The sequence below is a fragment of the Erpetoichthys calabaricus genome, chromosome 8 (assembly GCF_900747795.2).
Source record: "Erpetoichthys calabaricus chromosome 8, fErpCal1.3, whole genome shotgun sequence".
NCBI classification, from domain to species: domain Eukaryota; kingdom Metazoa; phylum Chordata; class Cladistia; order Polypteriformes; family Polypteridae; genus Erpetoichthys; species Erpetoichthys calabaricus.
Window position 1 is genome coordinate 139,137,553 of NC_041401.2, and position 128,691 is coordinate 139,266,243.

The window sequence follows — 128,691 nt, forward strand, 5'->3', positions numbered from 1 at the left end:
TTACTGATGCTGTATTTTCAGAGATGCATACTGAATCTGATTGCCTGGAGTGTTAATAAGGCATTTTGTTGATCATAATGTATTACTATTTATCTTACTATGTATATGTATCATTTATACTGTAATCTTTGTATCAGTGTGGTCAGTCTTCTCTTGGAACTATGCATTCACAATGTAAATAAATATTAAATCATGAAAACTTTGCTTATTTAAAAACATGCAAAAAATTAAGTACAATCCAGGTGGAAAAATGATTGAAGAAACTTTTAATGAGCAGATCTGACAATCTTCGTTCATGCAGAAGTTAATATAGTTTAAGAGATTTGAACAATATACGTTTAAACCTACTGTATATCTGCATAAGAAACAATCATTACAAAATATATATGCAATATAACTAAATGTTATTCCCACATAGTGTAGTAAACATGATTGGATTTATTTACACCTAATCCAGAACATCTAGAAAAATAAGAAAAGCACAACCTAATACAAATGTAATCAATTTTGAATTACTGTAGAAATCACTGTAGAAATTGGGCAACATGCGAAATTACACTTTAAATATAAATATTATTAAATGGAAAGAATTTGGAAAATAAAAGTTAAGAGCTACATTATATTTTACTAAGTTGCATTTTAAATTCATTTAACTCTCCCCAAAGATTTAAGAAATAGTGGGAAGATGCATATAGATAGTTTATTGTTTACAAAACGAAATAATTTTTGTATCATTTTTTTAAAATATGGGTCCTAATGAGACAATATCTTGTGTCTTTTCACAATAGATTTTTATTAATGTGATGTTGTGAAATTTTATGAGCAGTTGATGTATATTTTTGTGCTGTAATAAAGAGGAAAATTAAACTAAAAAAAGTGTTACACTTGGCCTTATGCTATATAGTTTCTGCCTTGTACCTAATGCTTCCCGGATTACCGGATAAGTACCAGCTTACCATGATCCAAAACTGCATAAGAAGGTTGAAAAATGGATTGATGGGTGAGTAAATAAACTGCTGTAGGACAAAATGCCATTGGTCTCTTTTCATCGGCAACATACATCAGACTCCAGCTGCAGTTGCATGCCTGACCTTTAGCCCCACTATACTGACCTTAACAGTAAGCAGCCACATCAGCCAAAGTGTGAGTTTCTTTTAGAACGGCAACAGCAGCTTCGTTTTGTATGCAGAGTTTAGATGTCTAACTAATAAGAATGTATCAATCTTTGTTCATAGTTTCATAGATCAATATTGCTGCATGTACACAGTTCAATGAAATTCTTACTTGCTTGTGTTAATCAACATGCAAAATGGTAATCAGTGAGTATTACTTCCTTACCTTGAAACTTTTGTGTCCTTACCTCGAAATGTCTCTCTTCCTTACCTGAAAAAGTTCAGAACAATACAAAGATGGAATATTCAGTCTCAGTGATATCTTGAAATTGTACTGTTTATTGCCATGGTCAGTGACAGAAATGACCACGACAGCACCTTTTTCAACTTTGATGTATAAAACATTTTACTTATCAGTCAAAAGGTTGGACATCCGTGCACCCAAGAAATCAACAACAAAAAATTCTCTACTGTCTTTATAATCTAGTGTTGGCCCCCTCTCCCCTACCTCAGGGCAACAGTAAGGCCTTGAGTTTAACTTCTGCTCCATAGTAGAAATCCAGTTGATTAAGGTGTGGCTTGGGATAACAAATAATCCTTGTTCTTCAAAGGCAGTCTAGTGTCAGACCTTAGCAGTGCAAGAGAAACTATGTCAGAATTGGGCTTGGGTGCTGCATGCAGTTCAGCTTTGTTTCACCAATATGAATTATGCTACTGGTCAGCAACAATAGCATCACCAACAATGAAATGAAATGTTCAAAAAGATTATCATTCATGAGAGCTCTTACAATACAGCTTTGGGAGCCTACAAATACGTATACGTTCCAGACATTGTTATAATATGGCTGTATTGCTGAGGTACAGACTAACATGCTTGTTAGCATATATACAGCCTTGTTACTTTTATCTCTAATAGAATAATTTCTATTTGCTCAAATTTTTTAATTGTGGTTTTGAACACTAAGGAACTGCAATATTTACTTATTTCCTTTATTGATATTGATTTTTTTTATGTTTTGAATTTTTCTTTCATGCCATCTTGTTTTTTGATGAGGACCTTCATTTTGATTAACGTGTAAAAGAGAGCACGCATGGGCTGGCATCCAGCTGGGATTGGCCCCATTCACTTAACCAGCCAGGAGGCCAGTGTAATGGAGAGATCAGGGGAGGCTCCGTTTCAAAGCTGTATAGTCCCCCGACCCGATAGATGGCAACATCCCTGGGCTTTGGTACCCATTCTGATACCTACAGGGAATGGTGGGAACTGTAGTTTAGTGGGGCAGCCCTGCTGGGATCTGTGAGTTCTGCCAGAGGGTGCTGCAAGGAGTTATGCTGCCTATTTAATGGGACTTCTGATTGACCCAAAAGTGCTTTCATTGGGCTATGCCCTAGCCCTAAGAAAAAAGGAGCTGTTTGACCTTGTCCAGGTGAGTTGTAGTTTAGTTTGGAGGAGGGAAAAAGCTTACGTGGAAGGTGTGCAGGAGAAGAAAGAGAGAGAAGAATTGTGTTGTGTTGTGTTTATACCACTGTTTAAGCCTTTTCGCAAGGTATTTGTGAAAATAAACATTTTTATTATACCTAGACTTGTCTGTACAGTTGTGTCTGGGGAATGGGTTACTGCAATGCCACCTAGTGGTTACACGTGGCAACCCATTGGTAGGGGGCAATTCTATAAAGGTGGCCATCAATTTTACACTCCTAGACAAAGAATTTGGCAATCTCTTTTGAGCAGGATTTAGTATTACCAAATAAGATTTGGCATAAGAATCTTAGAGACTCTCAGCCACAAACTGACCTAGGCATTTTTTTATACCATGGTTGTGTTTGTTTATCTGCTAATCATTTTAAGAGAAAATGTAATTCTTTGCCATCCTTCCACTTTGGAATAACAATGCTGAAAGGCCTTGGTTTGCTGTCATTCTCAAAGCAACTAACAGTGTTCTCTCCTTCCATCCAGTCATCCTACCCCTCGTGGGCACCATCCAAATGCACATAGTTAGAGTCTGCACACCAACAAAATTGAGCAAAGTCTACTGGGGCAAAATGGTGGAAGAACTTGAGGTAACAGAACTATATCATGAATATCATAGTATGTATATCTGTCTCTGTCAGCTGAGTGGGATCCATGATGTCAATGAGCACATCCATATTTCAAATGGTACCATTAACAAAGAGCAATTAAACTGATAAAAAGAGTCTTTCAATTTCTCCTTGATCATGAAGGAGAGCTTGAAAATACTCTTTTTGGACCACCAGCTGAACCATCACATGTGGATACAATCTCACACACTGAACCTACCCTAAGGGAGATAAAAACAGCCATTAGTCAAGTAAAAGAGACAGGGTCAGAGAGAGTGATAAAACTACAGGGATTAATAAAGTATCTATCTATCTATCTATCTATCTAAAGCTATGAGCACTAAAGTGCAAAAGGCTGCAGGCAAGATTCTAGCCCAGCATCTGTATTCATTATTTCATGCTGAAACACGATTTAGTCTAAATGCATACCATAGGGTTGTAAGCAGGCAATAATAGCCCAAGTGTACAAGAAAGGCAATAACCATAAGTAAAAGAACTACTAAGGAATAAGCCTTTTGTCGCATATGGGTAAAGCTGGGCATACACTGTGCTATTTTGGCATGACTTTAAGCCCAAATTGTCAAGTGATTTTCCTGAGTTGACTCAAATTTCATATTTATTCACCATTGTTTCACATGCAGTATGAGAGGGGTTGCGATGCCAATTGCATCTTACAACTGTCATATGACAATTATTTCAACAGGTTGGCTAGTTGACATATTAAATTTGAGTGAGAGATGATACAGTGAGAAATAATTTGTATTGTATTTCAGTATGTTGTAGTGTAGAAGCTGGATATTGTAAATTGGGTATTGCTGTTGTCATACTTATTTTCACCTTTTTGATTCAAAAACGTTAACTGTCATACCAACAAACATAGAACGAAATGACCAATGACACAATTATCTAGGAAGAACTGAAATAAACACTCTAAAAAGTAAATAACATAGATTACATGCATCCAATTCTCTCTGCAAAATAAATTATGTTGTTTGTGTGTTTACAACAGTCCGCATGTCCAGTTACACCTTTTCATTTTCTTTGTAGTTTCAGAACACAATACATCAAGAGTCAGCAATGTACCTCAGGGCCGTCTTAACAGCATTATATGCCCCTAGGCAAAGCAGTGCACTGGGGCCCCTACCTACACAACCACTCAGTAAGTCACAACAAACACAGATTAGCATGGGGCCCCTATGTTCGCGGGGCTCCCGGGCAACTGCCCAGCATGCCCATGTGTTAAGATGGCCCTGATGTAGCTCATTTCTTTATTGACATATTGAGAAGCCTGTTTATTTGAATGGGTAAAGCTTTATTGCAAGATGTCAATAGGTTAAAGGGTCCATCAGGGGCTATATACATATATTGTTGGGGCATGTCAATCTGAGTTAACATGCTTGTAGAGCTTGAGCACATTTACAAGTGGCGACTCTATCATGCAGTGTGAGAAGTTGCCTGACTGCAATATCTAAAAATTGCACAGCATATGACTGGCCTAAAGCTGACACAATGCTACACTACATCTTTATAACCAAAATTTTAGTTTAAATATCCAATTTTTGGACTTGTGGGGTTTCTTTATTTTATCCTGGCTGTTAGATGTACATCCCACCAGTAAATGTACCCTATGCACACTGTGTAACGAATGAGTTTTTTGATGAGAGAGTTATATTTACTTCACCAGACAAAATTAAGTTAAGATGAATACATACAGCACATAGGACCCACTTACTCTGGCTCAAGATTGTGGAGGAACAATACCCTATCATAGCAGTATCCAGCATGAACAAGAACAAGCCATGGACAAGACACCAAACCATCACATGGTATGTGATTGCATACAATCATTACCTGACTTGCGTATTTTTAAGATATGTAAGAAAATTAGAACATAAAGAAAATAAGGGGAGAACATGCAGACTTCACATGTCAAGTGTGCGGGAAATTAGTTTGACCCATGCTTCTGCAACAGTTATACATATTCTCTCCGAAGCTCTTCAATAAATCAACATATTTACTTTTTACAGGGATGCATCTAACTGGAGCCTGTAATGACTAGAACAAGGCAGGACTCTTACTATAAACAAATCCACACTTACTGACAGCAGCACAGTTTAAAATCTCTAGTCAACCTGCAAGAATAAAGGAAACCCTCAATCCTCCTCAAAATATCAAGTAGAATTAAATGAAATCAGGAGTATTTTGTGAATGCCAAGTTTGTTTTTTTTTTACTTTTATATTGTTACTAGCCCACAACAATGTTTGCGTAATCCATAATTTACATATACAGATTTCTAGAAATATTTGCCACTAGTGTCTATGAAGACTGCATTTTCTCTTACTTGGTGTGGTGCCTTTTTGGAATTAACTGTATCCAAATAACTTAATTAAAAAGAAATCAGATTACCCATTTAAGTACATCACCAATCCACTAAGCTAATTATAACAAGACAAAGTGAAATGACCTTGCTGGATCAAAAAATTGGTAACAGTTCAGCCAAATGTAATATTTGATGCTTCATTACCCAGAATAATCAGCAACTGCTAGAAATCAAAAGACAATCTCAGTATAATCTGCAATGCAGAGTTTGTCAAGAAACTGCATATTAATGCTACAGTTTTAGTATAGGTAAAATGAAGCATTAGAAATTTAAAGTAAATCAAAAATATATGCAAAGCGGTAACCATGGTAAAACCATAAAGCCACCTTAGGTTAGACTTTTATGTTTGTAGAGAAATAAGGGTATTGTAATATTTCAGACCTGATTCTAAATGTATTGAACTCCATTTCCAGTCAATGACAACAATAAATAATGTTTAATATTTGCCTGCCTTCTGTAGTATATAAAGTAAAGACTCACTGATGCAAGAAAGCTCTCTGGCATTCTCTTTTCTGGTTTTAGGTTTTGTTCTTGACGTTTCTGCCTGTTAATGATCGTGAGATTTGCTCATCCCTTTTGTTTTAGTTGTAGCTATTTTACTGCCTTTCATGTACTGTATGAGCCCTGCCACATTTGACTTCTCCTTTTTTGCAATAAAAAATTGTCTTCACAACTCTTAAAAAACTTTTCACAATAAAATTTAACTAGTTGTTAGAAAGATCAACACAATATCTACACCCCCAACGAAACCAGAATAATACTGAGGAAATGGTGCCCATAGCGCCTCTATACGTTCCCTTCAGTAGTTAGGTCAATATTAAATTGTCAGTTGCTTGGAAGATGAATCAACTTTATAATCACGTTTTTCATGAATAAAGTCCTATCTAGATATTTTACATGTAAACACACTTTAAAGTGAAATGCATATGTGGAGCCCAGCAGGTTATGTGAATTACTCAGGACTTAACCAGGGCTCTATTCCTGGCTTTAGTTTATTTTTTTATTTTTATATGTTTATTTTGTTATTTTTATGCATTATTTTGCATTTGATGTTTTTGAAAATGTTTTTGTTTCATTTCTTTTTGTATTGCGAGCCTTTGGTAATGATTGAACTTTTATTTTGTTTTTTGGTTCCCATACAATCTTGTCAACTATTAGGTCATGCTGTTTGCCTTATAAGATTAACTAGAACATATTATATAAATAAAATGTATTATTATTATTATTATACAAATCATCTTCATATTTGATTTATCTTACAATTTGACTTACATCAATGCCCTTAAATATCTAATATCGATCTCGGATAAGCAGAAGAGGATGGATGGATGGATAAAGCTCAGTGAGCGTATGTTCTTTATGCAATACCACATCTTTGTCAGGCAGAGACAGTAGACTACTTTGGAACCCAAAATTATGACTCTGGGGTACCTTTGTTTTGTTTTTTTTTTTCCTTTTTACTACAGTAAGTTTTTAAGGACAGTGCCATCTGCTGGCTCTGAGAAAGTAAAACAACATAACAGGCAGACTAGCTAACTAAAGGACCAGAGCTTAAAATTATAATATTGGCAATGCGAGGTGTTGGTGCTAGTATAAAATAAAACAAGAAACTTTTACATGTTGGAACTCAAACAGACCACAGTGTTTTTGTTTGCTTAATAAATTAACAAAGTACTTTCCTTCCTGAAGGACATCCTGTCTACTTAATTGAAAAATGACTGCTTTGCTGCATGGCTTGGTTAGATATCTAATCTTTTTCCTGTAAAAGTAGATACATTTCTTTTTGGATTTTTTTCTTTAGTAATAATTGCATACTAGTGAATTGTCAATAGTTTATTTAATTAATAGTAGGCTCCAGGGGCCTCATGTATAAACGGTGCGTACGCACAGAAATGTTGCGTATGAACGTTTCCACGCTCAAATCGCGATGTATAAAACCTAAACTTGGCATAAAGCCACGCACATTTCCATGGTAACTCATACCTTGGCGTACGCAATTTCTCAGCTCGGTTTGCAGACTGGCGGCACCCAGCGTCAAAGCAGTGCTACTATTCCTGTGTGGTCACCCTTTCTTTCTTAGCTCCACATTCCTGACGCGGCTTTATAAATACACTGAAACTAACTGCATATTGTTTATTAGTGTAATGCATCTGATTGTGATTAACCTGCAGCAATATAATGGTCCAGGAAATAGCCATAGTATTCCAAATACCATAACTGCTTTAGCGTTGTAACTCTCACTGCATCTTCTTCTTCTTTCAGCTGCTCCCGTTAGGTGTTGCCACAGCAGATCATCTTTTTCCATATTACTCTCACTGCACCACTCGGAGTATTTATACTATCACTATATCTGAGTGGGGAATCACAGCAGCAGCTGATCGGAAAGAGAATTATCGGTTCACAGCATGAAACAGACGCTGCCTGAGCCAAGGCAAAACGCTTCAGAGACTTCCCTGTATGGACTTCGCGGTTTAGAAAAAGTTTCATCCCAAGAACTATAAACGCACTCAATCAGTCCATCAAGTGCTCCTTGTAGAACTGTTTGTACTTATAAGTACAATTACCTCACTGTAAACTTGAACTACAGTTATAATATTGCACAACCTGCGCCACTTTATGAAGTGCGTATTTACATATGATGACGATATCATTTTTAAGATGAAATGAAGCAAAATATGTTGATTATATTATACAGATAAAACTTTAACTTCATTTAAATAATCTTTATTGTTAATAATTAAACATGTGAAGACACGGTGCCGCAGCGCTAGCTAGTTCAGGGATTGTTCCTGCATTGCGTTGTATTCTTGCTGGTGCTGACGCGACACTGGAAGGATAGACGGATATAATAATTAAACATGTACTATGAAGATATTTCAATGTTCCTTAAAAGTTTTGAAGAATCGGCGTTTTAAGCTTACAGATGGCTTCACGTCTGTATAGCTGATTGTGTGGCGATTGGGTTTTTGGAGAAAGAAAAGTAAGGACAGGAATTGGAGGTTAGTACGTTTGAAAGAGACAGTACTTCTGTAATAAATTATTTCATCGAAGGTCGCGCATGGCGCCGCAAGCCTCTTGCGTGAGACATGAACAAGCACTGCGCCACCATGTACCCATGTTTAATAAATGCTTTCATTCCTATCATCATGAAAAAGATATCATGTATACATCTCAGTATTTTAATTATTCAGAGAGCTGTAATATCACGAATGTAATGGATTATGTGTCCTGTCGGAGAAAGAGAAAGCCCATTTAAGAAGCAGGTAGTGATTCACACATGTAGAGCACATAGCAGATCAAATACAGAACAAAGCATTTAATGTGCCACTTTATTTACAATGGGATTTGAGAAACTAGTAAATTAAACGATTTTAAGGTGAAGTTTATGATGTTCTACTTTAATGGCAAAATAAACTACGTGATTAAAGTGGAAATTTCGAGATTAAAGTTGACATTTCGTGCTTTTTTTCCCACTGTGTGCCTATTTTTTTTGTCTTTACCCTAATAAGCTTTCATATGACACTCAGACGGTGGGCTACGACTCGCCTTTTCACGGCGATATGTGATTTCTTTTTTATTTCGGGCACTGTGTGACTTTGTGAACTTGAGCCTTCGAGTTTCTCCAACACTCTGTCACTCGATAAACTTCCTTTTGTTGATTATACCACTGTTTAAACCAACAAATAGTACGTTTTTCCTTTGCCTCCACTTGGTATTCGCTGAAATTCTTATATTTCCCCCCGTGCTTTTCCCATTGTCTTTTCACAGAAGGCTATTTATATTGATTTGCATGTTCAAAGAGGCGTAATTCTGGGAGGATTTGGGGCGGGACAGAAGGTGTGTGCACGTACGTTACTTTTCACGCTGATCGGGATTTATGTAGTGGAAGAACGTGAAAGTTTGCGTACGTACAGATTCCTGCATCTGGATTTTTCTGTGCGTACGCACATTCCCGCTTTTGTGCTTACGCCATGTTATAGTGTGAGTTCTACGCACAGCGTTATACATGAGGTCCCAGGTCTCCACATCCTTGAATGGATTAAATGTATTTCAGAACAAATCACAGTACAGAAACTGCACTCGTTAAAGTAATAAATGACTTGCGGGTAAATGCAGACAGAAGCCGTTTATCTGTTCTCATCCTCTTAGATCTGAGTGCCGCATTTGCTACCATTGATCACAATATTCTTAGAAATCACCTTAGTCAGCGGGTGGGTCTGTCTGACATTATCTTAAATTGGTTTGAATCGTACCTGGCAGGTAGAAAATTCTTTGTTAGTTGTAGTAATTATACTTCAATGACACATGATATTCTATATGGTGTTCCTGACCCTGTAGTTAGGATATAGTGGATTGGATAATGGATGGATGGATGTTCCACAAGGCTCTATCCTGGGTCCACTGCTCTTTTCAATTTACATGCTTCCATTAGGTCAGATTATCTCGGGGCATAACATGAGCCACCACAGCTATGCCGATGACACGCAACTGTACTTATCAATAGCACCTGATGACCCCGACTCTCTTGATTCACTGACACAATGTCTTACTTGTGTTTCTGAATGGATGAGTAGTAATTTTCTCAAACTAAACAAAGAGAAAACTGAAATTTTAGTGATTGGCAATAATGGATATAATGAGGTTATCTTCTTATATAATATGCTACTGTGATTGTTCATTTGTCTGTCCAGGATTTTAAATCACCTGTAGCTCGCAAACCATTTGAAGTATAGACCTGAAATTTGGTACACATATACTACGTGATGTCTACTATCCACTTTCGGGGTGATGATTGACCTTCAAGGTTATTCCTGTTTTTATTTTTATTTTATTTTATTGTAGAATCAACTCAGCAGGGTGGCCGTGTGGCAAATGTGTACGGGCGCTGTTCTCATTACCTACCATCTTCGCCGTCACTTCCCCTACCTCTTCATATCTTAAATCATTCTTGAAGCAGATTGAAGACTTAGCTGTCAGCTTAAGTGAAAAATTAAGGAAAACGTACTAAGTAATTGCAACACAGACACTGCCTTAATCAGTTTTAATTAATGTGAAAAGATACCGACGAAAGAAGAGAAGAAGTGGGCCGCTAGTGTAGAGTAAAGAAGAGCAGCAAGCGCATCAACCTCTGAGCAAACAAATGCTAAACATACAGAGAAAGAGTATGAAAACTAGGAATGCTCAAGTCAAGTGTATTCACTGCACGTTATCGTGCAGTGTGCCTTTACTGGTTAGAAATAAACTTGATGCATTAGGATTAAAAGTCAAGACAGAGGTAAAGAATTTAGGGGTAGCTGTTGACTGTGACCTGAATTTTAAATCACATATCAATCAGATCACTAGTACAGCATTTTTTCACTTAAGAAATATAGCAAAAGTTAGACCTCTTATATCATTGAAAGATGCTGAGAAATTAGTTCACGCTTTTGTTTCCAGTCGATTAGATTACTGTAACGCACTTCTCTCAGGACTACCCAAAAAAGACATAAATCGATTGCAACTAGTGCAGAATGCAGCTGCTAGAATCTTAACTAGGAAAAGTAAATCCGAGCACATTTCTCCAGTTTTGATGTCACTACATTGGTTACCTGCGTCATTCAGAATTGACTTTAAAATACTGCTTATGGTTTATAAAGCCTTAAATAATCTCACTCCATTTTATATTTCGGAATGTCTGACACCTTACACTCCAAATTGTAACCTTAGCTCTTCAAATGAGTGTCTGCTTAGAATTCCAAGAGCTAATCTTAAAAGATGTGGTGAGGTGGCTTTCTGCTGTTATGCAACTAAAATCTGGAATACCTTGCCAATAGGAATTCACCAGACTAATACAGTGGAGCACTTTAAAACACTGCTGAAAACCCATTATTTTAACATGGCTTTCTCATAGCTTCATTTTAGTTTAATCCCAAAGCTCTGTATATTCATTTAATTATTATTATTATTCATGGTGGCTCCAAAATCTGTACTAACCCCTACTTTCTCTTCTGTTCTTTTTCCAGTTTTATGTGGTGGCGAACTGCGCCACCACCACCTAATCAAAGCACCGTGATGTCTCTACATTGATGGATTAAAGACCAGAAGTCCATGTGACCATCATCATCAAGTTCTTCCATGACAACCCTGAATACAATGAGGACTGATTGAGGTCATTTATGTTAGGTAGAATGCCTAGAGGGAGCTAGGAGGTCTCATGGCCTGGAACCCCTGCAGATTTAATTTTTTCTCCAGCCGTCTGGAGTTTTTTTGTTTTTTCTGTCCTCCATGGCCATCAGACCTTACTTTTATTCTATGGTTAATTAGTGTTCTCTTATTTTAATTCTTATTTTGTCTTTTTTCTCTTTCTTCATCATGTAAAGCACTTTGAGCTACATTATTTGTATGAAAATGTGCTATATAAACAAATGTTGCTGTTGTTGTTGTAATTGGAGGAGTCATCAATTAAAAGATCAAAAAACTCCAATAGAAAACTTTCCGCACACTGTAATACAAATAAAGTGCATTACGGTTATATTCAAGCAATTTTTTCCAATTAAACAGCAGACTCACAGTCTGACACTGAAATGTCTTCCAGATATCTGCTTGATTTATATTGAAAACTTGTTATTCTGCTTCTATTCATATCCACCTTAATAAAAGTGTGTGTATGTGTGTCTTCGTATTTGTGTTTCAGTCCAGTTGCTTTGTCACTGTTATATGTCATTTTGTTTGAGACTCATAAAAGCAGTGCTAATGTATGTGATGCACCATCTATTGGAATTTAAAAATGAAATGCATTTTATTACACATGCTTTACACAAACTTGGTATGGGGTTTGTAAAAGCAGATAGATAGATAGATAGATAGATAGATAGATAGATAGATAGATAGATAGATAGATAGATAGATAGATAGATAGATAGATAGATAGATAGATAGATAGATAGATAGATAGATAGATAGATAGATAGATAGATAGATAGATAGATAGATAGATAGATAGATAGCCCACTTGCTAACCTATGAAAACTCAATAGTCCTCCTTGTTTACCTCCACAAAACTGTTATGGAATAGTCTTTAAATTTTCCTTTGAAATTGCTCAAGGACACAACTACAAAACCTCACAGACACTAAACCGCTGTGCTTTCTTGTAATGCACTGCTCTACCATGTCACCAAATTCACTCCTTCATTAAAAACAAAATGGTGTGTTAAAGCAGTCTGGGCCGTGTTCCTTTTGTATGAACAGCTGTTTTCCATATACCATGCTGAACTCATCTGCTGCTACATGTTGCCCTGAATGAATCCAGCTAGCTTCTTGCCAGTACCTCCAAAATTTTGTATGAGCCTGGCACCTTAATAGAATTTCCTTTTAGAACATAACCAGTCACAGTACTTATAACCCCCACATCACCCATGCATGTAGGTTTTTGAAAGCTCTCCTGTCATCAAAGTATGTTTTTCCCTTATTAAATGTCTCCCGTTAAGCCTTTCCTGTGTTTTCCGCCACTTTAGTATCTCTTCTGCTGATGGAAATTCCTTGCCCAGAAAATAATTCCATCACCGGTATATATTATTTTAAAATTTTAGATGTTAATTATTATGAATATCAAGGTGAACAAGATTAAACATAGATAGATCTATAAAAAATTCAAATACTGCTGTTGACACTACTGAGGCCAGAGTGCCCATCCCTGCAGCACTGAGTGCAAATCAAAAATGTCAGAACCAGTAAGACTAATAGTTAAGCAAATAATGCTTTGGATGTATTTCAAGAATCGTAAATTGTCAAAAACCAGGGCAAGAATAGCCATAACCAGGAATTGAAAAACACAAAGAATAAACACAAATTGTTAACATACAGACCCTCAGATGTTTTCATGTTTTAGTTAGGCGCTGTTCCCTGGCTTGTTAATTTTTTTATTATCATTTCTGTTATTTTTGAAGTTTAATTTTAATGTGTTTTTTGTTTTTATGTATTTTTATTGTTTATTTATGATATACTATTTATTGCTATATCACTTGTGGTTAGTGGGCAGAATGCCAAGTGGTGGAGTCACTACAGGGGGACCGCCGTTAGCCTTTGTATTTGCGTTGTGGAGAAGAGTCCCTCAGAGCATCATTAAGACTTTCAGAGATAGTATCACCATTGTGAGTACTGTTTTGATTTTCATGTTATCTTGAACTCTGTTTCCTTGTTGGATTCTTTTGCTTTGCTTTTGGATTCAGATTCATAGGATTATCAATTAGTCTTGTTTCCCTTGGGTTGCATTTTCAGGAAAAATGAAAATATAAGAAACATTTTTTTGTTTTTGTTCTTTTAAGCCAGGGGGTTACAGTTATCTCTGGAAGGGTATTTGATGTATTTGGGACATTTAAAAAGTATTTTAAAACTTTTTTTAGCCTGAGTCCCATTTTGGGCCTGTGCAGGCCTTGAAGCTGACCTTTTGAGTTTGAGACTAGGCTGCACATGGCACAGACTGTGTCTAGGCAGACTAATGAGGTCTAATGAAAAGATAGTTTATTTCATCCTCTTCTTTTAAAATATATATGTGCTTATGTTCTTTTATCTTTCTTTACAGGTTTTTTATGCATACTATATTATGCCTTTCAGTTTAGGTATGACAATCAGATGTTTTCATCCTGGAAAGCAGATGTCCTGCACTGAAATCCAGTTACAAAATGTACAGGGTGAATCAAAATTATATTAACACTAATGGATTATTTTTATCTCGACCTCACCTTTCCAGGTTGATGGATAGGTCGTGATGGACCATTACCACGTCCTCCACACTTCCCTGATTTGACACCTTGTGATTTCTGTTTATGGGGTATGGTGAAAGAGCGTGTGCATAGCAGGAAAGTTCATGATATCAATGACCTGAAGGACAGAATACGGACTGTGGTATCATCTATTCTCAGCAAAATGTGTGTCCGGGCTTTAAATGGTACTGTTGCTCGTTGGTTGTGTGTTGAACACGATGGCGAACAGGTTGAGACATTACTGTAAATCATCTTGCACATATGAAGAATGTTTTGAGAATAAATTGTTTCTGCCATTCAAATGTTAACATAATTTTGACTCACCCTGTAATAAAACATTCATATCAAAGTTAGAAAGTAAAAGTGATAAATATATCTATAAATATTTTAATTAATTAATTATTTCTGTATGTTTATTTATGAAGACTTTAGAAAGAAATAACTTAATTAAATTTAAAACTGGATAAAAATTTAAAAATATATAAATTTAATTCAGGATTGCTTCCACATTTGAGCTGAGTGCTGTCAGCATATGTTATCATTTCTGTGGGACCTCATAATAAGAAATTAAGGTACTGAAAACAGATAAATTATGGTGAAGTTTTTAATGTTGTTTCAAAATCCAGACCTAGTTACATGTGCAAATTTATTTGTGATTTCTCCTCCAGATCCCAAAGTTTTGCATTTTGGCAGCCATGAGCTGAACTGAAGTTATTAAGTGGGGGTGAATTCAGCAGTGGCCTGGCCCTCCATTTAGGATTAGGTGCTTCTTTCTTGCCAGTGCTGCTGGGATGGGTTCCAACTCCATTACTCTGAGAAGGATTATGTGAGTTTAGAAGAAGGATCTTCCTTTGCCAAAAGTGGTATCCTAAAAGCTCACTACTGAAGACTCCATCTGATAATACAGAGACAGGAAAACATCTGCCTCTAAGTCCCTTATTCACCCACTCTCATCCCTAAAGTAACGTTATTATTAAGATGTCAGCATTTTTCAAAGCGCACGTCTTTCCTAATACAGTACTGCAATAAACATGTAGTTTCTTTTATTGAAGATTCTAGAATGTTGCAATTGTTTTAATATTACACATTATAAATATCACATTCCATTTATCTTCACATTAACTTTTCTTTAGTCTTTTGTATATATTTCATTCGATGTGCAGCACATGAACTATAATGACACTTTATAAATATAAATTTGTTAGTGCAGTACGCTGATCATTGCATCGGAACATTTGTACAGACTGAAACAGTTGCATTCCGGACTTCACAAAGAAGGGACAAGTACAATAATCATGGCGCGGGCTGGAAAGGTCTGTGATTTATCTTCATATTTTTCTGTTTTGAATAACCTGCGAGCTGTATCGGCATCCGAAACGGGAACAAAGATGCGCATCACGGACACGGTGTCATCTTTCTTCAAGTTTAAATTTGTAGCAAAGACGTTTAAGACCATTGTAACAAGTTTTTTAGAAGAAAAAGAGGATTTTCTCTTTTATCTACTAAACATTTACATTCTTTCAATCAGCACAGTTATTATTTTTTATTTGTATCTAAATCAACTTTACTACCTGCTATAATTGTTTTATTTTATTTTTAATGGTAGTCTGTAGAGAGCCAACATTTTAGAAAATTACAATTTTAATGTCCGAGAACAGTTGCACAAGCCCGGGTTTGTTTAACAACTAGTGATGGGCATTTCGATTCACGTTACTGGCCCGTTTAAGTCAATCGATTCGTTTGATTTATTCATAGAATTTAATTAGAGACTGGTGCATTCTAGAAGTTAGTGGGGTTATAAGGTGATTGCCCATGTTTGGGTCCCCTCTGATCACATCACGCATAAATCATAATTAGTAGATTATTTTGTCTATATAATATGTATAATATATATATGTATATTATAGTGAGATTTTTGAAACCCTCCCCAAGTGTGCTGTACGCCGAAACGCGGTTGAGACGTCAGTGGAGGGTTGCTTGTCTGTCGCCGAGGCAACTTCAAGTTCGCAGCCTCTCCGCGTAACACACATGTCTGCCGCCCGATGCTAGATGCGGGCAGCATTCTTAACCCGGCCACTGACCTGGCCCTGTCGTTGCTCGTCTGTGTATACTGAAATGGTCGCACCCGGCTGAATAAATAACATGACTGTTCCTGTTTTGATTGGAGTAAAGTTGGTTTTCTTGAAGCCTTTGGGCTCAGCGTCTTCTCTTGGGTGCAAGACAGTGACTGATGCCTCACAATATATAATACAATTATTTCTATATAACTAAAATAATTTGGTACATTACAGAATCACATAGGTGAAGAAGAATTGTGCACCAGATTGAAGGCTAATGAATCAATTCACAAATCAAATGAATGCGAATCATTTAACTCGTTCTTGGGTAAAGATTCGGGTAGAATTTGAAGGAATCAGTGAATGATATATGCCGGGTGCATTCAGTCATCAGTCAGTCATTATCCAACTCGCTATATCCTAACACAAGATCACGGGGGTCTGCTGGAGCCAATCCCAGCCAACACAGGGCGCAAGGCAGGAACAAATCCCCAGGCAGGGTGCCAGCCCACTGCAGGGCACACGCACACATACACTCACACACCAAGCACACACTAGGGACAATTTAGGATCACCAATGCTCCTAACTACATGTCTTTGGACTGTGGGAGGAAACCCACACAGACACGGGGAGAACATGCAAACTCCACGCAGAGAGTACCCGGGAAGTGAACCCAGGTCTCCTTACTGCGAGGTAGCAGCGCCACCACTCTGCCGCCCTGTGTGCATTCAATGAGCCGTAAAACGGGTAAGGTGAAGGACAGTTAAAGTCAATTAATTGTTAGAAATCAGAACAATATGTTTGTAAGGTTTAATACTCATGTTGAGTGCTGCTGAATTGATTCCCATAATTCACTGAGAAGAGTCATTCAGAAGGAACAAATTGTTCACACATTGCACATCACTGACTCATAAAGGGAGTGCAGAAATTGGCTTCCTGGCTGGCACAATTTTTTGTTTTGACATTATGTTTACTTTCCACCTTTGGATGGGGCGGATGTACATTACCAGTAACTAACGTCATACCTGGTCTTCTTTTAGTCTTAAATTTTCTTATTGATATGTATAAGATCACATTTAAAAGGGAAATATTTAACTATAAACATGTAAGATACATCCACTCATTTTCAATGCAACCCTTGGGAATTTGGAAGATATACCCATGATGGATATGTGCCCTGTCCTGGGTTCTACCACCCTTGATGCCTCAAGAACAAGCTTCTTCTCCCTGAAGCTTTAAGTTGCATTTATTTGCTGGTGCAGTAGTTTACACCATTGGCTTTCACCTCCAAGGAGTTGAATTCAATGTCAAGGCTTCTCTAAACATTCTGTAACCTTAATACATTCCAGTTTTTTGAGTATTTCCTCTACAACCCCAAATATATGCAATTTAGATTAATTGTTGACTCAGAATTGGACTGCTGTGAATGTGACATTATTTATTTGTATATCCAAATGTGCACTGCAGTAGAGTGGCATCCACTCCAGGGTTGGTTTTGTGAATACTGGTGGGATATTTTCTGGTTCTTAGTAGTCCTATAATAAATAAAGTAGCTCCAGAAAAGGAATGTATTGGTAGGCAAATCCTGCTGGTGATAGGCAGAAGAGAACACCCCCAATACCCCTCCTTCTTTAAGTAGCATGTTGTTCCATCTCCAGTTGTGCACAAACACAAACTGAACTGCAACCCAAACACTATGAATGAACTACTCAGTGCTAGACTTTGTAAAACATCTGTGCTCCCTTTTTCAGATCTTGAAATTTTTTATTTAATTGCCAGAAAATTGTCAGCGTTATACATTCGTTGAGACATAAGTATATTTCCAAATGAAAAACAAATGCAAAAAAAAACTTTATAAGACAGTTTGAGTTCCATATGACAATACTTGATGAAAACATTTTTTGCTTAATTTAAATTGTACATCTCTTTCTATAGATGGTCACCCACAAACACTGACATTTCGTTTACAAGTAACTTTTTTATTTTAGAGTTTATTCTCTTGGATACCTTTAAATAAAGGAAATTGTTGATATGAACACCTATTAGTTGTTGGGTCTAACTGAAGATGTCAATCTTGTTAACAATTTACATGACTGGAAATTGCTGGCAATGTCACATTTACTGACTGTGTGCCGAACGTCCAGTACTGTTGTGCTTTCCCCTTTTTGTGGCGACTAATAATGAGCTGCCTGATGGAGCCAGTGTAGTATGAAGGGTTAACAAATACTTAGAGTTCAATCTCTGCCCTTTTTCCACTGTGTTGTAGTGTATAAAACACAAGACATCAGACACACAAGCTACTCCTCTATTTTTGAGATCCAGAATTCCTGCGTTCCTTATTAGTCGTTGCTGTATTATATGCATTGTACTTCCAGATGAGCATTCATTGGTTGTAGCTTTCACGCACACAAAGCCTGCCCCTATGACTAAAGACAGAATCAAACATACATGATTTTATTGGTGCAAGTTGTGGACTAGTTGGACTGAGTTGCTGGGCATGTCAAATTACACAATGGACTTCACAGGACTGTGCTGCCGGCTATCCCCAATTCACCAACATTTTGTAAACAAAGGCTGTAACTAGTGCTGGGTGATAAAACAATTTAGATTTTTGATCAGAGAAAAAAACCTGATGATAACAATGATAAATGTAGGCTATAAAAATTAATAAAACATGTTTTTCCTGTATTAAGTTTTAAAAGACAATGCCTATGGCCTATCATGCAGCATATGTAGACATGGTGAAATGCCAGAACAATGGCGCCCATCCCCATGAAGAAGCTACGTTGTAAACATTAGCAATGTCATTGGGTGTTTGGGAAATACAGTATGTTATGCAACAAGGACATCTCCATTAAGTGGAGTTGAGGAGGAAAGACTATTAACTGCTCGGGATGAGATAATAACAAAGAAAGTGCACACATCATCAAAAGTTTGGAAGTGGTTCGGCTACCTCAAATCAGACCAGGCATAAATAAAGCCAGTATGCAAGACATGCCGCCGACGGGTCCCAACTGAGACTAATATAACAAACCTATTCCACCACCTTAAAAATACCATCCAGTCAAAAGTGCTGAATGTCAAAAAGAAACCTTGAGTGATGTGCCTAGCAAGCATTTGAGCAGCGGTGCTGTTTCTAAACAGCAGTTGATTGTGTCATCATTTGCTGCTATGACCCCATATAATAGAAAATCAAAAAGGCATCAACACATCACAAATGTTTTACTTACTTCATTGCGAAGGACATAATGCCAATGAGTGTTGTCGAAAAAGAAGGCTTCAGGAAACTTTTGAAAGTAATTAACCCGATTACAGAAAAAAATATCATGATATTTTTGTCCATATCGCCCAGCTCTAGCTGTGACTGACCTTAGGTTATAGAAAAAGACTCTGCCTTTTGCTGCTTGGTGATGCCTACAATTGGTTATTTGGCTTTTTTGATTTGTAGGGGTGTTTACTTAATCAAAATGATACAGGTTTATAGGGTTATTATTGTCACATTGTACAGAGGACTCCATATTCCACAAAACTAGTGTGATGTTCAGAATTTTTCTGAATTTGGGGAAAAAGAACAGATTATGTTGTTTGTGAATGCTTAATTTGTTTCAAGCCTAAATATTTAATGAAATATTTAAGTTTCACTTCCCCTATTTGTGTGTTATTAAACCTCTTTACTGTCTACTTGTATTTTGTTTTTGGAATGTTGCAGACTGTGTTCTGAAAATTCATTATACTGTACTACATTATTTTTCTTATTCTTGTATTATTTTTCCAGGCTGCTATGGTGCTATGCCTAGATGTTGGATTCACTATGAGTAACTCTCCACCAGGTGCTGAGCAGCAATTTGTGCAGGCCAAGAAGCTCATTGAAGTTTTTGTGCAAAGACAAGTATGATCTATAATGTTTTGCTCTATCAAAACAACAATAACTGTGTTTTTTTTTTAACATTTTCACTTTTGTTAGAAACACTATCACAAAACAATTGTGTAAATAACAATGCAGTTTTATGTAAGAATTCATATTCCTATGATTTGGGGCACACAGAGGTTAACACACTTACTCACAACTGTGCAGAAAGTGCACATACATACATACACATATGAATAACTTGTGTGAAACACTGAAATATTCTGGTTATTACTTTGTTCATATAAACATATTATTCCAAAAACATATTTTACCTAAGAACTTGTTAATATTACAAACAACTGGTTTAAGTTTGGTTGAATATGTTTCTTATAACCCAAAAATGAGAAATGTATAAATACCACCTTCTGGTAAATACATTTGAATTTCATCTGCCCAGGGACTGTTACATACCCGATTTCGGTCCTAGCAACACAAATGTCATCTGACCAGACTAACATGAATATTGCCTAAATATTTATAATGGTGAAGTGAACAAGTATAATTAGCTTTCCATCTTTTGGATACTCTGTCTTATTAAATCATAGAGTTTTGTATTTATCACAGTTAAAAGCAAGAGAAGGATACTCTTAAATTTTAAACCATTTGTTACAGTTCTAATTAACATGTTGATAATCTTGTTTAGACTTTGAGTATAATGAAATATTTTGGTTTTCAATTTTAAAATACTTACAGACATAGGCATGCCTGTGTGCAATCAGTTTGTGTAATTATGAACTTGTATAAAAAATCATAATCATAAAGTGTTTGTGGTTTACAGTGTTTGTCTTCTGCAGGTGTTTTCTGAAAGCAAAGATGAACTTGCTGTGGTGCTGTTTGGGTCTGATAGGACTAGGAATTCTTTGGCCACAGATGGTCAATATCAGAATATCTTTGTGATGAGAAATCTTATGCTACCAGACATTGAACTTTTAGAAGAAATTCAGAATTTGGTTCAGCCAGAATCCCAGCAAGCTGACAGTATCCTTTATTAATGGCTTCAATCTGTAAAGAGCTAAATTGTGAATGGTGAGACCATGCTGAAAAACTATAGGGAGTTTTATGCTGAAAATATGCAGTACTGTCTTGGTTTAATGTATTATATGGAATTCAAGGAAACCTGTGAATGCTGCAAAAGGCTGTAAATATTTTTGCATTTAAACACAATAATTTTAGTGATCATTTACAAATAGCACGATAACACTATAAATAGAGGCAGCATGGTGGTACAGTAGTGGGTACTGCTTGCCACCTCATTGTCGGCGTGGAATTTTTACACTCTCACTGTGTTTCTGGTTTTCCTTCCACATCCCCAAAGACATGTTTATGAAGTGAGTAGCCCTAAATTGGCTCCAGTGTGAGTTTGGATGTATGCATCAGGGTATTCTGATTTGGACTGGTTCCTACCTGGTGCTCAGTGTTGCCAGGGTATACTCTGTTCCCAACAATATTGCATTGGTTTAAGAATTTTATGTTAGTTTAAACTACTTTAAAGTCACACACTGCATAGCAACTGTTATCTTCCCAACTGAAGTGTAAACTAGGCAGTATGTTAATCATGTTATTACTGTACTATAGTAACATATATCAAAAATAAAAAAGAAAAGCAACATTTTTTTGAATGAAAAAACATATTTTTACTTTATGTACATTCACAAGAAATTGTCAATTTAATTTTAGAACCTCTGACCAGTAATACAATTTGTACAGTGAGGCACTGTAATTTGCTAAACATCTGAAAGCTTGTTAGGTGCACTTTTACCCAGCAAGGTCCAGATGGAACAATACCTAATCAAGTAACCATTAAGAATGCCTTAATTCAAAATGTAGGTCTCAACAAGAGAAAGACCACGCTAGTCAATTTTCTGTGCATTCCATAATGCCTTGAATGTCACTAGAACATGACAAAGGACCATTGACATTCTGTAGGCATACAGGTCATATACCAGAATTGTCAGATACCATGGATTCAACTGGTTCAACTTCACTTTGTCCTGACAATTGTCAGTAGGCCAGAAGGACATATAGTCTGGGATCTGGTTACACTGAAGTGATCATACCAGAAAAGGAGTAAAGCATCAGACTAGTCTGTCTGAGAGATGGCTTCAGATCTGCCACCTATACTAATGGCAGACACAATTCCTACACCAGTGACAGTACATTGAAAATCAGGGTCCAAACTAGTTGTCCTAGAGAAAGATAATATGTCATCAGTCCTGATGTTACAACTGGACAATGTTAGGCCATGTCCTGCTGCTGTGGTCATAGCTGTCCTCAATGATGCTGGTATACTTGTTTTGCCTGGGCCTGTCTTTTCTTCTGACCTTAACAACATGGAGTACTTTTGGGATGCTCTGGATCACGACATCCAGAGACAAAATGTTATGTCTGCCAGTTGCCAGCAGCTTATTCAGGCCCTTCTGTGGAAATTAGATGACATCTTACAACTACAGATTCAGAGGCTCTGAGTGGTAGAGGCATCAAGCATTGGCGAGTACAAGAGTTGTCACACAAAATGGCAGTTGTTAAAAACTACAGATGTTAATGTTTTCCTGTTTTTTTGTTTTTGTACTGTTTTGTTTTCCTATTATTTGTTTGTAGGAAAGTGAAGGTTGAAATTTAAGTTCAACAATGAGTACTGCATTTCCTTTTTACATCTCTATATTTTATTTCCTGTAATAAAAAATTGCACAAGCTAAAAATAATATAGTAGTTATTTTTTGATTGTAAGTTTTGAAGTCCTCCAGTACTATGAATGCATTTTCTGTTGGAATGTTTACATATTTATTAATGATGTAGTAAAGTTGCCTAAGAGTTGTGAAGACACGGCAAAAAAAATCACCTTGTATTTTTCACTTTCCAATTGATATTATGGTTTCTCTAACAGGTATGTCTCTGTGATTCTAGTATGTTACGGCAAAAAAAAAAAAAAACTGTCAGATAACCATTGTTTCTTGCCAACACGGCTGATTTTAGCCTTAAAGGGGAAAAATCTTGACTTTGATAATATCAACATTGGCAAAGCTGTATGTAAAGTGATGTCAAGATTGTAAAATGTTGTTAAAGTCAAGCGTTGTGTAGAGTTATCTCTGAGACCTCTAGGAGAGAGAGGGTGAGAGAGAGGCAGTGATAAACACACACTGACTGTAGGAAAGGCACTGCACATGGTAGTGTGAAAAGGCAGGAGCAAAAAGAAGGTAAACTCTGCATGTGTTCCGGGTGTCTTGGAAGAGCCTATTAGACAGGTGTACCATTGACAGAGAGACATGTACACACACACACACAGAGTTGTGACTTGGACAGAAATGTGTGCTTTTCCTCAAGGATGCTAGGAAACAAATGATCCAGTTGATGGTTTTTGCTTGGGTTTCATCCCTTTGTCAAAGAACATGCAGTGAAGTGACTGGTACTTTGTTGCATGTTCCAATTCTGATTCCTTTCAGGATAAGAAAATTTCAAATTTCACAGCACTATTTTTTATTTTTCAGCTTATGAGCTGTACCTAATTTTCTGCAGTTGCTTTACCCCCACTTTGATTTTTTTTTATCAATTATTTAGTATTGTAGTGGCTTTTTTAATTGATTAATTTTGTCTCTTGATACATTTAATATCCATATTTACATTTTGACCAGACATGATACTTATCTGATTGGAAACCTAATTTTTTGTAGCACAGATTCAAATAATTTACCAGGATATATAATTATATATATACTAGCCAACCTGCGGCGTAGCATGCGCTGCATAATTATGTATTGATGGGTGAACACTTCCTGAAAGACACAGTTGTCCAAATGGGGTTGGTTTTGAGGATATGACTGTAGGTGAATGAAAAGATGTAACTCTGGAGAGGGCAACATACAATACAGCGTTTTTCCATGCTGCATACAGTGATTCACATCGAAGTATAAACACTGCTAAGACCATGGAATACCCGTCGCAAACTGTTTAACACGCTGCATGCAGCGATTCACATCCGCGACAAACAAAATGTTTTACACGCTGCATACAGCGATTCACATCCGCGACAAATATGATTCTTCTTAGATGGTGCTGGCGCGTCCACCGTCGCTCTCGAAGCATACACACTGTCTGGTCATGTGCCTGCTCGCAAGAGCAACTAACAGAGACCCGCCCACCAACTCTAAGACCCTGGGATACCCCTCGCAAACTGTTCTACACGCCGCATACAGCAATTCACATCTGCGACAAACAAACTGTTTTACATGCCGCATACAGCGATTCACATCCGTGATAAACATGCCTCTTCTTAGATAGTCCTGCCGCGTCCACCCTCATTCTCGAAGCATACACACCGCCTGGTCATGTGCCCGCTCGCAAGAGAAACTCAAGGAGACCCGCCCACCAACTCTAAGACCATGGCGTGTAAAGCAGTTTGCAATGGTGGACGTGGTCGTGTGTCATAACCGAAAAGTATACAGTGGAACCTTGGTTCACGACCATAATTCGTTCCAAAACTCTGGTCGTAAACCGATTTGGTCGTGAACCGAAGCAATTTCTCCCATAGGATTGTATGTAAATACAATTAATCAGTTCCAGACTGTACGAATTGTATGTAAATATATATTTTAAGTTTTTAAGCACAAATATAGTTAATCAAACCATAGAATGCACAGCGTAATAGTAAACTAAATGTAAAAACATTGAATAACACTGAGAAAACCTTGAACAACAGAGAAAACTAACACTGCAATAGTTTGCGCTATAGCGCTACCAACCGCTGGCTAAAAACACTTTTTTTTTAACGAGTTTGAAGCACAGGGAAAAAAATGAACATTTGAAAAAATCTGTAATTTAATAAACCACCAAGGAAAGTAACATTGCAACAATGCACACTATGAACCGATCGCTGTAAACAGAAGTGAAAACAAAATCAAGCCCAGTGCATTCTTTAACTGCCTTCCTACCTTATGAGTCCAGCCCCCTCTCTCTCTCGCGCTGCCTGCGTGTGTGCGTCTGTCTCTCTCTTGCGCTGCCTGCGTGTGTGCATGTCTCTCTCTCGCGCTGCCTGTGTGTGTGCGGGTCTCTCTCTCGGGCTGCCTGTGTGTGTGCGCGTCTGTCTCTCTCTGGCACTGCCTATGTGTGTGCGCGTCTCTCTCTTGTACTGCCTGTGTGTGTGCGCGTCTCTCTCTGGTGCTGCCTGTGTGTGTGCCTCTGTCTCTCTGGCGCTGCCTGTGTGTGTGCGCGCGCGGCTCTCTCTCTCGCGCTGCCTGTGTGTGTGCCTCTGTCTCTCTCTGGCGCTGCCTGTGTGTGTGCGCGGCTCTCTCTCTCGGGCTGCCTGTGTATGTGCGTCTGTCTCTCTCTGGCGCTGCCTGTGTGTGTGCGCAGCTCTCTCTCTGGCGCTGCCTGTGTGTGTGCCTCTGTCTCTCTCTGGCGCTGCCTGTGTGTGTGCGCGGCTCTCTCTCTCGGGCTGCCTGTGTATGTGCGTCTGTCTCTCTCTGGCGCTGCCTGTGTGTGTGTGCAGCTCTCTCTCTGGCGCTGCCTGTGTGTGTGCCTCTGTCTCTCTCTGGCACTGCCTGTGTGTGTGCGTGGCTCTCTCTCGTGCTGCCTGTGTGTGTGCCTCTGTTTGTCTCTGGCACTGCCTGTGTGTGTGCGCGGCTCTCTCTCTCGCGCTGCATGTGTGTGTGCGTCTGTCTCTCTCTGGCGCTGCCTGTGTGTGCGCGGCTCTCTCTCGGGCTGCCTGTGTGCCTCTGTCTTTCTCTGGCGATGCCTGTGTGTGTGCGCGGCTCTCTATCTCGGGCTGCCTGTGTGCCTCTGTCTCTCTCTGGTGCTGCCTGTGTGTGTGAGCGGCTTTCTCTCTCGCGCTGCCTGTGTGTGTGTGCCTCTGTCTCTCTCAGGTGCTGCCTGTGTGTGTGCGGGCTCTCTCTCGCGGTGCCTCTGTGTGAACCGAGGTTCCACTGAGGTTGACTAATGAAAAGTCAACGTGGCTCAGAGGTGCATGTGGAGTCTAGCAGAGACGAACGTGAATGACGCCCGGTGTTGTGAGTTGCTGCGTCTGAGTTGGTGAGCATGGCTCTGCGAGTTGTCGTCATATCCAATGGTCTTAGAGTTGGTGGGCGTGGCTGTCTTGCGTGCTTTCCATTGGTGGCTACTTGTCGGCGGCTTAGTGAATTATATATGGTGGGCGTGGCTGTCTTGCGTGCTTTCCATGGGTGGCTACTTGTCGGCGGCTTAGTGAATTATATATATATACATATATATATAGATAGTTATAGATACTCTTTCCAAACTTGAATCCTTAATAGTTTTGCTCAGTTCTTGATGCATTGGTTGTTTGTATGGATCTATTGCAAAATGAGATATGGTAAGTTTTTTTTTTTTCTTAAACAATTCTGGTAAACGAATGCCTAAGGTTTATTAAGCAAGCCATTATCATCTTACAAGTACTGTTTCTGTCTATTGTTAAACTATAAGCCTGAGAGTATGTTTCTTTTCTGCATTCTGTTAGTTTATCATAACAAAGCCAATGATACAGCTTAATATTTTTTCCATTGGTTAAAAAGGATGTTGTATTTGGAGTATGGAATGAATTTGAAAAATGTAAAACAACAAATTATTGAAAACTCAAACAAGAGAATTTTAGTCTGAAATTAATTCTTAGAAAGATAAATCTTACTCTTTTATTAGTGAGAATAATTCATGAATATTACCTTACTAATATTATTCAGTGCTTTAAACAGGTTTATCTTTTTAGACTAATTCTGTGTAGATGCTTTAATTAATGCTATACAAACTCGAATGCAGTTTGATAACATCTGTATTTGAAAAAGTTAGATTAGAGTGCTTTTTTTAATCTGTAAATATTTAAAAATGTGCTGTGTGCTAGTGCATCCGGAAAGTATTCACAGCGCATCACTTTTTCCACAATTTGTTATGTTACAGCCTTATTCCAAAATGGATTAAATTCATTTTTTTCCTCAGAATTCTACACACAACACCCCATAATGACAACGTGAAAAAAGTTTACTTGAGGTTTTTGCAAATTTATTAAAAATAAAAAAACTGAGAAATCCCATGTACATAAGTATTAACAGCCTTTGCTCAATACTTTGTCAATGCACCTTTGGCAGCAATTACAGCCTCAAGTCTTTTTGAATATGATGCCACAAGCTTGGCACATGTATCCTTGGCCAGTTTCGCCCATTCCTCTTTGCAGCACCTCTCAAGCTCTATCAGGTTGGATGGGAAGTGTCGGTGCACAGCCATTTTAAGATCTCTCCAGAGATGTTCAATTGGATTCAAGTCTGGGCTCTGGCAGGGCCACTCAAGGACATTCACAGAGTTGTCCTGAAGCCACTTCTTTGATATCTTGGCTGTGTGCTTAGGGTTGTTGTCCTGCTGAAAGATGAACCGTCGTCCCAGTCTGAGGTCAAGAGTGCTCTGGAGCAGGTTTTCATCTAGGATGTCTCTGTACATTGCTGCAGTCATCTTTCTCTTTATCCTGACTAGTCTCCCAGTCCCTGCCGCAGAAAAACATCCCCACAGCATGATGCTGCCACCACCATGCTTCACTGTAGGGATGGTATTGGCCTGGTAATGAGCGGTGTCTGGTTTCCTCCAAATGTGACGCCTGGCATTCACACCAAAGAGTTCAATCTTTGCCTCATCAGACCAGAGAATTTTCTTTCTCATGGTCTGAGAGTCCTTCAGGTGCCTTTTGGCAAACTCCAAGCGGGCTGCCATGTGCCTTTTACTAAGGAGTGGCTTCTGTCTGGCCACTCTGCCATACAGGCCTGATTGGTAGATTGCTGCAGAGATGGTTGTCCTTCTGGAAAGTTCTCTTCTCTCCACAGAGGACCTCTGGAGCTCTGACAGAGTTTCCATCGGGTTCTTGGTCACCTCCCTGACTAAGGCCCTTCTCCCCAGATCGCTCAGTTTAGATGGCTGGCCAACTCTAGGAAGAGTCCTGGTTGTTTCGAACTTCTTCCACTTACAGATGATGGAGGCCACTGTACTCATTGGGACCTTCAAAGCAGCAGAAATTTTTCTGTAACCTTCCCCAGATTTGTGCCTCGAGACAATCCTGTCTCGGAGGTCTACAGACAATTCCTTTGAATTCATGCTTGGTTTGTGCTCTGACATGAACGGTCAACTGTGGGACCTTCTATAGTCAGGTGTGTGCCTTTCTAAATCATGTCCAATCAACTGAATTTACCACAGGTGGACTCCAATTAAGCTGCAGAAACATCTCAAGGATGATCAGGGGAAACAGGATGCACCTGAGCTCAATTTTGAGCTTCATGGTAAAGGCTGTGAATACTTATGTACATGTGCTTTCTCAATTTTTTTATTTTTAATAAATTTGCAAAAATCTCAAGTAAACTTTTTTCACGTCATTATGTGGTGTTGTGTGTAGAATTCTGAGGAAAAAAATTAATCCATTTTGGAATAAGGCTGTAACATAACAAAATGTGGAAAAAGTGATGCGCTGTGAATACTTTCCGGATGCACTGTAAGTAAGCGTTATTGAACTTTCCTTATTACCAGGAGTAAATTGTTAGTAAATTTATTGACAAATATTGCCTTATGTTGTTCATTTCAGCGGAAAAAAGTATCAAAAGCTGCAAATAGCAATGTTTACTGACCTCTGCAGTTCATTTAATTCAGACCAGCTTGACGTCATTATAGCCAATTTGAAGAAGGGGGGCATTTCTCTGCAAATATTGTAAGTAACTGATAATATTTTGATTTTTTTTGTTCATTCATTCCTTCATTCTCCACCGCTTATCCTAAGCCAGGTCATGGGGGCAACAGTCTTAGCAGTGAGGCCCATACTTCCCTTTCCTCAGCCACACTTGCCAACTCATACTGTGGGATCCCTAGGTGGTCCCAGACCATCTAGCTGATATAATCCTCCCTGTGAGCCCTGAGTCTTCCCCAGGGTCTCCTAACAGCTAGTCGTGTAGGTGAAACCTCCAAAGTGAGGCGTCCAGGAGGCATCTGTAATAGATGCCCGGACCACCTCAGTTCACTTCTCTAGATGCAGAGGGTCTGTGCATCTATGTATGGACAATTATAATATTTCTAAAATATTTTAGTGACAGTTTTATGTGTTGTACATTTGATCTCCTGAGCATTTTAGTCTCTGTTATTCTGTTTTGCACTTCTTTTTTTGATATATTTGTTGAATTAAAATCTTATTAGCTTTTTGTCCGTGCTCATAAGAGTGTTGTGACATTAAGATTAATTTCTCCCTTTTTCCTGGAGTTAGTTCTCTAGTTTTGCTTTTTGCTTGTCACTACTGGTAGCATAAGGCAGTACCTGCAGCTAATTCAGTTTGCACAGGGAGTCCAGCTCATCCTGAATGGCACATCTGTTCATTTACTAACCTATAACTTATCTAAAAGACTTTTCAAATGCTTAAACATTTAACATATGATTCAGAATATTATGTTAACAGTACTGAGATGGCATTGCAGCAACTGAAAAAATGTATCCATCACTGAGGATGAGATCATGGTCTCGTTTGATAGTGCATTGCTGTACACAATTCCAATTCATCTGTACTCAGAAATTCTTCAAACAAACCTAAATAATGACCCCACCATAAGGACACGAACTAAGCTGGCCATGAACGATATAATGCAGCTAGTTTCACTTTTTCCAGAAAACGTGCTTTCATTTTAATGAGAAATACTACAGACAAAAAGAAGGCATGCAAATGGGATCTCCATTATCAGGACTCTTAGCGGAACTGGTAATGCAGTGATTTAAAAGCCACACCGAAACTTTGCGTATGCTACGTTGACAACACATTCGTTATATTAAAAAGTGACCAGCTGAATGATTTCTGTAACCATATCAACACAATATTCCCTGCGATCATTTACTATGGAAAAAGAAATAAACCGACGCATCTATTTCCTGGACATATCTATTGAAAGAGGTTATGACGCCACCCTGATTACAGATGTTTATCATAAGGAATGTTATGCAGGCAAAATATTACACTTGGCTAGCAATCACCTGTCATCGCAGCTGTTTTAAAACTCTGTTTAGAAGAGTTCACACCCATTGCAATACCATGGAGACTAAAAAAATAAAAGGCACTATCTTTTCCAACTGTTCACATCAAACAACTACCCAAAGACATTCATTAGACGATGCTTTCATAGGAGATGCCAGAGACCCCAGCAAACATTCGACTCCAACCTGACCCACCACCCCCCAAACCTGGCACACACTTCCTTATCATCACGGTCTATCAGAAGGCACAGCACGTATCCTGTCCAGAGCAGACATCAAAGTAGCACACAAGGATACAAACACTCTGCGCACAGTCCTTTTTAATGCTGACAGCAGGAAATTGGCAGCAGAGACATAGAATGTGGTATACAGCATAGCATGCAATTAATGTCTAGCTGTATACATGTGACAAACATCAAAAACACTTGCCAAACGTATACAGGAATATTACAACGCAGTCAGTAGAAAGGACCCATGGTCTCTGATTTACACGCATACAAGTTCTAGCTATCAAATGAAAACACCATTAATAGACAATTGGACAATGACAGGGCATATGCAGGCTTGAAAAGAAGAACATACAAATAATAAGACTTTTATGACCAACACCCTCTGAACCCCACCTCATCAATTCCACCCCTCCCCTCCTTAGTTGATATATATTGCCTTGGGTTCCTGTAAGCCTAATCATGTTCCTCTGATGATGAATCGAAAGCTTAAGAATAATAAACTGTTTTAAGATGTTATTCATTTTCTCCCTTTGTGGACTTCCAGCTACTACTATATACAATATATATAGAATGGAAACTTCTAGAGAGCACTTAAATGATTAGATCCATGTTATATTTTAAAATGAAATGTTTCCATATGACATACTTTTAATCTTGTATTAAAATGCTAATTTTAATTTAAATAACAGTTTCAGAGAGTTAATTTTAGTTATCCAACCATTCATCCATTATAAAACCTTCTTAACCAAGTCAGAATTGCAAAGGATAGAATCAGTCCCCCAGCATTATTGGGTGCAAGGCAGACACCCAACCTGGACGAGTCACATCCTTATTGAAACTGGGAAAATTTGCAGCTACTATATTAACCAAACACAAACACTTTTTTTTAAAAATAATTTTATTGAAATCACATAACATCCCATACAAATAGATCAATTTTTACAAAAATAGGATGAAAGCAAATCAACCCCCACCCCTGAGAAAGAGATCATGGCCGGCAGAGTAAAACTTAAAGGTAGTAAAAATAAGTAGATAGATGAATTAATAAATGAATAAAGATAAATGGAGAAGAAAAAGAAAAGGGGAGAGAATCTGCTTCCTCGTTGCTTTAAAAGCTTATTCTAAAATGTTATTGATTAGATCCTGCCAGGTTTTGAAAAAGTCCTGCACAAATCCTCTAAGTGAGAATTAGATTTTTTCCAATTTAATTTCAAATAGTATATAACATCAGCTACCCGCTTCAAACACATTTTTTGACATAGAAGAAAAAACTGGAGCACCCTGAGAAAAAGACGCAGACACAGGCAGAATGTGTAAACTCCATAGACACAGTGCCTCAGTTGAGATTTGAACCCAGAGGAGTTTCCACATTTTATTATGTTGCAAACACAAATTCAAATGAACCCTAAAGGATTGTTATGGGAGGACCTATATTGAAGTTGCATTTTACTACACATCTCTCACTTGAATTTTGAAAAAATTTCCTGAGCTATACCAGTAAAACTGTATTTTGCCATTTAAATGCTTACATTAGAACATTATAATAGTTTTGACAAGAACAGGCTGTTCAGCCTAACAAATGTACCAATCCTAGTCACGTAATTTCTCCACAATAGTGTGGTCTCTCTACATATGTTGTATAGGTGGTGTGTCTGTTGGTCATTAAGCAAAATTAGAATTTACTTTTCATATAACTGAAAAATGTTCTAGCCACCTACCTACAAAAAATGAAAACTTTTCTGCAATGATGAAAGCAGTTTTCATTCCTTTAAGGACCCCGGGCCTGTATACCTGTGGCTGTCAAGTGTGAATACTGTTGACCTTTGTAATTACCAGGTCATCCTGACGTTTATCAATAAGCTCCATGCAATTTGTGTGAAAAGTTCTTAGGCCTACATTTTTATCAATACGTGGACCAGAGCCAAAAAATATTAGTCACTAATCAATGATGTCCTGTTTATTTCTATTCCAGTTTGCCTTTTGCTTTGGATGCAGAAGATCATGCAGGCCACCGAGGTGATGCTGCTGAATCAAGAGGACCTCAACATTCATGGAAAGGATTAACACAGCAACAAAAGGATGGTCTTGCTTTGGTTAAGAAAATGATGACTTCTCTTGACGAAGATGGCTTAGATGAGATCTATACATTCAGGTAAGGAAACTGGGTTTAAAAAAATAATTTTAGGTACATGCTAAGGTTTATACTGTGTGGAAAATAGTCTTTTAAAATCTTCTGATGCTAAAGAATTGAAGCAGTAGGTAAGAGTAGAAAACATTTGAGGTAAAAAATAGTGATTTTTTTTTAGTACTGTGCATTTTGACAAGAATTTTCTGTCTACATTAGCCCAAAGCATGAAAAAATATTTGATTCTTTTCATTAGAGCTTTTTTGAGCACAACATTACAAAACTTGAGAGAAAAATTAATTGCATGAGGTTGAAAATGTTTTTGGATTTCATCTATTAAGAGTAACATCAGTTACAAGTTTCTTCCCCCAACATAACACTAATAGACATGTTATAATCTTCACAAACCTTGAAGTAGTCGCATTGGGCCAGATCTGGTGAATAGGATGGGCATGGCAGGTTTTACAGAGCATTATTTTTTGATACTTATGAATGCCAATAATAGAGGGATAGGTAGGTAGGTAGGTAGATTGATTGATAGAACTTTATTTGTCCCCACAGGGAAATGTGGCTTTTTACCGAAGCTCTTTAAATAAATACATACTTAAATAGATAGATAAATAAATATATACAGTATATATACACACACACTACAATGACTAAAAAGAAAGAAAACATCTGACTTTGCAGTCACAGTGAGGCATTATGTAGGTGTATTGCTGTCAGTATAAAGGATTCCCAGTACTGTTTCCTCACGCACATTTACTGAATAATTCATTGGCTGATAGTCCTCAGTGTTAGTGTGTCAGAGAGGGGATGTGCAGCTTTGTTTATAATGGCACTCAGCTTAGCTTTAATTCTATCCTTTGCTACTACCACCAGGGCATCCAGAATATGTCCTATAACTGAGTCTGCCTTGTAATTAGCTTGTTGATTTGCTGGGCCTCTCTTGAAATAATGTTACCAGCCCATCACATCACAGCGTAGAAAATTGCACTGGTCTCTACAGAGTTGTAGAAGATGTGAAGAATGTCGCTACTCACATTAAAGGAATTAGTTCTGCTATGAAAGACTATACGCCTATACTCTGTCTCATTCCCCTTATTGATACACCCCATAAGTGCAGAATTATCAGAAAATTTCTGCAAGTGACATGACCTTGTGTTATATTTATAGTCTGATGTGTACAGAATGAAGAGAAAAGGAGACATGGCTATTCCTTGTGGTGCTAGTTTAGTTAAGTGATAGTTGGTAACTTCTCTTGATGGATATACTAGTATTTTAAAACTGATTTTACTCTTAGTATTTATATATCGTTTAGTCTTGGTAGAGTCCTGTGTGACTGTACTTTCCCCTTTTGTACTCTTTGTACTTTTATTAGAATGCCTCAAATCTCATAGACTTACAACTGCTTATAAAATATTGTATTTTAGCACTTCTCCCCACCTTCCTTCTACATCTATGATCTCAGGCAATTACATAGAGTAAAAGGACAAGCAGGAGTTAAGTTACACATGTTAATAATATTCATAAAATAATAATGAAGCAAAGTACATCTGAATATTGGCAACTATATAATCTGATAAATGATAGATGTGTAGTTTCAGGTGGGACACAGACTTGTAGCTGCTCAGATGTCTTTGGTCAAGTTATCAGTCCTAGTAGTTTCTTTAGGACAGGCCTCATGTCTGTCTCAACATGGGTGCTGAGTTGTGCTCCTCATTGTGTTTTCTTCATGGCCATGGTGTGTGTGTGTGAGTGAGAGAGAGAGAGAGAGAGAAGGTTTTTGCCTGTAGGGCATTTTAGATTATATTAGATTATTTATTTATAAAAGCACATTTAAAACAACAGAGGTTGCACCAAAGTGCTGTACAAAAAAGCATTAAAATAAACACAATACAAACAATCATGCAAAAGCAGATTAATAAAACAACCAATTGTAACATACACCACAATTCCTTCATACACAATGAAAGACAGAAGAAAACAAATAGGTCTTAAGCCTAGATTGAGGTTGAAGACCTGATGTGCAAAGGTAAGTCATTCCAGAGCCTAGGAGCAACAACTGAAAAAGCTGTCTCCCCTAGACTTCAGCTGAGATCTTGGCACTACAAGGAGCAGTCCAGATGACCTCAGTGCTCTTGGTGGCACATAGGGGTGAAGGAGGTCACAGATATATTTTGGAGCAAGACCATGCAAGGCTTTAAAAACAAACAACAAGATTTTAAAATCAATGCGACAGCTCACCGGTAGCCAGTGGAGAAAGGCTAAAATGGGGGAGATGTGATCCCGTTTTCTCGACCCAATCAAAAATGTAGTTGCCGCGTTCTGAACCAGCTGAAGGTGCAACAGAGCAGATTTTGGCAGACCCACATATAAGGAATTACAGTAATCTAGGCGAGATGTAATAAAGGCATGAATAACTGTTTCCAAGTCCTTCTGTGATAGAAAGGATTTTAGTTTAGAAATTTGCCTCAGTTGGTAAAAACTGGAATTTACTACCATGGAGATTTGTTTTTCAAAACTTAGTGATGACTCAAAGATGATACCTAAGTTTCTGACATCATTATGAATCATTGCTGCCAAAGGTCCTAACTGCATGCCGATTTCAACTGCAGAAGTGGTAGGACCAAAAATAATGTAAAATAATGTAATGAAATTTTGGTACAGAATGGCCTCTGATTCAAAACCAATCCCAAACAGCCATACTTCAGACCAATGGGTGCACACACTGCCTTTTCAGACCTGCTCTCAAGTAGTAGATACCATTTGCCAGTTTCCTGCAGGGGATGTTTCATAGAATGTCCTGCACAGAATTCCCCTTTGCCAAACCGATTTGAGATATGGAATAAATTTGACATTCCGTGTCAGTGCTAAAGACTCAGGGGATGGTTAGTTAGACATAAAAGCACTGCTGTACTCATCAATAAAATAAAATATTCCTCCTGAAACACTAATATTACATTTGCTTTTTCTGACTATCTATCTTACTAAACCACAGTTAATTTATGCACGGCGGACGCACCGAGGCGCACTGCGGCCTTGGCGCCTGCCCCAGAGTCAAACGCAGCGGCATCCCAAAACGCGGCGGCGCCCGCCCCAGAGTCAGTAGGGGGCGCCCAAAACCAAATAACACAACGTGCTGCGCCATGGCGCCCGCCCCAGAGTCAAACGCGGCGGCTTCCCAGAGTCAGTAGGTGGCGCCTAAACAACATGGATAAAAACAATGAACGAAGGCGCCCACACAAAGAAACCGCTTTAGTTCAAATGGGGTTATTGAATTAAATGGAAACTTTACCATGCGTACAACTTGTGAACTAAACCTGAGGTAAAGCGTGCACGCCAGGTTGTACAGCCGCCCGGACACGACCGACCACACCACCGCATATAAAGTGACACAGCCATAAAAAAACAAAAACAAGACTGCATGAAAAAAACAATAACAGAAACGCGTTGAAATGAACTGTCCCAGGACGCACCCACCCTCCATGATATTTCATCACGCACCGGCTTCCCCCCTGGGAATGGCCCATACTGCTTTTGGAACAGTGCACCCTGAGCCAAATCACCACCGCAAATGTGCCCAAATGTACGTGTTACATCTAGATGACGCAGTATATCAACCACAGAGCTAATAATGAGAAAGGTGGCTGAAGTCATAAACAATCACCCATTAGCAAACTCTATAAAAATGCTACATGAGGTTGAAAGAGAAGCCAATACAAAAGCAGAGGCGGACCATGTGGCACCAACTACAATTGCCTTAGCGCTAATAAAGGACAAAGAACAGGATCCGAGACGATATAATGTTCCCATCGTTAATGAAGTGGCAATTGTGTTTCAAAGTGATGACGGTGAGCCTCCGTTTCACCGCGATATTGTCATGCATTTACGTCCTGATGGAAACAAGGCGCCTACAACGCGCTTCTGAAACACCACAACCACATGAGTCACAGCTCCAAAAAGAAACCACTTTAGTACAAATATGTTTATTTAATTAAATGACATTTCCCAGGACGCACCCACCCTCCATGAGGTGATTGCCATTCTTGGATTTGCGATTCTTTCGAGAATCACGGGCTTGCTGGTATATAAAATATTTATCACTTATATACAAAATATCACTCCACCACATATATTTATACTGTATTATAAAAGAGGCAAAATTTTGTTCACTTCAATAAATGAAAGTACATGATTTTAAAGTATGGTTTTTCATGAACCAATCTGTTAGCTTTGTAATATTTGGTATTGTAAGATTTATATTTGCATCATTAGCTGGTTGAAACAATATTACAAAAGAGTGATATTTAACAGATTTGTCAGAAACTCATGCTGCTTAATTTTCCTAATCTGACCCTCCTTTTTTTGAACTTCAAGGCTTTCTGTGTAAAATCAAACTTGACAGTTTTACATTAATGCTGTATTTCAGAACTCCTGTAAAACTGCCTTTCTTTTGCTGTTTTCAAGTTTTTTTCTGTGAGTGATTAGACTTTGTTATTGCTTATGCCTGTTTATAAATCCAGAATTGGAAAGTTACTTGGGTTGTAATTACCTGTACTTAATAAATTTACAGCTTTGAGACAGCATGACATTCTTCAACATACCATTTACATATACAGTCACATGAAAAAGTTTGGGAACTCCTCTTAATTCATTGGATTTTTGTTTATCATTGGCTGAGCTTTCAAAGTAGCAACTTCCTTTTAATATATGACATGCCTTATGGAAACAGTAGTATTTCAGCAGTGACATTAAGTTTATTGGATTAACAGAAAATATGCAATATGCATCATAACAAAATTAGACAGGTGCATAAATTTGGGCAACCCAACAGTGATATTACATCAACTAGCCATGTGCGCCCAACTACGTTGCGCGTGTTAAAGTTGTCTGTGAAGGGCTCCCTGTTTAAACGCGGCTGCCAGTCGTGAACTGGGCCCTTCGTCGCACAGCATTATGATTTATTTATAAGGGAAACAAAATTACAAAAGAAAACCCTTGGACATTGATTCGATAGGAACGGCCTACTCGGAATCACTGTCCGAATAGTAATTATGTGGTGGTGTAGGAGCATTTCTGCTTCTCTCCGTTCACAGTCCGTCTCGTTTTTACGATGCTGTCGTTTTCTCTCACGATCTCTTCTCAACCTTTCTCCAATCTCGCAGGTTGCTTTGTGGCAATCCAAAGAGTAAGGCAATATACACGGAGCAATGCTTATAAAAGGGGGACACATAGGTATCCAGGCTCTTTAAAGCATAAATACTGACATGTGAGAACGCCACGGTACAACTGTGAGACGCGCAGCACTCGCCGGCTACAATGTAACAATAATAATTTCTGGAATGTGCTGTTACGTTGTCATTCATTTTACCCACTGTCTTTCTTTCATTCATATGTTACGTAGGCACGTACCTTTTATCTTCGGCAATCTCATTCTCTAACCAGGCCTCAGGAGCTAACCAGCGTAACACTGTCCACCACCCCTTTCGTTATTCCGGCACATTGTTGACATCCGTGAGTAACAACAACTTACTAAACTGGAAGGTGGTCTACGCATGCTTGGAATTCGCGGACAAACAAAGATCAAGATCCAAATAAAGATTATATATAAAGATTAGTTAATTTAAAAGCACAACAATTTGTTTAGTTTGACTGTCTGTGTTTTGAGGTGTGACTGGAGTACTACAGTCTTCAGTAGTATAAGCCTGGAGGAGATTCTTAATGCAATGCCTATGTTTTAGCTGTCTCTCTACTGCCATCTAGTGCTTCTTCTTCTAATTCATTCACGGACAAACAAAGATCAAGATCCAAATGAAGATTATATATAGAGATACTTAGTTGAGCAAATATAACACCCTCTAGTTGCCTCCTATAGCCTTTGATGAGTGTCTGGATTCTGGATGGAGGTATTTTTGACCATTCTTCCATACAAAATCTCTCTAGTTCAGTTAAATTTGATGGCTACCGAGCATGGACAGCCTGCTTCAAATCATCCCATAGATTTTCGATGATATTCAAGTCAGGGGACTTTGACGGCCATTCCAGAACATTGTACTTCTCCCTCTGCATGAATGCCTTTGTAGATTTTGAACTGTGTTTTGGGTCATTGTCTTGTTGGAATATCCAACCCCTGCGTATCTTCGACTTTGTGACTGATGCTTGAACATTATCCTGAATAATTTTTTGATATTGGGTAGAATTCAACCGACCCTTGACTTTAATAAGGGGCCCCAGTCCCTGAACTAGCCACACAGCCCCACAGCATGATGGAACCTCCACCAAATTTGACAGTAGGTAGCAGGTGTTTTTCTTGGAATGCAGTGTTCTTCTTCTGCCATGCAAAGCGCTTTTTGTTATGACCAAATAATAATTTTTGTCTCATCAGTCCAAAGCACTTTGTTCCAGAATGAATCTGGCTTGTCTAAATGAGCATTTACATACAACAAGCGACACTGTTTGTGGCGTGAGTGCAGAAAGGGCTTCTTTCTCATCACCCTGCCATACAGATGTTCTTTGTGCAAATTGCGCTGATTTGTAGAACGATGTACAGATAAACCATCTGCAGCAAGATGTTCTTGCAGGTCTTTGGATGTGATCTGTGGGTTTTCTGTATCCATTCTCACAATCCTGTACATATGCCACTACTGTATTTTTCTTGGCCTGCCAGACCTGGGTTTAACAGCAACTGTGCCTGTGGCCTTCCATTTCCTGATTACATTCCTTACAGTTGAAACTGACAGTTTAAATCTCTGAGATAGCTTTTTGTAGCCTTCCCCTAAACCATGATATTGAACAATCTTTGTTTACAGATCTTTTGAGAGTTGCTTTGAAGATCCCATGCTGTCACTCTTCAGTGAAGAGTGAAAGGGAAGCACAACTTAAAATTGACCACCTTAAATACCTTTTCTCATGATTGGACACACCTGTCTGTGATGTTCAAGGTTTAACGAGCTAATCCATCCAATTTGGTGTTGCAAGTAATCAGTATTGAGCAGTTACATGCATTCAAATCAGCAAAATTACAAGGGGACCCACATTTTTGCACAGCCAGTTTTTCACATTTGATTTAATTTCATACAACTAAATACTGCTTCACTAAAAGTTTTTGTTCGGAAAACACCCCAGTACTCAGATTTTCCTAGGAAATGAAAGACATACCACCGTTATCTTTTTTGTTGAAAGTAGAGTAAATTATTGTGCAGGCTGAGGGGGTTCCCAAACTTTTTCATGTGACTGTATGATGCATGCTAATGAATGGTAGGTTGCCTTCAAAAGACAAGAAAATGACATTCATTCGTTTTTCTATGTAGCTTCACTCACGTTTTTTTCATGTATCATTTTGCCTTTTGGAGTAATTTATCTGCTTGCAGTCACACGTGAGTGTAGTACCAACTTTCGCAGTACAGTACTATGAAACTGTAAAAAAGCTGGTACCGTCAAGGTTTCAGAACTTTGGTACCAAATGAGTATTGATATATATATATATATATCAGTTCTTGTGACACCCCTAGCAGAGTTTGAACTACAGTGATCCCTCGCTATATCGCGCTTCGCCTTTCGCGGCTTCACTCCATCGCGGATTTTATATGTAAGCATATTTAAATATATATCGCGGATTTTTCGCTGCTTCGCGGGTTTCTGCGGACAATAGGTCTTTTAATTTCTGGTACATGCTTCCTCAGTTGGTTTGCCCAGTTGATTTCATACAAGGGACGCTATTGGCAGATGGCTGAGAAGCTATCCAGCTTACTTTCTCTCTGAGCAGGGGGGCTGTGTGCAGCTGCTTCCTGAAGGACATGCTGCACGGAGCTTCGCATACTTAAAAGCTCAAAGGGCACGTATTGATTTTTTTTATCTGTCTCTCGCTATCTCTCGCTATCTCTCTCTATCTCTCTCTCTGTGTCTTCCTGCTCCTGACAGAGGGGGTGTGAGCTGCCGCCTTCAACAGCTTTGTACCGGCGGTGCTTCGCATACTTAAAAGCCAAAAAGCCGTATTGATTTTTTTTTTGACTGCTTGCTTTGCACTCCTTTGAAAAGGAAGATATGTTTGCATTCTTTTAATTGTGAGACAGAACTGTCATCTCTGTCTTGTCATGGAGCACAGTTTAAACTTTTGAAAAAGAGACAAATGTTTGTTTGCAGTGTTTGAATAACGTTCCTGTCTCTCTACAACCTCCTGTGTTTCTGCGCAAATCTGTGACCCAAGCATGACATTCTAAAAATAACCATATAAACATATGGTTTCTACTTCGCGGATTTTCCTACTTCGCGGGTGGCTCTGGAACGCAACCCCCGCGATGGAGGAGGGATTACTGTATACCCATCTGTAGTTTTGTGATATATTATTCTTTACTATGCTATAGATGAATGAATAGATCAATCTTTATTTAGAAATTCTCTTAGTTTTTACCTGAAATGTGAAAAAGGCACCTTCATTTTAGGTACACTACTGAAAAGTGTGCTTCTTTAATGTAAATTTTATTAAAAGTATCATACAGGAAGAAGTGCTTAACACTCTGCATCATCATGTCTTCCAAATGGAGGTAGTTGTGGGGGAAAGGACATCTTTGGTTTTGAAGGCTGGTCCCTGGCTCCATGTCAGTGTTTGGTTTGTACCATGCATTTGGTGCTGGTGGTATCAAGCAACTGCAGTACTGACCTGGGTTGATATGGTTTTGTTATGGATAGATAGATAGATGATTAAATGGATGTGATGTTTATAACTTTTTAAATTTTTCAGCTATATACAGTACGCAGAAAGCTGTTATAGTTTCCAGTTACAATTGATGGTTTTGACTCTCCTACTCTTTTATGTAAAATACTTTTAATTACATTTAAAAGTGTATTCCTAAGTAAAAAGTATCCCTAAAAGTACTTTTAAATATACTTTTATATAAATTTGTGTTCCTTTCTTTTTCTGGTGAAACTGAACCAGATTTTCTTCTAAATTGGCTGTTCTTGTAAAACAAAAGAAGAAAAATAATTTTGGGCATGTTAATTTAAAATCACAAAGTATATTCTTGCATCCATCTATCCATCCATCTCCTAACCTGCTTAGGGCAGGGTCACAGGGCAGCTAGAGCCTATCCCAGCAGTCATCAGACATACTGCTGGAACAATACTTAGACACCATGCCAGTACATTGCAGGGCAAACACACACCCACCCACCCACACACCAGGGCTGATTTAACAATACAGTAATCCCTCACCTATCGCGGGGGTTACGTTCCAGAGCCCCCCGCGATAGGTGAAAATCCGCGAAGTAGCGACCTATATTTATTTGATTATTTATACATATTTTAAGGCTTTATAAACCCTTCCCACACTCTTATAAACCTTTCTCACTCTCTTGTTAACCTTTCCCACACTCTTATAAACACTTCCTATGCTCTTAAAACACTTTCTACATTCTTAAACACCTCAGACCAACACTGCACACTGCACGCAGCGATCAGACGTCAATGTGTCTGCACTCGCTTTGTGAAGGGGGGCAGCTGAACTCACTCTGAGCAGAAATGGACTTTGTGCTGCTTCTGCCAAAATGCCTGCTTGTCGCTCTGCGCGTTCGGAAGGAGGAGTGTGTGGGTGTGTGAGAGCTGAACGCACCTTCGCTCAAACCCCCCCTCCCCGGGAGCGCAGTACGCTCCTGCCACTTCGCATTGTCAAGGGGGTGGGGAGCTGAATGAATGCTAAGGAGAAGTGGACTTTGTGCTGGCTTTGTGCTGCTTGTCGCTCTGCGTGTCAATAATTTTAAGCCTGTACATCACCAATTTTCCTGTCTCACTGTCTTGTCTTGTGTGAAGTTAAAATGTTTTATAATAGTGAGATGTTACTCATATCCTTAGCCCGACATCCACATATCATATGTGTTAACAAAGTGTGTTTTATAAGTTTACATGTGTTTAAAGCATGTGGGATGGGTATTTTAAGGCTTAAACTATAAAAATGTTTATTTATATGGTCTTTCTATATCGCGGATTTTCTCCTGTTGCTGATGGGTCTGGAACATAACTTCCGTGATAGGCGGGCAATCACTTGTATTTAAAAACCCGCGAAGTCATGAATCCGCAAAAAGTGAACCGCGAAGTAGCGAGGGATTACTGTACATTCTTACATTTATATTTTTATTTAAATAAATGTATTTTTAATTTTTTTATTATACTATGATACATGATATACTATGATACTGTAACTGTGGAAACAAAGTTTGGAAATTAATATGGAATTATATAAAAAAAAACATGATAAAGTTAAAATATTAGTATTGTATGTCAAGAATAAGTATGTACTGCACATACAGTAAATGCTAGCTGTAACATATTAAAATACCAGAAATAAATACTGATTCTTGTGTGATATTTTGAGAAAAAAAAAACAAGATGGCCAAGTTAAAAAAATGCATAAATATAATTGAAACAGTGTTTTGTTTAATAGTTGATGGTGGCAGGGAAGTGAAACTGCAGGGGATGAATAGGTAGTGTGATAAAACAAGAACTATAGGCAGATAATCTAGTACACCAGTTAAGTATAATTCTCTTACAAATTAAATTTGTATTATATTTTCTAATAGTAAAATACACTGAATTATAAAACTGAGGCACCACCAAAATATGCCATGCGAAAAATAAATATACACAACTTTACTAATTTTATATGGATTTTGTTAAAAATCATAGTGCTTTTGGTCAGATTTCAAAGCTTTCCATTAGTGTTTACCTTTATTTACATGTGATTACCTGCGGTGGGTTGTCTCCCTGCCCGGGATTGGTTCCTGCCTTGTGCCCTGTGTTGGTCTGGGATTGGCTCCAGCAGACCCCTGTGACCCTGTGTTCGGATTCAGTGGGTTGGATAATGGATGGATGGATACATGTGATTACTAGTAACACGAAGTGAAAAAGCGAGAAAAACAGTGAAGTCTGTATAACAAGGCACAGCGTGTTTTTTTAAATGATAGCTTTCTTCTTGACACCATTTAAACCCATAGTACACTCTTTTTTAACTAGGAGCAACTTACTTTATTTTAAAGATGTAAAAGTCACTGCAAAATGCAAATGATCACTGATTAAGATAAATTACATAGCTGGGGTAATGGTGTTTGGTAAATCTAGATATAATTTATATTTCCTGTGGTTAAGCCAGTGTTTCCCAACCTCGGTCCTGGGGACCCACTGTGACTGCAGATTTTTGTTCCAACCAAATTCCTAATCTGTGACAACACCTGATAGCACTGATCTCATTTAATTAGCTGGTATTTTTTACTCTTATTCTACATTTAGAAAAGCACAGCAGCATGATTTTTACATTTATAAGACATTTAGAAGTATTTATTCTATATTTAGTAATATAACTCTCTTTTGTTGATTTCATTATATTTTGCCCTTTCTCTATGCAGTTTTCCCCCTGCGTTTGTATCTTATTAATGACAATTAAAAATGAATATAAGAAAAATTATGCACAGAATATCTTTAAAAGCCACACACTGCTTTTATTCAAATTATTTTATTACCATGTACACAGTGAGACTAAAGTACATGTCCTCTTCTGACAGGCTAAAGGAATTAAAGTTATTTATTAATGAGCAAAGAGGGCTGTGTGCAAACCCAATTCAGGTATTCAAAAGCCTCAAAAACAGCAATAAGATTGATCCATCAGAATTTTTTCCATTAATTGGCAAATCATGTACTTGAGAACACCTGTAGAAGTTAAAGGTAAAGTGCATTTCATATTAAAGCCAGTAGGCACTCCTTTACACAGTAAACTGAAGCAATTCATGCACAGTAGTTGAAGGTGAATCTTGGACAACTTTTAATAGATGAGATACTGGGACAGCTTGGCTATTATGTAACCTAAGGGACTTGACAGACTGAATGACCTCTGATTTGAGAAACCTCTATTCTAATGTACCCCCTACATTATCCTGGCCAGAGTTAATACTTGTTCTTTTGCAGGTCTATCCCAATTACTTATATTTTTTCTATTTTTATCTGCAGTGAGTCACTGGAAAAATTAACGCTTTTCAAGAATATTGAGAAGAAGCCCATGGCCTGGCCATGTCAGCTTACAATTGGCAGCTCTCTTTCTATTCGAATTGTTGGATACAAAGCAGTAAGCATTTTCTTTTACTTATTTCAGCATTTTAAATTTACATCAGGTCTTTCTATTAATAGTATTCACATGGTCTAACTTTTAGTTAACACATACTGGCTTCTCTCACCTTGTGAAACTAATCTGTTCCTGAAAACCCCTTCATAAGATGAACACAAACACCTAGTTACCAATAATTTAATTGAAAAAAATATTAATGTTTTACCTGACCTCAACAAATGACTCCCATTTTTTCTTAAATAAACCCAAATGCAAGAAAATTGCCCAAATTAGTTTAAGTTTTTATCCATCAATACAATCTATAATAAAACAGTTTCCCTTAATGGAATACTATTTAATAAAACCAGTCACATGCGCTTTATCACTTCAAATTTCATATTCACAGGAAAGGCCTTTCCGTCTTTATTGGACTTTTCCAGTTATTTCACTATTTTTCTTGGAGGCATATATGGTGAGCCAGGAGTACGAGCTTATGATTGAATAAATTTGGTATTTTTCAAGTGGAAGTTATTTCTGCACAAACATGGTCTATATGCATTTGCTACATGAATTGTGCTGTAAAGTGAAGTGTTTTGTATAAATTTTAAAAAATACATAGCCAGCCGTGGCATTTTATAATGGAAGTTTCTTTGCTTGTGTCAGTTCAGCCCCTTGCTACGGCTGTTCCAGTCATGAGTTCATGAACCCTATTGTGTGTTATGGCTCAAACCATAAAATGTTTTTATTTGCTGATGATATTTGGTCTTTCTTGGTAATGGCCATATATGAGTGAATTTCCCCTTTGGAATTAATAAAGAAATCTATCTATCTATCTATCTATCTATCTATCTATCTCTCTCTCTCTCTCTCTCTCTCTCTCTCTCTCTCTCTCTCTCTCTCTCTCTCTCTCTCTCATCCTTGGTTTATTTAGTTAGGCTATAAAATTAACTGGGCAAAGGCCATTCTCCTTCCATTTAAACTCCTTATGCCGAAAGGCAGTTGTTCCTTTCTTCCACTGTCTTTATTTTCTAAACCTCCCTCCATAAAAGTGTGGCCATCTGTGGAAGAGACCATCCATTAAGCATTCCACATTGATTCGTGACAAATTTGAGGATGAGGTGTTCCTGCTAGAATTACGGATATATCATTGCCTAGCCAATATTTTCTCTGTTAATATTCCCCTTTTGTCTCATGTATTTCTTCTCTTACCCTGACTTCTATCCAATGCAGGTTATTCTTTCTAGTTAACATCTTTCTTAAACTAATCTTAGCATCTCATTGTAAATCTTCTGACTTGTTCTCCATAAATTTCTGGAAAACCTCTTATCTTTAATCTAACCTTACATGAGCTTTTGGCAACGCAATTAATTGGTCATCTGACTAAAATATAAAGGAGTGGCAAGCTGCTTTGCTTTTGGTTTGAAGATGGTAGAGGTAGGGGTACGACTTATGCCACTAATCTGAATCCTTAACTTTCCCCTTCTCTTATTCATCTTCTCTGGGGCTTGCTGTCTACGTCTGGAATTTTTCACCGGTGTACATGGACATCAGTAAATTTCTTGGAGGTGTTGTTATTGCCTTCTATAGATAGTTTGTTTTCCTGATTGTTTTTCTGTTCTGAATGCAGCATCAGCTGTGAGAATGACTGATACTGTGATTGCTAGACACCAACATTCAGGGCCACTCCAAATATTCAGCCCTGATTTGTCGTGCAGGTTGCAATGAGGTGTACTTGGGAAGACTACAAAGATGCGTGTGTATTATGTGCTTTTGGCTAATAATTAAAAACATTGTAGACTAAGTTTTCGTAACTGCAACATTCACTTAAAAAAAAGTATCAAATAACTTTCTTCATATATCTAAACTGTAGTAAACCAGTTGTTCAAAGTTTGATAGAAGGCTACATTTTTAAAATCAAAAGGTTCAATGAACAGACTGTTACTATATATCAGTTCATTTTTCTTAATACTTATATTTGTACTGATATGCATGTATAGCCAGCCGGCCTACTTCCTAACTGTCAAGTTTTATACTTGAATGACTGTAGTTTCTGGTTATTATACACTTTTGATGTAATGATATATAACTGTATATATTTGAAATTTTTATGTGACTAACAGTACAAAATTACTTAATATATATTTAGATACTATGTTTAGTTTTGCAATTCAGTAATACAATACTTCACATTCTATTTATATGGAAACTTGTCACCTGTGATTGCAGATGTCTATAGTGTTGTTTCTGCTACTTCTGAAACTACTAGCTAATTTATAAATCTAATTCGAAATGTTTAATGTTATGGTGATATATGTTAATATTTACTGAGTTATTAGATTTATATCTATGTTAATTAAAGGATGCCTGAAGTAGCACTGTCATCTTTAAATACAGGTGTACAGCCATAGGGTGAAAACTTGGCACTAGATAAAGACAGTGACATAACTTGCAAGATGAAACATCATCAGAACAAGCAGGGGTTGATACCAAAAAGAAAAACAATTGGGCATTTTAGACAAAATGAGAACCAAAAATCAAAATCTAAAATTCTTAACCAAAAGTTTATAACCAGAAGACCTAAACAAATGCTCTTTTAAAATGATTTCTAGAGAGTACCCATAAACTTGGACAATGAAGTTCCATGTGCCACTGGCTTAACTATCGTCACTGTAAATTCAAAACATAATGATGAATAAATATCACATTTTAAACCAAGACATACATTAATAATGAAAGTAAATTTTAGAACTACATGATTCAAAACCAAGTTGCACAGAGGATTCTTAATCTTCTTACACATATTGCCTTCCTTACAATCTAGCATTTTGTTTTAATGTTAATTATGCAAAATGTATTTATTATATGCAAACCATATATTGCCAACCATAGTTCTAGAGAGAGTTCCAGAAGTGGATCCACTTCCAAAGCTAGTTAAGATTAGGGATGAGAGGTAGTTTATGATACTGGAAAATAATGGTATCCAGGCATATAATGGGGTGGATGTTGTCTTCAGAGAAAAATTAAAGCCTGGAAGTAAAGAAGCGGGGAACAGTAAAAGCATGCAGCCATGTTTACTCTTTGATAGGGATGCTCCTATCGATCAGCCGATTTTCACTAAAAAAGACTTCATCGGTGATTGGTAAATTAGCCAATTACAAAAACGATCTTTTCAGCCCCTGCTTTTCTGTGCTTTACTGAAATTTAGTTGTAGTGCTCCTTTATGCAAGTTGTTTTGGTAGTTGAATCAGTGCAAATCAAGACTTGTTTTTAATCAGCAAAAGACGATTGGAATATTAACTTTTACCTTAAAGGAAATGGAGTAATAAATTGAGATGAAGGACTTGGAGAAGTCATCCTGTGAAATCAGAGAAACAGCAAGAAAACCTTTATTGATTTCACACCTTTTGAGTTAAAATGGACACTGTACTACACAGTACTATGGACATTGTACTATATAATTAAATTCCATTGCACTGTACTGCAATTTATGATTAAAAATGATTAAAACAAAAAAATCATTTTTTGTTGTTGGATAAATGGTGAAAACTGCTTTTTTAATTTAGACTAGATTACAGAAAGAATTAAACAACATTACAGTCTATAGTTAGGAGAAGCATTTTATTTTCTTTTATTCCATATGTATTATGGATATCTATTTGGATATGGATATATATTTTTGTACATATTTTATTTGTTAAAGTATTTATTTTGAGGAATTTTTATTTATTTTAGTATTTTTATGGTTACTGAACAATAAGCCTACAGAATTTCATTTTGTTAATAAAAAATTAACAGTCAACACCTGTGGTCTATAGTTAAAAGATAAAAATACTAAACTTAACACTTTAATACATAAAGCTTCTACTGTATATGTCTGGTTATGCAGGAGCTTAGTGTAAAAGTTTTTTAAAGAGACAAAGAAAGAAAAACAAAATTGGAATTGTTATTGGAATTGACTGATCAAGTATCATGAAATCGGTGATTGGTATCAGCCTTGAGAAAACCTGATTGAAGCATCACTACTGGTTAAAGTATTTATACATTTTAATTTAGACTCACACATGACTGGTAGGTTTCATCTTTGTGTGTGCTGCACTGTGTTTAAATAAAAGATGTTTTTATTTTCTTCTGTGTTTGTTTCTCTAAATCCATAATGGGCTGAGGATTGAGATAACTCCAACCCCTGTAACTTTTTTTTGTCAAACAGAATTAATTGTTGTAATGTTTTATTGTAAGACTGTTAAATCTTTTTATTTCTACTCCTCAATTAACTTAAAACATAGCAGTAAGAATCTTAACAACTAAAATGAATTACTTTAACTCCAGTTCAGAAATAAACGTATGGTGTATCTGGTTCTAAGATGACTTTAGAGTCAGCATGGAAATTCAAGTGAAGTAAAAATAGACATTTAGAAAGAACTCCAGGATGTTATCCATCCATCCATCCATCCATCTATCCATCCTCTTCCGCTTATCCAAGATCGGGTCGCAGGGGCAGCGGCTTGAGCAGAGATGCCCAGACTTCCCTCTCCCTGGCCACTTCTACGAGCTCTTCCGGGGGAATCCCATAGTCCCTCCAGCATGTCCTGGGTCTTCCCTGGTCCCTCCTCCCGGTTAGACGTGCCCGGAACACCTCACCAGGGGCCTCATGTATAACGCCGTGCGTAGAACTCACACTATAACATGGCGTAAGCACAAAAGCGGGATTGTGCATACGCACAGAAAAATCCAGATGCAGGAATCTGTGCGCACGCATACTTTCATGTTCCACTACATAAATCCCGATCAGCGTGAAAAGTAACGCACGTGCACGCGCCTTCTGTCCCGCCCCAACTTCTCCCAGAATTACGCCTCTTTGAATATGCAAATCAATATAAATAGCCTTCTGTGAAAAGACAATGGGAAAAGCATAGGGGAAAATATAAGAATTTCAGCGAATACCAAGTGGAGGCAAAGGAAAAACATACTATTTGTTGGTTTAAACAGTGGTATAATCAACAAAAGAAAGTTGATCGAGTGACAGAGTGTCGGAGAAACTCGAAAGATCAAATTCACAAAGTCGCACAGTGCCCAAAATAAAAAAGAAATCACATATCAAAGTCGCTGTGAAAAGGCGAGTCGTAGCCCACCGTCTGAGTGTCATATGAAAGCATATTAGGGTACAAACAAAAAACATAGGCACACAGTGGGAAAAAAGCACGAAATGTCAACTTTAATCTCGAAATTTCCACTTTAATCACGTAGTTTATTTTGCCATTAAAGTAGAACATCATAAACTTCATCTTAAAATCGTTTATTTTACTAGTTTCTCAAGTAGCACGTTAAATGCTTTGTTCTGTATTTGATCTTCTATGTGCTCTATGTGTGTGAATCACTACGTGCTTCTGTTCTTTCTCTTTCTCCGACAGGACACAGAATGCATTACATTCGAGATATTACAGCTCTCTGAATAATTAAAATACTGAGATGTATACGTGATATCATTTTCATGATGATAGGCAGGGTCGGATTTTCCTATAGGCTAACTAGGCTTCATCCTAGGGCCTCAAGATCAAGAGGGGTCTACATTCAAATTGTTAGCAAAATTTTATTATCTCTCATGTAATTTACAAACTTAAAAATGGAAGGTGAAAGGGCCTCATAAGTGGAATAGCCTAGGGCCTCTTTTCATATAAATCCGGCCCTGATGATAGGAATGAAAGCATGTTATTAAACATGAGAACACGATGGCGCAGTGATTGTTCATATCTCACGCAAGAGGCTTGCTGCACCATGTGTGACCTTCGATGAAATAATTTATTACAGAAGTACTGTCTCTTTCAAACATACTAACCTCCAATTCCTGTCCATACTTTTCTTTCTCCAATCACCACACAATCAGCTCTGAAATAGACGTTAAGCCATTTGTAAGCTTAGAACGCCGATTCTTCAAAACTTTTAAGGAACATTGAAATATCTTTGTAGTACATGTTTAATTATTCTATTCGTCTATCCTTCCAGTGTCGCGTCAGCACCAGCAAGAATACAGCGCAAGGCAGGAGCTATCCTTGAACTAGCTATACGCTGCGGCACCGTGTCCTCACATGTTTAATTATTAACAATACAGATTATTTAAATGAAGTTAAAGTTTTATCTGTATACTATAAGCAACATATTTTGCTGCATTTCATCTTAAAAATGATATTGTCATCATACGCGCTTTATAAAGTAGCGCAGGTTGTGCAATATTATAACTGTAGTGCAAGTTTACAGTGAGGTGATTGTACTTATAAGTACAAACAGTTCTACAAGGAGCACTTGATGGACTGATTGAGTGCGTTTATAGTTCTTGGGATGAAACTGTTTCTGAAACGCGAGGTCCGTACAGGAAAGGCTTTGACGCTTTTTGCCGTGGTTGAGGTAGTGTGTACTTGAAACTGTATACCGATAATTCTCTTTCCGATCATCTGCTGCTGTGATTCACACTCAGATACAGTGATATAAATACTCCGAGTGGTGCAGTGAGAGTAATATGGAAAAAGATGATCCGCAGTGGCAACCCTTAACGGGAACAGCAAAAAGAAGAAGAAGATGCAGTGAGCGTAACAACGCTAAAGCAGTTATGGTATTTGGAATACTATGGCTATTCCCTGGCCCATTATATTACTACAGGTTAATTACAATCAGATGCATTACACTAATAAACAATATGCAGTTAATTTCAGTGTATTTATAAAGCCGCGTCAGGAATGTGGGTCTAAGAAAGAAAGGATGAGCACACAGGAACAGTAGTTTGACCATTCTGTGGACCATTATATTGTTACAGGTTAATTACAATCAGATGCATTAAATTTATGAACGATATGCGGTTAATTTCAGTGTATTTGATAAAGCCGCCGCCGTGGATGTGGATCTAAGAAAGAGTAACCACACAGGAACAGTAGCACTGCTTTGACGCTGGATGCCGCCAGTCTGCAAAACCGAGCGGAGAAATTGCGTACGCCAAGGTATGAGTTACCGTGGAAATGTGCATGGCTTTATGCCAAGTTTAGGTTTTATACATCGCGATTTGAGCGTGGAAAGGTTCGTACGCAACATTTCTGTGCGTACGCACCGTTTATACATGAGGCCCCAGGGATGCATCCAGGAGGCATCCTGATCAGATGCCCGAGCCACCCCATCTGACTCCTCTTGATGCGGAGGAGCAGTGGCTCTACTCTAAGCTCCTCCTGGATGACCAAGTTTCTCACCCTATCTTTAAGGGAAAGCCCAGACACCCTGTGGAGGAAACTCATTTCATCTGCTTGTATTCGCGATCTTGTTGTTTCGGTCACTACCCACAGCTCATGACCATAGGTGAGGGTAGGAATGTAGATCAACCGGTAAATTGAGAGCTTTGCCTTTCAGCTCAGCTCCTTTTTCACCACGACAGACCGATGCAGAGCCTGCATCACTGCAGACGCCACACTGATCCGCCTGTCGATCTCCCACTCCATTCTTCCCTCACTCGTGAACAAGACCCCGAGATACTTGAACTCCTCCACTTGGGGCAGGATCTTGCCTGAAACCCTGAGAGGGCACTCCACCTTTTTCCATCTGAGGACCATTGTCTCGGATTTGGAGGTGCTGATTCCCATCTCAGCCGCTTCACACTTGGCTGCAAACCAATCCAGTAAGAGCTGAAGATCACGGCCTGATTAAGCAAACAGGACAACATAATCTGCAAAAAGCAGTGACCCAATCCTGAGCCCACCAACCTGGACCCCCTCAACACCCTGGCTGCACCTAGAAATTCTGTCCGTAAAAGTTATGAACAGAATCGGTGACAAAGGGCAGCCCTGGTGGAGTATCCAACTCTCACCAGAAATGGGTTTGACTTAATGCCGGCAATGCAGATCAAGCTCTGACACCGGTTGTACAGGGACCTGAACAGCCCTTATCAGGGGGACCGGTACCCCAGACTCCTGGAGCACCCCCCACAGGATTCCCCGAGGGACACGGTCGAACGCTTTTTTCAAGTCCACAAAACACATGTAGACTGGGAAAACCACACTGTTCCTCCTGAATCCAGGGAGGCTGAGGAGTGTGATCCCTCTGTAGTTGGAACACACCCTCCGGTCCCCTTTCTTAAAGAGGGGGACCACCACCCTGGTCTGCCAATCCAGAGACACTGTCCCTGATGTCCATGCGATGTTGCAGAGGCGTGTCAACCAAGACAGTCCTACAACATCCAGAGCCTGGAGGATCTCTGGGCATATCTCATCCACCTCCGGGGCCCTGCCACCAAGGAATTTTTGACCACCTCGATGACCTCAGTCCCAGAGAGGGGAGAGCCCACCTCCGAGTCTCAAGGCTCTGCTTCCTCATTGGAAGGCATGTTAGTGGGATTGAGGAGGTCTTCGAAGTACTCCCCCCCACCAACCCACAATGTCCCAGGTCGAGGTCAGCAGTGCACCATCCCCACCATACACAGTGTTGACACTGCACCGCTTCCCCCTTCTGAGAAGCCGGATGGTGGACCAGAATCCCCTTGAAGCCGTCTGGAAGTCGTTCTCCATGGCTTCCCCAAACTCCTCCCACACCCAAGTTTTTGCCTCAGCAACCACCGAAGCCGCATTCTGTTTGACCTGCCGGTACCTATTAGCTGCCTTCTAAGTCCTACAGGACAAAAGGGCCCTGTAGGACTCCTTCTTCAGCTTGACAGCCACAGCTCTGGTCAGCCGCCTCAACAATAGAGGCACGGAACATGGCCCATTCGGACTCAATGTCCCCCACCTCCCTCGGGACGTGGTCAAAGTTCTGCCGAAGGTGGGAGTTGAAGCTACTTCTGACAGGGGACTCTGCCAGATGTTCCCAGCAGACCCTTGCAATACGTTTGGGCCAACCAGGCCCGACCGGCATCCTCTCCCACCATCAAAGCCAACTCACCACCAGGTGGTGATCAGTTGACAGCTCCGCCCCCTCTTCGCCCGAGTGTCCAGGACGTGTGGCCGCAAGTCCGACAACACAACCATGAAGTCGATCATCGAACTGAGGCCTAGGGTGTCCTGGTGCCAGGTGCACATATGGACACCCCAATGCCTGACAATCCGTGACGAGCACAGAAGTCCAATAACAAAACACCACTTGGGTTCAGATCGGGAGAGCCATTCCTCCCAATCACACCCTTCCAGGTCTCACTGTCATTGCCCACGTGAGCATTGAAGTCTGCCAGCAGAACGAGTGAGTCCCCAACAGGTGAGCCCTCTAGCACCCCCTCCAGGGACTCCAAAAAGGGTGGGTACTCCAGACTGCTGTTCGGCACATACGCGCAAACAACAGTTAGGACCCATCCCCCCACCTGAAGGCGGAGGGAGGCTACCCTCTCGTCTACCGGGGTGAGCCCCAATGAAAAGGCTCCAAGTCGGGGGGCAATAAGTATTCCCACTCCCGCTTGGTGCCTCTCACCGGGGGCAGCTCCAGAGTGGTAGAGAGTCCAGCCCCTCTCAAGGAGAATGGTTCCAGAGTCCACGCTGTGTGTTGAGGTGAACCTGACTATATCTAGCCGGAACCTCTCAACCTCACGCACTAGCTCAGGCTCCTTCCCCTTCAGAGATGTGACATTCCACATCCCAAGAGCCAGCTACTGTAGCCAAGGATCGGACTGCCAAGGTCCCCGCCTTTCGGCTACCATCCGACTCACACCGCACCCAACCTCCTTGGCCCCTCCTTCAGGCGGTGAGCCCATGGGAAGGGCTGTGCATGACCCTTGTGTTGCATGGGTGCAGGCCTGGCCACCAGGCGCTCGCCATCGAGCCCACCTCCAGGCATGGCTCCAGAGGGGTCCCTGGTGACCCGCGTCTGGGTGAGGGAAAACGGCATCCAAATTTCTTAATCATCATAGGAGGTTTTCTGAACTGCTCTTTGTTTTGTCCCTCACCTACGACTAGTTTGCCTTGGGTTACCCTACCAGGGGCATAAAGCCCCCGACAACAGAGCTCCTAGGATCATTGGGACACGCAAACCCCTCCACGTTATGTGTTAGTTTGTTACTAGGGGGCTCCGCCCCCTGCTCGCTTCGCTCGCCAACCCCTGGCGTTGGGGCATGACAAAGAGTGAGATGTATGAATTAGATATAGAATAGTGTGCAGGTTTGGATGATGCCTATATAAATACAAAATAGAGTGTTTGGCATAGAGTAATGTTTTATTGGAATATTTCTCTGTATACAACATTAGTAGTAAAGATGGTGTCTTGTCTTTGAATGAGTCTTCCTTGGCATGGATCATTTTTAACTTTAACTTTAACGTGAGATGAACGTCGAACACATGAGAAGGCAACATAAAGTTGTCCATGTCCAAAAACGGGTTCAGAGAGGTAGATGCCAACCTTGTCCATGGTTTGTCCTTGTGATTTGTTGATGGTCATGGCAAATGCAGGTTTAATGGGGAACTGTCGGTGTTTCAATGTAAAAGGTAATTCTAGGTCAGGACTCGTAAGGTCAATTCCAAGAATGAGAACAGTATTGTTAGCATGTGAATCTGAAAGAACTGTTGCTTGAATAACATCGTGTGTTATGGTGTTGACGACTAACCGTGTGCCATTGCATAAACCCTGTTTAGTGTTAAGGTTTCTTAATAGCATGATTATTGTTCCGTTTTTAAGGGTAAGGTTGTGTTGTGGTCATCCGTCCGGATTAATAGTGTTCAAATATTCTAAGGGGAAATTCAGATGTTCATTGTCGTCAGAGTCAACTTTGTCAGAGCTTAGAAAGAGCCGTGTCTCTCCAGGAAGTAATGAAATGATCTGGGGCCTCATGTATAACGCCATGCGTAGAACTCACACTATAACATGGCGTAAGCACAAAAGCGGGATTGTGCGTACGCACAGAAAAATCCAGATGCAGGAATCTGTGCACACGCATACTTTCACGTTCTTCTACTACATAAATCCTGATTTGCGTGAAAAGTAACGCACGTGCACGCGCCTTCTGTCCCGCCCCAACTCCTCCCAGAATTACGCCTCTTTGAATATGCAAATCAATATAAATAGCCTTCTGTGAAAAGACAATGGGAAAAGCACGGGAGAAAATATAAGAATTTCAGCGAATACCAAGTGGAGGCAAAGGAAAAACGTACTATTTGTTGGTTTAAACAGTGGTATAATCAACAAAAGGAAGCTGATCGAGTGACAGAGTGTCGGAGAAACTCGAAGGCTCAACTTCACACAGTCGCACAGTGCCCGAAATAAAAAAGAAATCACATATCAAAGTCGCCGTGAAAAAGCGAGTCGTAGCCCACCGTCTGAGTGTCATATGAAAGCTTATTAGGGTACAGACAAAAAAAAGGCACACAGTGGGGAAAAAAGCACGAAATGTCAACTTTAATCTCGAAATTTCCACTTTAATCACGTAGTTTATTTTGCCATTAAAGTAGAACATCACAAACTTCATCTTAAAATCGTTTATTTTACTAGTTTCTCAAGTAGCACATTAAATGCTTTGTTCTGTATTTGATCTTCAATGTGCTCTATGTGTGTGAATCACTACGTGCTTCCGTTCTTTCTCTTTTTCCGACAGGACACAGAATCCATTACATTCGTGATATTACAGCTCTCTGAATAATTAAAATACTGAGATGTATACGTGATATCATTTTCATGATGACAGGAATGAAAGCATGTTATTAAACATGGGAACACGGTGGCGCAGTGATTGTTTATATCTCACACAAGAGGCTTGCTGCGCCATGCGTGACCTTTGATTAAATAATTTATTACAGAAGTACTGTCTCTTTCAAACATACTAACCTCCAATTCCTGTTCTAACTTTTCTTTCTCCAAATGCCCAATCGCCACACAATCAGCTCTGTAATAGACGTGAAGCCATCTGTAAGCTTAGAACGCCGATTCTTCAAAACGTTTAAGGAGCATTGAAATATCTTCGTAGTACATGTTTAATTATTCTATCCGTCTATCTTTCCAGTGTCGCGTCAGCGCAAGAATACAACGCAATGCAGGAACAATCCCTGAACTAGCTAGCGCTGCGGCACCGTGTACTCACATGTTTAATTATTAACAATACAGATTATTTAAATGAAGTTAAAATTTTAGCTGTATAATATAATCAACATATTTTGCTGCATTTCATCTTAAAAATGATATCATCATATGTAAATACACGCTTCATAAAGTGGCGCAGGTTGTGCAATATTATAACTGTAGTGCAAGTTTACAGTGAGGTAATTGTACTTATAAGATCAAACAGTTCTACAAGGAGCACTTGATGGACTGATTGAGTGCATTTATAGTTCTTGGGATGAAACGTTTTCTAAACCGCGAAGTCCGTATAGGTAAGTCTCTGAAGCGTTTTGCCTTGGCTCAGGCAGCGTCTGCTTCATGCTGTGTACCGATAATTCTCTTTCCAATCAGCTGCTGCTGTGATTTCCCACTCAGATACAGTGATATAAATACTCCGAGTGGTGCAGTGAGAGTAATATGGAAAAAGATGATCTGCTGTGGCAACACCTAACGGAAGCAGCTGAAAGAAGAAGAAGATGCAGTGAGAGTTACAACGCTAAAGCAGTTATGGTATTTGGAATACTATGGCTATTTCCTGGACCATTATATTGCTGCAGGTTAATTACAATCAGATGCATTACACTAATAAACAATATGCAGTTAGTTTCAGTGTATTTATAAAGCCGCATCAGGAATGTGGATCTAAGAAAGAAAGGGTGATCACACAGGAACAGTAGCACTGCTTTGACGCTGGGTGCCGCCAGTCTGCAAAACCGAGTGGAGAAATTGCGTACGCCAAGGTATGAGTTACCGTGGAAATGTGCGTGGCTTTACGCCAAGTTCAGGTTTTATACATCGCGATTTGAGCGTGGAAAGGTTCGTACGCAACATTTCTGTGCGTACGCACCGTTTATACATGAGGCCCCTGGTTATTAATGTGATTAACATTAATATTTTTTGGACATAATATAGTGCGTTGTGTTAACCACATATGCGAAAGCAGTATGGGCCATTGCCTTTTGGTGGCCTGATATGTACTCTGGTAGATGCAAAAGCAAATGAACTATTGTAGGATCTAATGCAGTTCATAAAGTTTTTATTTTCAGGCACATCGTTAGTTAGAAGCTTCTGTAGATATTCAGGATATGAATGTAAAGGAGGCAGTCTAATCTGCCCCTTTTGACAACAACGTGTAAATTCATTATTTGTATTGCCAGTTGTTTCTTCTGTGAAGTTAAGTGAATGACAATGATTGCAAATGACATTCATTAATCCCAATGAATTTTCCTCAATAGTGGACTCATTATTGAAAGCGTTGTCAGCCAACTGGCGTAAGCGTTTAGCAGACGTCTGGCGTTGATGTCTGCGACGGGCATGTTTTGCTTGTGGTGTTTGAGTGCCGCGTTGTTGCATGTCCATTATTTGTGACGCGCTATTTTTGATTTTTAATTGATCCGCCTCCGCTTTGCGCAAAGTCCGTTTCACTCTACGTCGTGCATTGTTTGTATCGTGCCTTGTCCGTTTTTGTATGTCGGTCAGTTGAGCTTTCCGCTTTTGGAGTCCTGCTTGCTTGTTTTCTGGCCGGTCATATGCGCGTTGCTTTGCTCCCTTTTTTGTATGTCTGAGACGCGAGCTCTTTCTTTTGAAATCGTGCTTGTTTCGATGCAGCACTTTGAGACGCGCGCTGTATGCGTCTACGTTCAATGTGTCTGTCCATTTGGGCACGTCTCTGTAACGGGGTTACTTGAGCTTTGCGTTTTTTGATCCGAGACATTTTTTCTCACGTATTTTCCGAAGCGCGTTGTATGCGCCGCCGTGTATTTTTTTGGTTTCATTCGTGTTCGTGTGTTTGGTCCCGTTATCCGATCCGAATCGTTTTGTACCCGTGACCGTGTATGCATGACTTGTTTGTTCCTCAGCGTGCGAAATATGTATAAGTAATAAGGAGGATCGCACTCACTGTTAATATGGAGCCTTTTCTCCAGTTGAACGGTTAATAGTGCTTTATTTTAAGGAGATCCACCTATGCTGCCTAGTGTGAAGGTTTTGAGATGACGTATGTTTAATATGGACGTTTCCTTTAGATATGTGGCTTTGGGTGTCACTTCTTATTGATGGGGGGTGGGGGTGGGGGTGTGGGTGAGGATTGTTGTTGCGCGAGCGTCTTCTTTCGTTTTGTGTTCCAGGGGCTTGTTAAATCCCCCTCTTGGTGTGTATCCCGTCCGGTGCCTGTAGGGGGGGGGGAGCCTTGCTGTTGTGCGCGAGCGTCTTCTTTTTTTTGTGTGCTAGTTTCGTGTGCAATGGGTTTCGTGCGGTGCCTGCCTTTGACTACTTTTTTCTTTGCCTTTTCCTTTTTTCTGTGCTTGCGGCGTCTCATTTCTTTGTCCTCTTTTTTCTTTGCTCACTCCTTTTTTCTGTGGTCTTGTCCGCCTCTCGCGGCCCCTCATCCGCCTCTCGTGGCCCTTTCTTGCGCCTGCGCAGTACGTCTTTTTGCGGCTACGGCCCATGGCCGGATGTCCCTGCGTCCATCCGGTTTAGCATTCTCGGTTAGTAATATGGATTTAAAGCGTTCTATTACCTTCTGCATCTCTTTGTGCTATGGTAATATCTCTGTATAGTATAAATAAATGGCTAGAGAGAATTATGTACACCGCATATGAAAATGAGAGGATATCATTGTGGATCAGCTCATCCCTTTAATTTATTGCAGCATTGATTGGGTCTTGTCACTTCCAATACCAGCTGCTTCCAACTGCTCTTGAATCTATAGTGTTTAATGTATCACAATTGTATGCTGGATCTTGTAAACATTCACCACAGCAGCTGGCTTTGTTTCTCATAAACAAAAATAGAAAGTGCCTTACAGGTTCAGGTTTCTCTTAATTTATTGGCTTTAAAAATATTTAAACTTTAAAATTCAATCCAAGCTCTTTGTCTTTGAAATGTGAGAATAAACTAGAATACATGGCAAAAATACAGACAGTGACTTGACTGGGATTCCAACCCAGTGTCTTGGAGCTGTGAGACAACAGTGTTAACCATTGCACTGCACTGCCTCACTGTTTGTAAACCTGACGTAATAACTTTCAAAAAATGTGTCCAGCATCACTTCATTTTGTTAGTTTGGTTGTTAGCATCGGGTCTGTGTAGATTCTTGAAAACTGAAGTATTTTTACATTCCTGTATTATTTAGTGATAAAGCCATGTTTTTAAAGCTGAAGTAACTTGGCTTATTCTGATGTGATGAGTCAGATCCATTTGTCTACACTATGAACCACCCAATGTACGTGTTGCATAGTGATATTTTCTCTCCTATTAAAGAGAAATTCAGTCCTCTGCAACAGGCGAATCTGTGGTAGGGAGAGTGATCCTGTATGATTATAATTTAGAATAATTTCTCAATCCTTCTTCAGCATAAGATGGTGCTCCTGGGCAGTTTATGTGCCCCATTTACTATAAACAAAAATAATACGGTAAAGGAAAAATGTCCTATTTAATCAAGCAGTGAGGTAAACCTTTGCTCAATGTTTATATTTTCAGTAAAACTAAATAACAGCAAAAAAGAAATATGTTGCTTAGTGGCATTGTCATGGTATAGCAATGCTACCACATATGTTTTGCTAACATGTATCTTTTCATTTTTAAATAGGTAACAGAAGAGAAAGTAAAGAAAACATGGTCTATGGTGGAAGCTCAGACGCTTCGTAAAGAGGATGTGCGTAAAGAGACGGTCTACTGCCTTAATGACGATAATGAAACTGAGATCCAAAAAGACAACACCATTCAAGGTAAATGTGACTAAAGTGCCAGATGGGGTAGCTGTCAAACTACCTTACTATAGCTAAATTTTTCAATGACTGATGAAATTGTGTATGTATAAAATATTCAGATTTACAAGTCAGTCATTTAGTTTACTACTTCAGGTACCTCCAAATTTGTAGCATCCAAACTAGTGACTTCTCAGTTTTTTTTGTGTGATTCCTAAAAACCCAAAGTTTACTTAATCACTATGACCATAGAAATTTAGCAAATGAAATGTGCTTGTTTGAAGCACTTTAATCCTCTGTTTTATACCAGTCCATCTGGGTATTTTTGAGATTTTACATTCATGCTGTTCATTTCTGAGACTGCAGAATATCCTAACTTTTTCTTGATTGGTTTAACAGGTTATCGCTATGGTAGTGACATTGTCCCTTTCTCCAAAGTTGATCAAGAGCAGATGAAGTATAAAGCAGATGGAAAATGTTTCTCTGTTCTAGGATTCACAAAGGAAAGCCAGGTAAAGGTGTCTCCTAAAGTAAAATGTAAAGATATTGCTTTATCTTCAAAACAGAAACAAGTTCCTACTGTACTTGTTGATGTAAATGATACATCTGAAACATTTCTTCGATTCTAGTGACATACTTTCAAGAGCCAGTTTATTAAAATTTAACCAGATGCTCGACTTTTTGTAATTAGGAAATCTTAGTGCAACAATTACACATAATGCATTTTCACCCGATATCACACTAGTGCTGTCTACAGTATGTTTTTTTTTTTTTATCTCATTGGATAATGACTCATACAGAAGAAAGAATAGTGGTTGTGTATTCCTAAGTTGATAACAATATTTTTTATAAAACAAACAAACAAAAATCAAAATGAGAGAAACGAGTAAATGACAAAGTTCGGTACAGTAGATACTAGACTTGTTTTCTGACATGAAGAAACAGAACTTGGTGGGCATAACCCAATGCACAGTGTATTGTACAGTGCAGCTAGCTGTTGCTGTAACCTAGTGGCTGAGCATGCCTGATAGTCAAAGCATAATAGAACAACTCTTATAAGGTTCATCCTCTTAACATGCCTACCAGGTTCATCAGATCATCTATTAACAAGTGTAGGGTCATAAGGTACAAAAGCAGATACCCAAGACCATTCTTTGAGACCATAGTCTCTCTGGATGTGTTAATGGTTGTAACATTTAAATAGATAGATAGATATTCAGACTGCTTCACTTTCTGCACCCACTATTGTGTTGTAGGTTTAGTTTTAAATGGATCAGTTTGCCATTTTGTATCATCAATCTTCACTTAATAACCCATAATGACAAATAAGTATTTAGACCTTTTGCTATAGTACTCCAAGTTTTGGTCGGTGCAACTTGTTTTTTATTTATTATTCTTGAGAAGTGTCTAGAACGTGAATGGAATCCACCGATGGCAAAGTTAATTGATTGGACATAGTTTAGAAAAGCACACACCTGTTCCACAATTCACACTGCATGTTAGGACAGAAACCAAAATATGAAGTCCAAGGAACTCCCTGTAGACCTCTGCAATAAAATTGTGTTGAGGCACAGATCAGGGCAAGAATATGAAACCATTTCCCAAGAGCACAGTGGCCTCAATACTTGTGAAATGGAAGAGGTTTGGAACCACCAGAACTTGCTACATTTGGCTGTCAAGCCAAACTGAGTAACTGGGCAAGAATGAACCTAGTGGTCACTCTAACAGAGATTTAGACGTCCTCTGCTGAGAAGGACATAAAATGAGGCATTTATGGTAAAGTGGCTTGAAAGAAACCACTCCTGATTAAAAGACATATGCCAATTTAAATGAGAGCATAAAGAAAAGGATTGTCTGGTGTGATGATATAAAACTCTTTGGTCACAATTGCAAGCACTATGTTTGGCAGAAACCAGGCACTGCTCATCACCGGTCTAATACCATCCCTTTGGTGAAGCATGATGGTGGCAGCATCATGCTATAGTGGTGCTTCACAATAAAAGGATCGGGGAGACTGGTCAGAATTGAGGGAAGGATGAATGAAGCCAACTGCAAAAGGTTTCTTGAAGTAAACCTAGTCCAGAGTGCATGCAACCTCATACTGGAGCAACGATTCACCTTTCAGCATGACAATGACCTGAAGTTTTGGAGTAGCTTTGGGACAAGTCTTTGACTGTCCCTAAGTGGCCCAGCCAAACCCAGAAATAATGCCCCATTGAACATTTGTGGAGAGACCTGAAGATGGCAGTTTATAGGCGTTTCCTATCCAATCTAATGGGGCTTGTGAGGATCTGCTGGGAAGAATTTGATATACTGCCCAAATCCAGATGTGGAGACTTGTAGACACTTACCCAAGAAGCCTCAAAGCTGTAATTGTTGCCAAAAGGGCTTCTACAAAGTACTGAATTAAGGATCTGAATACTTACATGAATTAGAGATTTCAGTTTTTGATTTTAATACATTTGTAAACCTTTCTGAAAACTTATTTTCATTTCACTTCGTTATTATGTGTCATTGAGTGCAGATTGATGGGAAAATTGCAGAAAGTATGTAGAAAGTGAAGTGGTCTGAATACTTTCTGAATCAAATATAGCTTAGCTAAAAGTAGAAAAAATGGCACAAAACATGAAAAATAGTGCTATAGACAATACCATCCTTATATATAGATATACAACATACATACACGCACACACACACAAAGAATAACCATATATAAAGGGTATTCCCCCAACTACATGTGTCTTATACTAGTCACTTCAAGGCTGATTCAGTGTGTCCATGGATTATGGTAAGGAAAAATAAGTGAGAATTAACTAATAAATGCCAGCCACAGTATAATGAAACTGTTAAAATCAGTGCACATCTTTGTCATTATTATTTACATGTATGGCAAAAAATGAATTGATCTATAATTTGTTTGATAGGGAAATGGGAGAAATGAGGCTATGACTTATGTAAGGCTACTTACTTAGCTACTAAGATTTTAGAAAATGACATTGTCCCCTTTTTATGTGATTAATTGTGCTGAACCTATATTTTATGTATTAAAATAATGAGTAATGTAGGAGTAAGAGTAATGATATAACAGGTTTCTCTTTTGGTATTTCTTTTCAGGTTTTGCGACACCAGTTCATGGGTAACCAAGTGATTAAAGTGTTTGCACCAAAGGATGATGAGGTTAGAAATCAGCAGAAATTTTATTGAGATAAAATCTAAACTGTATTATTAATTATTTGTAGTTGTGAAGACTTTATGATCCTTGTCATTTCTATTTACCCATGTCATTTATGTTCATGTTTCTTTTAGTGTATGTAAAAATTGTCCAGATAAAATTGTTTAACTTTGTTTTGAAATGGTCTTATTACTGACAAAACTTTTTAAGATTTTTGACTTTGAACTAATTTTTGACTTTGAGCAACAATAAATAATTTTAGTTGGACTACAATGCATATTATTTAAGGGCCCATGAATGGACCTCATTTACTTGTTTTATTTTTTTCCTCCTCATGTTTTAAAGTTAGTGCCTTTAAACCTGACATTCATTTGAAGTTAAAATTAAGCTTTTAGAATTCTAAAATTGATCTTTGTCAATTTTTACTTTCACATATCATTTTGCTCCTTTTAAATGTCTGTTAGTGTTTGGTAAATGGCAAACAAGCTTATTTGATGTTGTCAGTGTGAAGGATGGGTCAAACTTAATGACCCACTGCTTGTGAAAGTTACTGTTCAAAGACAGATTGTAGCAGTTGCTATTGCTAAGTAAACAAATAAATTACACAGTTTTGTGTATACTTATGAGCTAGTAATTCTTGATTCTGTATGTCTGTTTTTGTTTTCAGCATGCAGCCGTAGCACTCTCAGCACTGATTCATTCTTTGAATGAGATGGAGATGGTAGCTATTGTTCGCTATGTTTATGACAGAAGATGCAATCCTCAGGTTGGGGCAGCCTTCCCATTTATCAAGGATAAATATGAGGTAAGAAAGTATGATATGATAGTCCATTTGTTATTTGCTATCAGCATCCGCCATTTTTCAAAGCATTACTTGTGAACTATATGCAAGTTATCTTTTAGTCACATTAATTCAACAGTTGAAGTTTTATTCACATTCCGTGAACATGATACCCTATAAAGAAATATGTAAGATTACTAATCTAGCCACTTTTGAATTGAATGGAATCTTTATTTTACTTAAAATTAAGTCAGTGATTCCTATACAGTAGTCCTATACATTATTACAGGCAGCTGAACTTGTCCATTTAATAATATATATATTCTAATAATGACGTTTATTAAGTAATGGTTTAAAGTAATAATTCTTAATTTTGAATGATTATATGAGAATGCTTGTACTCAAAATGAACAATAAAATGCACAAGATGTCTGTTTAATTTATGTGTTTTTGTGAACAAACTCCTGACTGAACAGTACAGGTCTTATATTTTAGAGTAATAAAGTCAATAGTGTTATTTTGGAGAGAAAGAACATCTAATTAATGATTGTCATTCCCCTTATCAATTTAATCTGTATTCCTTGACAGTTTTTCCAGTTTTTTAATGTGGATCTTTTTATATTCTTAAACATGCAAATAATAGGTGTTATTCTGGATGGTTCAGACTCACTTTATATCGTCTTCATTTTGAAAGGCTGTGATGTGTTAATTTGTAGTAAATTTTTTAATAATTTCTAGTTATCATTTTTTATTACTGTATTTCTTTTGAATTCATGAAATATCGTAAATGGTTTGAGTAGGTGATGAAGTCATACTTAGAACGATAATCTAGAATACAACAGCTACCTCACCAACTAACAGGCAGTCTGAAGCAGTATGAATCAGAAACTTGTGATGGATGGCCGGCTAAATATTCCGGCCCACACCTCCAGGCTGCCATGTGGAGCCCTCCCAACAGCATGGAGGTTCCCCGAACTCCAGCAGGGCCTTATGGACCTTGTAGTTTGTATACACAGCCCTGCTGGATACCTTGGGGACCACCAGGAGCCGCTGTAGGGAGGCTTGGGGAGTGCTATGTGCCCTATAACCCGGAAGTACGTCCTGGTCACGTGAACAGGAGAAACGACGTGCTTCCGGGTTGAAGAAAGGAGCTTTTATCCAACCCGAAAGTGTTCACGGTCACATGGACAGAAGAGAGAAACGCTTCCAGGTCATGGACTATATAAAGGACTCTGGGGGACCAGAACACTGAGCTGAGCTGGGAGGAAGGGTGGCTAAGTGTCTGGGAGAGGAAGATTGGTGTTGGATTATTTGATTATTGATTATTGTATGTGTAGTGTGGAGTGGAGGGTGCTTAGTGCACAGTATTGTAATAAAAAGAAAAAGTATTGCACTTTTACCTGGTGTTTGGCGTGGTACCTGAGGGTTCAAGAGGTCGATAATAACCTCTACTGCTACAAACTGTTTACACAAAGAATGCACTTCAGTGAGGAAATAGTCCAGAATTTTGTGGCTGTCTTATGGCTTAATTTTGTGTGTTGATATTGTGTACTATCTCTGATTTTCACTTTTTCTTTGTTTTGATTACTTAAGTATTACTTACATTTTTTATCATGTTTCAAATCATAGCCACACACAACTCCAGGTATGGGATTTTCTGTGTTCTTTCTTTTTATGAAATGACCTTTATTATTATAAATTTAATATTATAAATTATTCATAGAACATTAGAAAATTGTGATTAGAATACACCATTCAGTACAAAAAAATCCTTGTCTGCCCACTTAGTCTCATTTCTTAAAAATAACATTCAGTCTAGTTTTGAAAGTCACTAAAGTCCTACTGTCTACCCACCAGTTTGTAATTTATTCCATATATTTATACTTCCCTTTTTGAAAAATAAAATTCAGATGTTTGTGAAAAATATATCTAACAAATTTTCTTCTGTATCACAGTGTTTTTATTGAAAAACTCGTTTTAAAATAGCAGCTTAGATTCACTGTTCTAATTCCCATCGTAATTTTGAACACTTCAAACCATATCACATTTAATCTGGTTTTATTTAAACTGAAAACAGAGTTGTACTCTTAATTCCTATTAGCCTTCCTAATAGCTTCTGGATATAGAATGTGAAGAGTTATCTATGACTCCTAGGCCATTCTCATAAGGTGTATTTTCAGGTTTAAAGCCTCCCATTGTGAATTTAAATTTAACATGTTTAATTTCTACTGGTAATACTTCAGATTTATGTAAATTTAATTTGCCCAAGTACAATCATCTGTAATGATTTGGCTGATTCTTGATTATTTGTCATTCTACATAGTTTGGTGTCTGTCTGAAACTTTGCCATCTTATTATTCATATTCTTATCAAGGCTATTTATTTATATTAAAAAAAAGAGCAGTGGCCCCAGCAGTAATCCTGTCAGATGCCATTTTTAACATCATCAGATTCTGAAGTACTATCTCACACCTTAATCCTTTGCTTCATTTACACATTATGCCTTGAACTTCCACTTTTTTTTTTTAGCTTAGCCATGGGCCTTGCCTGTGTGACACTTTCAAAAGCCTTCTAAAAATTAAGATAATTATGATTAGAGAGGTGCAAATAATACTATTCTTTTGTTACTTTAATCAGCTTAATATCTTTTTTCATATACAGGACATTTGCAAGCTTCCATTCTGTTGAAAGTTTGTCTGTATGCAGAGATTTTTTGAAAATCTGAGTCAAAGGTTTTATATGTAATTTCTAATCTGCTTAAGCACTCTAGAATAAATGTTCTGTGGTCCTGACAATTTGTTTGGATTCAGGAGAACTTGTCTTTCTACAATTTCTAGATAAGTAACCACCTCCTCAATAGCCCCTTTAACTATTGGGAAGTTATACACTTCTTCACATGTTAAAACGTAAGAAAAATTTAAATTGAGGTCTTTTGGTATTTCACTTTCTGTGTGTTTAGCTTACCCTGCTCTGTTCATTTACAGCTAAAACACTGTCTAGCAATGCATAGCTTCCTTTAATAATTAAGTTTATCAACTTCTTACTTTTTAACTGTACATTTTGCTGTTCCATCGGAATATTTTTCAATATTGAAATCAACACTAATCATTAAAACCCAAACTCTGCTTTTATCAAATCACCATGTTTTTTTATTATTGTTCAACAACTTTCTTTTATATTACTTAAGTCTTGAAACATGCTTGTAATTAACAAAAAGGAAACATCTGTGTTAAATTCTTTAGCTTTAGTGGGCCTTGGCATAGCTTCAACAATTTTCCTGAAGTGTACTGCATATACTGTATACAACACTACTGTTCATAAAAAATTTCCTGTTTTAATGTTTTAAAAATGGTGATAGAATCCCTCATTAAATTCTCAGACGGCTGATATCTTATGGATGGAATGGCCGTCATATTTGATTTAAACTGTTGTCAGGATCAACTTATCATTCATTGAACATTTTATATCCTATCGATGAAATATTCCACTGTCTTCAGGACAGAAATACTTCCACGAACAGTAACATTCAGATCAGTTTTTTTTTATTTATTGGTTTTTAGTTTGTTGTCTTAGTGAACTTGGCCATGCCAGAAAAGTGCTTGCCACACTGTAGGAGAGCCACACAATTCACAGTATTACATTTTTTAGCCATGGTATTTTATACATTGCTTAAAATATAAAGTATCAGCAGGTTACAATTAGAAATTACTAACATTTCTCTCCTGTTTTTTTTAGTGCCTGATATATGTACAACTGCCATATATGGAGGATCTCAGGCTGTTTTCATTTACCTCCCTTGAAAACAATAAAAAATATACTCCGTCAGGTAACTTGTGATTATCATCTTCATCAGTGTTATACCTGGAGGAATTATCTGGTCAAGGCATACACTGTATGTCATGCTGGCTGTCCATCAACCTATTATGCATGACTTTTATTTATTAATTTCTTAAAAACATTGCTTAAGTTTGCTCTCTTCTTTTTCTCTGAGCTGCTCATGACAATGTTTCTGTTCAGGTTATTTGACCTGTATCTTCTGTTGCTCTGGAATTTGTTCAAAAAGTTATTTTTTAGCCTTTAACTTACCAGATATGTGGTTTCCCCACTTTAATGCCACCTTATTTATAGTTCCAAATGCCTCTGACCTTCAATGTGTTGATGTTTATTTCATGACATTTTTTACATCTGCTGCCCATGTCACACAGCTCTCCCTGCTAACTTTACTATTTTTTTTGTAGTTCCTTGACAGCATCTGTCATCTGAATTGTAATAATTTTTTGTGTTAGACTTTAACACTAAATGTTTACTAGCCTGAAGGACTAACAGAATGGAAAATGTACTAGTTCTTACCAAATCTGTACCAGTCCTTCCTGTAAAAACAGTGCTCTCCATAATGCTGACATTATGGTGCCCTAAATGGGGGGGGTTGGGGGTGGTGGTGGCGCTGTCTGTAAAAATGTAATATCTGCATACTGTGACCAAAATACATTAAAATACCCTTAATTTAAAGGCTGCAATATGAGCTTTAATCATGTCTGAATTGTTTAATTTGTAGTTTTAAACTGTGGAGCAGTATGATAAATCAAAGAAAAGTGTGCCTTTGTCCCAAACATCATTAAGGGGCTCCATACATCAGAAAAATGCAAAGATGAGAAAATTCTATTTTGCATGCGTTATAGCAAATTCATGTAATACCTGCTGCATACAGTAGTATAAAACTATAGTAACAAAGGTTTTTATTAGCTCTTCAACTTGCAGTGTAGTATCTTTTCCATCCACATGATGAAGTAGGGAGCTATGGAAAAAATCCTAAATGTGCTAATTTTTACTTACATTGGCATGTCAGCTTTCCTCTTCATGTTTTACATAACTCTTTATTATACTTTTTTATAAAATACTAACATCCATAAATGAGTTACATATTGCTTTCAGATTGGCAGAGGAAGCTAGTGCATTTGTAATTTCTAGTAGGTGATTTGTTTTAATTTTCTTTTGTCTGAAAATGAATTTGGTATCCTCTTTAAAAAAAATTAAGTAATAAAATGAAAGCAAATATATTTATAGTTTTTATTTAGTCATTTTCACTTTATTTTTCATGACGTTTCCAAAGGCTTGCTTCTTGTGTATCCACAAAAAATGAACTTAAGTTGAGCTTTGTTTCTCCTGCAACAATGAAATTTGTTCAAATCCATAACCAATGCGAAGAACACCTCCAGCATGTGATTAAAATCCTGCACCTGAAATTGACAAGCAAGGAAGAACAAACCAAAGCACATCACCTTATTGTGAAAAAATTCTTAAATATTTCTTTATACAGTCTCACAGAAACAACAGCTACATTTATTTCAGGCTCCAGTTTTTTCAGTTGTTTGTTTTAACTGGAGCTTGAACTTCTGTGGCAATTTTCACAAAAAGTCATACTTAATCTTTCTTCCAATTCCTCTCAATATTAGCTTCCCCTAACTCTCAGAAGTATGAGTATGTTGATATGTACATAAAATACAAAGGACACTGATTTCCATGCGTCTCTCTCCGGGTTAATAGAAAGAGTGTTAGTTGTTATAACATTGTATCTGTGTTTTTTTTTCTTGTCATGTAACACCTACATATACCCAACTAATCACAGCCACATTTTTTAATTAGATTTGGTTTCTTGTTTGCACCCGATGCTGCTTCTGCTTCAAAGCATACTGTCTTTCCTCACACTCTCTAAATTAACCAAGCAGTTTTAGAAAATGAATGGAGAGGAGATATAGTAGGTGACTTTTTATTAAAAATAAAAAAACAGCGATTTGTGATCATGGACAGCATAAGGGAAATAAAAATAAATGCTTTCTCAGAATTGCTGTCTTGAAGCACACCCATTCCATTTTTCTACATACCTTAACCTAGGACTTTTAATAAATATTTAGTAATAGGTAAACAAACATGAAGCATACTCTTAATTTAAGAGTACAGTAAATGTATCCCTTCACCAACTTTCTGTACTTGCGAAGTTAAGGAAAGTTAAATTAGGGCAATAGTTCTAGATAGATAGATAGATTACATTGATATGTAAAATATATTTTACTTAGTTATTTTTGTGTAATTGTTCACAGGAGCATCCTTATGAAAAAAAACAAATGTCAAGGGTTTTTTTTTTTTTTTTTGCTGTTTTTTCATGTAACCGAATATTAACTGCAGTGAAGCATCTTATCTTTGAGAAGTTAGGTTTAATGACCTTTTTGTTTTATGTACAAATTCTTAAATACTCTAAATAAGCTTTCAATCTGATTATTGGAACAGAATGAAAACTCCACAAAAACCTAGAGTTAATGTTTGCCAAGTTCAGTCCTTGGGGACCCATGTGTCTGTAGGTTTTTTATTCCAACCAGCATATGCTTTTAATTGAAGTCCTATCTTAATTAAGTAAGCTGTTATTTCCCAGTTTTTATGTTTTGGTGTAAAATAAGTTTTCTAAATTTTTATTAGTGTGTAGAAAGCATTTCTTTATGTTACAGAAGGATAATTCAAAATTTGTATCTTCATTTTAAAGATTTTCATCAAAACTATTTTGATTTTTATTTCACCTTATCAGGTGTTCTGTTTATTTAAGCCATTGATTACTAATGAGTATGTTAGTGGGTCTGACACCAAGGGAAACTTTCAGTATTCAGTGTTGTTTGCCGTTGTGTCTGCCCTGCTTGTTGTTGATTGTCACTATTAGGATGCAATTAAGGAAAAAGAAAAGGAAAATTAATAGAAAATGACAAAAAATACAGTAAAGTGCTATGGCAAAATTGCAAATATGTCTAAATTTATTATAAACGTAAATCGTACAAGGCGCTTTTTTGAGTACGGAATAGGAAAAAACAATGAAGAACAGCTAATTAGACACATCTACATATTACAAGTAAAATAACTTACTGATCATGAAACTGATTGGGATGAAAAATCTACAAACTCATTGGCCCCACCAGGACTGGGATTGGAAATCAGTGGAATAGACATAATGTGGACTGTGAATGTTATTGAATAGTTAATTGTATATCTATTTTAATAGATTTTTTTTTCATTAAAGTGCTTCATTCCACTACATCTGGTGCAATCCATATATTAAAGCATGTTTTTACTAATTCTACACAGAGCCTGATTTTCAGTCATTTCTGTTCAAAATACAGATGGTATGTGTTTATGTCTTTTATATTTCCAGATACCCTCTTTTGGTGAAAAGAAAACATTATAGTGGGAAAAAAATGTCACCCAATGCTGTAGTTTGCCAAATTCAGAGCTCTATTTTTCCTCTGTCAAAGCCTGCTTTTTCTATGGATCCCTTTCATATTAGTGTAAATATTTATTTTATATGTCTCTCTTCCTTCTTTTTGCTGTTGAGGTGCAACTAAGGGTTAACTATAAAATATTTCATTTTCATCTGCAATATCCTGTTTTGCTGTCACTTTCAATGAATTAAATTCAATACACTAAAGCAGCTTTAACACCTTAAATCTAATAAAACAGAGGCAAGCACTATTTAGTGATAGTCTTATTGTCTGCCAACCAATATTGGCATAATGCAGGATCGCTCTTGGGAAAATTCATATTTAAACAAAAACGTATTTAAAATAAATGTTATTTATGTTTAGACAAAAAAGCAGATGAAAACTAGACAGTAAATGCTGTATTTATTAACAAAGCAACAGAAATTTGTACAAATGATTAATTTATTTTCATTAAGTACAGAATTAAGTCATATGGAACAGTAGCAGTAATGCACAGGTAAAATAATAAACAGGAGGTTTACAATGAAATACCTTGGCAATAATTTGTAGTGTGAGAAAGGGAATATCCTATAACTGTTATACAAAAACATCTAATGTAAAACTGTACTGCAGAATGCAAGACAACCACACCACCATCTGTGTATACCATGTTGCCCTCAAACTAACTGTTCTTTCTAAAGTATGATTTTGAACTAAATTAATGTGAAGTTAAAGTATATCTCAGTATTAAGTGTTCAGTGAAAAAGTTGATCAAATGTAGTAACAGTAATATTGTATTCAAAATGTATAGATATGTTTAGTTTAAAGGTTGTACTTTAAGACTGTCATAAACATCATTTATTTGATGTTAGAACAGTTTATCATTAGTAGTAATAGTATTTTCACATGTACAGAGTACCATAAAATTCTTAGTTACATTGCAGATCAGCATGCAACATGTCGCCTCTCTTCTCTTTAATACCATGATAAAAAAAAATGTATTAAACCGTAACTTTGTTTAAATAAAAAACCCATATTAGTTTACTCCTTGCCTCTGTTTCCATACCACTTATGTAATTATCCTCCCAGTCCCTGAAACCTTGTGGAAAAAACCTACCTAGATGCTGAAAAATCTTAATTTATGACAGTTAATCACAGCACAATAACCATATTGCTCACAGCTTTTTAGTTCAGTTATCTTGCTTAGACAAACAGATCCAGTTTTAAAGGAGGACACGACCCACACTGTATTTTTCTGTACAAAACACACAGTGATATTAGTGCTATGAATCATCTATTCTGTGAACAGTCAGTCTATAAACTGTTAAACAGGAAAATAAAACTCACTCAGCTATTACACTTTTATGTTTGTTACTCTCAATAATATAGTTTGCAATTGATTCTATACAAATTATGAATTTCTGCAGTATTACACTGTTCTTTTTTAATGCACTTGGCTAAAAATTTTATACTTCTAAATCAAGTTAAATACTAAAGTCAAATGCAGATTTGTATTCATTACTTGAAATTACAGAGAGACTGCTGTAGATACTATAATTATGGGTTTTCATTTTTGTCTGTGTAGCTTGACTTGGTTTAAAGGTCCATTGTGGCACTGTCCTTTAAAAGAAGGCAGTAAATTACATTCAGTGATTCTTAATGATTCATTCATAAACTACTCATTTATATGCTGTATATTCCAATTGTATTTTTGCCTGCTCTGAAAAGAGGGATTTATGTGAAAATATCACTAAGCTAAAATATGTGTAATGATGATTTTGCCTCTGATTATTTGACTACAGGTGAGCAGTTGGCTGCAGTGGATTCTCTCATTGAATCAATGATGCTGGTGGTTGATAAGGATAATTTTAAAGTCAGTACAATCCCAAATCCTCAGTTCCAAAGACTTTTTCAGGTAAAATGATATATGTTAGTACAAATACAAACTATTACATTGTTGTATATTTAATTTAGTATGTCCAATGTAGATTATAGCTAGCCTTCTGCTCTCTTTGTATAATGTTGTAGGGAAGAAACTTGGATAAAAAGAGTCAGTCAGTCATTATCCAACCCGCTATATCCTAACACAGGGTCACGGGGGTCTGCTGGAGCCAATCCCAGCCCACACAGGGCACAAGGCAAGAACAAATCCCCGGGCAGGGTGCCAGCCCACCGCAGGGCACACATGTTATCTTATATAATTAAGCATTTTATTCTGCTCACCGGAGTTTTTTTTAATAAAATAAGTCAAATGTTGAGGTAAATGATAGTATGCCACAATTCTGAAAAAAATACATCACATTTCAAAAATAATGAATTCACTCTTCTCTGGGTTGAAAACCAATCAGATGCAACATGGGCAGTAGTGTTGATCAGCGAAATTCGCCAAAGCATTTTTTTTTGAAGTGAATATGCTTTGTCCATTGGTGACCTTGTTTGCGAAATATTTTCCTGTAAATTTTCTGTGCGCACAATTATAATTTACTTAAAACTGGTTTAGTTCCTCCTTCCTGATTGACATCAGTGCATTTGGCGGAGTTTGGCAAAGTTCCCGAACATTGCCATGATTTTGTCGAACTTGAGGTGAAGCAAATTCAGCAGAGTTCGCTTATTACTAATGGGCAGGAGTGTTATTTTTAAAATACCTTTAGTATATTACTTTTGATTTAAATATTCATGTAGTTATTCTCATTTTAGACATTTATTGTTTTACAGTTCATTTGTGTTAAATTACTAAGAAGTATCTCCCTTTTTGAAGATAAGTACAGTCCTTCTAGTAATAATAATAATAATAATAATAAATTTTATTTTTATTGCACTTTATATTTTAGCAATCTCAAAGTAAACATTAAGACTTTTAAAATATGCAAAGAAATATCTTCTACTCCTTAAATTTTTTATTTGGCTAATGAAGAGAGGTTAGTGTGTTTTTCTAAAACTCAGAAAAAAAGATTTATAAATTGTTTCAAAAATATTATTATTAGTGGCTTTCATCATCTAAATCTAGATACTTGTTGTTAAAAAAACTCTTCTTGGTATAAAAATAGGCAAAGACATGCTTTCCTTAATTAATACAAATATGAGTACAGTTTGCTTGGATTTTACAATATGAATGTGCTTATGAACACTTATAATGAACTGGAAAAACAAGTAATCTGGAAGAAATATTATTCACTGATTTTTGTGTTGATCTAGCTGTATTTGGTGCTCCAGTGTTTCCAGATTACGTAATTATCTCTGCATACTTTTAGTGTCTGCATCACCGTGCTCTGAATCCCACAGCTCCTTTACCATCAATGGAGCAGTCATTGAGGACTGTTCTGGATAGACCACAGGAAGTGACAGCCAGCTGTCTAGGCTCACTACAACAAGTTCAGCGGTGCTTTCCCTTGCAAGAGGCTGCACTGAAAAAAGAGCAAAAGACTGCACAGGACATCTTTGGTGCCAGGTACCTGTGTTATAAGTTAAAATTTGTAGATTTCAATGTCTACCATGAATCTTCCATATATGATTTGTAGTAAACATCCTTCCGTGAAAGAAATTATTTCTAAAATACAGTTTTAGAAGTTCTTAATCATTAAACATTCAACTACATTTGATACAATACAGTAATTTAAACACAATAGCCAAAAAAAAAAAAAAAATCACGTCCTGTATAGATGGTCTGCAACAGATATACTGTTTTTATGATAGTGAAAAGTGGCATCTTATAAAAACTTAGTTTACATTTTTAAGACAGGAACTTTTTTGCCTTTATGTCACTATGACACACCTCTTAAAGTGAGACATGTTAAGGTAAAAATTAAAATACATCATCTAAGGAGAAGTATGGTTAAAATACATTTCACTTGAAACATACTGGGCTTAAAAAATATCTGAACTCAAGTAATCTCTCATTCCTCCAGCATCTTTTTGGTGACTGCTTTCCTTCCAGCGTCAGAGTTTTGAAGTCTGAAAACAAGTAGAAATGGCACAAATTATCCATAATGTAATGTGATATCCTGAGGATTGTATTTTTCTACACACTAAGACAGGAGGAAATGCTACTTCCAGGACTTGCTTAAGTGGGTATATAATTGGGTGTAGAAGCATCAAGTCATGCAAGGGAATTTAAAGATACAACACAAATAAAGTGGAATAGGGATTTGAGCAATACGTGATGGAGCAACGTAAAAACCTAATTTCTCCAAATGCAGACCAATCTCAATGTAGGAAATAGCGTGAAAGATGATGTTATTTTTTTTCCCACTGCTCGGGCTTCAGGTTTGATGATCCTTACACCAGGTTATGTGTCTTTATACATTGGCCCTTCACTGCAAGCTGTTTCTGAATGCCAGGATTGTCTCTGCCCTAAATTCCAGCTATGTAGAGCTTCTGACTTATGTTTTTACTGAGACTAGGTCACAGAGGTACTGGTTTAATTCTGCTGTAACACAGGACAACATAATTTTTCAAAATTTTGCTTCCTGTATGTCATCTTCAAGCTGAACATAAGTATAATTTCAGAATAACTGTATTATATTGGAATTTGGAGGAGCATGAAATTAACTTTTATTGAATTTAGTGTGCTTAATCATTTAATGGTGCTAACACATTGCATTAGTCCAATTGAGCTAAAACATTTTTCTGCAAATTTCCACATGTACTCTTCATCTGATGCTTTCATTTCATGTCCAGTAATAGTCTGAGAGCATTCACATATTCTACTTGCCCAGATACTGCTTTTGTATCATCACAATGTCCTGGTGAAATCTTTCACCAAGTTTGTCACTGACTGCACAAGGATTAGCAGGGAAGAAGCCCAGATGTGAATGCAGAAAATTAATCTTTAGTGACAGGTTGTACTTCGTGGTTAAAACCATAATGCATGTTGTCAACCAGCTGGATATATTGTGGTGCTCTGTAGCTGCCAAGAAGATTCTCAACAACATCCTTGAATGTGATTTTCTCTGGTCCCACTAGCAGATCTTTGAACCACTTGTCTTTGATGACGTGTCCGGTTTTTGGACTAACAAAAATTCCTATCTTAATTTTGGCATCAAAAGGAAAACATATGCCTCAAATATTGAAATCATTCACCTTCGTTGTTCATCTCTTTAACAATAATTTTCATCCTTCCAAGTTTTATATTAAGAGGATTCAAACATATCATTGTTAGGTCAACAGGTGGTTTGTGTACCATACTTTTCTACTCTGGAACTAAATGCTTATGCAGCAAGCAGATTTGTTTTTATAGCTTTTTGTTGCCAGCATCCATCCTAACTAAGCATGCCCAGATGTGCCTAAGAATTAGCAGATCTATTGCTTACTTTGTAGATAACATATAGTTTGCTTAAAATATGAGAGGTAATAACAAAAAAAGGTAATTGCAATAAAACAGTGTGATAGGAAAATTTTGTTGATTTTTGTGATCAGCAGGCCAAAATCCACAGACAGAAATGTTCAAGAAGCAAAGTATTTTTTAGTCCAGTGTAATTTATTCAACTAAATGATGATCAACCAAAAATGACTCACCTTTGCAGCTGCAATTGTAATTGTGACTAGTTTACTTAATTGTTAAACTCCTTTTCAATGTGGTGTTTGTTATTTTGGATACTTCCTGTAGTTAACTAAGCCAAGTATTGGTAAATCTTTCAGCTAATAAAAAATAACATGTAGAAAGTTGTGGTTGTATAATCAATGAACTTATTAGAATTTTCACTTTTTCAGTAAAGAAGAACCAGATGCGAAGAAACCCCATCTTGAAGCAGGGGGAGATTTCAACATTAGTGAACTATCTGAAGGCAGTGTAACTGCAGTAAGTTTAAACTTTTGTGTAATTTGTCAGTTTTTATTAAACATTTAATTTCTGCCAGAGTAAAGTTGTACTAACCTTTAAATCTTTTTCTTTTGTAAAAGAATAAAATAGTGTGGTGGTCCAGCTGTTTTTTTATATACAGTCTTTATAATTTATGTACACTGTGTGCTCCAGTTTTTGAATCTAATGAGGGTTCCACTTTTTATAAGAAGCCTAATAACTGAGAAATGAGGTCAACTTAAATAAGGAAAATATACCTTACTGCAGAATGGTACAATAAAGTATAACAAAAAAGAATAACGTTTAATAAAATTGTTTGGTCATGGCATTGATGCATTCATGACTGATTTTATGACTAAGATTAAGGTACAAGAGTCTTCTTTAGTAATAATTGGCAATTTAAAAGAAAATGGCAGTGAATTTAGGAAATCGTGTCAAATATGCACTGCATAGGCTAAATGCGTTTGTTTTATGAACCCTGGTATTTAAAGGGAGGTTGCTTGGAACTAAAATAGCAGGTTGGGGTTGGCTATGCTGCCATTGGGTAGACAGAATTGGATAAACTGAATGGCACAAAAACACCAATGTGTGACCAATCATTAATTGTGATTCTGGTTGACCCATTAAGCCAGGACTCGGAAAATTCCAAAAGAACAGAATTAAAAACAAAGGAATTCCAGAGGTCAAGAAAAAAAGAACTTGGCAGCCTCCATCAGGACATTAAAGCCAGTTTTGCTGCTATGGTGCCTGATGAGAAAGTCTATGTTGAATAAATAAAAAAAAAGAAAAAAATGTATTTAATTTCAGGAGCATAAAAAATGTGGAAGAAAAGAAATATTCAAGCATAGGATCTTACAAACAAAGTTGGAGGCAAAAGACTAGAAGGAAAAACAGATGGATAGTCCACACATGTATGTGGATACATGTTTAGGACTTTTAAGAGAGTATACTGTAGGTCACACAAAAGGCTGAAAGTCTTACGGCGAAACACTTTTTTTGAGTAAGATGTAGACATTGTGTAAATGTCAATGTGCTAATGGTTAAGTTTTTTGGAGACCAATCCTCTTAAAGATTTTATTGTAAGATTTATAGAAAGTACATCTCTTTTAGTTATGTTGTTTTACATATTAGGATCTAATTAACCAACACCTAGTCCTCATCAAGTTCTGAAATTAACTTAGTTGGTTAGTAACTGCTGCAGTGTATATTTGCTGGGCAGGAAGAACAGTGTCATTTATTTGAGTTCTGAATAATGCTATTTTTTCAGTTTGATAGTAGCACTCAGTTGACTTCATGTATCTACAGTATATACTAAAGCTGAAAAAGGCATAATTTCAATGCAGAGTTCAAGATACCATGTTATTTAAAAACCTTATTATCTGATTCGCAGAAAAGTATCAGAATTTGAATTAATATTATTAAGTTAATTAATAACAAACTATTCTTTTGACATCTACTGTTGGCTGTTAAAATTATAATATGTACAAGACCGCAAAGAAAAGAAGTTGGTCAGATGCTAGGGATTTTTAATCATACAAAATTTAAGGTTTGATTATTAATATTAAAACTTTAATTGCACTTATTATTTTATTTCGCCACCCACTTTGTGGCTTTTTAGCTAGCCCAGAAGATGTAAAGTCATTCTTCATTTCACTCTTTTATATAAATTAATGCACTATGTCTATTTGTGTTTCGCAATGAAATAAATGAATGTACTAACTGTTGCGTTTTAATGATCTTGAATTATTTTCCTAATATAAATGTTATACCAGATACTTTTATTTGTACAACTTAAAAATTCTACTACTAAGTTAAACAACAATACATAGCAAATTTTTAAACAAACTATAAGAAGTGTGGCGACGCAGTGGGGAGACCTGAGGACCTGGGTTCACTTCCCAGGTCCTCCCTGCATGGAGTTTGCATGTTCTCCCCGTGTCTGCATGGGTTTCCTCCCACAGTCCAAAGACATGCTGGTTAGGTGGATTGGCGATTCTAAATTGGCCCTAGTGTGTGCTTAGTGTGTGGATGTGTTTGTGTGTGTCCTGTGGTGGGTTGGCACCCTGCCTGGGATTGGTTCCTGCCTTGTGCCCTGTGTTGGCTCCAGCAGACCCCTGTGACCCTGTGTTCAGATTCAGCGGGTTGGAAAATGGATGGATGGATGGATAAGAAGTGTAGTCTAGAATTAAATAAAAAAAACTAGAGGAAGATAAATAGTGTGTGGACCCGATTTGTCAAGTTCACGCAGTGCAGGCTTGGGGTGAAGTAGCCAGAAACTTGTGGAGCTACAAAACATTGGGATGGTATTGTACAGTTAACACAATTCCAAAATTGTTGTGAGGTGAAATAAGTAACTGTTCTTTTACAATTGAAGGTCACCTTTTGCCTATGAATAACACTTTTTTTTTCAAATAAATTTAAATTATATTTGAATAGTGTGATTCGCTCTAACAACCTAAGCAGACACCAGTATCATGGTCAAAAACTTCAAACACATGTCATTAATGTTCCCTATATACACTACTAGCTGAAATACCCAACATTGCCAGGGAAAAACCTTTTTTTGGAAATCTGATACAACTAAACACAATCTTCTATAGGACAAAAAGACATGCTCTTAGACAAAAGCTGTAATCCATCTAGTAATCATAATGAGGATAAACCAGGGTGTGTGAACAAGTCACTGACAAGATGTTACAAAAATAACAGTTCTTTATTAAAAAAACAAGTGATATAAAAATATTGAGTGTGTCCAATTTGTTTTTTTAGTGAGAGACAGACACACATGCATAAGTCCAATCATTTCCAGCTCATGTATTAAGTGACACAAAAAATAATAAAAATAAACAAAAAAACAAGCAAAAAACACCAGAACCCTAGTCTGTCTCCCCTTTTCCTTTTTAAATAGTGCAGAAGGGACTACCCATGACTTTAATAGTCAATGAAAGCAACACGTTCCTGAAGTCCGAGACTTTTCCCCCCTTCACCTTTTGTCAGGCTGCTCCAGGAACCCTCAAGGTCTTCCTTCACACAGGCATAACTCAAAATGAAACAAATATCCAGTGCATCCTTTGTCTATCTCCATGTTTTCAGCATTTCTAGGGGATAAAACCAAGAGTACATGTGCCTCCTCTTCATCTCTTTCAGGTTACTCAGAAATATCAGCGGTACACCCCTCCACTCGGTGGACTCAATCTCAGTCATGAAGACAAGCTCTCCTCTCCCCTGAGGATGTCCATTCTCTCATTTTATATACCCCATGGGATTCCATCCATCAGTCCTATTAATAATCTCACCAAGCTCCTTCCAGTCATCTAGCATGCCATCACATAGTTTGGTCTTCATGCTGTGATCTGGAAGAAACCCTTTAAAGTCCATGCTCACATACGCATGCATATGTACCAACACAGACACTCTAAATTGGACTGCTCTCCAGTAAATAGCCTCTTCTAATTAATGGGCCCTCCTAGCTCACACTGAAACTTTTTTCCCTTTCCTTCACAGCGCGGCATTTGTTACTTGGATGCCTCTGCACATCTTGGGTGGGGTTGAGTGTAGTAGCACTACTTCACTTGCAGCCATATCTCCACCATGGTCGTGCATGCTTACGCAGCAGTGTCACCATTTCTCACTCCACCAGAGGCCTCTAAGCACCACCCTTTGTCCCTCAAAGTAAGCACCAACTAGTGCAACTATTTACCCCCTCATTTTGTTCTATAAACAGCCCCACTGTCACTCATCATACACATGCGCACCCATAGGCAAACACTGTCATGACAGCACGTCTTATCACAGGAAGGATTTCCATAAGATTTAGTACCCACTTAGGCAAAAGAGTATTTGTGAGTTCAGGTATTGATGTTGGGTGAAAGGTCCTAGCTCACAATCAGCCTTCCAATTCATCCCAGAGGTGACTGTTCAGGTTGAGTTCAGGGCTCTATGCAGGCCACTCGAGTTCCTCCTCACCAAACTTGTCAAACCTTGACTTTGTGCACAGGAACACAGTCATGCTGGAACAGAAAAGAGCCTTCCCTAAGCTGTTGACTGAAAATTGGAACTGCCTTTGTCTGGAAATATCTTTGTATGATTTACTACTAACAGTATCTTCCACTAGAACCAATGGGTCTAGACTAATCCTGAAAATCAGCCCCTGACCATTATCCCTCAAACTTTACAATTGGCACTATGCAGTCAAAAGGTAGTGTTCTCTTGGCATCTGGCAAACCCCAATATGTCCATCAGATTGCCAGATAGCGAAGTGTGATTCATCACTCTAGAGAATGCTTTTCCATTGCTCCATAGTCCAATGATGATGTGCTGTACACAACTCCAGCAGACACTTGGAAATGCACATAGTGATTTTAAGCTTGTGTGCAGCTGCTCGGCCATGGAAACCCATTTCATGAAGTCTCCAACACGCAGTTCTTGTGCTGATATAGCCTCGAAAGGCTGTTTGGAACTCTGTTGTGAGAATGCAACAGAAGATAGGTGATTCTTACATGCTTCAGCACTTGATAGCCCTGTTCTGTAGATGCTTCCACTTCATAATAATAGGATTTACAGTTGAGCAGGGCAGGTCTAGCAGAGCAGAATTTTCATATACTGACTTGTGTCAATGGTAACATCATCTGAGAGTACCACATTTAAAGTTACAGAGCTTTTCAGTATGACCCATTCTTCTACCAGTCTTTGTTGATGGAGCTTGCTTTATTTTATGCACCTGTTAATAATGGGTGTCGCTGAAACACCTCATTCATTTGGAGGGGAGTCGACATACTTTTGACCATATAGTGTACATTTTTTTATATTTTATTATTGTGTGTAATGTTTTCTCATAAGTATTTTATAGGTACTATGTTTTTTTTCTTGCCATTACATAAGATGTGTATGTTTTTGGGACATCACAACTCAGAGATGGTGACTGCTAAATTCTATTAAGACATGCTAAAATTCTTATTAATGTGATGTCACAACAATTAAGTCAAGTGTCAAATGTTGAGTATATGGGCATTGGTGTATTCTACCGTTTTATATGGTTAATCTAATGCTGGTTCTGAAGTTTTGTTCAGCTGAACACTTGCATACTTATGCAAAGAAATGATTAGCATGAATGTGATAGAAAACATTGATAAAGTGTACATTAAATAAAATAGCATTTGCTTTTCATTTGTTTTTTTTTCTTCTGTATTTTTGTGTGTTCCTTTGTAATTTTATTCCCTCTATTGAATGAGTTCTTGAATGAAAGATTTTTGCGGTGAGAAACTATTGCAGGGTTTATACTAATATTCATTCATTTGTAATGATGGTATGGTGTGGGATGGGATGTTACTTTTTCAGTATGTCTACAGAATAGGTAAAATCCCTGAGCTATTCTGTCTTGCAAATTTTGGCATAAAGGATTCAGTTAATTTTTATTGGAAAATGAAAATAATTTTGAATAAACAATTGGCGTTTTTCCTAATTATACTTAATCTATTTTGGGGCAAGAAGTGTCCGGAAGACCTCGTTATAACACCACTGAATACTTTAATAAAAATGTATCTAGAGGTAGTCCCCAGGTTACGAACACCCGATCTACGACTTACGAACGAGGACGCAGCTGCAACGCATGCGCCTCAGTAACTGCTGCTCTGTCATCTTCGGCCTGGGATGCTGCAAGCGGTGGCTGGAGGGGGGGTGATTTCTCTGCTTGCGCAGTGTACTGTCCCTCGGGCGGCTCCCGGCAGCAAGCAGTGACCCGTGGTCCATAGTCACTGGGGCCACAGCTATCGCTCGTGTGCAGGACGATGGTTTGCTGCCCGCCCACTACGCCACCACAGCTACTGCTCCTGACTGCATGCAGGCTGGATGGAGCGGAGGGGGGCGTTTCACTTCCTGCCCAGCACACATGGCTGGTAATGCTGCCAGCGGTGACCTGGTTATGGCTGAACGGGGTGGGGGGGTGGGGTGGGTTTGGGTAGCATTGTAGTATGCCTCAGACGGCTGCCTGTTGAATCGGGGTTGGGCGATTCACTACTCGCCTTTGGCCGCACCGTGTTCGTTCTACAGCATACTGTAGTGGAGGTGACTGTGAGGTGGGCTGGTGATGAACAGCCCCTCACCGCCCCCATTCATTCTCAATAGCACGCCTGCTTGTACTGTTATTCACATAGCAGGAAGTTGTCTCTTGTCAGTACATCAGACGTGTTGATGACTGGTGCCTTCCTGCTGTGATAACGTGTACAGTGCTGTGCAGAAGAGCTCATCTTCACCTTTTGTCTTCATCCTTCAAGAATGTCTCTGAAACACAAATCTGATGCAAGTGCTGGTGATACAGTAAAGAAGAGAAAAACCATCACCATTGAAAATAAAGTAGAAATAATAAAAAGGTCAGAGAGGTGAAACTCCATCATTCCTTGGCAGAGCACTTGGTTACAGTCGGTCAAAAATAGCATTTATTAAAATAATGTACCTGTTCCGACTTACATACAAATTCCACTTAAATACAAACCTACAGTCCCTATCTCGTACATAACCTATCTCGTACATAAATTGGTATGTACACCTGTGTTCTTCATTTATAATAATGGTAATAATTCATTTAGTGTTTCACTTTATCATTTTAGGTGGGCAGTGTTGATCCAGTTCGAGATTTTCGCATTATAATTCGTCAGAAAAACCTTCCTTTCAACAATGGTAAGATCACTACCTAAATTCTACTTTGAAACTGATTTCTTAATGGATTTTTCCCACCTACCAATTTTCTGTGATCAATTTGACAGTCATGGCCTTTATTGAATGTCATTGTGGCACAGTGGTTAGCACTTCTGTCTGACAGTTCCTGTTTGATATAATTCAATTGAATTAAAGTTTGAAGTTTGTATTTTCTTCCATTGTCCTTGTGGAGTTTCCTCCAAGAACACTGGCATTTCTCCTGCGTCCAAAAGATTGGTTTTAGTATGTTTAAATTAGCTAAGTGTGAATGATTATGTTCTGTAAAGGACTAGTGTTCAGGGTTGGTTCTACCTTGCATCATGTGCAGCCAGGATAGGAAGCTCTACACAGCCCTGAACTAGATAAGTAGGTTAGATGCTGGATGGATGGACTTTGTTAGCTTTGGTTGTAGGGAACCCAGTACTTGGAAACAATATTAATCATTTATTATCATTAATTTGGGGCACTTTAAAAATTATTCTTATTTTAATTTTTATCAACCTCAGATTCTAATACAGTATGATACTGCTGTATAGTTGTTACATTTAGGTCTGATACCATAGCTTATATTAGCTGGAAGCAAACCAAATAAATGTTTCATCTCTGTTTATTAAATAGCTTGCGAGCAGCTCATTAACAGGATTGACCAACTTCTTGGAACCAAAGGCACACAGTATTATATAAAGAGTATTGCATGCCTTCAAGGCTTTAGAGAAGAATCCATTAAGGTGAGGAAAATACTCATTTCATTCTTGGAACACTCAATTTAATTTATTTACGTAATATGTGGGAAATTAATTTCCATAATTGTTCAACTTATTGCTTAACAGTGAAATTCTGTAGAAATTATTATTCATGAAAATATTTGTATTCATTTATGCAAACAGGATTCTAAGTAATTGGAAGATAGTAACAGAATACAGTTTATTTGGATTCTGAGGTTAATGTAAGGAGACCACCCCACCCCAACAGGCACCATATCTAACTGCAGACGGGAAGATGATAATATTGTCATCAGACTAATGCATGTACTGAAAATGGTTTTATATTTGACAACTAAGTCAAATAAGCTAACATATACTGTACATTTTGTATGGACTTAAAAATAAAGATAAATTAATTTTGATTTAAAAGTTAAATAGGAAATAGACTTTTTCTTGGCATGTAATCCTGAGTGACAGGCAAAAACAAATACTTTGAAATTTCTACTCAAACTAGAAACAATTTGATTAGAGTGAAGTTAACTAACTAAGAACAAAGCATACAGCAGGTGAGCTATTTTTCTTGAAAAATGTAGATTGTTTTCTCTTTTTATTATCTTTTATTTTGAAATAGTTGTCTCTTGTACAGAGCTTTCTTACCTTTGTTACTTTCAAATTGGTATGTACACCTGTGTTCTTCATTTATAATAATGGTAATAATTCTTTACATTTATATAGTGCTTTACTCACTACTCAAAGCAGTTTACACAGTGATTAGGGAGCCACTTCAACCACCACTAATGTGTAGCAACCACCTGGATGATGCAACAGCAGCCATTATTGTGCCATTACACTCACTAGCTGTTAGGTGGTGAAGGGGTATGTCACTGCATATCAAAGCTTTGCTATTATTTAGAGTTGTCATAGTTCTTTTTCATTGTACTTCCATTGTACTTTAAGAACCCTCATTGGTTCTTAAATGTTGCATACACTAAGCCTTCCCCTAAAATTTAAGATCAAATCAAACCAGTTTGAATTTTTTGGGGGTGAGTTACAGACTGGTTGCACCAAGTCACAGGTAGTGCACAGACTACATGACAGGGAGTAATAGTGTGCTGTGATTGCCTCTAGCTTGATAAGACCATGTAAGTGAAGTCTGTGACAGAAAATTGCTGGTAAAATCATTTCATGTTTCAGGGCCTTACGAAAGGGTTTTTAGCAAACCAAATGACAAGAGAGTTGGCTTCCTTGTATTCAGGGCTAGCAGCACTCAAGTATATCTGATAAGTCTGTATCAGTCACAACCAAATGATCCTTACTAAAGCATATAGAAGTCTGTAAAACACAATGGTTATAGAGACTGGTGGCTATAATTCAACCTTGCCAGCTCTTGACAGACAAACCTACACAACAGATATTAGCTAAAAATGTTGGGTTTATGTGCACCTAAGAAATCAATAACAAAATGCCCATTTCTTTCCTTGCAACCTATGGTTGACGCTTGCTTTCTGCTTTTATTACATAAAATGTGCCTTGCTGCTCTGTTGCCTTGCCTAGGATGTGGCCCAAGTGACATTTCTAATCCAAAGGGAAATCTAGTGCCAGATCTTACGAGTGGAAGGCAGTCCTTAACAGAGTTTGATATGGATGTTGCATTGAATAAAGCCTTGCTAAAAGACACCGAGGTACATAAGCACGAGAGACTAATAAAATTAGTGTGTTCATCTTGCAGGACAAAAGAGCTGATTGAACACAAACTTCACGGTTATATTTGTGCCAGCAAAAGAGAGACATTGCATGAAACCTCAAAGACAGTAACTTAATTAAAATCACCTACGACAAGGTTCAACTAAAACTAGAAAGCGAAAAGCAATTGAACAAAAACACAAAGAATACTCATTATCCTTTCCATATGCATCAGTGAAAATCTCTCAGTGGGCCATGAAGACTCCAGTAGATAACATGAATAAAAAAAAGAATAAATACATTGCAGCTTTATAAATTTTGCTTCCAAGAGGTTGTTTTTGTTTTGTGGTTAGCCTAAAACTAGCAATTGGATTAGTACAGGGTGATTCAAAAAGATTAATCTTATTTCAAAGTGCCATATTTTTACAACCGTGAGGCACCAAAGAACCAATCACATACCAATTGAAAGAGAGGGTCATAGAGTTTCTGACTGTCACCAGAAGATGGCTCCCTTCAGTCTGAGCATGGGATGAAATTGACTATCGCGTTAATGTCAGTACTGTACAGTTGAAGGAGGTCATATTGAGCACTGGTAAAATTCCATAATAAACTATATGCTCAATTATGTTGAAATAAATCATTTTGAAATCTGAGGAATCTTTTTGAATTACCCTGTATATTATTTTCTGTTTATTACCACAGCTGAAAGTTATAAACTATGTAAAGGATAAATCTTAAGCTTCCAAAAGCCTTTCTGTCTTAATTCAACAGAAAGGCTAAACTTGTGAGAGTAAATTCCTTCAACTAATTCACAGAGTTTGCTGGAACATAGTCATGTAGCAGCTTCACACTGTGTAGCATACACACACACAAAACATCACAGAGGGGTTGTAAAGAGAATCAACATCCTGTGCCAAAGTAACACTCAATAAGAAGTTTGTAAAAAAGGAGAGGAAATATAATTTATAAGTATGTGCCCCCTTTCCAAAAATAAGTGAGAAAGCAAACCAAAACAAGAAATGAAAAAGAAAACAAGCTTAGGTTTATGTTTTTATGTTTTCATTTATTGTCCTGCATCTGTATATACCACACGTGCAAATATCCATGTATTATCCTTAATAATGAACTGTATTATTTTGCTTATTGTAGTGAGCATGTTTGAGGGGTTCCTTGAAAAATAGTTGCTATGTCTGAACCGCTGACAAGTCAATACTCTTTTGTCTGTGCCTTTAACAATTTGTAAATTTTATTCATTAATTTAAATTTATATCTCTTCCTAGTTCCCATGAAAAATAAATATTTCACGTCTATAACTCCTTTTGGACTTGAAAATCTAAGGTGAATAAAGGAATCCTAATTCACTGTTGTGTTCGAAAAATTAAATGATCTCAACATCAACGGCATATGTGAAAAATACCTATATGTAGGATAGCACTGAAACAGCACCTGTTAGAATCAATAATGATTTATGGATGGCAGAAGATATTGACTGTCTCAGTTTTGTAATTCTTTCGGACTCACCTGAAAGCTTTCTTTCAACTGATCATTCTGTCCTTCCAGAGCTTTTAAAAAAGAATATTAGCCTTTCTGAGGTAGTGCTTAATTGGGTCCATTTAATACTGGTGCAGAATTCAAGACACCACAATGAGCTAAAATTGAACTCAATCTGTTGATTTATGCAGGAGCTCAAAATCCCGTTCTACTAAGCTGAGTGGGCCAGTATTAAAAGTCGACAACATGGTGCATTTTTTTTATATGGTTACATTAGTTATGTTAAAAAAAAACAATGGATCCAAGACTTAAGATACACTGTATATAGCATCTATTCACATTAGAAGTCATACTTGCAGGTCCTACGTAGTAGATCACTCATTACACAAAATGCACTCAAAATGCACCTGCCTTCTGTCTGATATGCCACATACAAAGTTTCAAATTGAAACAAATACATTGTCACATATTGAGTTATAAGTTGTTTTTTTTTTGTTTTTTTTTTTACTAATTTTATGGATTTTTTACAATAAATAAATTATAAATCAGGCATACAGTACTTTATCTCATTCAAGGTTAAATGCCACCTCTCTCTAGAGAACAAGGAATAAAAAAATGTATTATCAACTAAACATGTAAAGATGCTCAAACATGTACAAAATTTCAGCATATTGTGAGGTGCTGTTGCTCTGTTTTAATTTTGAAAAATTTTTAAATAAAATGTCATTAGATCTTTTTAGCATGCAAGGAGTGAAGTTTAGTTTATTTCTTCTGTTGACTAACCTACACTCCATTTATATACAAAGCAGGCAGAGTTCAGACTAAATTCAAGTACCCTTTAGCACTCAGCCATCCCCCCTTCAGCCAGCCAAAGGCATCCCACAGTCAGAATTTTCACTTTTGGATCAAGTCTGCATTGAAGATTTTATCTAGCAAAGAGTTGTAAGGAAATGAATAGGTAATGATATATCGTGTGTTCATGTCTACAACAATCTCTGTAAATATACGATGAAATAAGAAATGTTAGGTCTTGTAGACACAAATCAAATATATATGTTTATTATAGCAAATATAAATGTAAGTTGCTTGAATATTAGCTTTTATTTTGTGACAATCGTGTTTGTGTGACGTCAAGGTAATTACAATGGCACACAGACATACCGTATATACTCGAATATAAGCCCAGTTTTTCAGCGCCCAAAATGTGCTGAAAAACGTCACCCTCGGCTTATATTCGAGTCAGATCCCGCTGCCCCCCGGTATACAAGCAAGCCAGTTTCCCTTTCGGTTTGTGCACGACGATGATTTCCGCACGTGTTCAGTCTCTCCCTGTGCATTCCCTGTACAGCAAGCGAGAGAGAGAGTGCGAGAGAGAAACACATGCGCGCACACACACACACACACACACACATACGCGAGAGAGAGAGCGAGTGAAAGAGATACCATATTGTTTTTGTTGACTCTCTTCTCCACTTATAGAGCTAGTTTACTGTTTTTCTTTGAAGTAAATGCTCAAAAACATTTAACCTACTGATGCCTCAATTAATGTATGGTAATTTCATTGGTATTTATTTTGATTATTGAAACTTACCAGTAGCTGCAGCATTTCCCAAACTAGGCTTATACACGAGTCAATACGTTTTTCCAGTTTTTGTAGGTAAAATTAGGTACCTCGGCTTATATTCGGGTCGGCTTATACTCGAGTATATACAGTAATTTGTTATTTAGTATTAACTTTTACAACTTAAACAAATTTAAACAAACCATTACTCAAATATAACTTTTTGAATGTGAAACACATACATGAATGAAAACATCTTTATTTGAAAATGATAGTTTGACTTGACAGTCTTTACACATTCACTGCAATATGTCATTGAGGGATTTCTTTTTATTTAGCTTTATTCTTGAATAAAAGCACACTTGTTTTGTTATACCTTTTGTGAAAGTGTTTGTTTTATATTCCAGTAAGCACTTGAATGACATCAAATCTTTCTTTGTCTCTCTTGCTCGCTCTCTCCCTCACGCATGAAAATACACACAGAGATGTACTAATTTTTCGCAATGTATAGAAATAATTTTGGGTTGGGAGTTGTAACATAGCATGCCCATACTGTGCTTCATCAGGACATGCAGAGGGAAGAATAGTACAGAGATAGTTAAAATTGTCAAATTCAAATGTTAACAGTTTCCACACACTCAAGTACCCTTCCTAGTTTTACGACAGGTGTACCTGTTGCATTGTACACACCGCTCTGCACTATGGTTCCTATTACAGCGAAGGAGCACCTGGCACTGAGTTTTCTTTCCGGGGGAAGTGGAGTTCTTGAAACAGGAGCTTGTCATTGAAGTCGCATCCTCTTTTCTTTTTCCATCGCCTTTTCTTGTAGGAAGCAACAAGTGAATTCCTTTGCAAGGCTAGTGAAGAATACTTCTCTCCATGGACCCTATGCATGCCTTGTACAGTATGTGTGTGTTCATTACTACCAGATCAAACATGTCGTAGAACACGGCAACCAGTCAACTGTGTGTGAATTCCCAGTAATTCCCAATTCCAGTGTCTCAAAACACCACTCATATCCACACCTGCAGTTATTTCCAGTCTTTTGCATACTCATAATGGTGGAATCTTTTTCACAGGTAGCACATGAAATGTTCATATGCAAAGTCCTCTGTGGCATTTCAGTAGAAAGGAATAAAATAGCCTTTCTTCTCATACATTCAATGGGATTATTTTCTACCGTGCCTTGTATGTTTTTGTTTTTTTGGGACACATTAATGTCATATAGTATGAAACAAGAAGCAAACCTGTGCTTGAAACACATTCACACTCCCACCTGTGTGACAGTGTTAATATTACTTACTTTTACTTACTTACTAATTCTTACTTTTGTGACACATTTATAATGTATATATCGAGTTTATGTCACGTTAGGGTAATTATAACAGCACTGATAAATACTTTGACTTTTTAGCACTTTTACAAGTACCACAAATTTACACAGAATGTTACAGACTCGCATCAAATGACTGTTTGTATTATATAATAATATTTTTACGTATATAGAGCACATTTCTAACTACTGAAAGCAATCTACATAGGGAGGACCCGGGATGCAAGCCTATGATCTCCTTACTGCGAGGCAGCAGCACTACCATTATGCCACCTGTGTCGATACCATGCAAACGTCTTTATTTCGTACAAACTGATATTTAGACTTCAGTTTTTACACATTCACAGCAACGTGTCATTTGAACAATTCCTTTTTATTTGCTTTTATTCTTGAATAAAAACACTTGTTTTGTTATACATTTTGTGAAAGTGTTTGGTTGCTGTTGGGCACAGTGGTAGTGCTGCTGCTTTGCAGTAAGGAGACTGTGGAAGATTGTGGGTTCACTTCCCGGTTCCTCCCTGTGTGGATAGCGCTTTGAGTACTGAGAAAAGTGCTATATAAATGTAATGAATTATTATTATTATTATTATTACTTTAGTCTGTACACATTTTACACTTTATGTGAACATTATGTTGTTATTAATATTCCATATAAAAAAATGTTCAGTTTTAGCTATGTCTATATTTCTTATGTCATCCCACATTTACACAGATCGTTGTAGACACCGAACACACATGAAATGCTTGTGTTTCAAATAACAATATATCATTACCTATATAATTCCTTGAAACTCATTCCTAGGTAAAATCTTCAATGCAGACTTGAGCCGAAAGTGAAATTTCTGGCTGGGGGATGGCATATGGCTGGCTGAGTGCAGGCTGAGTACCGCTAATTGACACATTTGCAAAACAAAAGCAGTTATTGGTGGGCAATTGGTGCGGTGATAAAGACATACAAGGTTCCTCGCGTGTGTTTAGGAACAGTAGGGTGTTCAGGGAGAACAAAATTTTTTGCAGGCCTTTAGGAATACTAGTCTAATGATGTTTATTAAGGAAGTGACATGTATCATAATGAAATTAACAACAAAAATAAATATTCACGGGTCAGTTAACCTGCTTTATTATGCATGAAACAGTTGCCAAATAATTGTTTGTGTATTTTAGGCTTCTCAAGTAGAGCTATTCAATAATTATCTTCAGACTCTCAAGAACAACATTGAAGAAAGGGCTTTACAAGATTTCTGGGAGCTCCTAGTTCAAGGTATTTTTTTCCTCACCAGTGTTTGACTTTCAGGAATTTGCAAATCTATAGATAATTGTCCTTAAACACGAATTCTGAGAGCCTTGAAAGATCTGATGCCTGCAGTCTCCTACAATTAAGGACATTTAAACTCTTAGCCTGCTTTGATGAAAACAGTTCCTTACTTCTCAGTAAAAACTTTTCGAATCACTGGTTGAACAGGTTTATTGTCTGTAAAGTTTTCATTGTGCATTTACATCAAATTAAAAAAAATACAATGACTGAGGTTCACTAAATTAATATTTTAATGAATTATTTTCCAGATAAAGTATCACTAATTAGTAAAGCTGAAGTGGAAGGCAGTACAGTGTCAGTAATGGAGTCAAACTCGGTAATTATATCTTCCTTAATTTTTGTCTTTGCCAGATAAATTGAATGAATTAAATGTAATTAAGAGGGAAATAATGCACTAGACTTTAGATAACTTTTTTTTTAACTTCATTTATTTCAGTGTGGCTCTGTAAAGTATCTGTGTATTTTAAAGTGTTATTTATAAAAATTAAAAACTGTTAGTTGAGCGTACTAAATTCTGTTTTATCTCAGTTATTCAAATACACTTGAGATTTAAAAGTGAGATAATTAAACAATATTTTTCCATTTCTTTCAATGTCAAGTTCCTTACTGCTGAAGAGAAACAAAATGACCATACTGAATCACCTAAAAATGATGGAGGAGATGTTGATGATTTGGTAAGCAGAATAGGTTTTCATCTTAATTGGTGTTATAACTCTGATGGGTTATATTCAAGCTTGAACCTGACTGATGAGTGAACAGGTTAATTCATTGATCACACATTTTATACTCTGCCAAATGAGCTTCTTTTAAATATTTGGGAACAGGCTGATATGTTAATTTTTATGAAGTAAACTCCATGTTATGTTATTGCTCTACTGTTGTATTAATACCTGATACCAGACATAGTAAATTTACTCTGCTTCTAGTGAAATCATGACAGGCAACAAATGATAGCCAACAGGGTATGTCATTTGATCATGAAGTAATGAGACATTAGGTGTTATAGAACAGCATAAAGAGACTGTTTCTTTAAGATCAGATAACATATTTTGTTCATATATTTAATGCAGATTATGAAGAAGTTTCTAGGTTTATTTTAATATACTTTTCTTTATCTTTCACAGCTGGATATGATGTGAGAAGAAATACAAGAAATAATAATGGAATAGACCTTAAAGAAAAAAATAAAGATCTAATTTTTTTGGAATAACTAAATGTCTTGATTGGAATTTCCTGATCTCTTATACCTCTTTTATATGTTTATTACTTTATCTTTTTAAAGGTTTTCCTGAATAAATATGTTGTTAAATGGGAATGTTCTTATATTTAGCTTTACATTTATTATACTGTAAGTGTTCAGCATGAATGTTTGCAAATTAAGTACCTGTAGATTTGCAAATCTGAAGTTAGGGGTATTGCAGCTATTTAAACGCCCATTCCCAAAAATGTTTGTTCTTATAATTCTGCAAGGTTACACTAAACATTTTGTACTAAGGCAGTGCTTCCTCTTTTGCAGTGGACACCTCTGTAAGGATATATTCATGTTAAATAGTTTTTAGGCAAAGCTACAAAATGCTGAATAAATTATTTTTTTGTATGGTGATGAAACTTTTGTTTAATTGTATTATTAAAAAAACTTTCCATTCTATCAGTCTAGACAAAAATATACAAAATGGATATGTAGAAATAATCTAGATCAGTTGTTCTCAAGTTCAGTCCTTAGACTGCAGGTTTTTGTCCCATTTAGTTTCCCAGGCAGTGAGTCTTTTTACCTCTTAATTGATTTGTTTAATTATTTCAGTTTTATTTCTTCTCTTATTTTATGTTATAAAATCACATTAGTGTCAGATTAACATTATTAAGTAATTAAGAAATGTTAGTATTTTTACCATCAATTTAACTGTTTTAACTTTTTTTGTTTTCCTACTAATTTATCTTTTATTGTGGCCTTTGTTCTCTTACACGTATCATAATATAATGACAGTTACCAAGGAGTGAAATAGCCATCTCTGCAAATGACACTGAATGCTGAAAGGCTTCAATTGCTTCAGCATCAGACTCACTTGCGAGGTTATTAGTATGTAACAGCTTAAGTAATGAGAACACCTAACACAGTGGAGTGAAACTCATAATGATTTGAGTCTGCAGGATTAAAACACTAAATTATCCCAGTTTGCTAAATACCAATTACAGTTTAGCAAACCCAGCTTTGTAATTATTGGATTGACATGAAACCAGAGAAATTGGAAAATAACAGCTTGGTAAATTAGGGCAGGAACATTAGAACACTCTAGACGAGAACAGGCCATTCAGCCCAACAAAGCTCGCCAGTCCTATCCACTGATTTCTTCCAAAAAAACATTGTCGAGTTTTGAAAGTCCCCAATGTCTTACTGTCTACCACACTACTTAATAACTACTTAATAGCTTATTCCAAGTGTCTATCGTACTTTGGGTAAAGAAGAACTTCCTAATGTTTGTGCGAAATTTACCCTTAACAAGTTTCCAGCTGTGTCCCCGTGTTCTTGATGAAATCATTTTAAAATAACAGTCTCAATCCACTGTACTAATTCCCTTCATAATTTTAAACACTTCAATCATGTCACCTCTTAATCTTCTTTTGCTTAAACTGTAAAGGCTCAGCTCTTTTAATCTTTCCTCATAATTCAACCCCTGTTGCCCTAGAATCAGCCTAGTCACTCTTCTCTGGACCTTTTCTAGTGCTGCTATGTCCTTTTTGTAGCCTGGACACCAAAACTGCACACAGTACTCAAGATGAGGGCTCACCAGTGCATTATAAATGTTGAGCATAACCTCCTTGGACTTGTATTCCACACATCGTGCTATATATATATAACCTAACATTCTGTTAGCCTTCTTAATGGCTTCTGAACACTGTCGGGAAGTTGATAGCTTAGAGTGCACTATGACTCCTAAATCCTTCTCATAAGGTGTACTCTCGATTTTCTGACTGCCCATTGTGTATTCAAACCTAACATTTTTACTTCATATGTATAATACGTTACATTTACTGACATTAAATTTCATCTGCCACAAACAGGGCCGGATTTATATGAAAAGAGGCCCTAGGCTATTCCACTTATGAGGCCCTTTCACCTTCCATTTTTAAGTTTGTAAATTACATGAGAGATAATAAAATACATCATTACTGTGATATATATATCAATATGTTAAATGAAACATGTTGTGATTGGTACTACCCTGTGTGGAAAATTAACGCGTTGATCTTAACCAATACATTTTTATGTTTGTTTATTAGTCATATGCGTAGAATTTCTCCTTATTTTCGGTTCAGTGTTTTAGTGTTCACTGTTTTTAGAATAGTGTAATTTTAATTTTGCTAACAATTTGAATGTAGGCCCCTCTTGATCTTGAGGTCCTAGGCTGAAGCCTAGTTAGCCTATAGGAAAATCTGGCCCTGGCCACAAATCTGCCCAAGCCTGTATGCTATCCAAGTCCTTCTGTAATGATATAACGGATTCCAAATTATCTGATAATTCACCTATCTTGGTATCATCTGCAAACTTAACCAGCTTGCTATTTATATTCCTATCTAAATCATTTTTATATATTAAAAATAGCAGCAGCCCTAGCACTGACCCCTGTGGAACACCACTCTTAACATCGGCCAGTTCTGATGAGGTTCCTTGCACCATCACCCTCTGCTTCCTGTGTCTGAGCCAATTCTGCACCCATCTAAAAACATAACCCTGAACTCCCACTTCTTTTAATCTGATGCCCAACCTCTCACATGGCACCTTATCAAATGCTTTCTGAAAGTCAAGATAAATCATATCATATGCTCCACTTTGATCGTATCCTTTTGTTGCCTCTTCATAGAATTCCAGCATGTTAGTAAAACATGACCTCCCTCTTCTGAACCCATTCTGACTGTTCAGAATAACTCCTGTCCTTGCCAGGTGCTGCTCAATCTTATCCTTAATACAGTAATCCCTCCTCCATCGCGGGGGTTGCGTTCCAGAGCCACCCGCGAAATAGGAAAATCCGCGAAGTAGAAACCATATGTTTATATGGTTATTTTTAGAATGTCATGCTTGGGTCACAGATTTGCGCAGAAACACAGGAGGTTGTAGAGAGACAGGAACGTTATTCAAACACTGCAAACAAACATTTGTCTCTTTTTCAAAAGTTTAAACTGTGCTCCATGACAAGACAGAGATGACAGTTCTGTCTCACAATTAAAAGAATGCAAACATATCTTCCTTTTCAAAGGAGTGCAAAGCAAGCAGTCAAAAAAAAATCAATAGGGCTTTTTGGCTTTTAAGTATGCGAAGCACCGCCGGTACAAAGCTGTTGAAGGCGGCAGCTCGCACCCCCTCTGTCAGGAGCAGGAAGAGAGAGGAAGAGAGAGAGAGATAGAGAGAGATAGAGAGACAGATAAAAAAAATCAATACGTGCCCTTTGAGCTTTTAAGTATGCGAAGCTCCGTGCAGCATGTCCTTTCAGGAAGCAGCTGCACACAGCCCCCCTGCTCACACCCCCCTACGTCAGCGCAAGAGAGAGAGAGAGAGAGAAAGTAAGCTGGATAGCTTCTCAGCCATCTGCCAATAGCGTCCCTTGTATGAAATCAACTGGGCAAACCAACTGAGGAAGCATGCACCAGAAATTAAAAGACCTATTGTCCGCAGAAACACGCGAAGCAGCGAAAAATCCGCGATATATATTTAAATGTGCTTACATATAAAATCCGCGATGGAGTGAAGCCGCGAAAGGCGAAGCGCGATATAGCGAGGGATCACTGTAATTCCTTCCATTAATTTTCCTGTGATGCATGTTAAGCTTACTGGCCTATAGTTGCTTGGATCTGCCCTGTCACCCTTTTTATATAATGGGATGATATTTGCCATTTTCCAGTCTCTCCAGTGTGCAGTGACTTCCTAAAAATATGTGTCAAGGGTTTATACAGTATATGTACTCGCTAGCCTCCATAAGAACTCGAGGGTAAATATTATCTGGTCCTGGTGATTTGTTTGATTTCAGTTTATTTAATCTGAGCAGCACTTCTCCCTCTACAATTTCCAAATCCCTTAGTTCCTCCTTAGTAGTCCCTGTTACCTCTGGGAGGTTATCCACTTGCTCAGTTGTAAACACCTCAGAAAAATGTAAGTTTAGGGCATCCGCTATTTCAATGTCTGTATCTTTTAATTCCCCTTTACTATTTCTGATGCACTTGACCTCCTCCTTGACTGTTCTTTTACTACTAAAATACTGAAAGAATCACCTCCTTTTCTGTTCTGTCTATCCTTTCTAAAAAATGTGTATCCCTCTATGTTACACTCATCCCCATCTTTGTTATTTAGCCAGGTTTCCGTTATTGCTATAATATCATAATTATGCTCTGCTACATACAACTCCAACTCACTTACCTTATTTTTGATACTTCTAGCATTAAGGCAAGCTATTTTTAATGTGTTACTCCTTCTACATTTAAATGTTTGCTTAGAATTTACATTACTATGCATTTTTATTTCTACACCATTGTTTGTTCTTCCATGTACAGATCTAAACCTGGCCTGTCCTAAACTTCCTTCCCCCACCATTCCCTAGTTTAAACAATCCTCGACTAGCCTACACATACGCCTCCCCAATACATTGGTGCCCCTCCAGTTCAGATGTAACCCGTCATGACGAAACAGGTCCCATCTGTTCCAAAAGGAGTCCCAATGCCCCATAAACCTATACCTTTCTACCCTGCACCAAGATTTGAGCCATGTGTTAAGCCTTCTAATCTCCTCAATCTTACCTGGACTGGTGCGTGGCACAGGCAGAACTTCGGAGAAGACTACCTTGTCAGTTCTGCTCCTCAGCTTGGCACCTAACATCTTGAATTTGGATCGCAGAACTGACAGACTACCCTTATGTATGTTATTTGTTCCAACATGGACAATGACAACTGGATCCACCCCCGCTCTGGCCAAGAGCCTATCCACCCTTCCAGGGAGGTCTCCCACCTGTGCTTCCGGAAGGCAACACACTGTGTGAGACTCTCTCTCTCTCTCTCTGGAGCACACCTGCACTTCAATCCCCCTAATGATTGAGTCCCCAACTATCACTACCTCTCTCTTTTTGGGAACTGGTTTTGAGGTGGCCCGTTGGTGTTCCTCATCCCTACTTACCACCTCAGAATTATCAGAGACACTGTCCAGCTCAGCAAGGACATGATAACGGTTTGACACTTCTAATTCTGGGGTTGATGCCCCCAGACAGTGTGCACCCTTTACCTTACACCTTGTGACCGTGACCCACCTATTTCTACCTGTATGGTCTGGAATCTCCTCCCACGCCACCTTGGGGGTGCACACTGTCTCTCTAAAGGACACCTGGGTCAAGTCCTCCAATTCTCTATTACAACGCAGGTCAGCCAACTCCTCCTTCAGTTCAGCGACCCTGAGCTCGAGGTGCTGGATTAGAGCTGGCATCTCTTGCAGATGTAGCCCTCATAGACAACAGGCTCTTCCAAACCATCCTCTAAAAAGTCCAACATCCAACAGGACTTGCATTAGGAGTTCAATTAAAAGTAGAATTGGGTGGAACAAAAACCTGTAGCCAGCGGTGGCCCACAAGACTGAACCTGAGAACCACTGATCTAGATAATTGAAATTTCAGTATTTTAAAAAGTGTCTACCTAATTAGAAATCATGGAGTAAAAGAAATAGTCAAAAATCAGTTGGCTGGGATTGGCTCCAGCAGACCCCCGTGACCCTGTGTTCGGATTCAGCGGGTTAGAAAATGGATGGATGGATGGATATTTATTGTTAGTGGTGCTCTAAGAGATTGGATTCAAATCGCAGCCCAGTCCCTTCTAGGCTTTACTTAACATATTCACATGGGCTTCCCCAAGATACTCTTGACTGATTGTGCACATCTCGAAGAGATGCCGGCTGACGCTGAACTGGTTCTGTCTCAGTGAGTATTTGTGATGCCCTGTATGCCCTGTGAAGTTTGATTCCAGTCTTCTTCTTCTTCTTACGGCTGCTCCCGTTAGGGGTTGCCACAGCGGATCATCCTCTTCCATATCTTTCTGTCCCCTGCATCTTGCTCTGTTACACCCATCACCTGCATGTCCTCTCTCACTACATCCATAAACCTTCACTTAGGCCTTCCTCTTTTCCCCTTCCCTGGCAGCTCTATCCTTAGCATCCTTCTTCCAACATACCCAGCATCTCTCCTCTGCACATGTCCAAACCAACGCAATCTCGCCTCTCTGACTTTGTCTCCCAACCGTCCAACTTGAGCTGACCCTCTAATGTACTCATTTCTAATCCTATCCATCCTCGTCACACCCAGTGCAAATCTTAGCATCTTTAACTCTGCTACCTCCAGCTCTGTCTCCTGCTTTCTGGTCAGTGCCATCTTCTCCAACCCATATAACATAGCTGGTCTCACTGCCATCCTATAGACCTTCCCTTTCACTCTTGCTGATACCAGTCTGTCACAAATTACTCCTGACACTCTTCTCCACCCATTCCACCCTGCCTGCACTCTCTTTTTCACCTCTCTTTCACAATCCCCATTACTCTGTACTGTTGATCCCAAGTATTTAAACTCATCCACCTTTGCCAGCTCTACTCCCTGCATCCTCACCATTCCACTGACCTCCTTCTCATTTACACACATGTATTCTGTCTTGCTCCTACTGACCTTCATTCCTCTCCTCTCTAGAGCATATCTCCACCTCTCCAGGGTCTCCTCAACCTGCTCCCTACTATCACTACAGATCACAATGTCATCAGCAAACATCATAGTCCACGGGGACTCCTGTCTAATCTTGTCTGTCAACCTGTCCATCACCATTGCAAATAAGAAAGGGCTCAGAGCCGATCTCTGATGTAATCCCACTCCAACTTGAATGCATCCATTACTCCTACCGCAGACCTCACCACTGTCACACTTCTCTCGTACATATCCTATACAACTCTTATGTACTTCTCTGCCACTCCCGACTTCCTCATACAATGCCACAGCTCCTCTTGAGGCACCCTGTTATATGCTTTCTCCAGGTCCACAAAGACGCAATGCAACTCCTTCTGGCCTTCTCTAAACTTCTCCATCAACTTCCTCAGAGCAAACATTGCATCTGTGGTGCTCTTTTTTGGTATGAAACCATACTGCTGCACACTAATCATCACCTCACTTCTTAACCTAGCTTCCACTACTCTTTCTCATAACTTCATGCTGTGGCTCATCAATTTTATTCCCCTGTAGTTACTGCAGTCCTGCACATTCCAGCCTGATAATTGATAAAGTAGACGTCTGCTTACCACAACTCTCGTGCATTGGATTCTAACATAAATGATATGTTCATTCATTCTTTTGTTTCAATTTTTTAAATGATAGTCAGTCAACCTCCTTTATAATACAAGAGTTGAACCTGCCAGTGTATAGTCAAATGTTTTGTGGCACAGGTTGCCAAAAACAAAGAACTTGTATGATAATGGTTTTAATTGATTTTATTTATCTATACAGTAATCCCTCGCTATATCGTGCTTCGCCTTTCGCGGCTTCACTCTATCGCGGATTTTATATGTAAGCATATTTAAATATATATCGCGGATTTTTTGCTGGTTCGCGGATTTCTGCGGACAATGGGTCTTTTAATTTCTGGTACATGCTTCCTCAGTTGGTTTGCCCAGTTGATTTCATACAAGGGACGCTATTGGCAGATGACTGAGAAGCTACCCAACTTACTTTTCTCTCTCTCTCTCTTGCGCTGACTTTCTCTGATCCTGACGTAGGGGGATTGAGCAGGGGGGCTGTTAGCACACCTAGACGATACGGACGCTCGTCTAAAAATGCTGAAAGATTATCTTCACGTTGCTACCTTCTGTGCAGCTGCTTCCTGAAGCGACATGCTGCACGGTGCTTCGCATACTTAAAAGCTCGAAGGGCGCGTATTGATTTTTGATTGTTTGTTTTCCTCTGTCTCTTTCTATCTCTCTCTCTCTCTGCTCCTGACGGAGGGGGTGTGAGCTGCCGCCTTCAACAGCTTTGTGCCGCGGTGCTTCGCATACTTAAAAGCCAAACAGCCCTATTGATTTGTTTGCTTTCCTCTCTCTTTCTGACAGTCTCTGCTCCTGACGCGCACTCCTTTGAAGAAGAAGATATGTTTGCATTCTTTTAATTGTGAGACGGAACTGTCATCTCTGTCTTGTCATGGAGTACAGTTTAAACTTTTGAAAAAGAGACAAATGTTTGTTTGCAGTGTTTGAATAACATTCCTGTCTCTCTACAACCTCCTGTGTTTCTGCGCAAATCTGTGACCCAAGCATGACAATATAAAAATAACCATATAAACATATGGTTTCTACTTCGCGGATTTTCTTATTTCGCGGGTGGCTCTAGAACGCAACCCCCGCGATAGAGGAGGGATTACTGTATAGCACATTGTAACAGATAGAGGGCGCTATCGCTCCCTTGAACCCTTGTTCCAAACACCAGGTAAAAGTCCAATATGACTTTATTTTCTTAATACACAGTGCACAAAGCACTCTACACTCTACACTACTCTTATAATAAACAATAACTAATCAATAATCAATCCTCTACTCTCCCAGATGCGTTGCCACCCTTCCACCCAGCACAGCTCGCCGTCTGGGATTTCCCATGGTCCTCTTATAGTCCATGACCCGGAAGTGCTCCCAAACCCCTGTCCATGTGATTTCTTAGCACTTCCGGGTCGGATAAAAACCACTCTTTCTTCATCCCGGAAGCACATCATTCCTTTTGTCCAAGTGACCAGGACACACTTCCGGGTTATAGGGCACACAGTATTCCCTGAGCCTCCCTACAGCGTCTCCTGGTGGTCCCCATGGTATCCAGCAGGGCTGGTTGTAAAAACTACAAGGTCCATGAGGCCCTGCTGGAATTCGGGGAACTTCCATGCTGCCGGGAGGGCTCCATCTGGCGGCTTGGAGGTGTTGGCCGGAATATATGACCGGCCATCCCTCGCAGTTCCCTCCCCTTAGCGAAGCCCAGTGGGGCGGAGCGTCCAGCCCCGTGAGGGATGTCTTCCTCCAGGAGGATCCGTAAGTTGGGCCTTGGCAAGTTTGTCTAGCCTTCCCAGAGAACCTAGGGGGAACATTATAATGGGTATCCCTCTGATCCCCTGTCCTCCAAGGACAACTTCGCCATATGTGGCCCGGCCGACAACAGTTATAGCAGATCCGCCAGTAGCCTGGTAGCCTTCCTCCGCGAGACTGGAAACACCACGGGAACTCTGTCTCCGCCCTTTTCTCTGCCGAGGGAGGTTCCATAGCCTGTGCTCTCAATTCTCTTTTCTGTATTGTCAGGAGACCCCCGTTTTATTTTAGTGATCTCCTGTTTAATCTGGGGTTTTCTCACAGTCTGAGTCTCTGTATTTATTAAAGAGAGCCCCTTTCCTGTCTGCACCCCTTTATATTTAACAATGACCAGTGGTGGCATCTTTAGATCCATATCGCTCCGGAAGACAGCACTGTTCAGCTGCTCCAGTACGATCAGACCTTCCCCCACCCACTCAGTCATTGTTTCACACTCTTTTGTAGGACACGCAGTGATTTGGCACCTGCTACTTATTAAACGCGGGCCCGGATCACACTGCGTCCCTTTATGCTGTACGGTACCGGCATTACTCACCTGTACTGCCAAATCATATACGACGGGAGGTTGTCATCCTAAACGCCGCAGGAATTCATCCACTTTCCAGATGGGCGCTTTGGCCGTTGCTCCCAGTTCCGTTATCCTACTCTCGATCTCCGTCAGCATCTGTAAGAAACTCCGTACGGGCTCGATTAACTTTTCGAGTACCTGCACGTCCATAAAGTTGTTTAATTCGGCCGGAGGCAGGTTCACTTCCGCATTCTCCTTACCTGCCAGCCGGGAGCCAATGAGCACGTCCGCTGTCAGCACGTGCTCTGATGGGTTTCGCGGAGGCTTTTGGGAATTGGAGTCTCGTATTTTAGAGGGCCGGGGTGGCACCACTGGCCGACTGAGATCATCCTTTTCTAATTTAGCGGCGGACCGTTCAGTCATATCCTGTCCCTCATTACCTTTATCTAAGGCTAGCGCTGCTTCGTTTGCCTCCCCCTTCCCCTTCAGGGAGCTCGATTCCATCGGGGAAACGACGACCTCACCTATGGACCGTTGTTGACCTTCTCCTTCCCATAATCCGTCTGGGAAGATCACGTGCCCAGTTTTGGCGAATTGAAGGTGACCCTCATGGTCATATGATCGATTGTAGTCCTTTAGGTGTTCCCAGCCTGCTCCGGGATAGTTGACGTGACTATTCTCGTCGAATAGGATCCCCAGTTTTAGACTCCAAGATGGGCTAGACTCCTCGTCCTTGCGGCCATCTTGCCTAGGTGGGAAGTATGTCTCTGACTCGTCGTCAGAATCAAGAAGACAGGCCTCTGAAAAATAATTATAGTAAGTTCCTGGCACATCAGGTGTTTTTCCGGCACATACCTCTGAACCTTGACCGTGTTCTTCTAGTTTATAGAGGTAGTCCTGCGTGTCCGACATCCGACAGCCCTCCCGCTGTCGTAACGCTTGGGCCCTCTCGGCATCAATCATGGCCCTGTCTTCCTCACTTCCCGTCAGGTATGTCCACATAGTCGCGGCATCATCTAGGGTCTGTTCCTTTGGGCGATTCCCATTTTTCTTTCCAGACTTCTTCCCCATCACGTACCGATGTTTAATGAGGCTTTCAATTTTGCAGCGCGACCCACTGAGTGTGGTGAGCTTTTCTGTGCGTCCTGGCGCTGTTTTATTGGGGTTCTCTGTTAACAGAAAATTTATAAACAGGTCCTCTGTCAAAACGACGGTCAGAGTATCCTGCCAGTTACGCCACTGTAACAGATAGAGGGCACTATCGCTCCCTTGAACCCTTGTTCCAGACACCAGACACCAGGTAAAAGTCCAATATGACTTTAATTTCTTAATACACAGTGCACAAAGCACTCTACACTCTACACTACTCATATAATAAACAATAACTAATAAATAATCAATCCTCCACTCTCCCAGACGCGTTGCCACCCTTCCACCCAGCTCAGCTCACCATCTGGGATTTCCCATGGTCCTTTTATAGTCCATGACCCGGAAGTGCTCCCGAACCCCTGTCCATGTGATTTCTTAGCACTTCCAGGTCAGATAAAAACCACTCTTTCTTCATCCCAGAAGCACGTCGTTCCTTTTGTCCATGTGACCAGGACACACTTCCGGGTTATAGGGCACGTAGTATTCCCTGAGCCTCCCTACAGCGTCTCCTGGTGGTCCCCATGGTATCCAGCAGGGCTGGTTGTAAAAACTACAAGGTCAATGAGGCCCTGCTGGAATTCGGGGAACTTCCATGCTGCCAGGAGGGCTCCATCTGGCAGCTTGGAGGTGTTGGCTGGAATATATAACCGGCCATCCCTCACAACATTTAAAACAACCAGAAGTTGACCAAAGTGCTTTACACAGAATGAAAGGTAACAGTATGAAGTGAAAGCCAGATAACGAATAATTAAAAAGAAAACAAAAAGGAAACATTATACATACATGAACACACATATACCAACACACAAACATAAATAGCAATATAAAATTATACAAAATAAAAATACATGCATAAGATTAACTCAGTAGTAAAAATAGAAACAGATTTAACCACTGAAACTCAAAAGCTAAAAAGCAAGTGAATAAAAGTGCTTTTTTAGCAAAAACTTAAAAGTATGAAGTGTGGGAGCCAACCTTAGTATGAGGGGCAGACTGTTCCATAATTTAGGACCAGCCGCCGCACCTCAGCTGCAACCGTGTGCGTGGAACAGTAAACAATTGCTGATCTGAAGACCTCAGCAGCTTGGCTGACTATTATGGAACAATAACATCAGCTGAGTACGGTGGAGCTGACCCATGAAGGGCTTTAGAAACAAACACTAAAATCCAAAATTCACCCTGTAACTAACAGGGAGCCAATAAAGGGAGGCCAACACTGTTTTTTTCTGCTGGTTAAAACTTGATAACATTAAATAACATACCTGAAAAATCAAAATTCATTCAAAAATACAAATTTATTACCTACATCTTGTACCCTGAATAACAAAATTAAATTGAATATACAGGTGCTGGTCATAAAATAAGAATATCATGACAAAGTTGATTTATTTCAGTAATTCCATTCAAAAAGTGAAACTTGTATATTAGATTCATTCATTACACACAGACTGATGTATTTCAAATGTTTATTTCTTTTAATGTTGATGATAATAACTGACAACTAATGAAAGTCCCAAATTCAGTATCTCGGAAAATTAGAATATTGTGAAAAGGTTCAATATTGAAGACACCTGGTGCCACACTCTAATCAGCTAATTAACTCAAAACACCTGCAAAAGCCTTTAAATGGTCTCTCAGTCTAGTTCTGTAGGCTACACAATCATGGGGAAGACTGCTGACTTGACAGTTGTCCAAAAGACGACCATTGACACCTTGCACAAGGAGGGCAAGACACAAAAGGTCATTGCTAAAGAGGCTGGCTGTTCACAGAGCTCTGTGTCCAAGCACATTAATAGAGAGGCGAAGGGAAGGACAAGATGTGGTAGAAAAAAGTGTACAAGCAATAGGGATAACCGCACCCTGGAGAGGATTGTGAAACAAAACCCATTCAAAAATGTGGGGGAGATTCACAAAGAGTGGACTGCAGCTGGAGTCAGTGCTTCAAGAACCACCACACACAGACATATGCAAGACATGGGTTTCAGCTGTCGCATTCCTTGTGTCAAGCCACTCATGAACAAGAGACAGCGTCAGAAGCGTCTCGCCTTTGGACTGCTGCTGAGTGGTCCAAAGTTATGTTCTCTGATGAAAGTAAATTTTGCATTTCCTTTGGAAATCAAGGTCCCAGAGTCTGGGGGAAGAGAGGAGAGGCACAGAATCCATGTTGCGTGAGGTCCAGTGTAAAGTTTCCACAGTCAGTGATGGTTTGGGGTGCCATGTTATCTGCTGGTGTTGGTCCATTGTGTTATCTGAGGTCCAAGGTCAACACAGCCGTCTACCAGGAAGTTTTAGAGCACTTCATGCTTCTTGCTGCTGACGAACTTTATGGAGATGCAGATTTCATTTTCCAACAGGACCTGGCACCTGCACACAGTGCCAAAGCTACCAGTACCTGGTTTAAGGACCATGGTATCCCTGTTCTTGATTGGCCAGCAAACTCACCTGACCTTAACCCCATAGAAAATCTATGGTGTATTGTGAAGAGGAAGATGCAATACGCCAGACCCAACAATTCAGAAGAGCTGAAGGCCACCATCAGAGCAACATGGGCTCTCATAACACCTGAGCAGTGCCACAGACTGATCGACTCCATGCCACGCCGCATTGCTGCAGTAATCCAGGCCAAAGGAGCCCCAACTAAATATTGAGTGCTGTACATGCTCATACTTTTCATGTTCATACCTTTCAGTTGGCCAACATTTCTAAAAATCCTTCTTTTGCATTGGTCTTAATTGATATTCTAATTTCACGAGATACTGAATTTGGGACTTTCATTAGTTGTCAGTTATAATCATCAACATTAAAAGAAATAAACATTTGAAATACATCGGTCTGTGTGTAATGAATGAATGAATCTAATATACAAGTTTCACTTTTTGAATGGAATTACTGAAATAAATCAACTTTGTCATGATATTCTAATTTTATGACCAGCACCTGTACACTGCCTGGCCAAAAAAAAAGTCACCACCTGGATTTAACTAAGCAAATAGGTATGAGCCTCCTATTGGATAATTACTGCATGGGCGATTATCTTTCAGCTGGCAACAAGTTATTTAACCCCAACTGGTGCAATGAGTTGCTTCTCATTTCTTAAACAACCATGTCGAAAGACACATCTCGTGGTCGTGGAAAAGATGTTAGTCTGTTTGAGAAGGATCAAATCATTGGCATGCATCAAGCAGAGAAAACATCTAAGGAGATTGCAGAAACTACTAAAATTGGTTTAAGAACTGTCCAACGCATTATTAAAACTGGAAGGATAGTGGGGACCCATCGTCTTCGAGGAAGAAATGTGGCCGGAAAAAATCCTGAATGATCGTGATTGGCGATCACTTAAACGTTTGGTGAAATCAAATCGAAGAAAAACAACAGTAGAACTCAGGTCTATGTTTAATAGTGAAAGTAAGAGCATTTCCACACGCACAATGCGAAGGGAACTCAAAGGATTGGGACTGAACAGCTGTATAGCCGTAAGAAAACCACTATTCAGTGAGGGAAACTGGAAAAAAAGGCTTCAATATGCTAGGGAGCATAAAGATTGGACTCTGGAGCAATGGAAGAAGGTCACGTGGTCTGATGAGTTCAGATTTACCCTGTTCCAGAGTGATGGGCGCATCAGGGTTAGAAGAGAGGCAGATGAAGTGATGCACCCATCATGCAAGATCTTGGTGAAAAATTAATGCAACACTGGATGGAACTAAATCTTGTGACATTGCAGAAGCTTATCGAAACAATGCCACAGCGAATGCGTGCCGTAATCAAAGCTAAAGGCGGTCCAACGAAATATTAGAGTGTGTGACCTTTTTTTTTGGTGGCGACTTTTTTTTTGGCCAGGCAGTGTATATTACAAACTTAAACAGATGGAACAAAAAATAAATATCTAAATGCAGAGACAAAAAAATTAAATGTACATAAAAAACTTAAATATAAAAAAATATCTGGATGCGTAAAGGACATAGGTTATATAAAAAAAAATAACATACAGTAATGCCTTTGTTAATGAAGTAGATGCCTTCCAAGATTTTAGTTTGTTATGAGAAACCTAGGTGTTTGAAGTAGATTTAACATAGAATGAATATGGGCTCATCTTGACAGGGGGAATGAGGTTGTGCTTGGTTTGGGCAGTTGTAGTGTGGCTTATTATTATTTACTTATTTGACTGACGCTTTTATTAAAGGCAGCTTACAACATCTGAGATACAGTTGATTACATTTTTTTTTCCCAGTCAGGCTGGTAAAGTGACTTGCTTTGGGTTGCACAGTGTTAGTAGCAGAGTTTGAAGTCCAACCCATTAACCACTGTACCACACTTATGCCTTCTGCTGTCTCCCGTGTCTTTCCTTGGCCATTGTACAGCACGGCTGCTAATGGCCTGCTTTTGCACTGCTCCTTCCACGCTATTCTGTGAGCTTTCATCTTCTCTTTCCCTGCCTTCCAACCAGTGGCTCCTCAAACATTCGGGCTCATAGGCAACACTATCTGCCGTCATTTTACTTAATTCTGTGAAACGTTTTCCAGTCTTGATTCTTGAGAAGACTCACATGTAGCCTTGCACACAGACTAGTGGACTTTAACATCAGAGAAGAATCTCTGAATTGCTTGGAGGTCAGTGCTATCTATTTGCTTCACTCTTCCAAGCAAAGACCCAGCCTCTGTTTATGAACACCAATGATTCTACTGTATGTGGCATTTATTTTCTCCAGCTCCTACCCTCTTTATAATCTACATTTTAGTTTTTAAAGATACTGTATTATGTTTTATTGCTTTATAAGAAATATTAATATAGCTATAGTATTCGTATACTTCATATATAATTCCTTTGTACTCACAGCATACACAGTATCAATGTCAAGCAATAGCTATTTTGCAAAAGAAAATGCACAATGATGTGTAGTATGTGCTAGCAGGCTAGTGCTTGAATTTACACATGCACCATAGTGCATTGTATGCAGGCTTTATTTTAAAGGAGATTTGTTCTTGGTGGAATTGTTAACCAAGGTGTTACTGTATACTGTATGTTCATAAAAAGAACAAGTAATAGACCAAAATGATACAAAGCTAACATGTAATCTTCTTCATCATCTTCACCTTTTCCCACTTCTGTGTGAGGTTAATGTTTTATATGTTTTGGTGTGATTTTTACTGCTGGGTGCTTTTCCTGACATCAAACCTCCCCATTTATCCACGTTTGGGGCCGACTCCATAACAGAGGCTGAGTTGCAAAAATAGCATATAATAAACTCAAAAATTAAAACCAAAAATGGAAAACAAGAACAAAAATAAATGGACCATAAGAAAAGGTTAGGTAAATACATTCCAAGCAGAGGTTCTCTATTTGACAGAACCATAGACCTAAGAGGCAGTATCTCAAAACTGATGAATAGCAGTGTAAAGTTATGGGACTACTTTAATAATGAAGCCACAGAAACCTACATGGATATGAAGTGTAACACTGGAACATAGTCAATCCTTACATGCGTAACTTACTCTGAAGCAGGCCCTGATAAAGGGGAAACATCCCTCAAAACACATTGGTTGTGGATCCTGAATGTGTGAATATATGTCTGAGGCTCTTTGTTTTTAGTGGCCTACTCCACAGCACATTTGATTTGAAATGAGCAATTGACATCCAGTATGCTCAGGCTAGATCCAAAAATACTGTATAGGTTAGGTTATGTTTACTAAGTGGTTAGCAAGGTCAAGTGAAGAATACCTGTAACACTGTAATGCTGGTTCATTGTAGTATGTGCTTTAAATGTTTCTGTGAATATGTCATGTACAGTACTTATTAATAATTCATAATCCTCTGCATCTTAGATTATTTTAAAAGAATGATATTGTCTCGATATACATTCTGAAACACTGTTGCTTTTGCTTTAATTGAAATGTATGGCAAACTGGAATAACTGATGTCACACTTCATTCCTCCTCTTTTTTCAAATTGTAGCAGGAGCACTAGGAGAGCCATTAAAAAGGCTGCTGAGAACTTAAGATGCATCTAGTCATGACTGATTTCTTTCCCGATGGTAACTGGATTTATGTCACACCAGACATTCCACAAAAGGGAGAAAAAATATGCAGGGGAGCCAACTATATCAAGGAAGGTCGAAGAGGAAGTGAGGTTACTACCCCTTTAGCTAAGATGCTAACTAAGCAATGTAAGTTGTAGTAATCAGTGGAATGGCAGTTCTCTAGTCTCATCTAAATGTGATAGCCCTTTTTTCAGTGAGGCAGTTTCAGGCATCAAAAAGGGTCCATAAACCAACTTGTAGGCATTTGTTTTGATAAGAGATGCTCCCCAATTCTCAGGCCATTAACTCTTTAAAACTTTACAATCTGATCTTTAGGAGATAATATATCAGATTTTGAGAATAGGTATGAGAAACCAGTTTAAATATTCAGAGAACACTGCAATGGGTAATACCCTAGTGTGATACAAGGCAAAAAAAATGCCCATAGTGTCAAAGTGGGACAGGTATGAAAGTTGAAATAGGAGAGTGTATTCATAGCAAGAACGAATTAAGTTTCAGAGTTATCAGGTGTGCATGGCAAGTAAGAAGAGATGAAGAATAAATGGTTGAAAACAACAGAAGAAGTCTTCAGTTTCACAAAGAGACTGCCGAGACAGGAGGAAATGTGGAATGCTGAGATAGGAAAGGGAACTGAGGAAAAAAGGTGCTATGAGGAATGGCAGAAGACAAAGCACTTTTAAAGTTATGGGAAAAGCAAAGCAAATGTTTTGAGTGGCAGTTGGTTAGGGTGAAAGAAGTTAAGAAGTTAAGGATCAGCATTTGTCTAGTGAGCTACAGAATGAGAAGTGAAAGAGAATTGTTTTCAGGATCACATAACAGGTGGAAAAAGAGTGACAGGATGTATTAGGTTTTGTGATGATGCGGGTTCTCACTCCATGCTCCCACTACATTTTTGGGAGCTTTTGAACCCAAAACAGTCGGTAATGTCACCGGATGAGCTGATCAGTGAAGACACAACGAAGCAAGGGGATGGTGCATAAAGGTGCTTTTATTAAACAACAAAATCACAGTGTTCAAAATAAATAGTGCAGTGCTTCAAATAAATAAATAATCCAATAAAACCAATGAAAAGGTGGAGGTTAAAATCCCTTAAATAAATCCATAAAAACGAGGTTAAAAACAATGGCTGGAAGCAGTCTTTTAAAACACAAAGCCCAGTGCATTCTTCTACTGGTGACTCCCCTGCTTCTCCCATCCAGGTTATACACCAGAGGAGTCACCCTACCTGCAGCTGTCCTTTACGTCTGGTTGCCTTTCAGTCCCTGGCTCCGTAAGACCAAGACTTAGGTTCCCCAATGGCCAGGAGAGTCATGCTGGGGTTCACTCTCCTAAGCCTTCCTGGCTCCTGCTGCCTACCGTAGCCTTATGCGGCGAGCCAACCACCTTCCAGGTCACTCCAGCTCCCTGATTGCTCAGCTGGATCGACCACTTCCTTCAGCCCCACAGAGACTCAGCCAAACACCCTTTCCAGGGTGCTCTCCCTCCATCTGCATGATCCCACTAGTGAGCCTGCCTTCACCCACTCGCTCTTGCATGCACTGGCTTTTTCCTTCCTGCCCACTTCTTCTCCCTTAACCTCCATTCACTTTCTTTTTCTCTCTCTCTCCCTCCGCACTCCCGCTCCTACTGTATATAATGGGGATGTGGCTCAGGAGTGGCAATTAGCAGCTCCCAGCATCAATTACGGATGCGGACGATTCCTCACCTGTGCACATAAGCGAGGAAACGTCTGCCTCATATAGCGTCCAGGAACTGCTCCAGCCACACTACCACGCCCCCTCTTTAAGCCATGAGTGCGGCGATTATCTATTTAAAAACTGGGCTTTTAATTCTGAGCTTTGGACCCGGTATACCACAGGTTTGAATTACTTGAAAAATCCCGAAGAGAACATAATGAGTATACCTGGAAGAAGTATATGGAGAAGTTGCTTGATCAGGAGAATAAATGGAATGATGATACTTGTATGAGAAAAGAGAAGGATCAAGTTTTAGGTTTCAAAAGTGGAAGTTCCAAATGCACAAAAAAAGATTAAGACAAAGTAAAACTTCCTATTATAGGACAGCAGATGGTCCTAGAGATGAATGTTTCACAGACATGTGCAGCATTATTATGGGAAGGAAGGACTCTTGAACATGGGGAAAGAAGTGTGCTCATTACAATATTCAAACAGAATGCTGATCCATCGGAGTGTGCATCATATCAAGCGATTAAGCTTTTGGAGCAGGTTGACAGAGTTTGGTTCCATGCCTGGGAAGGTAAGAGCAGAAACCATCTTTGCTGTCAACAACAACAACAACATTTATTTATATATAACGTTTTCATACAAAAAATGTAGCTCAAAGTGCTTTACATAATGAAGAAAAGAAAAATAAAAGACAAAGTAAGAAATTAAAATAAGACAACATTATTTAACATAGAATAAGAGTAAGGCCGATGGCCAGGGAGGACAGAAAAAACAAAAAAAAACTCCAGATTTCTGGAGAAAAAAATAAAATCTGAAGGGGTTCCAGGCCATGAGACTGCCCAGTCCCCTCATTTCAGGGAAATGAATGCAAAAATATCAGGGAAAGGCAAAGAAGCTGGATGTCATTTGTAGATCTGGAGAAGGCTTTTGATAGGGTACCACAACAGGTGGAGAAGTGGACATCAAGAAAGTTAGTTGTGGATGAATGGTTAGTGTCTCCCATGATGTCAGTGTATGAAGAAGCTTGTATTTTGGTCAGGAAAGCAGACAGGATTGTGAAAGTTTGGAGCTGAAGGTGAGACTGCATTAGGTTGCCATTCAGAGTTTGCAGTGCTGACCAGGGAAGTGTGTGAAGGATTGCCATAAGAGCTCTTCTATATCAATGATCTTGTATTGATGACAAAAATTTGAGTGGAATTGAAGGAAAAGATTCTGACATTAAAAGCTCATTTGGATGTGAAAGCCTGAAAGTAAACTTGGGAAAGATCAATGTGATAGAGGCAAAGGGGTAGGAAGCGTGGAAGCAGTGGGTTCATGGCCATTAAGTATGTGTGGTAAAGGTGCTGGAAGAAGCTCAGTGTTCAGTATGGGACTTTGGAAGTGCGTATAGAAAAAATGTCATGGTATGAAGGGTATTCTGCAGATAGTGAATGTGAACTTAGTTTGTAGAAAGTGGATGAGAAAGTGACAGAATTTACCATTAACATTCTAACATTGTCTCTCACATTTCAAACCCCTAATTGTTTATGCAGACAGCAGATACAATTACTATATTTTACTTCAGTAAGAGAAACAAATTATTTATAAACTAAATAAAAATGCAGGTTAACTGCAAACAGATATTTAAGAATTTCTTATTTCAATTATATACTGTATCTTGTAGCAAACACAGTTTGCTCATGGGACTGTCCAGTGCTGTTTTTCTTTGTAAATGTTCTGCAAAGTAAAAAGAGCAACATTTGAATATTGTGGAGACTGTCAGGATGTTTTGCTTCTACTGGCATAGCAACTTTGTTGAGTCTGCCTCCGATTCCCAATATCCCATCATGCTGAACTGGATCCAATTTTAAAAATATGACTCTTATTTTTTACACAAGCATTTTTCTTTACTGCGGTGGGCCGGCGCCCTGCCCGGGATTTGTTCTTGCCTTGCACCCTATGTTTGCTGGGATCGGCTCCAGCAGACCCCCGTGACCCTGTGTTAGGATATAGCAGGTTGGAAAATGACTGACTGATTGACTGACTGACATTTTTCTTTAAAGCCAATATACATTCTGGATTTTCTTATAGTTTAATGGTGTGGATAATCTTTGCTTCAGCTTTACCAATGTCTTGTGCAGAAATTGAATTTGACTTTATTGTCAATTTGAATCTTTTCACGTATTCTGTGGTAATCATTCCAAATTTTTCTGTGTGACTTTCAGACTGATTTCAAGAAGAAATGTGCTTCTTTTATCTTTTAAGTACAATAGTATTTCTTTTAACTTGGGAAACCCTGCCACAACTTTCTGAAGTAAGCATCCTGAGTAGTCGGTTATGAGTTTATTTATAGGTTCAGTGATCTCTTCTGTGCTTGTCAAATTAACTGTACAGATTTTAATCTCTAGTTCAGTGTCTTCAGTAAGTAAATCCATTTGATCTGGTCTTTTTGGCTATTTGTGTTTTGGCTTCAACAAGAAACGTGCACCTTGTGTCCATGTTTTGCTTTTAAAAAAGCTTCTTATGACACTGAGACTTCTGATTTCCTAGTTACAAATGTTGTCTTGTCTCAAAATTGAACATGTTCAGTCTCCTAATCTCTTATTAATATCTACTGGCAGGTTTCCCATCTCTGGCAGAATATTAGACAGGGGTCTCAAATCAGGCTACATGACAAAAATAACTTTGCTAAAGAATTCAAAAGTGGCTGTGTTACAAATGATGCTAAGGCAATTTTATTATTATCTGTATTTTTATTTTCAGTTTCTGATTCTCGGAAACAAAAAAGCAGAAAAGCAAAATTCTCAGTATATATTTTAAAGCCTGGCACTGGGATATTCAGAGACTTGTCCTCTGACTGTTTTAGTTGCCCTAACTGGCTTTGACATTCACTTATGCATGTCACATTAGTATAATGGCTGAATCTAAAGCAATCTCAAGAACGGTGTTGAAAATGCTTATCTGTCTATGGAGAATTATAAAATCATTGTTATGCATTTTGGAATTCATCAAATAGTCCATTAAAAGAGAATATTTTACCTCGATGCCTCTGCCTAGTTGAGGACATTTCAGAAGGCAACAACAGTGACAGAGAACATCCAAAACAATCTCAGAGGTACATTTAGGGATCTCTAGACCCATCTTTTTGATCCATGTTCATCCATCAGTCTTACAGCAAGTCTTACATTGGATTGTTCATGAAAACAGCCATTAAATCTGAAGTAGCTGAAATATTTTTGAAGAAAAGTTAGTACAAATTCCTCAAAACAGATGTGACATACTGATTAAAAATTAAATCACATATCTGATTTCTGTCAAGATATTTAAAGGCGTGCCACTGTTTTTTAAGTTGAAAGGGTCATTGTCATTGTTGCACACAGGGGATCATTAAAGCTTTTTTAGATTACTTGGGTATTGGTTATTGAATTTTTAGGTAATAATTCTGACATTGAATATGTAATGTTATATATTTCACAATTGCATGAGTAATACAGTCTTACCTCTTTTTTCTTTTAGATATTTGTTTTAATCAGTTGCGACTGAAGTAAACAGTCTGGGTTAGATATAAAGTAGTGCACCATCTTTTACTTATAAGGAAGACATTTATTGTGAGCTTACTGTCTTCAACTATGCTGAGAAATAATAGTGTGGTCCATAATAGTGGCAAAAAGAAGGCATTTAAAATGGACATCCTTCTCTGGTAAGCAAAACCAAAAATAAAAATATCAGTTTTATATGAGTGAATTAAGGATTCAGGATTAAAACCAGGACCAGTGCCAGGGAAAAAATCCGTAGTGGTGTCTGAAATTGTGCTGGGTGCAGTAATAATTTGGTTAAAACAGAACAGTTTTAACTACTCAAGTTAAATCTTACTTTAATTTTCAATCCCAATAAACAGTGAAGTAACAAGGAATACTCATTAGTAAAATTTAATATGATAAAATTGTGCAGATTTTTCTTTAATTTTATTGATGCCACATGTGTGGCTGAATTTTTGACTTCCTCCAGTCTACATCTACATTAAGAGATACATTGGTCCTCAGAATGACATATTTATAAGTGTCAATGTGAGATGAATGTGTTGTATATGGAATACACTCAGCCAGACCTATCACCCAAACCAAATCTTGAGACATTTGTAGTTTGGTGGCTGGGCAATTGTTAGTATGAATTTTCAATATAGATTTTAAATCAGGGGTCTCCAACCTTTTTTCCCCTGAGAGCTACTTTTACAAAATGAAAATGCTCCAAGAGCTACTCATGTTTTCTAACATTTATTCTCATAGCTTATTTCAAACCAAACACACTGAATAAGCTTGTTTTGCCTGAACATTTACAAAATGTTGGTGTCCACAACTCACATTTTGCATTAAAACATAACAAAAAATATTTAGTTCACCTGCAAGTGCATTTTATATGTTTGTATGCATTTTCTAGTGTATCTCACACTACTGAATTAAACCATGAATGCTGTGAAAACAAAACAATGCAATTACAAATGCACAGATATTACTTATTCATTTGTCATTTTGTTCCATGTCACTGTTTCACTTCACAAGAGTATTCACATGTCCAGTTGCATGTGTGATGTGTTTTTTAGTTAGTGAGATGACTGGCACTGCATGGAGTCAACAAGAGATGTGTATGGTGGAGTGGAGCCACTTAGGTTCACTCTTATGAAGTCATTTAAATGTTCATCTGTCAGTCTTCCTCTGAACTTTGATTTCATGACATTCATGTCAGAAAAGACAGACTCACAGAGGTAAGTAGACCTAAACAAAGCAGACATTTTCAGAGCTGCTTGGTGAAGATTCTTATAGTTCACTGGCTCTACTAAGCTCCAGAAATGCTGAGAATGCTGTTGAGACTTTAACTGCACATTATTTTGAAGGTTTACTAATATATAATATATAAAATCCAATGTCTGTCTGTCTGTCTGTCTGTATGTCTGTTTGCCTTTCACGAGAGAACTACTTAATGGATTTAGATTGGGCTTTCTTCTATAATTTGCTTGAACATTCCGGCTGATTTTGTGACTTCTCTCAGTTCGCTATGTATCACAGTTTGCTTGCACTACTAATTTATTTGCACAAATTCGAGAAACACGCAGTGGGCTGAGAGGAGGGGCCTTCCTCACTCACTCACCAGCTTCGGGTCGTGTTTCTTAAATCCACTTAGCTAGCGAATGAGAGAGCAATCGAATTCAACTTTGTTTGATATTTAAAATAAAGTGTCACTTAGGTCTTGATGAGTCTGAGTCTGGATATTCTCTTAAGTGTATGCCACATTGAAAAGATAGATTGCAATTCAGATTGTGGATCATGATTTTGTGTTGAAAGGATTGTGATATGATTTTTTGGAAAGATCATCCACCCCTAATTTGACTAATCAAGTTTTCAAATTTATGTAGGATTCATTAACCCTTTGGTGAGCTACTTGGAAAGAGTTTGTGAGCTACCGGTAGCTCATGAGTGACATGTTGGTGACCACTGTTTTAAATATTTTCTAATTGAGGAGGAAAAGTTCTAGTTTAGAACTATTTTAATAACATTGGTTTCAAAATAATTTAAATTTGATGCTGTAATCAATTAGGCAATAGACTGAAGAGATGATTTTTAACAAGAAGTTAGTGCCACTATTTACAGACATCCTATATTTCAGCAGATGAACTAACATAAACAGAATAAATCTTTTATTCAGACATAATTCTAAAGCTAACCAAAACACAGCATTAAAATGCAACTTGATGATAATGCGTTAAACACATAGCCGATGTTGTAGGCATAAAATAAAAATGCATTAATCAAAAATTATATTCATCAAATGCTAGATTCTATAATAATTATGCATTTAACACTGGAATAGAGCATCACCAAGGCAGACAAAACACTTGCACACAGTATAAGCAGTATAAACATCACAACGAGTGCAGGACGTACACACACATACACAGCAAAGCAAAGGGAGACTAAAATGATAACTCACTGCGCGTGGACCTTCCTCAGTCGATGTTAAGCATAACATGTTTAGGATTGTCTGTGTCCATGCCATCTACAGTGAACAAACATGGCACTTGTGATTTATTCTGTCTCTCATTTCTGACAGTTACTTTCCCTAGTATGTTCCTATCACTTTGTTAGCTGCACTCCGTCTCCGTCTTTCTAGAAAAAGCAGATATAGAACCTTGAAATGTTCTTTCAGGAACCATCTCATTCCTCTTATCTTAAAGCAATTGTTTGTAGTATGTGTTTGAATAGCTGACTAGGCCCAGGGTATCTTTAGCTCTGTATTCAATCCTAGAGTTTTGGGATACAGATCTGTTAGGCAACCATGTCTTATTTTAATTACATTCATTACATTAGTGTTTGATAATAACTCTTAAGTACATTATTTAATTTGGGTTAATAGAAGTAAATTACCTGTGGTGTTAATTTAAGCGTTAAGATTAATAATGAGGTTAGAAACGTCCAACATACGCATCTGGCTAACATAGTTTCATACTCATAGTGAAAATGATGAGATTTAAGTAGTAGTTATGTACTGTTGTTTTTTAAACAGATACTCAGATTCAGCTTGGACTGCAAATAATAGATGAAATTACGTTTGTTACTTCTGTCATTCTATTTGTGTGCTGTATTATCTTCTTACACAACCAGTAACTTGTTAGCATTGGGTTGCATTATTAATATTCTGTTTTTGATGTACAGTTATTTTTAATGACAGCCATTGAATCTTTCAGAACATTTCATTGCCATTTAACTAAATTCATACAACACATTATGGAAACAGAATAATAACGACTGTATTGGTACTCTGCAGATTTCATTAGGACCCACATATCTTGTTAAGGGGTTAACCAATAATAGTAAATGAATTCTGTATCAGGAAGGTTTTGTTCTAGACTGAAAAAGTCCTCTTTTCATGCTTTGACTATGTTATCACTAGGCAATGTCTGACTATTATGGGACTCTGAATTATTTATTGCTCTTAGTATAACAAGTACAAAAATGTACCATACTTATTTAAATATGAACAAAAAAAATATTTTCAGAAAATGGGAAAAGTGATGTTATACTTTAGTAGGGCTCAATGCCAACTCCATTTGTTGTTCTTAAAGACTTATCCTGTGTCCTTCTCCCTGGAAGCACTCATTGGGTACAAAGATAAAGGAATGCTATTTCAACCATGAAATACTGTAACATGAAATGAATGATGTCATTAAACCACTTTAAGGCAATTTCAAGTCACAGGATGCATATTTCTTATTTTTCTTTTAACTCAGTAAATAACACAGGAATATTCGCCACAGTACATACTGTGTACAAAATAGCAACCATAGTGCAACTCTGAACTTCTAAAGGTACAACTGTAGCTGTGAGACTGAGAGTAGGTTAGGTTTTACATGTTTATATATTTAAAAGAGTGGTAGACAAGCTGAGAAGCTGACTTGTCTAATGTTAGGGCATCTTCTCCTGGTCACAAGATGGCCCCACCACACACAGTGAACATGTTTACAGGGATTTGTTTGAATGGCAACTTAGAATTTGTTAAGACTGATTGATTTAGGGGCGGCACGGTGGCACAGTTAGGAGACCTGGGTTCGCTTCCCGGGTCCTCCCTGCGTGGAGTTTGCATGTTCTCCCCGTGTCTGCGTGGGTTTCCTCCGGGCGCTCTGGTTTCCTCCCACAGTCCAAAGACATGCAGGTTAGGTGGATTGGCGATTCTAAATTGTCCCTAGTGTGTCCTTGGTGTGTGGGTGTGTTTGTGTGTGTCCTGCGGTGGGTTGGCACCCTGCCCGGGATTGGTTCCTGCCTTGTGCCTTGTGTTGGCTGGGATTGGCTCCAGCAGACCCCATGACCCTGTGTTTGGATTCAGCGGGTTGGAAAATGGATGGACGGATGGATGGATGGATGGATGGATGATTTGGACTAGTATTGTCATATATTTGCCTCGGGTGAGTCTCTCTGAGGCTCTGCAGGCTTTGGTCTGTCATTACTTTTGAGGCAAATATGGAGTACCTAGACAGCCTAAAGACTAGATGTCAGAGGTGGAATGCATCTCCAGCCTTGTTGGTCATATTAGTTTCAAGTTAGCCTTTTTTTTGTATCTGTTTCAAGGTAAAGGACAAGCAGTAAGGCATGATTCTGGATCTTCTCATAGAGTTCATAGAGCAGAGTTCCCCTCCTTATTTGGTCTAACAATGAAGGGTCTCTCCAAAGTATTAATTTCCTCTTAGAATCTGAGAGGAGGTGGTCCTACTTCAACCAACATGCCTTTCTATGGAACAGTGCCGATAAAAAGTATTCACTCCTCTAATACTTTTCACATTGTTTGTTACACAACATTAAATTATAGTATTTTTTGACAGTGATAATTAGAAAAAGTATTTAATGTCAAAATGAAAACATCTCAGCAAAGTGATCTAAATTAATTTCAATTATAAAACAGAAAATAAATAATCATGTACATATTCACCCCACTTAAGTCATGACTGGCATAATCAGTTGCTTTTAGAAGCCACATAATTAGTTTAATGGAGACCACCTGCCTGGGGCTTCAAGTGATTGCAGTATAAATGCACCTCATCTGGTAGGTCCAACTTGTCTTGTGTTATCGCTGCATAGTCAACACAACAAAGACAAATGAAAACTCTATGCAACTTCATGAAGTAGTGATTAAAAACAATAAGTCGAGGAATGGAGACAAGAAAACATCCAAGTCACTGAGTAGCACTTGGAGTCCAGTTAAATCAATCATTAAGAAATGGAAAGGCTATGGCACATGGCTATGGGTGTCCCCAAAAACTGAGTGATTGTACAAGAAGAAGACTAGTGAGGAAGGCCACCAAGAGACATATGAGAACTCTGAAGGAGTTATAAGCATCAGTGGGTAACATCAGAGAGACTGTGCATGCAACAACTGTTGCTTGGGTCCTTCACCATTTTCAGATTTATAGGACATGGGACTGTTTTGGATCTTGGACAGTTCCTTTTCATCTCCACACTTTGCTCTTGCCATCATTCTGATATAGGTCCATCTATTTTCACAGAATTCTACAGGCTCTTTCAAGTCCTTTTCTGCAAATCATAACCTGGCCACCCTGTTTTTGTGGCTAACTAGTGGTTTGCATCTTGCAGTGTGGCCTCTGTTCATGATGTCTTCTGTTTTTCGTCATCTCTGACACATGCACATCTGCCTTCTGAAGACTGTTTCTGATCTCTCACACAGGCATTTGGGGCTTTTCCCTTTACTATAGTTGTCATCAGCAGTGGAGGTCTTCCTTGGCCTACCAGTTCCTTTTGCAAGTACTGAGCTCACCAGTGCATTTTCTCTTCTTAGTGATATTCCAGACAGTTGATTTAGTTTTTTCTAATGTCTCTAATGGTTATAATCTTGTTTTTCAGCCTCATAATGGCTTCTTTGACTTTCATTGGTACAGATCTTGTCCTCATGTTGAACGACGGCAACTACAGACTCCAAAGGGTAGAAGCAAGCTGAGGTATTTAACATCTGCACTAATGAACCCACAAAACACACCTGAGTAATCACACATACCTTTGATGCCAATTGTTCCAAACATTGTGGTGCCCTGAAATGGGAGCACCATGTAGAAAAAGTGTTGTGATTTCTACATGTTGTCACCAAAATTTATGCAAATACACTTAAATGAAAGTCTGCAATGTGCACCTTAATCACGTCTGAATTTTTGGTTTGTAATTTGAAACTGTGGAGCAGAGGAGTAAATCAATGAAAAATGTGACTTTGTCTCAAACATTACAGAGGGTTCTATATATACTGTATACATACACACACACACACACACCCCCACGCACGCACGCACACACACACACACGCACACGCACACACACGCACGCACACACACGCACACACACATATACACACACACATGTATGTTCCTGTGATGGATTAATTGCAGAACCTCACTAGCATGTGCTGGTCATGTCCTGTTTTCAGTCTGACGCTCCCTCTCTTTCTTGTTCCAGCCCTATTTTGAATGGCCGGACACCTATTCTCACTATCAACGACATAATACAGAATTGCACTCACAGATTTCATTATCAGCATTTCCTTGGTCTGTCAGTTTATTTAAGCTCATGACCCTAGACTTCTGATCAGTTAGGAGGTATTCTTTCTGCAAACATTTTTATTCATTAATGTAACAATAATATTTTGGCATGAGTGGTTTTGTGCAGACCCCTGGGCGCTCGATTTTAATAGGCTTTTGTTTAAGATTACTTTGTTGAAATTAAAATCCTGTGGCTGGCTTTTCTTCTTTCTTCTCACTCAATTTCCCGAGTGTCAACTGGCTCCTAATTTAAGCAGAATTGCTTGATAATGTAATATATATTTCTTTTGTAGAGAAAAGTGATCAACCATAGTAAATAATTTGGTGAACTAGCTAGGTGTGAAAAATCTATAAGTGTTGGGTTATGTGAAGCTGTGGGAATGAGAAAAAAACATATCTATACCACAATATAGGAAAGAACAAATCATATAATAAAATGCATGAAGTTAGGCTTTAAGGAACTGGCCACATATTGTGAGACCACTGGCATTACTCAAAATTTGGCGTCCTCACCCTGAAAAAAGCCCATACAGTAGAACCCTCATTTAACATTCACACGTTTGATGTTTTTTGGATGCTGTTAGTAAATATGCTTGAAGGATCGTGATTTTCCCCTCCTTTAACCGCCACCTTATCGTGGTGGAGGGGTTTGCGTGTCCCAATGATCCTAGGAGCTCTGTTGTCCGGGGCTTTATGCCCCTGGTAGGGCCACCCAAGGCAAACTGGTCCTAGGTGAGGGATGAGACAAAGAGCGGTTAAATAAACCTTCTATGATAAAAACTTTGGACGACGTTTTCCCTTGCCCAGACGCGGGTCACCGGGGCCCCCCTCTTGATCCAGGCCTGGAGGTGAGGCTCAATGGCGAGCGCCTGGTGGCCGGGCCTGCACCCATGGGGCTCGGCCGGACACAGCCCGAAGAGGCAACGTGGGTCCCCCTTCCCATGGGCTCACCACCTATGGGAAGGGCCAAGGAGGTCGGGTGCAGTGTGAGATGGGTGGTGGCCGAAGGCGGGGACCTTGGCGGTCCGATCCTCGGCTACAGAAGCTGGCTCTTGGGATGTGGAATGTCACCTCTCTGAAGGGGAAGGAGCCTGAGCTAGTGCGCGAGATAGAGAGGTTCCGGCTAGATATAGTCGGGCTCACCTCGACGCACAGCTTGGACTCTGGAACCAATCTTCTTGAGAGGGGCTGGACTCTCTACCACTCTGGAGTTGCCCCCGGTGAGAGGCGCCGAGCGGGTGTGGGTATACTTATTGCCCCCTGACTTGGAGCCTGTACATTGGGGTTTACCCCGGTAGACGAGAGGGTAGCCTCCCTCCGCCTTTGGGTGGGGGGACGGGTCCTAACTGTTGTTTGTGCGTATGCGCCGAACAGCAGTTCGGAGTACCCACCCTCTTTGGAGTCCCTGGAGGGGGTGCTAGAGGGCATACCTTCTGGGGACTCCCTCGTACTGCTGGGAGACTTCAATGCTCACGTGGGCAATGACAGTGAGACCTGGAAGGGCGTGACTGGGAGGAATAGCCCCCTCAATCTGAACCCGAGTGGTGTTTTGTTATTGGACTTCTGTGCTCATCACGGATTGTCCATAACAAACACCATGTTCAAGCATAGGGATGTTCATATGTGCACTTGGCACCAGGACACCCTAGGCCTCAGTTCAATGATTGACTTTGTGGTCGTGTCGTCGGACTTGCGGCCACATGTCTTGGACACTCGGGTGAAGAGAGGGGCGGAGCTGTCAACTGATCACCACCTGGTGGTGAGTTGGCTTCGATGGTGGGGGAGGATGCCAGTCAGGCCTGGTAGGCCCAAACGTGTTGTGAGGGTTTGCTGGGAATGTCTGGCAGAGCCCCCTGTCAGAAGTAGCTTCAACTCCCACCTCCGGCAGAACTTCGACCACATCCCGAGGGAGGTGGGGGACATTGAGTCCGAATGGGCCATGTTCCGTGCCTCTATTGTTGAGGCGGCTGACCAGAGCTGTGGCCGTAAGGTGGTCGGTGCCTGTCGTGGCGGCAATCCCCGAACCCATTGGTGGACACCGGCGGTGAGGGATGCCGTCAAGCTGAAGAAGGAGTCCTTTTGTCCTGTGGGACTCTGGAGGCAGCTGATAGGTACCGGCAGGCCAAACGGAATGCGGCTTTGGTGGTTGCTGAGGCAAAAACTCGGGCGTGGGAGGAGTTTGGGGAGGCCATGGAGAACAACTTTCGGACGGCTTCGAGGAGATTCTGGTCCACCGTCCGGCGTCTCAGGAGGGGGAAGCAGTGCAGTGTCAACACTGTATATGGTGGGGATGGTGCGCTGCTGACCTCGACTCAGGACGTTATGGGTCGGTGGGGGGAGTACTTCGAAGACCTCCTCAATCCCACTAACATGCCTTCCAATGAGGAAGCAGAGCCTGGGGACTTGGAGGTGGGCTCCTCCATCTCTGGGACTGAGGTCACCGAGGTGGTCAAAAAACTCCTTGGTGGCAGGGCCCCGGGGGTGGATGAGATACGCTCGGAGTTCCTCCAGGCTCTGGATGTTGTAGGACTGTCTTGGTTGACACGTCTCTGCAACATCGCATGGACATCAGGGACAGTGCCTCTGGATTGGCAGACCGGGGTGGTGGTCCCCCTCTTGAAGAAGGTGGACCGGAGGGTGTGTTCCAACTACAGAGGGATCACACTCCTCAGCCTCCCTGGAAAAGTCTATTAGGGGGTTCTGGAGAGGAGGGTCCGTCGGATAGTCGAGCCTCGGATTCAGGAGGAACAGTGTGGTTTTCGTCCTGGTCATGGAACAGTAGACCAGCTCTACACCCTTAGCAGGGTCCTGGAGGGTGCATGGGAGTTTGCCCAACCAGTCTACATGTGTTTTGTGAACTTGGAAAAGGCGTTCGACCGTGTCCCTCGGGGAATCCTGTGGGGGGTACTCCGAGAGTATGGGGTACTGGACCCCCTGATAAGGGCTGTTCGGTCCCTGTATGATCGGTGCCAGAGCTTGGTCCGCATTGCCGGCAGTAAGTCGAACCCGTTTCCTATGAGAGTTGGACTCCGCCCGGGCTGCCCTTTGTCACCAATTCTGTTCATAACTTTTATGGACAGAATTTCAAGGCGCAGCCAAGGCGTTGAGGGGGTCCGGTTTGGTGGACTCAGGATTGGGTCACTGCTTTTTGCAGATGATGTTGTCCTGTTTGCTTCATCAGGCCGTGATCTTCAGCTCTCTCTGGATCGGTTTGCAGCTGAGTGTGAAGCGGCTGGGATGGGAATCAGCACCTCCAAATCCGAGACCATGGTCCTCAGCCGGAAAAGGGTGGAGTGCCCTCTCAGGGTTGGTAGCGAGATCCTGCCTCAAGTGGAGGAGTTCAAGTATCTCGAGATCTTGTTCACGAGTGAGGGAAGAATGGAGTGTAAGATTGACAGGCGGATCGGTGCGGCATCCGCAGTAATGCGGGCTCTGCATCGGTCTGTCGTGGTGAAAAAGGAGCTGAGCCGCAAGGCGAAGCTCTCAATTTGCCAGTCGATCTATGTTCCTACCCTCACCTATGGTCATGAGCTATGGGTAGTGACTGAAAGAACGAGATCGCGAATACAAGCGGCTGAAATGAGTTTCCTCCGTAGGGTGTCTGGGCTTTCCCTTACAGATAGGGTGAGAAGCTCAGTCATCCGGGAGGGGCTCAGAGTAGAGCCGCTGCTCCTCCGCATCAGGAGGAGTCAGATGAGGTGGCTCGGGCATCTTATCAGGATGCCTCCTGGACGCCTCCCTGGTGAGGTGTTCCGGGCACGTCTAACCTGGAGGAGGCCTAGGGGAAGACCCAGGACACACTGGAGGGACTATGTCTCTCGGCTGGCCTGGGAATGCCTCGGGATTCCCCTGGAAGAGCTAGAAGTAGTGGCCGGGGAGAGGGAAGTCTGGGCATCTCTGCTCAAGCTGCTGCCCCCGCGACCCGACCTTGGATAAGCGGAAGAGAATGGATGGATGGATGGATGGATCGTGATTTTTTAACATTGCAATTACAAAGTGATTTTTTTCCTGATTTTTGCCTCTGTTTTATTTATTTATTTATTTTTTGAATGCTGTGATGGATGGACTAGTGTCCCAGCTGGGATTGACCCCATTCTCTTACCTGGCCAGATGGCCAGTATAACAGGTGGTCAGGTTGGGGAGGTATGACATTCCCCTCCCAGCCAGGAGACGCTGTGGCAGCTGGTACATCGGGCCTGGCATCCCAGCAGCCATGGATGGGAATCCCTTACCTGGCTGGGGAATCAACACAGTGAAATGGACAGCCTGGTTGTTGAAGCATTCCGACCAATTGGGAGGCTGGTTGAATTATGGGGCAGTGGGAAACTGCTTCCCATGCACAGGTCATTCTCCCATACACTGGGTGGCAGCATCCCTTGTGGTGAGCACCTATAAGGACACCCACAGGACAGCGTAGGAGTTATGGTCCTATAGGGCTACTCTATTGGGTTCTGTGGGGGTTGGGGCTTCAAGGGGGACCTGTCAGGATATGACTGCCCTGTTTAAAAAATTATTTAGGCACCAGAAGTACTCCCAGGTCAAGTTAGAAAGGGAGTCCTCCACTTTACCCAAGTGGTCAGCATTTGGAGGACAGAGAACAAAGCTTGCTGGTGATGAGTAGGAGGAAAAGGAAAGGAAAAGCAAGATGAAGAGAAGGAAGAGTACAATCTGTTGAAAATGACGCCTTGTAAATGTGCTCTCTTTAATAAATGGGGCTTATGTGAACCTGGGAATGTCTCTGTGTAGTTGTGCCTAGGGGTTGGGGCTTTGTTATGCCCCCTAGTGGCCAGACTCCTCAAATTCATTTTGCAACTGATCCAAAGCTTATATGAGTACAGATGTCAATCCTGAATGTGCTCCAGATATGCAAAATGTGTAGTAATAATTTTGTCAGAAAGATGCAAACTAATAGACAGATACAATGTTTGTATGCAAAACAGTTGTTATGACAGCAGTGTAAATCCTTTCTGAAAAGTTTTGCTTTCATATCATTTTTTGCTAAACAGATTTCTCCATAAATATCAGATCTGGGTCACATATGAGAGAAAAAGTGGGACTAGAACTGCAGATTGAACATAGCCTTTTATCAGTTTTAAAATACCAAATGTCAGGTTGTATGTAGGCTCTGGTGGCTTAACAATGTGCTATCAACAGCACAGTGGCGTTGATAAAAAGGTGTAACAATCTGAAGCAACAAAAGTGACAATAATAATCCAACAGATTAAATAGACTAAATCAGGACACTTACTGTATAACTATAATGTATAAAAATAACTGCAGGGAAACTATAAAAAAGCACCTCTAAAAGCATCTAACTCAGATCCATATTAATGTCATTGACCATTTCCTGCATTTAACACTTTTTTTGTTGGTCTCAATGAAACACTGCATACTGTGTAGGTGTTTCACTATTTCAAACTCACCTACCTCTCTGCTAAAGTCACAAACTATTCAGACAAACATTTTTTCGGAGACCAAATAAAATAAAACATACTCTATGCATGGCCAAATTTGTTATAATTTAAGGGGCTGTGCCGTTAGCATCATAATAATGAGACATTCTGAGACCCCAATGTTATTATTTGCTTATTTCTCTTCCTATGCTGCATGTCATTCTTTGTACCGGATTCTGAGGCTGTTAGGTCACCCAGCACATCTTCATTAATCAGCTCGTGACTGTCTGAGGTGGGCAAGGGGGACACGCTGAAGAAGATCCTTCTGTTGAGCTCACCTGATATACAGTAATCTGCTCCATTGATGATATTGGTAACATTTTGTCAGTTCCGTCATCCACTGGTCATATGGCAGTGGCTTCTTGTGGCAATTGCTTGCTTTCTTTTTCTTATTATGATGTATATTTTCACTGTCTGCCAGCTAGGCTCAGTGGATTATTGTGCCCAAATTTCTGTTGCCTGTAACATCAAGCTTTGTGGAGGTCTGATGAGGGGACAATTTGGGTGTAAGGCAACCCCCCTGCTCCCAGTGCAAGGGCTGCGGGAGTGCTAAGTGGGTTTTCAGCAGTACAAGGATGATTTTGTATCTCCTTCTTTAGAACTTCACTACCCAGTTCCCATACCGTGAAAGTTAAGGTTAGTGTTCCAGGGGTGAAAAAGTCTAAGAATGAGTTTAAAACAGATGCAGTTGTAGAAGAAGAATGTTCTCCTCAGCACCATGTATTTTGTGTGTTTAGTAAATTAGAATCTTTATAATAACTATTTTGTAACTTGCCAGTGAGAGACGCTTTGGCTTATGAACTAACAAAAATATGTTATTCCAGGGTTCAGGAGAAATAGTGTCCAGATGAATAAAATGTAAGCTGTTTCTTGTTTTTCCCTTTCTCAGAGTGAATGTTTCAGGGACAAGGTCACAAGGCTGCAGAACTGTACATGTAGTTTGTGCAAAGGCGTCTCTCCTGTGCTTAGCTTCCAAAACACAGATAATGCTTAGCTCAACAGACATATTGTTTAACTTTACTGTTTTGATAAGGATGTTCTTTCTGTCTTATTAATCATGAGACGCTGAAGTATAAAAAACCCCTCCTGGCTTTTGATCAGGGTTCAATTGAGCTTTGCGGCAATAAGTTATACTCTTTTGAATCTCTACTTACTGCGACTCCGAATGAATAAATCAAGTGAATTGAGAAAATATTATCTGTCTGCTTTTCAGTGTGCCTTTTTCGTCCACAGATTTTGGCGCCCAACGTGGGGCAGGAGACGGGCAGACGACTCCCTGGGCGGGTTCGTCCAAGTGGACCGATTTCCACGGATCGAGGACCAGCTCCGGTAAAAGTTAGGACTGGCTAACCTCGGGCGTTTTCCTGCGTGGGGAGTCGCTGACCTCCTCCTGACCAAAACGAAAAGCAACTGGATGGGATTTTTCCAGGCTGGCAGAAGGAGTCGTGGTGAGTAG

The 128,691-nt window shown here is 38.8% G+C and overlaps 1 protein-coding gene across 1 annotated transcript; it reads left to right on the forward strand.

Moving 5' to 3' along the window:
• The first annotated feature begins 15,574 nt into the window (after positions 1 to 15,574).
• xrcc5 (X-ray repair complementing defective repair in Chinese hamster cells 5) lies at positions 15,575 to 93,834 on the forward strand. The gene is made up of 21 exons (XM_028807538.2): positions 15,575 to 15,627; positions 20,148 to 20,261; positions 21,077 to 21,260; positions 26,556 to 26,604; positions 28,843 to 28,965; positions 32,469 to 32,648; positions 44,616 to 44,730; positions 60,335 to 60,473; positions 60,852 to 60,964; positions 63,567 to 63,629; positions 64,292 to 64,429; positions 68,141 to 68,231; positions 73,446 to 73,558; positions 74,895 to 75,091; positions 77,353 to 77,440; positions 84,046 to 84,115; positions 84,752 to 84,861; positions 92,070 to 92,166; positions 92,469 to 92,536; positions 92,820 to 92,894; positions 93,345 to 93,834. The coding sequence occupies exons 1-21, from the start codon at positions 15,610 to 15,612 to the stop codon at positions 93,357 to 93,359; spliced, it is 2,160 nt and encodes a 719-aa protein (XP_028663371.2). The 5' UTR covers positions 15,575 to 15,609; the 3' UTR covers positions 93,360 to 93,834.
• The last annotated feature ends 34,857 nt before the right edge of the window (positions 93,835 to 128,691 follow it).

Bases quoted from the DNA above. Each gene is read 5' to 3' on its own strand.
- xrcc5 (XM_028807538.2), top strand. The intron at 28,966-32,468 runs GTAAGTAACTGA...TTTCTATTCCAG, and splicing joins GGCATTTCTCTGCAAATATT to TTTGCCTTTTGCTTTGGATG. The intron at 84,862-92,069 runs GTGAGGAAAATA...TGTGTATTTTAG, and splicing joins TTAGAGAAGAATCCATTAAG to GCTTCTCAAGTAGAGCTATT.